Source organism: Peromyscus californicus, unplaced genomic scaffold (assembly GCF_007827085.1).
Source record: "Peromyscus californicus insignis strain IS unplaced genomic scaffold, ASM782708v3 Scaffold_10__1_contigs__length_136768540, whole genome shotgun sequence".
In the NCBI taxonomy this organism is placed as follows: domain Eukaryota; kingdom Metazoa; phylum Chordata; class Mammalia; order Rodentia; family Cricetidae; genus Peromyscus; species Peromyscus californicus.
The window spans coordinates 52,725,172-52,869,350 of record NW_026294391.1 but is presented as its reverse complement, the minus strand read 5'-3'; the positions used below and the strand labels follow the sequence as shown (position 1 = coordinate 52,869,350).

Below are 144,179 nucleotides of genomic sequence, written 5' to 3'. Positions count from 1 at the left end.
ACTTCTAATTTCATTGTGTTTGGAAATGAGGTATGCGGGCAGTAACTAGGGTTAGATGGAGTCGTAAGAAAAGAACTCTGGTATGATGGAATTTGTGTCCTTAGTAAAAAGAGCATTAAAATAGCTTACTTTTGTTATTTCTCCTAGACAAAGAAGAGTGAAATTGTGGCCATCTACAAGTCTTTGGAGATCTCATCCTTAATTAAACAAGCAGTTACTCTGACCTTTGCTTCGCAGCTCTAGAACTAGAATAAAGATTATATGATGGCTATTCTTAGTTGTCAACTTGACTACACCTGGAATTTAACTATAACCCAAGTGGCTCAGTTCACCTGTAAGGGATTTTTTTCTTAATTAAACCATTTGAAGTGGGAAGACGTGCCCTAAATCCAGACCTTTGGAGGTGGGAAGATGCACTTTAAATTCTGCCACACCTTCTGATGGCAGTCTATATCAAAGAAGAGGGAGGAAGGCCTTGTCCTCACTCTCAGCGGCATGTTCATTCCTTCACTGGCATCATAGCTTACTTCTTTGGGATTCCAGCATACATTGAATACCAGCTGAGACATTCAGCCTTGTGGACTGAGTGACTCCTAGGTTCTTGGACCTCCCACTGGTCATCAACTATTGTTGTGCTAGTTGGAACACAACCAGTAAGTCACTCTAATAAAGCTCATACATTCATTCTTTCACTTCACTTCTGTTCCTCTAGAAAATGCTGATTAATAAAGTTGCTATTTTCTTATTGCAGATTAAGCAGATTAATACAGATAAAACGTTCAAAGAAGACATATTTGTAAAAGTAATATTTGAGCTAGAGCCAAAAGGTTCGGAGGAAGAGCTTTATGTATGTTGTGGTAAGGAACATTTCAGGATAATATAGAGCTCAAGATTAGTAATGGGCCGGGCGGTGGTGGCGCACGCCTTTAATCCCAGCACTCGGGAGGCAGAGACAGGAGGATCTCTGTGAGTTCGAGGCCAGCCTGGTCTACAAAGTGAGTTCCAGGAAAGGCACAAAACTACAGAGAAACCCTGTCTTGAAAAACCAAAAAAAAAAAAGAAAAAAAAAGATTAGTAATGGACTTGGTGTATTACACAAAGAAAAAGGTTAATGTGATGAAAAAGCAAGTCAGGGAATAGGTAGAACAAGAAGTTGGAGAGACAGGCACAGGTAAGATCATGCATGGTCTTATAAGCTGTAGAATAAATTTAATAGGAAGCAGTTGGAGCTAGGTTTGGTTAATCCTAGCACTCGGGAGTCAGAGGCAGGAAGATATCTAAGAGTCTGAGCCCAGCCTGGTCTATCCAGGCCAAAGTTACACAGTGAAACACTGTCTCAGAAAACATATAAAAAGAAAGTAATTGAACATTTTTAAAGCAGAAAGCTAATATGATCTCATCCAAAATTTAATAAAATGGCTTTGGTTTCTGTAAGAAAGTGACATAAAACAAAAAGAAAAGACTAGGTAAGGGATTATTTCAATAGTTCAAGTGATGATTAATAGCAGCAATAGCAGAGATTAAAAGAAGTGACTGAGTTGTTTATGAAATGCCCAGTTTTAAATAAAGGTGGCTTATTAAATACCTAGATATAATCTAGCTTTATAATTTAAGAAACTGAAAAAATGATGACAACTTCAACTGAGATTAATAAGATTGATGGAGGTACCATTTTTTGTTTCATTGAGTTTGAAATGTGTATTAAAACTCTAATCAAAATTATCAAGTAGAAAATTACATATGCAAATCTTAGAGTTCCATGGAAAGATACTATCTATTTCCTGTCCTCTTTATCCCTGTTCACAGTACTACCCATACCACCCACAGTTTCAAAGTAAAACCCTACTGTCCAGTCAACATTGATTCTAGCCTCAATTGAAGCTAAAAGAAAATCCCCCCCCACCAGTGTAAGAAATGACTGAAGCAAAAAAGGCTTGTTTTCCATGCTTGCTGGAACTAAAATTAAGTTTCTAAAGATGGAACACTGAGAAGAGTATGGTGGCACATGCCTTTAATCTCAGCACTTGGGAGGCAGAGGCTGGTAATCTCTGAGTTTGAGGCCATCCTGGACTACAGAGTGAATTTCAGGATAGACAAGGCTATGTGGAGAGAACCTGTCTCAAAAAAGGAGAGAAGATATATAACCTTGAGATGTCATGTACTTAACAGCATGAAGGCCTTTATTTCATTGTTAGTTGGAGGATAGACAATAATAACAATGCATTATGAACTCTAGCTTATAATTTCTAATGCATATGTAAATAAGCAGAGCCTCAGACCATTTATCACAAGTAAGATGAGAGGAAAAAATTGTGAGATGCCTACTATGGAATCCTTGCTTTGGAAAGGTAATCCCAGCTCATAGTGTATGTACCTCTGAAATAGGGAGATACGGATAAACATAGGCAGAAGTTGGGAGAGAGAATGATCAACTATGGTGAAGAAAAAGAATACACTCATTTCTTTCTGTACAGAGGCTAGAACATTAGATATTTGTTTTCTAAGGCTTTGTGTAGTTAGTGGTACTATATGACATAGTTCTTGTCAATGAGAACCAAGGCAAAAGGTGCTGGAGATTCTGGGAAATCTAAAATACATGCTTATTAAAAATGGACATGATGAATAAATAATTTTAAAAAGATAAATAAATGACTTACATAGTAAGTTCTGTGCCAGCGGGGGCTACATAATGAGACCCTGTCTCAAAACAATAAAAACAAAAATGAATAAAGCAAAATAGATCAATGAGCACTACCTCTTCCTCCCTTCTTCATTAGATAAAGCTATGATGGCCAAAGCAACAGTTACAATTTTGTGTTTGCGAGGAAGATACCAAGAGCACATTAATGATTTTGATTCTGAAATTCTTGAGTTATTCACTAACTCCTAACCATTTTTGAATAGGTGAGAAACACCTATTTGTTTATGCCACTATTCAGTGGATCTTACTTATAGCCAAGTGCAATTCTAAGAGATTCTCTTAGTGTAGGGAAAGAATTCAATACAGATCTACCTGAATATAGGTTTCATATTCTTGACTAGCATTCTATATTACTTGTCATACTAGACAAAATTCATAAAAATAATATACTACCCTAGAACGAAAACAAAATTTTGTAGTGCAGGCATTTTGTGGTATATAAATATGAAAGCTCAAATTATAGATAAACCACAGGAAGGATGTGGTTGTGCTGTGTAGGCAAACTGATGACAGGAAGACATATGGAAGAAGATTGAGGGGGAAAGGGGTGGTATTGCCTTTGTTTCAATGATCTGCCTTTTGTCAAAATTCCCTCCGATGTTCTACTCACTTCTTAAAAACTGTTTTCATGCTCAATTATACTACAAGGACACATACTCAACTATGTTCATAGCAGCATTATTTGTAATAGCCAGAACCTGGAAACAACCTAGATGCCCCTCAACCGAAGAATGGATTAAGAAAATGTGGTACATATACACAATGGAGTACTACTCAGCATTAAAAAAAAAATGACATCATGAAATTTGTAGGCAAATGGATGTAACTAGAAAATATCATCCTGAGTGAGGTAACCCAGACTCAGAAGGACAAACATGGTATGGACTCACTCTTAAGTGGATACTGGATGTAAAGCAGGGGATAACCAGACTACAATTCACAGCTCCAGAGAAGCTAACTAACAAGGAGGACCCTAAGAGTGACACATGGATCGCCCTGGGAAGGGGAAACAGATGAGGTCTCCATGAGTAAATTAGGGGTGAGGGGGGCAATGGAGGGTAGGGGATGGGGGATGAGAACATAAGGGAACCGGATGGTCAAGCTGGAATAGAGATAGAGTGGGAGAGCAAAGAAAGAGATACCGTGATAGAGGGAGACTTCGTGGGGATAGGGAGAAACCTGGTGCTAGGGATGTTCCCAGGAATCCACAAGGATGGCCCCAGGTAAGACTACTAGCAGTAGTGGAGAAGATGCCTGAACTGGCTTACCCCAGTAATCAGATCAGTGAATACCATAACTGTCATCATAGAGCCTTTCTCCAGTAACTGACAGAAGCAGATGCAGAGATCCACAGCTAAACACCAGGCTAAGCTCCAGGAGTCCAGTCAAAGAAAGAGAAGAGGGATTATATGAGCAAGGGGTATCAAGATCATGATGGGGAAACCGACAGAGACAAGCAAAGCAAACTAGTGGGAACTCATGAACTTTAGACCAACAGCTGTGGAGCCTCCACAGGACTGTACTAGGCCCTCTGCATAAGCAAGACAGTTTTGTGGCTTGATCTGCTTAATAGGCCCCTGACAGAAGGATCAGAATATATCCCTGGTGCATGAGCTGACTTTTTGGAGTCCACTACCTACAGTGGGACACCTCACACAGCCTTGAGGCAGGGAGAGTGACTTTGACCTGCCTCAACTGAATGTACCAGGCTATGCTGATTCCCCATGGGAGGCCTTACCTTCTTGTAGGAGGGAATGGGGGTGTGGAGGGTGGAGGCTGGAGGGGCAAGGAGGAGGGAAGAGGGGGATCTGTGATTGGTATGTAAAATGAATAAAAAAATTCTTAATTAGAAAAAAACTGTTTTCACTTTAGCTTCCTGAAATCCAACATCTGAAATATCTCTTGGTGAAATAAGAGCCTGGAATACTCCCTATAGAAGATAACTCTAGAGATGTAGGTACCAGCAACAATAATGGAGATAGAAGGAAGTAGGTGCCTTGGTGAAATCTCCTAGTAGGAACCAAGATCTTTCATTCAGAGAGCTAATCCCCAGAACAAATCATGGAGAGTTATGGATACCACTAGTACAGAGCCTCTCTAAAAATCTTCAGAGTCATTCTGGGGCTAAAATTTTTAAAAGTCCCTGCCTGACTCAACCTGCATCCCAGTCAAATCATCCAACCTGGCCTTACTTTATTTTCTTTTCTGACTGAGCTCCACACAACAATCCTCAAAATTACATCCATCCCGGCTCAATCTTAGCTGCTAGACCCATATTGCAGGTACATGAATCCTACTCTAAGACTTACTAGCAATCAAAGGAGTGCGAATTCCCAGTATATTGAGACTCCACATTACTCTGTTCAGACTGACAGACAGGAAGAAAACAAACAGCAACAATTGCTGGTGAGAATGCAGACAAAAGGATCCTGTATGCACTTCTGATGGAATGTAACCTAGTTCAGCCATTATGAAAATCAATATGGGGAAGAACGGAGAAGAAAGAAGGGGAAGAGGGGGAAAGAACTAATCATTTTTGGACACCATTTGCCTCTCTCATTTTCAGGGTTCCGTTCCTTTAGGTTGTAACATCATCACGCCAAGCTTCATTTTTCAAAATGAGAATTATTTCTGAGTCAGATCATGACTTCAGCTGCAAAAAGTCATTAATTCTAAACTGTGAATTAGTAATTGAAAAGCAGAAATCCATGTCCTGAAGGAATATGAATTCTAATAAGAAAAAGGAAAAATACATTTGAAACGCAGGACATCACTCTAAAAGTGCGTCATCTGAAAAAAAGGAAGAATGAAATCCTGAGAGACAGGAAGAAGAGACCAAGAGAAGGGAGAGAAAAAGGGAGGGATAGAAGGGAGGGGGGAAGGGAGGTCATCAGGAAGTCTGTAGATATTTATTTTTATTTTGCATTTTAAAAGAGCAATTCAGTTTTGAAACATTTTTTCCATGTTTAAGAAATTTTAATCATGGTCCAAGTCACAGAATGTAAAAGGGCTCGGCTAGTTACATGTCTTACCCACAATTTTAAAAATGAGATGATAGCAAAGTCGGGAAGAAGTCAGAATTCATTTCACCAGTGATGAAATAATAACATTCAGCACCCCAGGGTATCCTAAAGCGATCCTTATGAGATCCTTGAGATATTGCATGCCTGGTCAATAAATTATCATTTTTATCATGTTAAAGAAAGTTTCAATTGTTTATAGTCACAAACACTAACAAAGAAGATAGAATCTGATCAATAAAGCTCTTTGCTCTCTGCCCCCACACAATGGAGTATATTCATTGTACATGGTACTCGGTTCATAGGAATATTTTCATAAAAGTATATACTGCACTTAAGGCATGTTCCTTTCTTATCTCCCATATCCTACATTTTATCATCCCCTCATTCATCTTCTTTGCTTCCCCAGACATTTTCACTTCTACTTTTTTTTTTTATTTTGCAATACAATTCAGTTCTACATATCTGCCACGGATTCCCTTGTTCTCCCCCCTCCAGCCCCTCTCCCCTTCCCCCCAGCCTACCCCCCCATTCCCACCTCCTCCAGGGCAAAGCCTCCCCCCCCCGCGGACTGAGATCAACCTGGTAGACTCAGTCCAGGCAGGTCCAGTCCCCTCCTCCCAGGCCAAGCCAAGCAACCCTACATAGGCCCCAGGTTTCAAACAGCCGACTCACGCAATGAGCACAAGACGCAGTCCCACTGCCTGGACACCTCCCAAACAGATCAAGCCAATCAACTGTCTCACCCATTCAGAGGGCCTGATCCAGTTGGTGACCCCTCAGCCATTGGTTCATAGTTCATGTGTTTCCATTCGTTTGGCTATTTGTCCCTGTGCTTTATCCAACCTTGGTCTCAACAATTCTTGCTCACATAAACTCTCCTCATTCTCGCTAATTGGACTCCCAGAGATCCACCCAGGGCCTAGTCATGGATCTCTGCATCCAGATCCCTCAGTAGTTGGATGAGGTTTCTAGCACGACAATTAGGGTATTTGGCCATCCCATCACCAGAGTAGGTCAGTTCGGGCTGTCTCTCGACCATTACCAGCAGTCTGTTGTGGGGGTATCTTTGTGGATTTCTGTGGGCCTCTCTAGCACTTTGCTTCTTCCTATTCTCATGTGGTCTTCATTTACCATGGTCTCCTATTCCTTGTTCTCACTCTCTGTTGTTGATCCAGCTGGGATCTCCCGCTCCCCCAAGCTCTCTTTTCCTCGACGCTCGCCCTTCACTACCCCCACTCATGTCCAGGCTGTTCATGTAGTTCTCATTCCATTTCTCTGTCATTGGGCGATCCCCGTGTCTTTCTTGGGGTCCTGTTTTCCAGGTAGCCTCTCTGGTGATGTGAGTAGCAGTCCAGTCATCCTTGTTCTACATCTAGTATCCTGCTATATGTGAGTACATACCATGTTTGTCTTTCTGAGTCTGAGTTACCTCACTCAGGATGATTTTTTCTAGATCCAACCATTTGTCTGCAAACCTCATGATGTCATTGTTTTTCTCTGCTGAGTAGTATTCCATTGTGTATATGTACCACATTTTGTTTATCCATTCTTCAGTTGAAGGGCATCTAGGTTGTTTCCATGTTCTGGCTATTACAAACAATGCTGATATGAACATAGCTGAACAAGTGCTCTTGTGGTGTGGTTGAGCATTCCTTGGGTATATGCCCAAGAGTGGTATAGCTGGATCTTGGGGGAGATGGATTCCCAATTTTCTAAGAAAGCGCCATATTGATTTTCAAAGTGGTTGTACAAGCTTGCACTCCCACCAGCAGTGGAGGAGAGTTCCCCTAGCTCCACATCCTCTCCAGCATAAGGTGTCTTCAGTGTTTTTTATCTTAGCCATTCTGACAGGTGTAAGGTGGTATCTCAGAGTTGTTTTGATTTGCATTTCCCTGATGATTAGGGATGTTGAGCAATTCCTTAAATGTCTTTCAGCCATTTGAGTTTCCTCTGTTGAGAATTCTGTTTAGTTCTATAGCCCATTTCTTAATTGGACTGTTGGGCATTTTGATGTCTAATTTCTTGAGTTCCTTATATATTCTGGATATCAGTCCTCTGTCAGATGTGGGGTTGGTGAAGATCTTTTCCCATTCTGTAGGCTGTCGCTTTGCCTTGTTGACCGTATCCTTTGCTCTACAAAAGCTTCTCAATTTCAAGAGGTCCCATTGATTGATTGTTTCTCTCAGTGTCTGTGCTACTGGTGTTCTATTTAGGAAGTGGTCTCCTATGCCAATGCGTTCAAGACTACTTCCTACTTTCTCTTCTAGCAGGTTCAGAGTAGCTGGATTTATGTTGAGGTCCTTGATCCACTTGGACTTAAGTTTTGTGCATGGTGATAGATATGGATCTATTTGCAGCCTTCTACATGTTGATATCCAGTTTTGCCAGCACCATTTGTTGAAGATGCTTTCTTTTTTCCATTATGCACTTTTGGCTTCTTTGTCAAAAATTATATGTTCATAGGTGTGCGGATTAATGTCAGGGTCTTCAATTCGATTCCATTGGTCCACATGTTGGTTTTTATGCCAGTACCAAGCTGTTTTTATTACTGTAGCTCTATAGTAGAGCTTGAATTCAGCGATTGTGATGCCTCCAGAGGTTGTGTTATTGTACAGGATTCTTTTGGTTATCCTGGGTTTTTTGTTTTTCCATATGAAGTTGAGTATTATTCTTTCCAGGTCTGTGAAGAATTGTGTTGGTATTTTGATGGGGATTGCATTGAATCTGTAGATTGCTTTTGGTAAGATTGCCATTTTTACTATGTTAGTCCTGCCTATCCATGAGCATGGGAGATCTTTCCATTTTCTGACATCTTCTTCAATTTCTTTTTTCAGGGACTTAAAGTTCTTGTCATATAGGTCCTTCACTTGCTTGGTTAGTGTTACCCCAAGGTATTTTATATCATTTGTGGCTATAGTAAAGGGTGATGTATCTCTGATTTCCTTCTCCACTTCTTTGTCCATTGTATATAGGAGGGCTACTGATCTTTTTGAGTTGATCTTGTATCCTGCTATGTTGCTGAAGGTGTTTATAAGCTGTATCAGTTCCTTGGTGGAATCTTTGGGGTCGCTCAAGTATACTATCATGTCATCTGCAAATAGGGAAAGCTTGACTTCTTCCTTTCCAATTTGTATCCCCTTAATCTCCTTATGTTGTCTTATTGCTCTGGCTAGAACTTCAAGTACTATATTGAATAAGTATGGGGAGAGTGGACAGCCTTGCCTCGTTCCTGATTTTAGTGGAATTGCTTTGAGTTTCTCTCCATTTAATTTGATGTTGGCTGTTGGCTTGCTGTAAATTGCCTTTATTATGTTTAGGTATGTTCCCTGTATTCCTGATCGCTCCAAGACCTTTATCATGAAGGGGTGTTGAATTTTGTCAAATGCCTTTTCTGCATCTAGTGAGATGATCATGTGTTTTTTTTTCTTTGAGTTTGTTTATATGCTGTATTACATTGACGGACTTTCGTATGTTGAACCACCCTTGCATCCCTGGAATGAAGCCTACTTGATCATGGTGGATAATTGTTTTGATGTGTTCTTGGAGTCTGTTTGCCAGTATTTTATTGAGTATTTTTGCATCAATGTTCATGAGGGAGTTCTCTTTCTTTGTTGTATCCTTGTTTGGTTTAGGAATCAGGGTAATTGTAGCCTCATAGAAGGAGTTTGGTAATGTTCCTTCTGTTTCTATTGCGTGGAACAATTTAGAGAGTATTGGTATTAACTCTTCTTTGAAGATCTGGTAGAATTCCGCGCTGAAACCATCTGTTCCTGGGCTTTTTTTGGTTGGGAGACTTTTAATGACTGTTTCTATTTCATTAGGGGTTATTGGACTATTTAAATAGTTTATCTGGTCTTGATTCAACTTAGGTATGTGGTACCTATCCAGAAAGTTATCCATTTCTTTTAGGTTTTCCAGTTTTGTGGAATAGAGGTTTTAAAAGTATGACCTGATGATTCTCTGGATTTCCTCAATGTCTGTTGTTATGGCCCCCTTTTCATTTCTGATTTTGTTGATTTGGATGCTCTCTCTCTGTCTTTTGGTTAGTTTGGATAAGGGCTTGTCTATCTTGTTGATTTTCTCAAAGAACCAACTCTTTGTTTCATTAATTTTTTTGTATTGTTCTCTTTGTTTCTATTTTATTGATTTCAGCTCTCACTTTGATAATTTCCTGGCATCTATTTTTCCTGGGAGACTTTGCTTCTTCTTGTTCTAGAGCTTTCAGGTGTGCTGTTAAGTCACTAGTGTGAGATTTCTCCAAATTATTTATGTGGGCATTTAGTGCTATGAATTTCCCTCTTAGTACTGCTTTCATAGTGTCCCATAGGTTTGGATATGTGGTGTCTTCATTTTCGTTGATCTCTAGGAAGTCTTTAATTTCTTTCTTTATTTCTTCCTTAACCCATTGGTGATTCAGTTGGGTATTATTCAGTTTCCATGAGATTGTAGGTTTTCTGTAGTTTTTGTTGTTGTTGAAATCCAACTTTAGACCATGGTGGTCTGATAGAACACAGGAGGTTATTCCAATTGTTTTGTATTTGTTGAGATTTGTTTTGTGGCCAAGTATGTGGTCGATTTTAGAGAAGGTTCCATGGGGTGCTGAGAAGAAGGTATTCTTTTTCGTTAGGATGGAATGTTCTGTAGATATCGATTAAGTCCATTTGAGTCATGACATCAGTTAAGTCCTTTATTTCTCTGTTAAGTTTCAATTTGGGAGATCTGTCCAGTGGTGAAAGTGGGGTGTTGAGGTCTCCCACTATTAATGTGTGGGGTTTTATATGTGATTTAAGCTTTAGTAATGTTTCTTTTACATATGTGGGTGCCCTTGTGTTTGGGGCATAAATATTCAGAATTGAGACTTCATCTTGGTGGATCTTTCCTGTGATGAGTATGTAATGCCCTTCTTGATCTCTTTTGATTGATTTTAGTTTGAAGTCTATTTTGCTGGATATCAGGATGGCTACACCCGCTTGTTTCTTAAGACCGTTTGATTGGAAAGTCTTTTCCCAGCCTTTTATTTTTAGGTAGTGTCTATCTTTGAATTTGAGATGTGTTTCTTGTATGCAGCAGAAAGATGGGTCCTGCTTTTGTATCCATTCTGTAAGCCTATGTCTTTTTATAGGTGAATTAAGTCCATTGATATTGAGGGATATTAATGACCAGTGATTGTTCATTCCTGTTATTTTTTGGTGGTGATGTGTGTGTGTACTTCTCTTCGTTGGGGTTTACTGCTGTGGCTTTATCTATTGCCTCTGTTTTCAAGGGTGTATCTGACTTCCTTAGGTTGGAATTTTCCTTCTAGTGCTTTCTGTAGGGCTGGGTTTGTGGATAAGTATTGTTTAAATCTAGGTTTGTCATGGAATGTCTTGTTCACTCCATCTATGGTGATTGAAAGTTTTACTGGGTATATTAGTCTAGGCTGACATCCATGGTCTCTTAGTGTCTGCATTACATCTGTCCAGGTCGTTCTGGCTTTCAAAGTCTCCATTGAGAAATCGGGTGTTATTCTGATGGGTTTGCCTTTATACGTCACTTGGCCTTTTTCCTTTGCTGCTCTTAATATTCTTTCTTTATTCTGTATGTTTAGTTGTTTAATTATTATGTGGCGAGGGGACTTTTTTGGGGGGTCTAGTCTGTTTGGTGTTCTATAGGCTTCTTGTATCTTCAAAGGCATTTCCTTCTTTAAGTTGGGAAAGTTTTCTTCTATGACCTTGTTGAATATATTTTCTGTGCCCTTGAGTTGGTATTCTTCTCCTTCTTCGACCCCTAGTATTCTTAGGTTTGGTCTTTCCATGGTGTCCCAAATTTCTTGGACATTTTGGTTCATGACTTTGTTGGCTTTAGTGTTTTCTTTGACTGATGAATCTATTTCTTCTACTGTGTCTTCAACGCTATAGATCCTCTCTTCCATCTCTTGCATTCTGTTGATTATACTTGCATCTGAAGTTCCCAATCTTTTACTCAGATTTTCTATTTCCAGCATTCCCTCTGTTTGTGTCTTCTTCATTTTCTCTATTTCCCTTTTCAGGTCTTGGACTGTTTCCTTCATTTGTTTCATTGATTTTTCTTGATTTTCTTTCAGTACTTTATTGTTTTCTTCCAGGACTTTATTGATTTTTTCTAATTTGTTTGCCCTTTCCTCTAGTTGTTTACAGCGTTCTTCCCTTTTTTTGTCTTTTCCTCTACACAAGCCTCTAGCTTCTTCATGATGTCATTCATAAGGCTGTTTTCTTCTGCTTCCTCCAATTTCTGATGTTCAGGTCTAGGTGTTGGAGGAGGGCTAGGGCCTGGTGATGCTGTATTGATATTCATTTTGTTGTATGTGTTTCTGCCTTGACGTCTGCCCATCTCCTTGTGTTTCGTTCTTGGCCTTATCTGCACACTTGGTTCAGACAGAGCTGACAGATTCAGGAAGTCTCTCTCTCTTGTCCAGATGGGAGCTCTCTTGTCCAAATTGGAAGTCCGGGGCAGGATGGGAGCTCTTCTCTCTCTCTCTCTCTCTCTCTCTCTCTCTCTCTCTCTCTCTCTCTCCTCCAGAAGGGGAGCTGGGGGCTGGCCTCTAAGTCTCAGGAAGAGGCTTGGGGCTCGGGCGGATGGGCATGCGGGCAGGGCATGGAGATTGCAGGGTCTGCCAGGGGTAGTGGAGAAGGGAATTCTTCCCGGTGGGGCTAGAAGGAAACCTGCCTGATGTCCAGAACCTGGGGCCAAGTTGGACAGGTCTTCCCCGGAGTGGCTGGTGCCCAGGGATGGGGTCCAGGCCCAGCTAGGGCACTCACCTGTGCTCCAGAAGGGAAGTCCGGGGCAAGATGGGACCTGGGGGCCGGCCTCTAAGTCTCAGGAAGAGGCTGGGGGCTCGGGTGGATGGGTGTGGGGGCAGGGCATGGAGCCTGCAGGGTCTGCCAGGGGTCTTGGAGAAGGTGATCCTTCCTGGTGGAGCTAGAAAGGAACCTGCCCGGTGGCCAGAACCTGGGGCCAAGTTGGGCAGGTCTTCCCCGGAGTGGCTGGTGCCCAGGGATGGGGTCCGGGGCAAGCTAGGGCACTCACCTGTGCTCCAGAAGCTTCACTTCTACTTTTATGCCGTGTGCATATATGGTTATGTACCTACTTATGTAAGATCTAATAACCACCAATGAGAGAAAACTTGATAACTGTCTTTGTGAGTCTAACTTAATACACTTAACATGATTATCTCCGGTTACATAATTTTCTTGTAAGTGGTAAACCTCATTTCTTTTTATGGCTCACAATTCCACTGTTTATATATACCACATTTTCTATATCCATTCCACTACTGAGGGACAACTAGGTTGGTCACATGATTTGGCTACTATTAATAGTGGTGCAAAAAATATTGATGTGCAATTATTTCTGTGATATGTTGCCTAGGGATCCTCTGGGCAAATACCCAGGAGTGAAATAGTTGGGTCATATGATAGATTTATTTTTAGTTTTTTTTTTTTTCCCTCAGGAATCCCATATTGATTTTCATAATGGCTGAACCAGGTTACAAGCCATCAGAAGTGCATAAGGGTTATTTCTGTCTACATTCTCACCAGTATTTGTTGCTATTTGTTTTCTTCATGACAGCCATTCTGAATAGAGTGATACAGAGTTTCAATATACTGGGAATTTGCACTTCTTTGATTGATAGTCAGGTTGAACAGGCTTTCATGTGTCTACTGTCAAATTGCACTTAATTGTACTTTACTTTTTGAGAACTAAACATTTCATAGCCTATTTATTGATTGGGTAGTTTGTTTCTTGTTTAGTTTTTTTGTGTTATATTTAATATTCTAAATGTTAATTTTCTGTCAATTGTACAAATATCAAATATGTAATAACCTATAAATTTTGTCTTAACATAATTATTTCCTTTTAATTTCACAAGATCTCATACAACAATTTTTAGTGTTATTTCTTGAGCAACTATAATTCTATTCAAAAAGAATTTACCTGTGCCTATATCTTCTAGTGTATCCCTACTTTTTCCTCTAACAGTTTCAGAGCCTCAAGTCTTACAGTAAGGTCTTTGATCAATTTTGAGTAAATTTTTGTTCAAGGTGAAACATAGATCTTAGTTTGAATAATCTTGTATGTGTCCATGAGATATCTGCACCACTTGTTTAAGACTATATTTTCTCCAATGTATTTTTGGTCTTACATGGCTGTAGCTCTGCGGGCTTATATCTAGGTGCTGTACTTTCTTCCAGTGGCCTACATGTCTGTTGTTGTGGCAGTACCACCACATTGTTTTGGTAACTATGGCTCTGGCTCTGTAGTATAATTTAAATTAGTTATGATGATACTTCCAGAATTATTCTTTATATTAAGAATTAGAAGGATTTATTACACAAAGTCGTCTAGGGTTTCTGCATGAATTTTGTGATCTATTTATTTCTGTTAATATGTCATTGGAATTGTGATAGGGATTGCATTGAATCTATAGATTGTGCTTGTACTATATCCATTTTCATAATATTATTTCTTACAATCTAAAAACATGGAGGGTTTCCGTCTTCTAATAGCTTCCTCTATTTCTTCACTGTTTTAAGATTTTCATCTGGAAAATCTTTTATTTCTTTGATTAAGTTTATTATGGGGTATTTTTGTAGGGAATTATGTGTCAATTGTTTCCCCTTATTTTTTTTCTGCATGTTTGTTGGCTGAACATACACATAAATTTTGTAACCTACTACTTTGCTGGAAAAATACTCAACGAATCTAAAAGTTTTATAGTGGAGTCTTCATTGTTTATTATGTATAGAAATATCATCTGCTAATAAGCACACTTGAATATCTTTTCCTATTTGTATCCCCTTTATTTCCTCTCTTGTCTTATTTTCCTAGCTAAGAATTTTAGTATTATGTTGAGTAAGAGTAGAGAACATGGACACCTTTTTCTTTTCCTTATATCTCAAATGTTTTGGAATCTTTCCTTTTCATTATATTCTAACCCTTTTAAAAAATTAAAATGCTTTGATAATCCATTTGTCAATTAACAAATCTCATAAGCTTGTACATTCTTTATAATTTCTCTCCCTAGTTTTATTCTGTCGTGGTCATATCAGTATAAGAAATTATTTAAATTTTCCTGTATTTGTTAAGAATTTCTTTGTTTCTCAGTTTTCCTGTATTTGTCAAAAATTTCTATAGACTGCTGAGAAGAATATGATTCTGCAGTGTTTTGATGGAGTGTTCTATAGCTATCTCTTAGGTCCACTTGTAATATGAGGTAATTTAACTAAGGCATTTTGGTTGTATTTGTTCAGGATAATATGTCTATTGGTGAGAGTAGGGTATCGAAATCATCCACTATTCTTGTTTGGGGTTATCTGTGCACTTACCCACCAGTAATGTTAGTTTTATGAAATTGGATACACCATGGTTTTGGAGTATTTTTTAGAATTGTATTTTTCTCTTGATGGATTGTTTCCTTAATTAGTATTTCTTAGAGAATCAAGTATTTCCAAGTAACTAGGTTATGCTGGGTAATTTAATGTCAACTTAACACAAGATAAAGTTATTTGAGAGACAGGAACCTCAGTTAAGAAAATACCTCCATAAGATCAGGTTGTAGGCAAGCCTGTAGGGCAATGCTTCTCAATCTTCCTAATGCTGTGATCTTTTAATACAGTTGCTCATACTGTGGTGACCCCCAACCAGAAAATTATTTCATTGCTACTTTGTAACTGTTATTTTGCTACTCTTATGTATTATAATGTAAATATCTGATATGCTACCCCCAGAGGGTTTGTGATCCACTAGTTGAGAACCACTGCTGTAAGGCATTTCCATAATTAGTGATTGATGGGGGAGGGCCCAGGCCATTGGGGGTGGGGCCACCCCTCAGCTGGTGGTTTAGAGTTCTATAAAAAAGCATACTTAGCAAGCCATGGGGAGAAAGCCAGTAAGCAGCACTCCTCCATGGCCTCTGCATCAGCTCCTGCCTCTAGCTTCTTGCCCTGTGTGAGTTCCTGTCATGACTTCCTTCAGTGATGAACAGTATAAGCCAAACCAACCCTTCCCTCCCCAAGTTAAAGCTTTGGTCATGTTGTTTCATCACAGCAATAGTAACCCTAACTAGGACACAGGTCTTCAGCAGTGGAGGCTTAGATCAAGGCAGGGACATACTCAGGCCACTGTCCCTGTGAACAGTGTGGCAGCACACTAAACTGTTACCCAAGATCATAGGCATCACGACTACTGTCATATCCTATGGGTTTCACATTAACCAGGTTTCACTTCTCTGTCACATAGCATAAGACACATGTGCCCTCATTCCCTACCTTGGTCACCTAGTACAGATCACATATTAACTAAGTTTGTTTCCTTGTAGTGAAATATCTCTTTCTCCAAGAAACTTTAAAGGTACATAGTTCTTCTTCTACCTCAGGTCTGAAACTCTCCAATTTAAACATTTACTCGAGAGCCTGGCATTTTTGAAGGATGGCTGAACCCAAAAGCTCTGTCAAGCTGAACAACCTAACAATGTCAAATAATCTTCTTTATCACCCAATTAATTTTTGTCTGAGGTCTATTTTTTTTTTTACATATTAGAATATGACCCTTACTAGCTTTAGGGGTTCATTTGTTTGGAATAACTTTTCCAATCCTTTCACCAAATTACATTTATACTTAATGGTGAGGCATGTTTCTTGAAGGCAAGAAATGGATTCATCCTCCTTAAAAATCCAATCCGTGTCATTTTTGTCTTATTGTCATGTGTTTGTGGTGTGTGTATGTGTGCACGCGCATGCAAGTGTGCATGTGCACATGAGCACAAGGTTGATGTTGGGAATATTATACCCTATTTATTTTGTAGCAAGATCTCTCAGAAAAACTCCGAGCTTGCTGATATGGCAAGTCTTACTAGTTAGCTTGTTCTAGGATTCCTCTGTTTCTAACTTCTGAAATTGACAAAACAGATGGGCTGTCATGCCAATTTAGCATCTATGTGGGTCCTAAGGATCTGAATTCGTGATTGTTTATGCAGGAAGTATTATAACAGATGAGCTATCACCCCAGCCATATCCGTGTTATTTCATTGGGAGTTGAGTCCACCAATATTCAAAGTTGCTATTGAGTGGTATGTAATTGTTTTGTTGATTTTGTAGTGTTTGGTGTTTTACTGTTCTTTATTTGCTTAACTACTGTTCTAACATGGTTTTTCTTTCCTGTATCCATATGGCTGTGTTTATCTTTCTCTTTTGTGTTTAGGATTCTTTCAAGTGGCTTCTGTAGTGCTGTCTTAGTGATCATGAATATCATGAATTCCTTTAGCCTGTTAGTATCATGGAGAATTTTACTTTCTTCCTCAGTTAAAACAGGTAATTTTTCCTGAATACACTCTTCTGGGTTAGCAACGGTTGTCATTCAGTGGGTTTGGTGAGCATCATCCCAAGCTTTCCTGGCTGTTAGATTTTTCTGTTGGGAAATCAGTAATAATTTTGATGGGTTTGCCTATAAATGTGACTTGGTATTTGTCTTTTGCTGCTTTCAACATATTACTTTAGGTTTAGTAGTTTAACTATAATATGACATGTGGAGATTCTTTTATGGTCTTGTCTGTTTGGTGGTATAAATACTTCTTTTTTTGCTTTTTGTTATTTATGTATGTATTTATTTATTTATTTATTCATTTATTGAGACAAGATCTCACTACATAGCTTGGCTATCCTGGAACTTATTATGTAGACTACACTGGCCTTGAACTCACAGATGTGGGTCTATTTCTGCCTCCCAAGTACTAGGATTAAAGCTATAAATACTTCATGAAAATGGATGATCATCTTTTTCCTTACAGTAATTTTGAGTAATTTCATGCTACTATTTTATTCAGTATGTTATGTATGCTTTTAGCCTAAAATTCTTCTTCTATCACCACTGCTTGTAAATTTTGTCTTTTCATGATGTCTTGTAGATCTTGAACGTTGTGTTCATATTTTATCATTATTTTTCTCTTTTTCCAAGTCCCAAACTTCTGATTCATCTACCTTGTATTCCATCCCTGTTATTCTTTTTTTAACTTGATGATCAATTCCATTGGTGATACTTTTTAGTGATTTTTTTTGTTTGACTTGTGAACTTTTCATTTCTAAAATTATAGTTTTTCAGTATTTCTCTCTTTACTGGATTCTAATTTCATATCTTGTGGTGAAATTTCATTCAGCTGTTTATTTTTGTGCTCTTTGGATTTGCTTTGAAGTTTACTTGCAGCCCCTTTCACTTCATTCAATATTCTTATAATTTGAATTCTTTGGAATGTCATTGAATTAATTTTGATTGGAATCCATTACTTTGAAATGGATATTCTCCACAAGGGTCATATTGCCTTGTGTTTTATGTTTTACACTGAGATACTTGTATATCTGATGTTGTTTAATTGATAGGATATTTTTAATAGCTGTATGCTTTCAGTCAAAGTATTTGCTATCTTCCAGTGAGATCATAGTGTACAAATTTCATCAGCTAAACACATTTAATCAGCTAAGCCACAAGCACACATGCTCAGGACACAAATATATGACCCCTATTTGGATAAAGTTCCTGGTACAAATGCTCTGAAATTACGAGGGTAGTTCTGTTTCCTTTCTGCTTACAGTGACTTCCATTCAATGTTCCCTGATCGTCTCTAAACCTTTCTTGCATTCATCCAACTCCTCTATGGATATGTGATGGTCGTGTGTTTCCTGAGGACCTCAACAAGAGCTATGACAGAATGACTGCTTCAGGCTTACAGTACAACCAAAAACACTTTTACATCATCCAGAACAAAGGGAAAGAAAGTGAGAATGTGAGTTTCTCTTTGTTTACTTACCTCTTAAAATCACAAGCAGGTATCTCTGCCTGAAGTCACCTAAGAATGCCATTTTTTTCTGTAGAATTGATCTTTTAGAGAAATGTTAGCTTCACAACAAAGTTCAGAACAAAGTGCAGATAGTCTTCACGTTCTCCCATTCTCACACATGCAACGTTTCCTCTATTATCAATATTCTACGGTAGCAATGGTATATTTGTTAATTGATAATCCTACATCAATAATCATCTTTACCTAATAAAGTCTGTAACTTTATTAGGGCACATTCTTGAAGGTATTCCAACTGTAGGTCTTCACATTTGGCATATATCTACAGTTATAGTATTTTACAGAATAGTTTTAATGACTTAATAGTCCCTGTACTCTTCCTATTTCTTTTCTTCCCCAACAATCCTTGGTAAGAACCTATCTTTTCATGATTTCTATAGTTTTAACACAGGTGCAATAATACACAATATATAGTATTTTCAGATAGGTTTCTTTCACTTGCTAATGTGCATTTAAGATTCTTTTACATGTTTTTATGGCTAAAAATTATTTCTACTTAGTGTTGAATAATATTCCATTTCTGAATATCATTTCAAGTACACATTCACCTACTGAAAAAATATTTTTTACTCCAAAGCTTTACCAATTATGAATAAAGATGTTGTAAATATATGTGTATGTTTTGATGCAGATATAAACAAACTATCTTCTCATTTAGGTAAATACCAAGAAACACAGTTGGTGGATCATATAGGGGGTGTATGCTTATTTCTTTAAGAAACTATGTAAGTGTCAAGTGGCTATTCCATTTTGCAGTGAGTATTTCTACTGCTGCACTTCCTTACAGCCCTTGGTGATCTTGGTGCTTTGGATTTGGTCATTAAAAAGAGTATATGCTGTTACCATGACAGAATATAGTCCAAGATTAGAGTTGTGTTAGAATTCTGAGTGTTTGTGAGGAAATCCCAAGAAAACATAACAAGAGTCTTGTGACCTCAGTTCCTTCAAAACACAGAATTGTTCTTGGAAAGTGTTTCTGTGCTCCCAGGTGTAGTGTGTGGTGATATTTTATTTGTGCTGAAATGTGGTGGTATTTTATTTGTGCTTTGATAAATAAATAAATAAAGCTTGCCTTGAGATCAGGGGAGGAAAGGCCAGCCATATTAAGTAAACAGAGTCAGGCAACACACTCCCTTAATCCAATCACTTAGCAGGCAGGGTCTCTGTGTGTTCAAGGCCATACTAGGGTACAGAGCCAAGTGTGGTGACACATTTCTTTAATCCCAGTACCAACCATAGAGACTTGGAAGTCTGTATAGACAGTGACAAGGAAGTGAGGTAACTGGGCTAAGAGCCAATCAGAGGGCAGAAAAGCAAGACGTATAAAGGTGTGGTAGATAGGAAGTAGATCGCATTTGGAAGCTGCAGAGTTGGTGAGGTAAGGTTGGCTGGTGGTTTTTCCTATTTCCCTGATCTCTCTAAGTCTTTCACCCCTATATTTGGCTCTGTGTTTTTTTTATTTAATAAGACCATTTAGAAATTCGGTAGTGGATAGGAGTGAGTTTACTTCAGCTGTTGTTATTCATAGGCCTCTATGGAAAAACATGTTTTTGACACATGTAGCTTATCCTTGTGGTTGTATAGTTTACTGAGGTAATTCTTTTTAACCCGCAGAGTATAAGCTGTCTGATGCTCTTAATAAAGCTGGTTTATTGCAAGAGACTTTAGTCTGCCTCACTTTTAGGCCCTGTTCTCCCAGGTTCACACCACCAAGTAGAGCAGCAACATTACCACATTGTCATTTGAAGTTGTAGTTCCCTAAAGACATGTAATGTTGAACATTTCTCATGCTAGTTTACCACCTGTGTGTCTTCTTTGAGGAAGTGTTGCTGTTTTACCTTCCTCACAGTAGCTGCCCTTTAAACTACTAATGGCCCAGCTGCTCAGGCCATAGCCTTGAGGGAATTCTGTTTCCCCAGACAATGGCTCTGTTGCTGCCACTAAAGGTAGCTTTAAATGAATCTCTATCTTTCTAATAAAACTGGGCTAGGGTGAAAATCTGCAAGCTCAGAGAGATAGAGTAGAAACTGGCTAAATTTCTCTCTTAGCTGGCATCCATGGAAGCCTCTCTACTTTCACACTGCCCCAACTACAAAACCCACGCTGTGATCCTCGCTCCTACTTCCTGTCAACTAGTTCCTAACCCCGCCTCCTTGAGTCCAGGTTAATTTTATTTAATTAACACAAATGCAACACATCTTTGTCTAGTTAAACAAATAGTCCACAACAAAGTGTCTATTTAAGTCTTTTTGCTCACTTTTATATTTCTGCTTTGTTGTGAAGTTTTAAGAATTTTTTACATAATTTAGTGATTATTTCCATCTACCTTTAACCTCTACTTCCTTGACTGTTCTTTATTTTTTGGTGGGGTGGGTGTAATGAACTTTATTGATGATATTCAATAAACTAGGACTCCCTAAGCCCCTCCCATTCTTCTGGAATGGAAAATATGAGGGAGATGCTCAGTGTTGGGGGCTGACTTGGGACAAGGACTCTTCAGCAGCCTAGGGCCTCTCTCATGCTATCATGTTCTTGCCGGAGTGGGTGGTCTAGGGCTTCTTACTCCTTGGAGGCCATGTACACCATGAGGTCCACACCACCCTATTGCTGTAGCCATATTCATTGTCAAACCAGGAAATGAGTTTTACAAAGTTGTTATTGAGAGCAATGCCAGCCCAAGCATCGAAGGTATAAGAGTGAATGTCACTGTTAAAGTCACAGGAGACAACCTGGTCCTCAGTGTAGCCCAGGATACCCTTTAGTAGACCTTTAGATGCCTGCTTCACCACCTTCTTGATGCCATCATACTTAGTAGATTTTTCCAGGCAGCATGTCAGATCCATGACAGACACATTAGGGATAGGAACATGGAAGGCCATGCCAGTGAGCTACCCATTTAGCTCTGGGATGATCTTGCCCACAGCCTTGGCAGCACCAGTGGATGCAGAGGTGATGTTCTGGGCAGCCCCAGAGCCATCATGTCACAGCTTCCCAAAGAGACCATCCACTTTCTTCTGGGTAGCACTGGTGGCATGGGTTGTAGTCATGTGTCCTTCCACAATGCTGAATTTGTCATGGGTGACCTTGCCCAGGGGGGTTAAACCGTTGGTGGTACAGGAAGCATTGCTGTCTTGAGTAAGTTGTCATACTTCTTATGGTTCACACCCATCACAAACATGGGGGCATCAGCAGAAGGGGCAGAGATGATGACTCTTTTGGCCTCACCCTTCAAGTGGAACTGATTCTTTTCCATGGTAATGAAGACACCAGTAGACTCCTCAACATATTTAGCATCAGCATCACCCTATTTGTTGTTGGCAGGACCTTGCTCCTGGAAGATAGTGATGGCCTTCCCATTGATGACAAATTTCCCTTTTTCAGCTTTGACTGTGTCATTAAACTAGCCATGGGGAGAGTCATACTGCAACTTGTAAACCATGTAGTTGAGGTGAAGTAAGCGGTCACTGGTGGCAACAATATCGACTTTGCACCCAATATGGCCAAATCAGTTCATTCTGACTACCATTACCATCATGTCTTAGAGAGGAATCTGGAACTGCACAATAAGATGCTGCTGTCTCTGGAATAAGGAGTCAACTGTTCTTTTTTAACTGCTTGAGAGGCAGTTAAATATTATTTCAATAGCAAATACAAAATTTAGAAATATATTAAAATTCTTTTTGTCAAAGCATGGGAATTCTAGTTTTGTCAGTTCATTCTCCAGGCACATAAAATCCAAGGAGTGCTTGGAAATTTTTCATGAGATGTGTTTCAGTATCATGAACCTGAACAAATTGCTTAGGCAATTACTCAGAACTCCAAGGACTTCCTTAGAGATTGAATGTAGTTTCACAAAGCATAGCAACAACAGCATCTGAAGTTGACATATTTTTACATATAACATTTGTAAGGACCCTTCTTCTGACCCAGAATAACAACTCTTTCTTTTATAAATTTACAGACAGAGAAATATTTTCTACTTACTTTGAAGAGGTTTCTCCTAACAACCAATTAAGAACCTGAATATTTCAAAGTTAAACTATGTAATTCTGTCAGCACTTAGTGTTAAAAACAACTTATGACTATCAAAATATACAGTGTGGGAAAGATAAGCCAAAGGTACGTTACTTAGGCAGTGATTAAAAGCACGCAGAACTTTACTTCCTTAATTACCTGTACTTGACCTTGCACTTTAGAACTGAATACTCTGGAGAGCCTTATTCCTGACTTTAACATTCCTTCTTTGCTTGCTTTGTTTCTAAGCAAAGGTTTGTTATGCAGCATTTAAGGCTACAATTGGGCCTCATTCCACTTGCATTTCTCCTGCCTATGAACTAGAATACCCAGCATCCATGCAACTCCAGTACAAATGATTTAACTCAGAAATGCACAGGAAGATTTCAGCTTCTTGGTCAGGTCCATGATGTGTGGGGCGTTTACCTACCACCCCCACAGTTCCCCAGAGTTTTCTTGAGTGCGAGCAGCAGGAAATATTAGATAGAAGGATTTATTGCGGAGATAAACAGATAGAAAATAAAGGATAGCCTCGAGAGGGCCTGGAACCTATTCCAACGGGCCGACTGTCTCTGCCCCAGGGTTTTTATAGAGACTCCAAGGGGTGGAGCAAAAGACCTCCTCCCCCAGCACAGCCAAGTGCAGACCATCCCAGACACCTGCACTTAGGCCCGTGGTCTAATCATCCTCTATGCGGACCTGCTGGGTAAAGCCACGAGGAACCCGAGAACGGGCTCCCACAGGTCCCCCTTTCTTAATATATATATAAAAAAATAACTATTAATGGCTTACAGCAATCTCCATTGCTGTTATACCTCCCAATATGGGAGTAGAGGATGATAAAGATGGCATTTCTCTTTTGAATTAGGTCCAAGGTGACTACAGCAGTCTTAGCTGCCTCAAGCCCTTTCTAAACCAAAAACTCTTAAGGTGACTACAAACTTAAAGAATCCGTTAGCTTCATCATTATCATGAACAGGTTAACATAAATATTGCTATACATAGTCACAATTCTTTCAATCTTACAACTCAAAGAAAACTCTCAACAGAACCATTTGAATTAGCATATACGGTGCTATATATAGTTAACAATTTTCTCCGTCTTACAACTTTAACTCAATCATTTGAATTGTCTTGCTAACAGAACATAGGAAAAACTTCAATGTATTCACATCAAACTTAAATATTTCCTTAACTCCACAAAACCAGGGTGCATTAATATCAATAGGTTTCTGCAAACATAATTCAATCTCATAACTCCTCCTTTTCTTTATAATTTTTTAAACAAAATCTCAAACCTAGTTAGAGGAACCCAAACTTATACAATTCCTACAAACCCATATTGAAAAGCAATATTTTCAATCTAACCATTAACACTTTGAAAACTTTTAGCAAAACATCCAAAAGCAGTTTCTTAATAAAACTCTTTACACTTTAAAAGTAGTCTCTTAGTATACCCCATTTGCATTTCTTACTAACAAAAACATGACATTAATCCACTCAAACAACTTTTGAAATTAGACTAAGGAATATTAACTCTCCCCCTTTTCTTTATAATTTAAGCAAAATCTCAAGCCTAGTTAGAAAACCAAACTTTTCCATTTAAACAGTTCCATTTGTAACACAAAACCAGTTCTGTAAGTAATTCCATTTTTACATAAACAGTTCCATAAAACAAGTCATGAATCACCAATTAATAAAGCATATATGCATACACAAAACTGAATCTTGATTCTAGGTAGAAATAATAAGTTTCTTCATTTAAACAGTTCCATTTTTAACCCAATTCCAGAAAACAGTTCCTAGGTCATTACTATGAATAAACTCAAAATTGTCCCATTGCAATGAAATCTCTATTTCATTAAGTCCCAAAATTCACATGATAAATTCTGGTAGAAGAGCCTTCCTAATATGAAGAAATCCATAACCCAAATCTTTTTGTAGTTTTATCTCATTTTAAGTTCAAAAAGTTCAAACAAGAAATAAATTCTGGTATTAGGCTTTCACTTCAAAATATGAAGAGACGTTTTTCAACCAAAACTTTTTGCAGTTAACAATTTTTGTTCAAACAAGCGTCTCTGAACTTATTCTCAAGCCAGAGACCTTTTTAGGTACAGTAGTATTCTAAACCGCACCGTTTTTGATGTTAGCTCAGGTTTTTCTGTGTTGCGTCGATTTTCCACGGATCTCAGCTGCGGATGCCTTGTGCTGGTTCTGGCATCCACCATTCTTAGCTTCTTAGCAGCTTTTGGAGCTTTTGAAAACTGCTCAGACTGCCTGCTTTGCAGTCTCCTAGGACACTACCTTCTGTGTCTCAGGTTTTTTCACCATATACATTAAGCATAGATTCACACTTAACATTTACACTTTTTAAACTCACATATAGCATTTTTTGCCTTGCAGAGCATTTAGACTCACATTCAACATTTACATTTTACAAACTCACATACAACGTATTAATATCTACTTATTTATACTCCTTAAGGAAACTATAGAACTACTTTAGCAAATATATTTATTACTTATGTATTTCTTATGTTCTTATTTAAACTTACATTTACAACTAGCATCTTTACTTCTTACAAGCTTATTACTACATGTCTTAAGACTACCTTAGATACTTCTTGCAAGCTTATATTCTTAAAGGAACTCTATAGATCTATTTTACAAACTTATATAGGGCTACCATTAGCATATATCTAATTTAGCAAACATCTAAAGATTTCTTAACACAGATTTAACAAGACAGAATTTTTACAAACTCACATATCTTATTTTCATCTTTTTCTATTTCTTACTCTTAATTATTATTACTATCTCTATTAGAAAGATTTTCTTAACTAGACAGGAAGTACGTACATCATTGCTAAAGTTTAGAGTTTATAGTCAGCTTTGTTATAAAGCACTGGGATTTAGTGAGTGTTGTTATAGAATTGTGATAGTTGTTGCTAGGGGACTGTAACCTTCCCAGGACAAAGTCACACTCCAAAGTTGTCAGTTCTCTCAGCCATTCCAGACCGGCAGAGATGCACTGTCAGCGGTAGACGGTTTTTAACTAGAGACTGTCCCTTCACCCAAATTCATAATAGCTCCCCTAAGTACTTCAATTCAGACAAACGTTTCTATTACAGCAGTACTTTTAGTTTGTTCTACGGAAAAACTTCACTTCACACTGAGGGTGAAATTACCGTATTTAGCTGCTGTAAAGCTCTTCACCAAATACTGCACAGCTATTAGGTGATATAAAGTATTTTTCTAAAGGAGCTAGTAAAGCCACGAGTGGCACAGCTCCAAACTGTATTTAGCATTTTTCACTTCATTAGCTTTAACTCCTGATGTTATTAGCAGCTGTAATATTTAGCATTGATTTTTTTATAAGGAACTTTCAGGTGAAGCAACCCTTTTGTAAGACAGCTAGATTTTCTGAAGTTTGTTTCACATCTATAAAGCAGTCATTTCTTTTTTGAATGCCTATTTCTTATCCCCTTAATTAGATTTGCAAAGGAATTACTCATTGCAGGCAGTTTGTTCAAAAGGCAAAGAACTTTTTTAATTTCAACATAAGTTTCTTCATATCTAAGACAACGCTCAGTGTATAAACTGCTTTCTCTTGTTTTAAGGATTTTAAAGTGGCTTGTTTGCTCTTAAAGGTAGCTTTTTGTCTTCCAACTACTGTAAAAACTTTGCACAGCTATTAGGGTAAATAAGGCATTTTACCAATGGAGCCCCAAACCGTGAAGCACCTAGTTCCATATCCTTTCAATTTTTCCAATGGAACTGACACTTAAACGATTTTCCTCCTTATTCTTTTAAAAGCTGTATTTTAAATTTACCATGAACGTATTTTCGAGCTGACAAACGTGTTTCAGGGCAATGTTGCCATCTTTAGTGGAAAAACTACCTTTCCCAGAATGCATTTCCCTTATATCAGTCCATAATAATATCAGTCCCTTATATCAGTCCCTTATATCGTTTCCCTTATATCAGTCATTTCCCATAGTTCTTTTCGGGTCTGAGAGTCAACTGGTTCTTTTACCAGACTTGCTTACAAATTCTTGCCCGGGAGATTTGAACAAAGTTTTTTGCTTTTGCAATGGGAGATTTGAACAAGCATTTTACACTTTCAATTATGGGACATTGGGAGATTTCTATTCTCTCCTCAGCTGGCTTTAACAGGTGTCTCTCCTTCATTTGACACTGGCCCCCAAATCAGAACCACACCTGCCTCTTTAGTGCGCATTGAGGTGGGCAATTTCTGATAGCAACTTTCCTCGGGGCTTGTGTTTGTCTTAGCCAGTCAGTGAAAAACAAAAGCATTCACAACAGCTTTTCCATAGCTCTTTCAGAGATTTTCTCCCACTGACTTTATTCTCATTTTGCTTGTTCCTTCCCCCTCAGATGCAGAGCTTCAGGTATCTGTCTGCGGCTCTGTACCTCTGCTAGCTGCCTTTGGAGGTAGGGGCTTTTTTTCTCCCTCCGAATCCACCTCAAATTCTAGCAGCTTTTCACAGGTCATGTATTTTCTGGGGAGGAATACGCCCCTTCTGTTTCTTTGGAGCCTTTTTCCAGACAGTTCCCAGTTTGGTCTCAGTTTACCCCCTCTACCCCAGAAACAGTTTCCGACACTACAGTGGCGGCTTTCCCTGCTACTGAAGGTAGGGCTTTTTTGTCCGTTTGTTTTCGGGGTCTGCATGGTTTGCGTACAGACTGAAAATCTGACAAGGGAGGTTTTGGCCATTTCTAAACTCCCATTAGGACAGGTGTTTTGCCTCATCAGGCCTTCACCTGGCCCAGTCCCCCAGTGGGTTGCATTTGATTGTCTGGGTGCTCAAGGACAGGGCTTAGGCCAGAGGCAATCACCCCTCAGGGCTACACTCCCTCATCTCAGGGAGTGAGTTGAAACAAAGCTTTTCTCAAAAAGATGCTTTCTCGGATAGAAAAGAAAACTTTACTCCTGGATAGTTCTGTTCTGCCCTGGCTGGGCTCTCCCCCAAGACAGTGTTCTGACTCAGCAGCACAACTGCTTCAGACAGTTCAGCTTTACTGTTTTCCCAGAAAGGTCCTTACTCTGATAGGAAAGCTTTTCTCAGATGTCTTTTTGCAGTTGTGGACCTATCAACCCGGGACTTGTAGGAAAGCAGACAACTGTGCCGTTCCCACTGGCTTTAGTTTTGTTTGTTCATTAGCAATCTTCCCCTGGGTCCCTGCACCTTCCTGCCTCAGCTCTGTGCTCCAGGAAGTTTGCAACTGCAGGAACCCTAGTATCCCCGAAATACACCCCAACTCAGAGACGCTGGCCAGTCGCCTCTGGGTTTTTGGTCAGAAGCAAGGATACAATGCTAACAGTTTGCATGCTTCAGGGGATCTTTGCATTAGGACAATTAGGAGCACCTTTTCATTCTGAAATGCTCACTCAAACAAAACCCTTGTTGCCTCAGCTGGGCATAACTGAAAAGCTTGACTTTTTTGCTTTTCTCAGGTAGAGTTTCAGGCCCTTTTGGGTTTTCTGTAGCTCTTTACCCACACTCTCCCAAGTGTTTCCCTCAGGGTACTCTGACCCACTGTCTTTTACTAGTTTGAAGAGACAGCTTAGAAGAGGTTTTTAGGAACTTGTCCCTGCCTCCTGCATTGCAGGGAGGATTTTTAAAGCTTGAAAGAGAACTTGGAGAGGTTTTGCTGTCTTAAGAGGTTTGTTGTTTTCCCTTTGAGCTAATCACAGGTGGTCCCCATACTAATATCTTCAGGTGATTCTAATTTTTGTCCTTCTGAGAAAGTTAAAGGCTTTAGTTTTTAAGTTTGAGAGCTTTTAGTTTGAGAAAGATTAAGGCTTTTTTAGAGAGATTTTCCCCCCAAATTTTCCAAGAAAAGCTTTATAGTTTAAGAAAGATTTTTTCCCCCAGGAGAAAGAAAGACCAACTTTTCCCAAAACTTCCCAACTTTAAACTTTGGCTTTTTACACCCCCATTTTTGCCTGAGGGAGAAATCACTTTCTCCTGCCACTTGGACTTAGCATTTCAGCTGTCCCCAGGTCAAAAGCTTCCACAGGAAACTTATTCTTCCCCATAAGCTCAAAGAAGAGCTTTTTTACTACCCAAAAAGCCCAAAGAAAGTTTTTCCCAGTTTGTGTTTATAGCCCCCAAAGTTAGAAAATTGTAGAGTTTTTCTGTCTAGTTGACTTTTTTCCTACATGATCTTACACTTCTAAGTTTTTCCTACACTATATTACTACCCTATACCTTATACTTATTTTTCGCAGATAGAAATTGAGAAAGGGATAGAAGATAGAAAATTTTGACAGAAGAGAATTTCGCTGTAGCATCGGACATCCTTCCAGTCCGCTTTCCTTTTCTCTCGAGGATAAAATCCCTGCCTCTCAATATATATAAAAAATATATATTTTCCATAACACCGGCATGCCTTATCCACTGGCAGGGCTGAACTCAGCACTTTCGCCAAAAACTCTGTAATAAAACTATTATTTTCCTTTATCTTTAGTCCCTATTACTTTGTCTTTAGCCCCTGTTCATTTGTCCTTAGTCCCCCCTTTTTTTAGTCCCCCCTTTTTTTCTTTAGTCCCTTTTTTTTTTTCTTTAGTCCCTGTTCATGGCGCCATTCTGTGGGGCGTTTACCCAACCACCCCCACAGTTCCCCAGAGTTTTCTTGAGTGCGAGCAGCAGGAAATATTAGATAGAAGGATTTATTGCGGAGAATATCGTGGAGATAAACAGATAGAAAATAAAGGATAGCCTCGAGAGGGCCTGGAACCTATTCCAACCAGCCCGACTGTCTCTGCCCCAGGGTTTTTATAGAGACGCCAAGGGGTGGAGCAAAAGACCTCCTCCCCCAGCACAGCCAAGTGCAGACCATCTCAGACACCTGCACTCAGGCCCGTGGTCTAATCATCCTCTATGCAGACCTGCTGGGTAAAGCCACGAGGAACCTGAGAACAGGCTCCCACAATGATGCCCACTTATTCTTGACTGGATCTAAGAAATAACAGCCAGTCATTAGGCCCTGATTCCTACCCCCAAGGACATACCTCTAATGGGCAGCTCATGGGAGCATCATAGGGTCACACTATTGTTAAATCCTGGTCTGCCAAATCTTTCTTGTGCCCAGAGACCTCAACTTAAGGTCATAATTTAAAATCATACTTCAAGGGCCAGTGAGAACTTTTCCTTTATCCATGAAGTATTTTAAATTATATTTTTAAGTTCTTAAGTGTTAAATGTGATTTTCCTAATTTTTTTCAGTTACTGATTTCTAGTTTGGATCTACTGTGGTTAAAAAAAAACAAACTGTATGATTTCAATTTGTCTATATTTAATGATGTTTATTGTATGCTCCAGAATATCATCTAATTTTTTGTACATGAATGTTCAATCCAACTTTTTGTGATAAGTACAACTCAAATGCCCACAATAAGTAAACTGAAAAAAAATCACATTATTTCCATACAATAGAATACAACTCAGAAATTATTTTAAAAGATGTTAATACATACAGCAAAGAAATTAGACCACATAGTACATACTACATGAACTGTATTTATACACAATTCTAGAAAATGCAGACTCTTCACTAGATACAGAATTTTGAATGATGTGGTGAGTCAGCTTCTCAGTATGTAGCTCAGGCTAGCTTCAAACTTTCAATGAAATCTAAGCTGACCATGGACTTCAGTCTTCCCTACTCTGCATTCCAAGCATTAAAATTATGGGTGTGTGTACCACTATTCTTGGCTTTGGTAATCTTTCTCTTTCTTCATTAGAAAAATACTATGCTACTTCCTTCCAGCTTCCAGGGTTTCTAAAAGGTACCTACTGTCACTTAATTTGCTGTAACTCTTTGGCTATTTCTATACATATGATTGTCTCAGTTAGGGTTTCTATTGCTATGAAGAGACACCATGACCATGCTAACTCTTATAAAGAAAAACATTTAATTAGGCTGGCTTACAGTTTCGGAGGTTTAGTCCAGTATCATCATGGCAGTATCATATGGCAGTGTGCAGGTATAGGTGGTACTAGAAAAAGAGCTTAGAGTTCTACATCTTGATTTGCAGGCAGCAAAAGCAACTGAGTGTCACACTAGATATAGTTTGAGCATATAAGACCTTAAAGCACACATCTATACTGACACATTTCCTCTACCAAGGCCATACCTATTCCAACAAAGCCACAACTCCTAATATTGTCATTCCCTTTGGGCATTCAAAAACATAAGTCTATGGGGGCCATATTCATTCAAACCATCACAATGTTCTACCTTGTTTATTTGAGTGTAAGTATGCTGTGACTTGGCTGTTCTGGGTAGAGAGTCATATGATGCAAAGCTAACACGTTTTCAGCCCTGCTGTCCCTATTTACTGATTTTCTCTTTCTTCTTCTGTTGTTGCTGCTTTAATTATCTCCAGGGAGATCTAAATGTACAATATGTTGTTCAAACTAGAGGCTTAATTATATTTTTGAAACCTCACTTTTCTGTCTGGAAAATCAATTGTAAGTCTAGAGAGAATCTGAGAAAAACAGCATGAAAAGAATACAATAGTCCAGCAAACAAATGGTTGTGAGTTTTCGCCCTCTTTGTTTTGAGAAACTGAGAAACAGTTTCATTCAGTAACACAGGATGGTCTGGAACTCACTATGCACTCTAGGTTGACCTTGAACTTGTGGCCTTTATGTCTCAGTGCTGGGATTATATGCATAAGCCACCATGCTAAGCTAACAAATGGTTAAACTTTTAACTGAAATGAAAACCAAAAAATATATAAACAAATAAAGATATTTGGGGTTCAGTAAGTGACTCCCTGGGTAAAGATGCTTGTCATACAAGCCTGATAATGTGAGTTCAATCTCCAGACCCCACGGTCAGGGAAGAAAATCCACTTCTGAAAGTTGCTTTCTGACCTCCACATGTTTATCTGGCATGCACTCCACAACAGTAATAAATAAAACAAAATATTTAAAAACAAGAGAAAGCAAACAAGACACACTATTGTGCTGATGTTGGGAACTTCGGTCTTGAGCAATGAACAGGAAAAGAGCACTATTTAACTATTTTTTGCAGAGTACCTCCTTATATCCATATTTAGAACAACTTCAGTAAAAATACATTCTTTTCTAAATACAAAGGCTCTAAGATTCCATTTTTTGATTGGAGGGAGAATTACTCAAAGAAAAAAATGCATTAAGTTTGGCTACAGGGATGGCTCATTGGTTAAGAGCAAATACTGCTCATGCAGAGGACCTCAGTTTGGTTTTCAAACCTACATTCAGTGTCTTGCAACCATCTGTAATTCCAGCTCCAGGGCATCTGATGCCTCTGGTCTTGCTCTATCCCCCCCCCACATACACATAATTAAAAAATAATTTTAAAGTCTTTTAAAATTCACCATGCCATACCTATATCTTTCAGTCTCACATCTACAAACTAAGGACCTCCCAGTTATATGTAAGTTATCAATATTAATTGACTGGGTTCCCTGAAATAGAGTCAGTTTTCATTAATCTCCACATAAACAACAGCCCAAATGGGGGTTGTCTTTTATTGCTTAATCTATCAATTTGCAAAGGCTTAAATACTAACACTTGAATTGTGGTAAATTGTTGTAAAAGAAATTCAAAGTGATAAAAATTGTTATTATAAAGAACTTACTAATAGATTTGCTTGGGAGAGATTAAGTCACACAAGTGAAACTTTGCCTAAGTATCACTAGCTACAAAACACCTCAAAGATAAGCAGCATGCTCACCAGGCCTATTACAGATAAGTAAAATTTATGATGCTAGAATGTGAATGTTTATTCACCAGGACTGGCCCTGATTCCTGTACCAAAGATATACCTCTAAGGGATAGCTAGAGTTGGAGCAGAATAGAATCATAGCCATCATTAATTTCTGGTCTGCCATTAAGTCTCCTATGTTCCTATCAGGAAAAACAAATTCTGTTATAGGGAGCCTACCAGAGAAGACTACTCAGACACAGTTTATGTCCAGTTGAAAGTCTTTATTCCAGCCAGCTGGGACTAAACTCAGGTATTCAGGACCCAAGAATAGCACTGAAAATTTAGAGTAAGGGGTTTTTTAAGGCAAAACTATACCCTGCTATCTCGCTTAGCAGCTGCAGAGGGAGGTTTACACAAGCAAGCAGTTTAACAGAAGCTAAGATAAGCAATTAGATGGAGGGGGAGGTTTGCACAAGCAGGCAGTTTAACAGAAGCCAAGATAAATTAGCTGGAGCGTCTTGAATTCAGGTTGCTAGAGTTCGGTAATTTTCCACAGAGCTTTCCATCAAGGAGATGAAATTCTAGTCAAACCTAAAACAGCTTCCACAAGAATATAAGATGGAGGAACCTCTGTACCATCTTGCTCTGTCACACGTCTGCCATGTAGAAAGGAAGACCCCAGGTAACAACTACTCAAAAAGGAATAACACTGGTATACCTAAAAATAATTATGGTGATATCTGTGCTATATAAATCTCCTATCTGCCTAAGTGGCCAGACTTGAAGTCTCCTGACTGTTTAAATTGTTCAAAGTGTAACCTTGGGCCAGTAGAGAAAAAGATTTTAGGATGACAGTGTTTGTGGGATGCATAAGCCTAAGGTGTATATAAGTCAGTAAAATCTTCCATTCATTTCTGACTCTTATTTGGGCATTAGCCACAGTCAGCCATGTGCACTTTCGTTAAGAGCCTTCACTCTATCTCTAAGTGTGTAGAGTGATTTCTCACTGAGAAGGCATATTATTTCTATAACAGGATAATGGGTAATTAATATGTTCCTCCACATCTATTTTACCCAGATTTCCAGAAATTTTCCAGAAAGCCACTGATCATGGACGAATAAAATGCCTTATTCTGGTCTTTATTTTCATCTCTGGCCTCCAACCTGCAACATCCTATGGCAACTGGAAACCAACTCTGTGGGTTGCTAACTAAATAAACAAGTTGCTAGGCAACCTCACAATTTGAAATCAAGTGGGTAAGAAAGACAAAGAACAGTAGAAGTTTGCATGACAAAGGGTGAATAGAATCTTTTTGGAATCAAAGAGATGAAAATTTGAGTCTCCACTCAATTTGCAGCTGAGTCACCCTAAGTAAAATCATTTAATCCCCACTTTAATGAACCAAGGCAAGTCCAATCCAATCAGGAATTCGAATTATTTGCTATGTATAAGAAGATCACAGTGCACCTTTGTTATTACCTTGTTTTCTGTTCTGTTTCCTTTGTGCTCTTTTTTCAACCCAGGGACTCTTTTATTAGGCAATCACTTTACCACTAAGCTATATTCCCATACGATTGCTATTATCATGACTCTCCATGATGCCCTTCTGTTCTCCATTTGCCATGTGGAAACTAGAGTGGGAATGGACTGTCTTACCCCATTCCTATTTTCTTGTTTGTGTTTTCTGATCAAAGTTTCAGAGAGGATTGAAGGTAAGGAAGGAATGATTCTGTTCTATAAAGAGGTTCATAAATTGCAAACATGCCTCTCATAGCCCCATACCCACCCCCACCTACCAAATCACCATGCATGCACCTACCTTTTTCCAGCGGACAGGTATCAGTCTTGTCTCTGTACCTTCTCTGGCCATTTTTCTTGACATTCCAAAAATGTTTAGCACCCATAAAACTTCTCCTCTAGGATGTTACCGCTCTGCCTGACATGGAGGATTACTTTGACAAAGTGTATATATCTATAATGTGCCTCCCCAGATCACTGAAATTCTTTTGTTTAAAATGTAATTCCACCTCCCAGTTGCCATGGGAATCACCAAAATCATCAAATTCAGTGTTCCAGTCTTTTAAAAAGTACTTCAGTGGACAAGATTTGCTACCTCAAACATTGAGCAAACATTCAAAATTCCCTACAGTACCACTGTGTAGAAACTTGAAGGACTGTTTTACAGGTGTTTCTGGTTCAAGAGGTTGTAGTACTCATGACAACCACAACCCTTTCATTTGCTTCTCCTAAATAGTCCATTGCTAAAGATAATTAAAGTGTAATTTGGATCCCCACTCCCTACCCTACCTTTCATTTTCCAGCATGCCTATGTTCTTGGTCCTTTATTTAGTTGTGGGTTAACTTTGTGGCTGATCATTTGGCCACAATTAAAAGTGTACTTGTCTTGTTAGGTCCCGGAAATAGAAACCTAATTAGGTACCTTTTTCTTGGTATCAATTCAGTGAGAACAATTATGTTCTAGGAATTTCTGTACCTTCCAGTACTGAAGGGTGACACACCCTAGCTTCTGAAGTTTGTATACAAAGGAACTTACCTAATCCTAACTGCCTCAGGTTGCAAGGAAAATAAAGAAAAAGTGAGAGCATATGATTTCCATGTAAATAAATAAAGAAATAGCAAGATAATTTTGATTCCATTCTCTGCCTCTCCACTACCCCTACCCCTTGACAAGAGTTTGCTGCTAGCACACGGCTTCCTGGGAGCATGGGCTACATTCCAGATGTATTTTCTATTACTGCTTGAGAGACAGAAGCTTGAAGCTATCATCAAGAATGGACCTCCTGTTGCGCCGAAGCTTTCTTTGTCGATGCTGGTGCCAGACTACACCACCAAGAGCCAGAGCAACAAGAAGCAGAATTACACACATGGCAATCAAAACAGAAGACAGAATCTCAGCATCCTTTATGGCTATCTTCATGCCCAGCATCTTCACATTGCCCCCTCCGATGTCTCTTAGGATCACTGCTGAAGTGAGGGAAGAGGAAAGGGATACCCATACATGAGGTTACCTTCTACAGACATCTCCAAGAAAAATAAGTCCATGAATATAGGACAGAATATCTGTCCCCATTCTTCAAACCAGCTGATGAAGACAGATTTCAAATTTATAATCAGATAATTATAATATCACAGCTGGAAGCTCTCCTTGAAAATCAGTGATGTACCTATTCTGTTTGCCCATGGGAAGAGCTAAGAGTCACTGGAGAATACTTAAAATGCTATAGAAAAAATAAATAATTAGACTTGTTCTGCATGGACTCAGAGGGTAGAACTAGGAAACTAGTGAAACTACATGAAGAACGTTAAATCAAGCCAGCTTATCCATGTTCATTTTAACCATTAGACTGTGACAGCGTGCCACCATGCTGTCTGGACTCCCATCTTTGTGAATCATGTTAATAGTAATATCAGGTAACTCTTTTTTGATGACTGTCAAATAGTTTCTGTCATATAAACATTCCACTGTCTTCAATTGAACTATAAGGCAAAGCTCAGAATTTTAAGTTACACATTTCAACCATCTCAGTCAGGGTCTAAACTACCTTTCTAATATTAATCTACTATTATTCAACCACAGAAACTCAGTCTTCATTTCCCATAAAATATGGCACCTCCATGGGTTCTATCTTTGTTCAGACTTCTTACTTTGCCTGAATACTTCCCTCTCCTTTGTAGCTCCATGTTACATGGCTGCAATTAATGGTGCCTTCCTCTAGGGTTCCAAATTGCCTGTGTTCTTTCTAAACCTATGGTTTATCTAGTCTGTGACCTAGGGCTAAGTGGCCGAATCCCTAATGAATCTTAGTTTATTCTTTTTATAAAATGTAGATAATGATAACCATGCCTAACAAAGGAGATTATTATCAGATTTAAATGAGTTAATAATATGCATGGAATATTTAGCATGGCACCTGGTAAATAGCAAATATACAATAATTATAAGATAGTATTACTGTTTACACGTTCTGTGCCCAGCATCTAGCATTACAATTATTGTTTCTGTGTCTCATTCCATTTTTAGGCACTGGAAAGTAGCAATTATATCTTATTTGTTTTTGTGCCCCTGGTAATTGACACTTGTTTGATGAACGCATAATTGGATGAATGAATGTTCTCACAGAACTGGAAGAAGATGCACAGTAATGAGTTCAAATAGAAACTGGAAAGCATTCTGGTTCTGAGTTTACATTCTGGCATTTATTCTTCTTGTGACCCTGAACAAACTCCCAATTTAGAAAATTAGTGAGCTTTATTATACCAAATATTTTGACAGTTTTTTCCTCAAGTGAGAGTTTATGAAAAATGCACACATTTTTATTTATGTATGTATACAAATGTGCACACATTATATACACATATGCACATGCACAAATATATGTTTATATATACACATATGTAACAAATGATAAATGTATACATACACACATATAGTTATATGACATTAGGTTACTTCAGTTGAAGGAAATGGGATCTGAGCACTGCCCTTTCTATCTTACATTACCTTTCTCCAACCTCTCCAGGATACATCCCAGTCCATAGTTAACAATTCATGAGACACTTAAGTAGATCATAGGGACTTTACTAATGAGAAGCTGGTTTTCAGTAGAGCTGAAAATCTCCAGAGTAAACTGATATTCTTTAGTATCCCTTTTATATGGGGTTTTTAATCTTTGGGGACATGGTCTCACTTTAAGTCTAGGCTTGTCTTTAACCTATGATTCTCCTGCTCTCCTTCCCAAGTATGGGGATATCAGGGATGATAGCACACATGGGTCTAACAGTCCTTGTACCTCACACAACTTTTCTGAATCTTTCTGGTAAAAGACACAAATGGAGTAAACAATTAAACAATAATTTTGACCTACACATCATAGGAAAAGTATATTTTCTTAAAGAGAAACAAACAAATGGTCCCCAAGCTACAATTCCTTGGTATTCTATAGAGAAAAGAGAGAAGAATAAAAGTAGTTGTTAAAGGACATCTGGTATTTGTTCTAGTCTCACATTATTCATGTAGCAATCTTTGTTTTTGCTGTAACTCAGGTCTGACCTAGCCGGATTTGGAATTTTCTTCTCCCTCATAAAATAGTTTGTGAGCTAAGAATACAGCTTTCTATGTGGCTGTTTTCCCAAGCTCAAAAGGTTATGGGTGATACAAGGTGAATAAACATGTTGACGGTAACTAAATCCTAGTTCATTGGCTTTTAACATCTTACAGAAATCTTAAGGTGTTATATTATGGTGCCCAAGTTTAGTCATGTAGGAAATGCTAGAAGTATCATATATTATACACACACACACACACACACACACACACACACACACACACACACACACACACTCCACATGTAACTTCTCAGTGTATATATATCATCCAACATACCTTTTCCAATTTCTTTGGTAATGGTAGTCATAGTACTTAAATGTTCTGTGGGAAAAGACAAGAGGTTGATCCTATTATTCTTTGTACTAATCTATAAGATTTCTATAGGATATTTACATTACTTGAAGCAATTTCTCTTTGGAATTTACTACTTTATTAAGGTCTCTCTGATTGGATTTGATACCTGCTCTAAGAAAACAAGGAAATCCATGCCTGGTACTTTAAACAAAGTCAAAAAACCATAGTAGGGCAGATCATAGGTCTTGTGTGGTAGGGGTATACAATACTGTTGTTTATCAAATTAACATAGCATCAAGCCACATCCTAATTATTTACATTTATCCTTTTAGACATATGATACTCTCAGCTTAATGAAAGAAGACTCTTGCCTGTGAATAATGATGAATGCAGAGGCCTATCGCTGCACAGGTGCTCAGATCTAAACAACACATTTATACTATCCACTGTAAGGCTTTAGGAACGTGGAAGAAGTGTCACAAAGAATGGAAGATATGGAAGATATGGAGAAGGGCTGCAAAATGTCATCTCCTGATCAAGACAAAGCCCCTGTAATCCCAAACTCAAAGCAGGTGTGGATGCCTGTCGTGAATCTATACAAGAATGACATTGTCAACAGTTAAGCATAGATGGAGAAGTAGCTCAGAGGTCTCTATTGCTCATGGCTAGACTTTGCTACAGATAGATTTAGGGAGAGTGAGGACCATTGCCTTCAGTTAAGTACCCACTGATGATCTCACCAGGCTCCAACAAATAGTTCCAATCCAATGGTCATGCAGATGGCTCTGATTAAACTGAATGTCACAAAACCAAACTAAAAGTTATGAATCTGAGAAAGGGACTGGTTGAGGTAGTTAAAGGGAGAGAGAGTAAGCAGAATACATTAACAGACATGCATGAAACTGTCAGGTAAGAAATTTCATCAGTAAAAACCAATATTAAAATGTTAATTTGATTTTGGGTGGTCACAGGAAACAAGGGCAAGTGCATAGACCTCGGAAACCAAAATATAACTTACTCATCTGCCTTTATTTCTGTGTTTCTTGTCCCTTTCTCTATCCTCATTAAATGCTGTATGATTTTTCCTCCACCATTTCCCACTATCCCTTCAGAAAGCCCCTGCTCTCTGTCAAATGTACTGCTCTACACATTCAATCCTGTCTCAAAATAATTCTTCCTTTCTTCCTTCAATGAAGCTGAGCTATTTTCTGAGGTATGTGCTATTTAAATATTGTTTCTCTCACTTGAGTAAAGAGGGATTTCTTTTGGGGACCACATTAACTAGCTAGAAAAACAAAAACATTTCTTGTTACTCTTATCTAGTAGTTCTTTTCATCCATGGAAGTCTTTGGTTATTGGTATAGTCTTTCTCGATTCCCATCCCAAGAATAGACACTTTCATTCTAGTGACTTGTATATTCACTCCAGTTTTACCACTCATGGTCAATCATGGTCATACTTGATTGCTCATCCAGACCTGCACCACAACAGAAATCCCAAATCTAATAGAAATATCTCTTTTTAATGCTTATTCTTTTGCTAGCAAAAATCCTGTTATTCTCCCCCTCATTAAACATTTTATTTCTAAAGCATTTGACTTCCCTGACCTACCCATTTCATCCATATCTTCTCTTCCACTAATGACCAGATTAGAATCCACAGTCCATAACTTCAAACACTCATATATGAAATCACAGTAACTATACTCGCCTTGTATTTTACCCAATATGCTGAATAACACCAGAAAAAAAAATACACATGTAAAAATTTGGATTCTCTGTGTCTAATTTTAACTAAGCCCACAGTGCTATAAGGCAATAATGACTTTATTTCTTACTCCAAAGTAGCTATCCTAACCCTTCTCCCAATTTCCTCAAATAGTTCCCCCTCAGCAGATGACTCTATAAGCTACATCACAGAGGAATCAAGAGAGCATAAGGCAGAAAACCTGTTTGCCAAGATCTCCTTCTAAACCTACACACTGATCCTCTTTGTTCTGTCTTCTCTCTTATCACAATAGAAAGATTCTCTTCCTCCAGTATTGTATTCATCCTTCATCTTAGATGTAGCTCATATGCCTCATAGCTTCATCATGAACTTTATCCAAGAAATAGGCTTTTTAGAAATTGGAAACAACCTAGAGGTCCCTCAATAGAAGAATGGGTAAAGAAAATGTGGTACATTTACACAATGGAGTATTCCTCATCTGTTTTTTTTTTTAAAAAAAAAGTACATCAGGAAATTTGAAAGCAAATGAATGGAACTAGGAAAAAAAATCATCCTAAGTAAGGAAACCCAGACCCTGAATGACAAAAATGGTAATATCCATTTATATGTGGATATTGACTGTCAAATTGATGATAACTAAACTACAATCTGCAGACCCAAACAGGGTAGGTATAAGCAATTAGATCTCATTAGGAAAGGGAAGTAGAACAGATAATTATGGATCAACACAGATGGGGGGCAGGAACAGAAGGATCAAGTGGAGAGGGGGTTGTGGGAGGGAATAGCAGGAGAAACAGCTAAAATTAAGTGACATTTGAGAGGTAGTATAAAAGCCTAATACAGTAGAAACTTCTTAAAATACATATATGAAGGTGATCTAAATGAAACAGCCAAATAACAAAGGAGGCACAGTGCCAGCTGGCCATCTCTTGTCACCAAACATTGTACCAGGATTGGGGTACATCTGATTGAGTTGTTGGCCAAAAGGGCCCAATGGGAAGGCCCAAACAACTCAGGCTATTGACAAGACTATAGATTGCTTGCCACAAACTGAGAGCAAGCCCCCATTGCTGAAGACAACACCTGCACAACTCATTGGACATGGAGAAGTTACGCTGGTGCCCACATACAAGCCTCCACCTCTAAGTTCTAGCTTCTTTGGTACAGAAATGTACTCTGCATGCTCTCAAAAGAAAAACACAAACACCAAGTCAGCCACAAACCCTTTGATCTACAATGGTGTCTTGCCTGCAAGATGCGCTAGTGCAATGGTGGCACAAAACTTGTGGGAGTAACCAACCATAACTGATTTAACTTAAGGTCCATTCCATGACATGGAACCCATACCCAGCTACCTAGGTGGCCAAGAACCAAAGACTAGATGGCCCAGTGACCTAGTGGAAAACTAATACTGGTCTACAAGAGGAAAACAACAACAACAACAACAACAGAAAGCACAGTGATTAAATGACTCCTAATGACATTCTGCTATAGTCATAGATCAATGCCTTGCTCAGCCATCATCAGAGAAGTTTTCTCCTACAGCATTTGGGAACAAATATAGAGAAGCACAGCTAGACATTATGCAGAGTATGAGAGATCTTGGAACAATCAGCTCTAAATGGGAAATCTCCATCAAATCCCTCCCAGCTCAAGAGCTCAGGGAACCCCAAGGAAGAGGCAGCAGAAAGAGTGTAAGAGCCAGTGAGGATGGAGGCCACGAAGAAAACAAGACCATCTAAATTAACATGAGCAAAGCTTACATGAACTCACAAAGACTAAGGCAGCATGTACAGGGCCTACATGGGTCTGCACCAGATCCTCTGTGTATATGTTATGGCTTTTAATTTAGTGTTTTTATAGAATTCCTGAGGGTACAAATGAGTTGGTCTCTGATTCTTGTGCCTTTTGGGTTCTTTTTCTTCTATTGGTTTGTCTTGTAAAGTTTTGATGTGACAACTTTTGTTTTATCTTATTATATTTTATTTTGTTATATCTTTTAAAAAATAAATGAAGTGATGAATTGTAATTAGCCACTAGTAATTAGCCACTAGGGTAAAGGTTAACAACTGAACACTCATTTATATCTGCTGGGAGAGGAAAAATCCATTTTCTCCAATGGAGTGATACTGGGTATATCAACCAGTCCAGGGCAGGCCTCATGGTCAGGAGTAGTTGACCAATGTATAATGTACATCACTGTGTGTGTGTGTGTGTGTGTGTGTGTGTGTGTGTGTGTGTGTGTGTGTGTGTGTGTGTGTGTGCTCATGGGTGCTTTTATTTAGTTACAGTTTGGTGGAGTTTTGTTACTTATTTTTCTATTTGGTTTTTCTTTCATTTTGCTTTTTTGTTTTGAGGAGGGTGATCTTGTGTGGGGTTTTTATTTGCTTCTTTTGAAAAAGAACTGAAATTTGGGTGGGTAGGGAGAGGGAGAAAATCTGGAAGGACTTTGGTGAAGGGGAAGAATATGGTCAGAATATACTTAAATCTAAAAATTTGTTTTAAATAATTAAAATAAAACCTTAAAAGAAAAAAGAGTTAGGCTTTCTCTATCTTTCTTTAACTCTATCTTCTGATTGCACTGTTAGCATATGTAGAGTCAGAGCAAAATGGGATCATTCATACTGAATAAAGAAATAAAACTGTAAACAGGTTAAGAGGTATGGGTTGGATCTTCTCAAAGGGTAATTTGAGGTACTCTGATGATACATATTGAGATGTTCTCATATTTTGAATGGCTCATATATGAGGATAACTTACAATGTAAGAAGAGAGCCTATTTTCTTGAATCTATAGCACCTTGATGGTGTGTCTTCTGGTCTGTGGACTGATAGAAAAAATGAAGTCTGGGTTCTGGGGAATTGTACCACAGTAATAAGTAAAAGCAACAGAAGCAATATTCTAGCATTATGATTTGTCAGAGAAAAACTCTTTAATGATAGGCGAAATCATATGTGCTATCATTTTGTCTTCTTCCATTAAGTTAAGAACAGAGTTGTATTCTGTACTGTAGTTTGCTATGTCTGTTTGAATAGTCAAAGGTAACTTCCCTTTCCATGTCTTTTGATAGAGTCAGGGGCTGCCAATCTCAGAATACTCTAATACCATTATTTTCCAAAGCGGTGTGATATATGAAAAAAACTTAAAAAACATCCATACAAGTAACATTATATGGACTGAGCTGGTTATAATTAGGAAAATATACGTATATATAGATATACATACATGCAATCAATAATAATTAATGGAAAAGAGGATCGTGACTTTGAAAAAGAGCAAGGGGGACTATATGCAAGGGTTTGGCGGGAGGAAAGGGAAGGGAGAAATACTATAATTATATTATAATCCCAAAAATAAAAACAAAGTAAAAAAATATGTATTGATCCAAAAGGCTTCTTGGAAGGGAGATAGTTAGTGCTGGTGGCTGGACATAGTTCATGTAGAAGAGAAACACTTAACATTTCACTTAGACAGAGATAATTCTGAAGAACTGTCATTCACAACCTTCACAAAGCCTTGATTAGAGTCTTCACTAGAATTATTTTCTTCTCTTTAGCAAAGGACTCACTATGATTTGGGGGTGTAAATCAATGAGCATGTCTGGGTCTGTGTGTGTCTGTGTGTGATGTGTTGTGTTGTATATATGCTCACATGTGTTTGTGCAGGTATGTGTGCTCATGCCCATGCATTCAAAACCTTTGCTTCATTGACAGAGTCTCCCATTGAACCCAGAACTTGCTGTTTGGCTTAGCTAGTAAGCTCTCAGCATTTTCCTGTCTTCATCCTGCAGCACTTGGGTTACAGGTATTTTGGTCACACCCAGCTTCTTTTAAATGACTGTAAACTTAGGTTCTCATGCTTGCTTGCAAACACTGTTGCCCACTCAGCCATCTTCCCAGCCCCACACACTTGTCTTTATTGACAATGACCACATTGATTCACTAAGAATTTCCTTGACATAGTACTTCTATTAGACATTAAATGATGAATTTGTAAATAAATAAACTAATTTTTTTGTCAAAGGGTGGTAAACCTACACTAGCAAAGAGCCCTCCCAGTTTCAGGCTAGGCCAACATATGTGAGCTTATTACATTTGCAAGGGAGAATGAGAAATGCAGCTTGGGGAAATGCCTAAACGGGCCCTGTTCTATGATAAATCCTGTTTCTTCTGGGCCAGTAGGGGGAAGTTCAAGTGGTCCCTTACTATTACCTGGTTTCTACAGGCTAGACAAAAGATTAGAAAATAATATACTTGAGTGGCTTGGGTCCTACCTTTGTGAGACAAGACAGTAAAGATGGTCTCCATGCCAGCATGAACATGGTCAGTCACATGGCAGTGCATTAGCCATGTCCCGGGGTTGCTGGCTACCATCTCTACAACCTCAAATGTCCCTGGGAAAAGATCCACAACATCTGCCCGGTAACTGTGCCCATTCTGCAAGAAAAATGATGGGGAGAAGAACTGAAAATTATAGCAACCAATTTACAGCTTACAGGAACTAAAAGTCTATGATGCTAAGGATTAAAAGATAAAGTTCTTAAGACTCCAAAATGTCTGTACCAATGAGAAATTTCAAAGGTCCATTTTATTTCTCTCTCCTAGAATCCAATCATGTAAACTAAAACAATACAGCATTTTCCTCCTTCTACTTTTCCATCAAGTGCCACAGATGAAAGATGTTACCAGTTCTTTTAGAGGGTCCAAACCTAGTTTCTCTGAAATTTTCCATAAGCTAAAATATGGAGAGTCTGGATTAAGTTCTGATCTCTAAGAAGGATCCACATGTTTCCTTTAGAAGTGAATTCAGTTTAGTTTCTCCTTTTTACCAAGACCCTGATCAAAATAGTTCTAGATCTCTAAGTCTACAATGATGCCTCCAATTCTGTGCTCTTTTCCTAAGATTAAAACATTTTCATAATCACAAATTGCTCTATGTAGCTCCTGAACTTAAACTCTTGTTATGATGGATGAAAGACTTTTAGGGATTTTAAGAATATTTGAAATTCTTTGCTCTTAAGATCATTGCTCATTGAGTCTAAAGTCTTTGGCTCAGATACAGTGACACTGGTACCTTCCATCTACTTACTTTTTTTTTTTTTTTTGTTTTTCGAGACAGGGTTTCTCTGTGTAGCTTTGCGCCTTTCCTGGAACTCGCTTTGGAGACCAGGCTGGCCTCGAACTCACAGAGATCCGCCTGGCTCTGCCTCCCGAGTGCTGGGATTAAAGGTGTGCGCCACCACCGCCCGGCTACTTACTTTTTAAATGAGACAGTCTCTTACTTATCAGAAGGAAAAGCTAAAGACTGGAAGTGACTACCGTTGGGATACACAATTGAGTAGAATCCCCTACTAGATGTTCCATATCATAGACCTTTATATTCCTTAACTATTACCTTATTCCTTGCCATTGCCTTCTGCAATGACTCTCAAGGCATTGCTTTAACCACTCCTATGGGGCTCAACCATATTTCAGCTCACCTGGTAGAGGAAACTCTCTGCATGGAAGTGTACAGTGTGAATGTCAGTATCTTGGCCCATGGCTAGCATGTACCAGGCTATTCTTTCTCCTTGGTATACAGTAAGACCCCTGAGATTAGCATAGAGTTTCCCGTTGATGGCTGTAAAAGAAGAAAATGTCTCATATCTTTTCTTTTATTTACATTTTGCCCTATGTCTATTTCCTATCATTTCTGATGATAGCAATAGACTACTAATTTTCTGCATCTCTCTCTTCAATGTATTTTTCACAATAATGATTTCAGAGTTATCTCTAAGCAATTATTCTGACCATGTTATTCTAAAGTTAAAAAAAAAAATTAAGGGCTCCTCCTTTTCCCAAACAAAAACCCCATGGTTCTATAGCTCAACCAATAAGTTAATTCAAAATATACCTCCACACAACCTTCCCAGGTTCATCTCCTACTACCAACAGCTTTGATTCCAATTAGTGAGATTCTTTTCTTCCACTGTCATTCACTTGGTCTCTACATGTTATCTGGATCCTTAGGTTTCTGAGTTTCCCTCTCATAAATACTACTTCCTTATTATTTCCCTTTAAAATTTCACCACCTTAAGAAAACTTTTCTGATTTCCTAAGCTGCTCTATGTAACCTCAATTTCTTATACCACCTTCCCCCTTTGAACTCCTCCAATACTCCTCAGCATGATTCATTAGAACTCTCCAAAATCTGTCTTCCAGGTTTATTTATCTTTTAAGGTGTGAAAGCTTATGCTGCCAACTTGTCTTAGGTTACTAATAAGTAGGAAATAAATTTATTTATTTATTTTCAGAACTGCAAGCAGATAACTCAGACTACAATATACATTATTTTGATGACCACATTCTCTTCCAAAGTCACATCCTATGCGACAAAGACACTGATATTCATTGTTACATCAACTCATATTGGTAGGATTTTACCCAAACCAATTTCCTCCCACATCTCATTTTCTCACACATGAGAGGTAATTTCTACTCTACTCTTCAAGAGGGAAAATAATGGAAGGAACAGCTACAGTATTGCTCTATGTCTACCAACATCAAATTGTGGATTTGGTAAAAAAGAACCAAAATTGCTCAGCTCAGCCACTTCTAGATATATTATCTCTTTGATCATAGAAAAGGGTGCAAATTGGTTCACTAATTGGTTCTGGTAAGATCCTGCCTCTCTTAATGCAGAGAAATTTTGTTGTCCATTGATGTCAATGACAATTTAGAAAACCTATCTGTTGCCAGGAAAGTATCAGCAATCATATTTAGTTATAAAATGAAATTCAGTTTTCCAATTAGCATTCTCAGTAATAAGGCTCATATTTTATCTTAACCATTTATTTTTCTCAGTTGGTTCAGAAATGTAGAGGAGGAGTTAGAATATTATTTTTCTTGTCCCCTTGGACTACAACATTATTTTTATTTGTATTTATATTACTAATGCTCAGAATATGTCCAAAGATACTGCTATCTAGCTACATAGGTAGAGTAATACCTGAAGTTTGGAAAAACGGACACCTGAGTAGGTGAAAGTGGCATTAGCCAAGTCCTGAATTGGGAGGACCTAACTGTGCCCTTATTTCCTCTTTGTTCTAGCCCATTTTATTTCCTGGATTTGACAGAAACTAAAAAAGTTCACTTTGTAAAGTTGTGAATCATCTGTTCTAGTGTGAATCACTCATCTCTCCATCAAGGGGAAATAGATAAAATCTGTAGGACAATGGGATACTACTTTTGAGTTCCATTAGAGTCATTATCAAAGCTGCACCTCACTTTCAGATCAAAGAAATCTTGGGCGAGAAGTGCTAGGGAGAGATCACTTCATACATTCCTCTGCACTTAAGCCCTCCCTCTTATTTGTGACACTCTCTTTTTTGTGAAAAGCTACCAGATAGCTAGAGCAAAAAAAAAAAAAGGCTTTGATGATACAGTTCTCCCACCCTAGATCCATTCAAGAGGCAAAAAGTTCTTCATTATATGTAAGTAACATAAGTTCAGTGTGCTATTTCTGTGACTATCTTCTCCAACTACCCCATGTAAATTCAAACTTTGCTTTAGAAGTAATAAAAATGACAAGTTCTCCTTCATTTGTCTATATTGACAAAACAGATCCGGAATTTAAAGTGGTGATTAAATATCATGCTTTTGAGAGGAAAACAAACTCAGAATTTTGAAACAGAGGGGCACTTACCAGGTGGCTAATTATGTATATAGAGGGCCATAAATGTCCATCTTCCCTTATCTAGTATGTTAAAATTTGCTTGTGTCATGATGATCACTTTAAAGTATTAGCTTCCTTCTTTCTGGGCACCTCATCTAATATGTACCATGTATCTGTTTTGCAAATATATGTGTAGAATAATAAGAAGGACTTTTCTCTAGGTCATTTCTAATCCACTGTCCAACTTTCTCATCTGTTCTAGAATTGTGCACCCATAGATAGAGATGAACCTAGCAAATCATCTCATGAAAACAGTGCAGACTACTTTAAAATAGGAGTAGCTTCTTTTCTACAGACCATGCATTTTATTGCTCTCCAAGAAAGTCGCATCCTGTGGGTTAACATTGTGTGTCTCTCTGGGCCCATAAATTGCGATATTCTCCTCCAGATACCAAGATTGGTTCTCATCAAAGATCAAAAACAGCAAGGCAAATTCCCGGTCCATATCATTCCGACCTCCATGGGGTCCCAAGATGCCCTTTCGACAGACGACTAAGGGTCCCACCAGGCCACTATACATGTCCTGATGAAGGGAGAAAGACATGAGGTTAATCCTGAATAACGGTACTCTATAAAGAGTTGAGTCACAAATAAGTATACTTGAAGCCCCTTAGCACTGCATCATAAATGCCTTATATTCATAAGTATGCTATTCTGATATCTAAATTCATCCTAGCAATCATTTAAGATACAGTTGAGATGTGATGTATAACTTATGCTTTAGCTAGATTGAATTATTCATTAATTTTTAAATATATAACCTAATGCCTTTTTAGGCTGTTTCCTATGCTTGCAGTGCCCTCCTTCCAACATACTCCTTATCTATGGCACACTCTCCTTTAGATTTCCAAGCCCAGATTATAGGCAGCTTCCTTTCTGATACCTTTTCTACTTCCCCTTTGCTCAATTGGACCATACACTTTGAAAGTGGGAAGATACCTTATATTTGTATCATCACCAAGAAAAACACACGTAATAGAGCAGACACGATATACTGCTGATGACTTGTTGTGATTAACTGGCTAGATAGACAAAATTCATTTTCCAGATTAGGAAACAGAGGCAGCATGACTTTAATATAGCTATCCCAAAGTCACTCTGGAGCCAAATTTGTGACTAGGCCCCTAATTTCCTGGCAACTACCCCCATTTTTTTAAAATATGAGAACATACTGCTTTACAAGATCCAAAAAAGATGAGACAAAAAAGAAACTCCTCATGACAAGTATCTGATGTCACATACTACCTTCATCCTTCTTATTGACTATTAAAATAAGGCAAGCATTTGAGGAAATTTCCTCAAAGCCCAGGTATTACAGAGCTGTTTGTTGGTTGGTTCTTTGTTTGTTTGTTTGTTTGTTTTAACTACATCTTTTGTCATCATTTTACCAGGTAGTTTGCTCATTTCTGGGATCCTTCTTTCAATATTCAATTTTTTTTCTTTACCTTGATGGGATCCACTGCAGAATAATAAATCCAGGAAACACAAGCAGAGTCACTGGGCCCAGGACCAGATCTTTCTGGGATATTCCACTGGTAAGTAAGTACTTCACCTAAGAAGGGTAGCAAGGCAAATGTCTCATTGGAGCAAGTGCAGCATTTCTCTCAATTTCTAAAAGCTACAGTAGGTGAGGCTCAGCTCCCCCAAGATCCTTCTCCATCATTCTCATAGCAGGCTCCACTTTATTTTTGTTACACTTTTTTCTCCCTTCTTGGAAAAACTCAGTATTTCACTTCTAGCCTGTCCATGCACAAAGCTCAGGCCTAATCCTGTGGTGATGTAGTCCTGCTGCTGTTTTCAGTAGCTGTGATGTTGTATCATTTGCTTTCCGTGTACATCTTGATTTCCTGCTGTTGCCTCCTAAGTGAAACTGTTTCCATAAGCCCTGTGCTCATCTCCCTCCTCTCCTTTAATACTCTCCAGAAGATTTCAGTCACATACCATGATCTATGGCTTGAAAAATCTTATACTTTAAGCAAGACCTACCTTGTTACTAAGCTCTGAATCCAAGATTGTAATTAAATATTAGGTATCATTTAATACTGTCCTAATAGCAGATAAAAATGGAAATTCTCTATTGGGGGATATACTTCAGTGGTAGAGCATCTTAATATGTATGAAGGCCTAGCTTCAACCTTCAGGACCAAACACAACCTAAAATTGCTATAAATTTAATTCTCTCATTTGAAAGAAATACTTTTTTTTTCCAAATTGTGCCTCCAATGTTTAGAAACAGCATACCTATTCTCCTAGTTGACAAGACTCAAAACTTTAGTTTTCTTTGCCATTTTAACGTTCATCTATGCAACATCCAATGAAGTACCAAGTCTTGTGATTCTATCTCTATAATATATTTTAGGTTCTTTAAGATTTATTTTATTTTAAATTCACATATATGGGGAGTATGTCCACATACTGCTAATGGCCATTTAGACAAGAAGGCACCAAGACATTCTTCGGAGCTGGAGCCACAGATGGTTGTAAGCTGCCTGGTGTGCATTTTAGGAACTGATTTCACATCCTCTGGAAGAGCAACATTTGCTCTTAACCATGGATTCATATCCCTACTCCAGATACTTTCAAGATTCTCAAGTAGCTGCCATCAGAGATTATATAAACAGAGATTATTATAAACAGATTATATAGCAGTTATATATATCTATATCTATATCTATATCTATATATCTCAGTAAACAGATTATAGTAACAGTAACAACGGTTAAAAAAGAGGAGACTATGCAGGAAGCTCCAAGAATGCAAATTTGTTGAGTCACCACCCATAATAGGGTGAGGTTTTCAATGGTTTTTTAAATTATCCATGTTCCTGTAAGTAACCACTGAACCATTAATGCTACTTTAAGCACCCCAATAAACTCACCAGTTCGTGAAGGTAGAGTGGTTCGCTTGACCAATTGTCACTACTCAATCTTTGGTGAATAGACCTCTGTTCATATCTCTCCAGGAAAAGTAAACTAGCTCCTAAGAAGTCCCTCGGCCTCTAACCTTGCCTTTTCCAACCAACTTCCAACTATTCTCTTATTGACCTTCTATAGCAACTTTAATGAGATATGATTTACAAACCATATAATTCACTCATATCTAACTACCCCAGTTTGATCATTGTGTACTTATATGCATATATAGAATTACCACATATAGCCCATAAATATATTCAATTAATTAAAATAAACAACAAATTAAATATTGTACCCCCAAATAATATACTTTCACATAGTTTTATAGCTACTACAATGATCTATTTTATAACAATTCATTACAATGAACAAATCGCTATACTCTTGTCACCCTATAATCTACTCACCACTCCAATGCAACCACAAGCTTGTTTTCTATCTCATCCTGAACATACAAATTGAATCATATGTTTTATTGTCCTTCTCTTACAAGATTATTTCATTGTTATAATATTTTCATGGTCTACACATGCTACTATATATACAGTTGCTTTTTATTGCCAAAGTATATGGCATTTTATGGATATATTACATTTTATTCATTCACTCATCAGTTGATAGATATTTGGGTATTTCTACTTTGAGTGTAATATGAATAACACTGACATTAAGGACTACAGTTGTAGCTCAGTGGTAAAGTACTTTCCTAGCATGCGTGAGACCCTTGGTTTAATTCACAAAACCATAAAAGTGCCACTATCAATTATCATACAGGTTTTTATATGAAGTTATGTTCTCATTAATCTTTGATGTATAACTTAGGATGAAATTATTGAATTATAGAGTAATGCCAATTTTTAACAATTGGAAGAATTGGCAAGCTGATTTGTAAACCAGTGGAATCATCAAACATCACTATGTAGATTCTACTTTCTTAATATTCTCATAAGAACTAGTTATCTATTTTCTTAATTTTGTTTTAGTGAAGGAAATAGGCTATTCTAATGAAATTCTGATATGTTGTTATCTCATGTCTAATGATGTTGAGAATTTTCTCTGGCATTTACTGGTATTTTTAAATACTTTTTGGGAAAATATTTATTTAATCATTTGCTCACTGATTTTTTTGATAAAACAATAAAGAACTCTTAGAATTTAACGAAACAAAAAAAACTGCCCAATTAAAATGAGCAAACTTTTGAACAGACAATTTGCTAAAGATGATATAAAAATATAAATAAGAACATAATTTTCATCATCATCAGCTATCAGGAAAACGAAAACCAATATCAAATATCACAATGATCTTTTTTGTAGCTTAGTGGTAGAATTTTCCCTAACATGCACAAGGACATGGGCTTGACTCCACCATCACTAAGTAAGCGCAATATTATATCACTGGTCACATATGATTTAATAACTTCAAGTAATTCTCATGTTCACTAAAGCTGAAAACTACTGAACTATATATCATCTTGGAACCCATCTCCTCTGGTATTAGACCAGAAGATGCTAAACTGAGCTGATGAAAGCTGCTTGACCCTGAGTATTGTAGTTTTTAAAAATATATTCACACTCTCAGTTATGTCCCAAGTGCTGTTTAAATTTGTAGCCCCGTATCCTGTTCTCCTTGGTGACTCCAAATTTTTACCACATTCTTCAAGTCTTGCCTGTTTTGTACCTCACTCCCCAAGACTCATTTTCACTTGGATTTTACATAATCATAATAATAATGGCATTGCCAAATACTTGTATAGCACTTACTACACATTGAAATCCTGAATTTTCAAAAAGAAACCTTTGTAGATATGAAGTGAAGGTCACAGATAGATGTTAAAATAGCTTTCCAAATGCCACACAGAGGACTCCAGAATTCTGCTCTTACCATCTAGATTAGTAACTTTTCTTGTCCTTGTGACAAACTATCTAATATAAACAACTTAAAGAAAGACAGAAAGATTCATCTTAAGTCATGGTTTCAGTACATCGTGATTAGCAGGGAACAGTAGAGCAAGCAGCTCCCAATATAATATTTAGGAAGTAGAGTGAGGTAATGCCTATACATTTGGCTCCTTACTCAGAAGGCCAGTATATAGGATGTTGCTATCTATGTACAGAATAGGTCTTCCTGCCTTAATTTTTCTGGAAATGCCATCACAGACACCCTTAGAGGGGTATTTCACGAATCTCTACCAACGCTTCAGTTCAACTAAAGTGAGAATCAAAATTACCCTTCACATAGCACGCTGAAGGCTCTCATTTCTTATACTACCACTGCAACTCTAGTACCACATGTGGATTTAGATCCAGCAGTCACTCCAGTCTCTGATGAGGACGTTCTCTTTTTCTGACTTAAGATTACTACTTTGATGAGAGCTCTCAATGCCATTTCTTCTTGTGGATTTCTACATTTAGTTCATCCTCCCACCTGGCTCTGTAACTTCTCCTCTGCTCAGCACTCTTCCCATATAGACCTTGCTCAGTTCTCTCCTTGCTTCTGTCGTTTCCCCCAAGTTGCTGTTTCTCTCAACTTAATCTGGATTCCTTTACAGTTAAGTATTTTGCAGTTCCACCAACATTTACTATCTCAATTTCTTCATTTCATTTTCACTACTTAACCCTCTATCTGTTGCTGGTCCAAATGTGTCCCTTCCAAAATATTATATATTGAAGTCTTAACCCCTATTAGCTCAGACTCTGACCTCATTTAGAAACATGGTCAAATTAGAAACAAGAGGAAATCAGTTTTAAATGAGGTTAGTAGGGCAGGCCTCCAATATTACCCAGTATCCTTATAAAAAGGAGAACTTTAGGTGTAGAGTCACACATAAAAAGAAAATGACCTGAAGGTAGAGTGCCCTGGTTGGTTGTTTGTTTTTGTCAACTTGATACCAGTTAGAGTTATTTGGAAAGAAGAATATCAGTTTAGAAACTGCTTCCATCAGATATAGGCAAGTGTGTATGGCATTTTCTTAATGATTAATGAGGGAGGGCCCAGCTCACTGTGGGTTGTACAACCCTTGGGCAGGTGGTCCTGCCTGAGCATATCAGACAAGCTTATTATGCTGCAAAAGACAGAGATGGATAAGGGGAACTGCACAGGCCTTTGGAGCCCAAAAGATTGTGATCCTATCCCAGACATCAAGCACTGAACTGTTTACAGTGTTGTATTTTGGTTTGGTTCTGGTCTGTTTGTGACTGTGCCCTTGTTCTTCCCTTTTGGAGTAAGAAGGTATGTAACTTACATTTTATTTTATAGGAGCCCACAGCTGAGCAATTTTAGACTTTTACCCTTAGGTAGGTAGGTGGTCCTGGATGGTATAAGAAATCAAGCTGAGCAAGCCATGATGAACAAGCCAGTAATCAGTGTTCCTCCACGGTCTTTTTTTTTTTTTTTTTTTTAAAGATTTATTTATTTATTATGTATACAGCATATATGACTGCAGGCCAGAAGAGGGCACCAGATCTCATTACAAGTGGTTGTGAGCCACCATGTGGTTGCTGGGAATTGAACTCAGGACCTCTGGAAGAGCAGTCAGTGCTCTTAACCTCTGAGCCATCTCTCCAGCCCCTCCTCCACGGTCTTTGCATCACTTCCTGCCTCTTATATTCCTGCTCTGATTTTCCTCAGAGAGGGATTGTGACCTGAGAGATCTAAGATGAAATACACCCCTTTATTCACAGGTCGCTTTTGGTCATAGTGTTTGACACAACAATAGAAAACTAAGGCAGAAACAAAGAAAAGATGGCTATCTATAATCCAAAAAAAGACTGAGGTCTGGAAAAAAAATGCTTTCCCTCACAGCCATTAAAAAAAAGAGGCAATCTTTCCCAGTCCCTCCTTAGTGTAGACCTCTAGTCTCTAGCAACTTGAGACAATTCAGTTTGTGATATTTCCTTGGGCTACTCCTAGAAAGTTAGTACAACTTCCATATGACAAAAATTAGTAAATAATTTGGATTCAGGTATGTCTAACCCATGGCCCACAGGCTGGAGAGGTGAGCAAGAAGTACAATCCTCCCAAAATACATTTTGCCCGGAAAAAAAAGATAGGGTAGCTCAAAAGGAAACAGTTTCTAAGAGCTCAGGAATCGGGTGTTTGATGTGGTGGTTTGAATGCGAATGAGAATGGGCCCCATAGACTCATATATTTGAATACTTGGTCCCCAGTTGGTGGAAGATTAGGAGGTGTAGCCTTGTTGGAGGAGGCAAGTCATCGGGAACTGGCTTTAAGGTTTTAAAAGCCTTTGCTGTACCCAGTTAGCTCTCTCTCTCTCTCTCTCTCTCTCTCTCTCTCTGGAAATATATATATATCTCCAACTTGCAGATAAGGATGTAAGTTCTCAGCTACTGGTTCCTCCGAACCATGCCTGCCTCCCAGCACTGGAGAAGCAGAAGTAGAGAGTTTGAAGCCAACTTGGTTTACGTGCAAATTCCAGGCCAGCCACGGTTACATAGTGAGACTCTCTCAAAAAAAAAAAATCAGAAATAATACCTTGGGATGCATCTAACCAAAGAAGTAAAAAACCTCTATATTAAAAACTTTATAACACTAAAGGAAGAATTAAAGCAAGCTACTATGAAATGAAAATGCCTTCCACAGTTATGGACTGGAAAAATAAATATTGTGAAAATGGTTACAGTACTCAAGGCAATCTACAGATAAAATGCAATCCCCATATAATTCCAATGCTGTTCTTCACAAAACTAATAAATAATCTTAAAATTCATGTGGAAGCACACACACAAAATACCAACAATAAATGCCTTGAATAGCCAAAGCAATCCTGAGCAAAAAGAATAATCCTTGGTTCCGTGTTAAACTGCCCAGGGAGAGTTAGAAAATATCATAGAGCTGGCATAAAGCAGAAACACAAATCATCAGAATAGAGAACCCAGATATAAGCCCATGTATCAAGAGCCATCAGATACCTGAAAATAATTTCAAAATATGCATTTTAGAAAAGGCTCTTCAAAAAATGTTGCTAGTAGAACTGGACAGTCACATGTAGAAGAACAAAATTATAGCCCTGTCATGTCTCACTCAGTACAAAAACCAACCTCAAATTAACCTAAAATCTAAGCCTCAACTGCTGAAATTGTTAGTTGGAATAGTATGAAAAACATCTAAAGGCATAGGTGTATGAAAGGACTTTCTAAAATTAGATTACATTTGCTCAGTAAATAATACCAACAATTGGCAAATAAGAAATTCCCAATCATTGCACGGAAAGGAAACAGTTAAATGAGTAAAATGACAGGGTATAGAATGGAAGAAAATCTCTATGAGTTGAATATCTGATAAGACTAATGTCTAGAATACAAAAAGAACTAAAAAAGAACTAGACCACAAGAAATCAAACAATTCAATTAATAAATGAACTAATGAACAGTTCTCAACAAATGAAGTATAAATAGCTAATAAACAAATAGAAACTGTTCACACTCACTAGTCATCAAAGAACTACAAATTAAAACTACAGTGAGATTCTGTCTCATCCCAGTCCCAAAAGCAGTCATTAAGAAAACATAAAAAGAACCCAAGAACCAGGCAGTGGTGGCACACACCTTTAACCCCAGCACCCGTGATGCAGAGACAGGAGGAGCTCTGTGAGTTCGAGGCCAGACTGGTCTACAGAGCGAGATCCAGGACAGCTAGGGCTGTTACACAGAGAAACCCTGTCTTAAAAAAAAAAGAAAGAAAAGAAAGAAAAAGAAAAGAGAAGAAAACAGAAAAAGAAAGAACTCTTACGCACTTCTGGTTAAAACGTAAACTATTCTAGTTATTATGGAAATCAGCATGGGGGGTCTTCAAGAAAAACTCTCCTGGGTATTTACGGAAAAAATTCCAAGTAAACACATCACAAACATCCTTGCATATAAATATTTTATTACAGATTTATTCTCAGTAGCTAAGTTATAGAAGTGACCTGTGTGTCCAACAGAGGGTAGGACAAGGAAAATGGGGTTTACATAAACAAAGAATCCTTGTCTGCCATAAAGAAGAACAAGGTTATACCATTTGCAGGAAAATGCATAAAACTGGAGAGAATCATATTAATCAAATAAAGCCAGAAATGCAAATATTTATCATTTTTGATCCATATATCATTCTTAGATTTGTATAGAGATACAAAAATCATGTGCATGACCTGAAAGTGTAAGTAAAGGGAAGGATAAGAACGAGGAGAGTAAGGGAGGGAATATGAGGGAAAATGAGCTCAATGTACATTATATACTTACATGAAATTGTCTTTACAAAATACTGTGCCATATGTAATGTATACATACAATAAGAAATTGAAAAAATGATGAAAAATAAATTTTAAAAGGAAAAACTTATAAAGACAACTAGAGAATACCCTAAAACGAATGAAAAAAAAAAAACCAAAACTGATGAGATGTTATATATACATTTATAGCTATAGAACCAACATTAAGCTGGACGAAAGATAAAGGGATGGTTCAGGTATGGTTTGACTATCACCTAACACTTCATGTGTTGAAACTGACTTCATATTGTAAAGTAGTAAAATGGTACAGATTTGATCCAGCTTCTCTGGGGAAGTTACTAGGGTAGAACACTGGAAAAAGAATCCTCTGGTTTTATGAGGAGACTAGACAGGCATACACACGTACATTTTCTGTCTCATCATGTGATGGTTCGCACTGTCTCAAAATTCAAGGTCATTGCTGAATGAGGTTCTCAGACCTTCTACTTGTAGAATTGTGAGCCAAATAAACCCCTCTTATTTATGAAGTATACTGTCTCTGGTATGTCCTTATAGTAATCAAAAGTTACATATTAGTACACATAAACAACCTAACTTACACTGTAAGGAACTTGGAAAGTTACAAAGTAAACCATGTTGTACACAAGGTATTTTTAACTGAAATACAGGAACTACTTGAAATACAAAGGAAAAACCTGCATTAGAACTCCCATTGACCAGTTAATTCCCTCTAGCTTTCATTGAGCTACACTCCCAGACTAAGAATGTTAAGGTGCTTAAAGCAACAAACCAGAAAACTAAAGTAGAAGGACTGAAAAGCCTTTGTCCCTTCACTTAAGTGTTCCAACTCACCAGGCTCAGCAGCCTGTGGCCAGCCAGTACTAGATTCTAGAACTCCATGGGCATGTACAGAATATGGTCGACTGGCATTGTTCTTGAACACCACAGTTAAGATATCACCAACCTCTCCTCTGATAAGTGGACCTGATACATACAAAAGAAGTACAAGTTTCATTAGTAGGGGAGTAAGTGGGAGACATTAAAGAATAAGGCATAACTGCAAGATCCATGGAGCTGAGAACTAACCTTCCCAAGACTAGCATCATTTTCAGATTCAGAAGTCCTAAAATTGGCATTGCAGCATGAGGGTACCCCCAAAACAGAAATATGCTTCCTATTATCCCCACTTTCCTCATCCTGTTTTTCTCTACAAAATAACCAAAAGCTCGAGAGATTCTGAGTTTTGCAGAATCATTGATAGTAAGGACTAAAATCTTGCCATACCCAGCACAGAGAATTGCTGTACTCTCTTCAGAGGCCAGTGGGTCCTGTCTGGTCTAGGATGAGAATAAAGAAACCCTTCGTACAAAACCAGCATATAGCCTTGATGAAACTGAGGTATGGGAGAATTGTGGCTCTGTGTATCATTTTTGTTTTTACTTGCTGGAGTTCCTAAACTCTCCTGCCTCTGGAATCTTTTAAAATCTACTACCTTTAGAGGACGCATGTCTCAAAGGTATGGAAAATCGGAACATTTTGGTTCATGCTACAGCAGATTTCATGTTTATATCATTCCCTTCGGTGCTTATTTTCACAGCCACATTATAAAATAGGGCCATACTTTTAATATTCCACACGGAAAAGCTGAGAATGAGGGATGGGAAAGCCTCCCTGATACAATGTAGCTGTCCTAGAAGCAACCCATCCGTCTAGATGCCAGGATGTAAGTAGAATTCTCTTACCCAGGATTCCCAAGTGCTCCTCTGGTCCAGACCTTGGCTGAGGAGTCGTGAAAGTACCATCAGTGTATTCCCTGAATACAGCTTTCTTATATTTGGAACCCAGGAGCCCATCCTTGTTGCTCAGGAAAACATGACCATAACTAGAAGAATTCAAAGACTGTTATTAGCACCTGACCTTCAACCTTTATTTTCAGTTATGGGGAAATTAATTTAGAACTATTCTCATGTCAAATATGAAAAAATGTAGATCTATCCATTATAATGTCAAATTGTATTACCATGATTGAAAAGAGTAGGTTTCTGAAGCAACGTTTATTATTTTCCCATCATCCAGATAGATATTTGCAGTATGATTAACTGAGCTGAGAATCAAAAGCCTGTGGCTTTGGTTCCAGCCTTAATAGAGTCTTAGATTTGGAATTATTTTAACAAAAGTAGAAGGCACCAAGTGTCAGCTGAGCATCCATAGCTGCTGTTGGAGATCAAAAGTGGGAAGATACAGGATCTTACAGCTTTCTCATTATAGGACACTTAACAGTTGACAGTGTTTATCACTCATTTTAACAGTGAACATTCCAAATAGGTGAGTCTCAGAGGTACAATCACTAGCCCAGAATTGACAGGATTGTGTACAAAGACACTGTCACCCAGAAGGGGCGGCAGGACTGAGAGTTAAGTCCACTGTTCCTACCCTGTCTTCTTCTCTAGTAATGTTTTTTCAGCTATGCAAGATAGATGAAATCAAGGCTGACAGAAAAAAAGTCCCATTTCCTAACTCCCACAGAAAGTCCACACGAAAACTTTACCCTAAACTTATAAACTTCAACCTAAACTTATAAAGGTCAAGAACTGACAAAGAACAGTGAAAGCACCACAAACTACAGAAAACTACAAATACTTTGTAGCTCAATTTGTATTCTTTCCTCCCTCTTTTTAGTAATAGAACCACCTAGGTTTTATTGGGACACATGGCTGTTCACACAGATGTTACATTGTAGCCATATGAATAAGCTTAGGAAACAGAACAGGAGAAAAAAATGATATATACAACTTACAGGTCTATCCTTACAGGCAATGTTGCTTATCCTAACTTGAAAGCTAGGAATAGCCACAACTAAAATAAGCATCTTAGTCCCAGAGATGAAAGTAGGAGATTCGGGCAGCATAGTTCACCTGCCAGACCTGGACTGTTCACATGTAAATAACAGATAAAATTGTAGCCCATTTGAACTACTCTCTTTTGGACTTTTTCTGTTTCCAAGCTTGGTCTGTACCTCAGTAAAGGATCTTGAGGCATTTCATTGCTTGAGTAAACCCCTATGAACTTTAAATCCCACTGTAGGTAAGATTCAGCTAATTAGAAGGGAAGCAAGGCTAAGAGGGCAAGAATGTAGAAGGTCTTTTTCTTCCGCTCAGTAGCTAATGAATATAGAAGAAACAAGGGCTGGACTTCAGCATCCTTCCACTCTAGTCTCATTTCTTTTGGCATCATATTAGGTGGTTATAACCACGCCTTCCTACTTTTAGTTTCAGTCTGTTCACCTGTGAAATGACTTGCTGAATCGGTGGTCTCTCCTTTTCTGAAGCCTTACCTGTCCTTCTCAGATGTGTTATGCCATTCCAGTTCCCAGCTTCTATCAGGGCAATAATCCCATTCCAACTCTTCTGCCATGATGTAATAGACTCTAGAAGCTTGGTAGTGTTGACGTGGGCTGTCTTGACGACCAGAACACTGGGAGACATTGTAAATTGCCCTCATCCCTGCTTCTCTGTGGCTGCCTGCTTGGCAATAGATTTCGAATGTCCCTAAAAGATAATCAGAGAGCAAAATCAGAGTGAAAACACCACTAGAAGCATGTGGGGATTTCTTCCCTTCTCCTAGCTATACTTCAGAGGAAAGATAGTCTAAGAAAAAGCTCTTCTATACATTAAAGTGCATTACAAGTTTGTTGAGACTAATGAGCACAGAAGAGATCCAGTTCCAAAGCCACTGGGTTAAAAATTAAAGTTTTCCAAAAGAATAAGGAACTCCTCTGTTCTTAGATAGTGGGTGACCCTATTTGTTACTTATTAGCTATCTAAGCTTGTATGGGTTTCCAATTCTCTGTATGTTTCAATTATCCCTTCAGTAAATTGAGAATCATTTTTCTTACTTCATTTGGCTGTTTTACAAATAAACATTATATGGATGGTAAGACTACTTAGCAAGTCAAGATATTTGCCCCAGGAGTCTGGCAATCTGAGCTCAATCCTTGAACCCACAGTGGAAGTAGAAAATCCACATCTAAAAGTTGTACTCTGATTTTCCTATGTGTATCATACCATACACACAACCACACTCACCTGTACATATCATATACAAATACATGGCCAATAGTAATTAATCCAGGAAGAAATACAATATATCACTATGTCTAATAAGTGTTCAGTATGTGAAATTATAAGTAAACAGTAAACAATACAGCTCAATAATTATTTGATAGAAATATTGACCTATTTTTTTCCTGTGAAATACTCCCCAAACCTAAAAACCTAATAACAACAACAACCAAACAAACCATATGAATTTAAATAGACATTTGAAAGAAACTGTCTGACCATATAAATGCTTACATGATAGATCTTTTTCTTTTTCTTCCTTTTTTTTTTTTGAGAACTCACTCTGTAAACCAGGCTGGCCTCAAACTCAGAGATCCACCTGCCTCTGCCTCCCAAGTGCTGGGATCAAAGGTGTGTGCCACCATGCCCAGCTTACATGATAGGTCTTTTTGAAGGTGCCATCTTAGGTTTCATACCATGAAATGTTCAGATATATATCTTGGATATCTGTGATGTAGAGCTATATGGACTTGTCTCTAGTCACAGGTTTCTGTATCACAGATTTTAGCTCAGATTATGCTAATCAAATGGAGCTAACTATCTTAGATTTATTATTTTCATTGTTCCCTTACCTTGCTGCCTACTGCCTAGCCTACCACTACAAATATTTCATCAATTGCAAAGCCTCTTATGAACTGTCCCTGAACTATTGATCCAGCCCAATTTTGTACACTCAGTTGTTTTATCAACTAAATCTGTTTCTGACTGCTTTCTTGCATATCTCATTCCTATCTTGTATTTTTTCACGCATGCTGTTATTCCTTTCTAAAATTTCTGTTCTTCCGAGTCTCACACTCTATGTGAGCCCACTCCTTTTCCAAGACCCAATTCAGTTTATCTCCTTTAGAAACCCCTCCCTGATGGTTTGGGCCCTAATTGACACTATACTCTTGGCCTTTCCATTATTGTGTGTTCCGTACTTAAATGGCACGGTAAAAGACTTAAATGTTCTGTATTTAAAATTAGTGCCTTACATTATTTGATAGACATCTTGAAAGAAAAGGTCTTCTCATTTCTTTCCATATCTACTTCTGAAGACTTCTATTTCCATCATTCTCTGTATCTATTCCATCAGTAAATCCTATCACCTCTTCCTTAAAGATCACTCTGTCACTCCATTCTTAGGGTGCAAACTCAGCTTAGCCCTTCCACACCAGCCCTCTCAGTCTTCCCTTCTAGTCTATCTCTATTCATTTGTATCACCTAGTGACCCACAGAAGCCCTCTTTTCCAGTGATCCCACAGTCCACTTGTCTAGGACACAGACAGGGCAACAGCAAACCACAGACTAAAACACCCACCTATCAGAGAGAAGACCAGATATTCACTCTAAGAATCATCTCAAACATCATAATTCTAGATGTCTCAATCCCAGTGCAAAATTGCAACATGAGGCTGGGCGGTGATGGGGCATGCCTCTAATCCCAGCACTCAGGAGGCAGATACCTCTAATCCCAGCACTTGGGAGGCAGAGGTAGGCAGATCTCTGAGTTCAAGGCCAGCCTGGTCTACAGACTGAGTTCCAAGACAGCCAGGGCTACACAGGAAACCTCTGTCTCAGAAAAAAAAAATTGCAAGGGGAACAGCCAGGAAAATATGCCTCCAGCAGAATCCAGCTACCTTACTGCAGAAGGCCCCACAGAATAGAATATAGCTGAAACACAAGTCAAGGACTTCAAAATAGCAATTATGAATATGTTCAAGGACATTAAAGAGGATATGAGTGAATCATTTAATGAAGCCCACGGGGCGGGGGGAAGAGTTGAAGGAAATAATGAAAGCAATACAAGAAATGGTAGTGGAACTTAACAAAATGGAATAATTAAAGGAAACCCAAACTGAAATAAAAACCGGAAATGGAAAACGTAGAGTGACACACAGAAACCTCAGAAGACTCATGAAGAGATTACATGACACAGAAGAGAGACTCTATAACTTTATATCATGTAAAACATCCCTTAGCTTACCGCACTTCAATTCGTGCTTTCTCTCTCTATCTCTATCTTTTTAGATAGTCACCTTATATAGCCAAGGCTGGCCTTGAACTTACTATGTAACAGAAGCTGGGCTCAAATTTGTCATCTTTCTGTCTCCATCTCCACAGTTCTGGGAATACATGCATGCATCACCATGGTTAGCCATACTGACCTTTACTAATGCTTGAACAAGCTATGGTTGTTCTCATTTTAGGGTATTTACAATCACTTAGCACTCTCTGCTCAGAAATCCTTACATTGTTCCTTTTCATACCATTTAGGGTTCAGCTTATGTGTCATATTTTTTCAGAGAGTATTTCTCTTGGACACATTTCTTTAATTAAAATAACATCATCATGATTTTATCATATCACTGCCTTTTGTTTTCTAATCTGTATTAGTATCTCAATTTATTTATGTATATAATCAATCATAAGTTCAAAGCCAGTCTGGGGTACATAGCAAATTTCAACACAGCTGTATAGCAAGATCATGTCTCAAAACACAAAAGTTCACATACACAAAAAGATTGTTATGCATCTTATTTACTCCACTATCACAATCTTAACAGTAAAAAGTGTTCAATTAATAGGGGTTTGATGACTAAATGTATCAGCAAATGGAATGATTTATGCACACTGCCCCAAAGCCAGGCCAGTGAGGTGGCTTAGGAGGTCTGGGCACTTGCTGCCAAGGCTGACAACCTGAGTTGGCTTTTGGACCTCACATGACAGAAGGAGAAAACCAACTCCACAAGTTGTCATCTTACCTCCGTGCAAGTTCTGTGGCACGCAGATCCCCATAAATTAATTAATTCAATTAAAAAATTGAAAAACAATTGTTACACTATGGGTCAGAAACTAGCATTTAAAAAAAAAAGTGGGCCCCCCAGCTCCCATCTTGCTCCGGACTTCCCTTTTGGAACACTGGTGAGTGGCCTTCCTTGCCCCGGAACCCATCCCTGGGCACCAGCCACTCCAGGGAAGACTTGCCCAACTTGGCCCCAGGTTCTGGCCACCGGGCAGGTTCCCTGCTAGCCCCACCGGGAAGGATCCCCTTCTCCAAGACCCCTGGCAGACCCTGCCGTCTCCACGCCCTGCCCCCACGCCCATCCGCCTGAGCCCCAAGCCTCTTCCTGAGACTTAGAGGCCGGCCCGAGCTCCCATCTTGCTCCGGACTTCCCTTTTGGAACACTGGTCTGTCTGAACCAAGTGTGCGGATAAGGCCAAGAACGAACCACAAGGAGATGGGCAGACGTCAAGGCAGAAACACATACAACAAAATGAATATCAATACAGCATCACCAGGCCCTAGCCCTCCTCCAACACCTAGACCTGAACATCAGAAATTGGAGGAAGCAGAAGAAAACAGCCTTATGAATGACATCATGAAGAAGCTAGAGGCTTGTGTAGAGGAAAAGACAAAAAAAGGGAAGAACGCTGTAAACAACTAGAGGAAAGGGCAAACAAATTAGAAGAAATCAATAAAGTCCTGGAAGAAAACAATAAAGTACTGAGAGAAAATCAAGAAAAATCAATGAAACAAATGAAGGAAACAGTCCAAGACCTGAAAAGGGAAATAGAAAAAATGAAGAAGACACAAACAGAGGGAATGCTGGAAATAGAAAATCTGAGAAAACGATTGGGAACTTCAGATGCAAGTATAATCAACAGAATGCAAGAGATGGAAGAGAGGATCTCTAGCGTTGAAGATACAGTAGAAGAAATACATTCATCAGTCAAAGAAAACACTAAAGCCAACAAAGTCATGAACCAAAATGTCCAGGAAATTTGGGACACCATGAAAAGACCAAACCTAAGAATAATAGGGGTCGAAGAAGGAGAAGAATACCAACTCAAGGGCACAGAAAATATATTCAACAAGATCACAGAAGAAAACTTTCCCAACTTAAAGAAGGAAATGCCTATGAAGATACAAGAAGCTTATAGAACATCAAACAGACTAGACCCCCAAAAAAAGTCCCCTCGCCACATAATAGTTAAACAACTAAACGTACAGAATAAAGAAAGAATATTAAGAGCAGCAAAGGAAAAAGGCCAAGTGACATATAAAGGCAAACCCATCAGAATAACACCCGATTTCTCAATGGAGACTTTGAAAGCCAGAAGAACCTGGACAGATGTAATGCAGACACTAAGAGACCATGGATGTCAGCCTAGACTAATATACCCAGCAAAACTTTCAATCACCATAGATGGAGTGAACAAGACATTCCATGACAAAGCCAGATTTAAACAATACTTATCCACAAACCCAGCCCTACAGAAAGCACTAGAAGGAAAATTCCAACCTAAGGAAGTCAGATACACCCTCGAAAACACAGGCAACAGATAAAGTCACAGCAGTAAACCCCAACATATAGAAGTACACATACATCACCACCAAAAAATAACAGGAATGAACAATCACTGGTCATTAATTTCCCTCAATATCAATGGACTTAATTCACCTATAAAAAGACATAGGCTTACAGAATGGATACGAAAGCAGGACCCATCTTTCTGCTGCATACAAGAAACACATCTCAAATTCAAAGATAGACACTACCTAAAAATAAAAGGCTGGGAAAAGACTTTCCAATCAAACGGTCTTAAGAAACAAGCGGGTGTAGCCATCCTGATATCCAGCAAAATAGACTTCAAACTAAAATCAATCAAAAGAGATCAAGAAGGGCATTACATACTCATCACAGGAAAGATCCACCAAGATGAAGTCTCAATTCTGAATATTTATGCCCCAAACACAAGGGCACCCACATATGTAAAAGAAACATTACTAAAGCTTAAATCACATATAAAACCCCACACATTAATAGTGGGAGACCTCAACACCCCACTTTCACCACTGGACAGATCTCCCAAATTGAAACTTAACAGAGAAATAAAGGACTTAACTGATGTCATGACTCAAATGGACTTAATCGATATCTACAGAACATTCCATCCTAACAAAAAAGAATATACCTTCTTCTCAGCACCCCATGGAACCTTCTCTAAAATTGACCACATACTTGGCCACAAAACAAATCTAAACAGATACAGAACAATTGGAATAACCTCCTGTGTTCTATCAGACCACCATGGTCTAAAGTTGGATTTCAACAACAACAAAAACTACAGAAAACCTACAATCTCATGGAAACTGAATAATACCCAACTGAATCACCAATGGGTTAAGGAAGAAATAAAGAAAGAAATTAAAGACTTCCTAGAGATCAATGAAAATGAAGACACCACATATCCAAATTTATGGGACACTATGAAAGCAGTACTAAGAGGGAAATTCATAGCACTAAATGCCCACATAAATAAGTTGGAGAAATCTCACACTAGAGACTTAACAGCATACCTGAAAGCTCTAGAACAAGAAGAAGCACAGTCTCCCAGGAAAAATAGATGCCAGGAAATTATCAAAGTGAGAGCTGAAATCAATAAAATAGAAACAAAGTGAACAATACAAAAAATTAATGAAACAAAGAGTTGGTTCTTAGAGAAAATCAACAAGATAGACAAGCCCTTATCCAAACTAACCAAAAGACAGAGAGAGAGCATCCAAATCAACAAAATCAGAAATGAAAAGGGGGACATAACAACAGACATTGAGGAAATCCAGAGAATCATCAGGTCATACTTCAAAAACCTCTATTCGACAAAACTGGAAAACCTAAAAGAAATGGATAACTTTCTGGATAGGTACCACATACCTAAGTTAAATCAAGACCAGATAAACTATTTAAATAGTCCAATAACCCCTAACGAAATAGAAACAGTCATTAAAAGTCTCCCAACCAAAAAAAGCCCAGGACCAGATGGTTTCAGCACAGAATTCTACCAGATCTTCAAAGAAGAGTTAATACCAATACTCTCTAAATTGTTCCACACAATAGAAACAGAAGGAACATTACCAAACTCCTTCTACGAGGCTACAATTACCCTAATTCCTAAACCAAACAAGGATACAACAAAGAAAGAGAACTACAGACCGATCTCCCTCATGAACATTGATGCAAAAATACTCAATAAAATACTGGCAAACAGACTCCAAGAACACATCAAAACAATTATCCACCATGATCAAGTAGGATTCATTCCAGGGATGCAAGGGTGGTTCAACATATGAAAGTCTGTCAATGTAATACACCATATAAACAAACTCAAAGAAAAAAACCATATGATCATCTCACTGGATGCAGAAAAGGCATTTGACAAAATCCAACACCCCTTCATGATAAAGGTATTGGAGCGATCAGGAATACAGGGAACATACCTAAACATAATAAAGGCAATTTATAGCAAGCCAACAGCCAACATCAAATTAAATGGAGAGAAACTCAAAGCAATTCCACTAAAATCAGGAACGAGGCAAGGCTGTCCGCTCTCCCCATACTTATTCAATATAGTACTTGAAGTTCTAGCCAGAGCAATAAGACAACATAAGGAGATTAAGGGGATACAAATTGGAAAGGAAGAAGTCAAGCTTTCCCTATTTGCAGATGACATGATAGTATACTTGAGCGACCCCAAAGATTCCACCAAGGATCTGATACAGCTTATAAACACCTTCAGCAACATAGCAGGATACAAGATCAACTCAAAAAGATCAGTAGCCCTCCTATATACAATGGACAAAGAAGCGGAGAAGGAAATCAGAGATACATCACCCTTTACTATAGCCACAAATGACATAAAATATCTTGGGGTAACACTAACCAAGCAAGTGAAGGACCTATATGACAAGAACTTTAAGTCCCTGAAAAAAGAAATTGAAGAAGATGTCAGAAAATGGAAAGATCTCCCATGCTCATGGATAGGCAGGACTAACATAGTAAAAATGGCAATCTTACCAAAAGCAATCTACAGATTCAATGCAATCCCCATCAAAATACCAACACAATTCTTCACAGACCTGGAAAGAATAATACTCAACTTTATATGGAAAAACAAAAAACCCAGGATAGCCAAAGGAATCCTGTACAATAACACAACTTCTGGAGGCATCACAATCCCTGACTTCAAGCTCTACTATAGAGCTACAGTAATAAAAACAGCTTGGTACTGGCATAAAAACCGACATGTGGACCAATGGAATCGAATTGAAGACCCTGACATTAATCCGCACACCTATGAACATATAATTTTTGACAAAGAAGCCAAAAGTGCACAATGGAAAAAAGAAAGCATCTTCAACAAATGGTGCTGGCAAAACTGGATATCAACATGTAGAAGGCTGCAAATAGATCCATATCTATCACCGTGCACAAAACTTAAGTCCAAGTGGATCAAGGACCTCAACATAAATCCAGCTACTCTGAACCTGCTAGAAGAGAAAGTAGGAAGTAGTCTTGAACGCATTGGCATAGGAGACCACTTCCTAAATAGAACACCAGTAGCACAGACTCTCAGAGAAACAATCAATCAATGGGACCTCTTGAAACTGAGAAGCTTTTGTAGAGCAAAGGATACGGTCAAGAAGGCAAAGCGACAGCCTACAGAATGGGAAAAGATCTTCACCAACCCCACATCTGACAGAGGACTGATATCCAGAATATATAAGGAACTCAAGAAATTAGACATCAAAATGCCCAACAGTCCAATTAAGAAATGGGCTATAGAACTAAACAGAGAATTCTCAACAGAGGAAACTCAAATGGCCGAAAGACATTTAAGGAATTGCTCAACATCCCTAATCATCAGGGAAATGCAAATCAAAACAACTCTGAGATACCACCTTACCCCTGTCAGAATGGCTAAGATCAAAAACACTGAAGACACCTTATGCTGGAGAGGATGTGGAGCTAGGGGAACTCTCCTCCACTGCTGGTGGGAATGCAAGCTTGTACAACCACTTTGGAAATCAATATGGCGCTTTCTTAGAAAATTGGGAATCCATCTCCCCCAAGATCCAGCTATACCACTCTTGGGCATATACCCAAGGAATGCTCAACCACACCATAAGAGCACTTGTTCAGCTATGTTCATATCAGCATTGTTTGTAATAGCCAGAACATGGAAACAACCTAGATGCCCTTCAACTGAAGAATGGATAAACAAAATGTGGTACATATACACAATGGAATACTACTCAGCAGAGAAAAACAATGACATCATGAGGTTTGCAGACAAATGGATGGATCTAGAAAAATCATCCTGAGTGAGGTAACCCAGACTCAGAAAGACAAACATGGTATGTACTCACTCATAGCAGGATACTAGACATGAAACAAGGATGACTTGTCTGCTACTCACATCACCAGGGAGGCTACCTGGAAAACAGGACCCCAAGAAAGACACAGGGATCGCCCAATGACAGAGAAATGGAATGAGATCTACATGAACAGCCTGGACATGAGTGGGGGTAATGAAAGGCGAGGGTCGAGGGAAAGAGAGCTTGGGGGAGCGGGAGATCCCAGCTGGATCAACAACAGAGAGAGAGAGAACAAGGAATAGGAGACCATGGTAAATGAAGACCACATGAGAATAGGAAGAAGCAAAGTGCTAGAGAGGCCCACAGAAATCCACAAAGATACCCACACAACAGACTGCCGGCAATGGTCGAGAGACAGCCCGAACTGACCTACTCTGGTGATGGGATGGCCAAACACCCTAATTGTCGTGCTAGAAACCTCATCCAACTACTGAGGGATCTGGATGCAGAGATCCATGACAAGGCCCTGGGTGGATCTCTGGGAGTCCAATTAGCGAGAATGAGGAGGGTTTATATGAGCGAGAATTGTTGAGACCAAGGTTGGATAAAGCACAGGGACAAATAGCCAAATGAATGGAAACACATGAACTATGAACCAATGGCTGAGGGGTCCCCACTGGATCAGGCCCTCCGAATGGGTGAGACAGTTGATTGGCTTGATCTGTTTGGGAGGCATCCAGGCAGTGGGACCAGATCTTGTGCTCATTGCATGAGTTGGCTGTTTGAAACCTGGGGCCTATGCAGGATTGTTTGGCTCGGCCTGGGAGGAGGGGACTAGACCTACCTGGACTGTGTCTACCAGGTTGACCTCAGTCTGTGGCTGTGGAGAAGGCTTTGCCCTGGAGTAGATGGGAATGGGGGGGGGTTGGGGGGAAGGTGAGGGGGATGGGAGGGGGGAGAACAAGGGAATCCGTGGCTGATATGTAGAACTGAATTGTATTGCAAAATAAATTAAAATTAAAAAAAAAGTTTGATAACCACTTGATACTATGAAAACAAGTAGAAGGCATTCTGGAAGTTATAAGATGTTGCACAACTCTTATCAGTCCTACCTTTTAAGCTACTTCTTTTCCAACACTCTTCTGTTCCAGGTTCTTAGTATTGAGCATCACAATCTTAACTTATTGTTGCAACTAAAATATCACCACATTTATAAACACCTTTTATCATACCATGTCAAGTAAGGAAACAAATCACTGGAGCCAACATTCTCTAATCAAGGTTTTGCTTCTTGATGTCTACAGTGATCTTTTCACCTCTGTCTCATTTCATTGTACATCAATAGTTACTCGTCCTTAAAAAGGCAAGTCAGAGACTACAGGTATAAAACTTCAGTCAGAATATCTGCTTTCCTAGGAAACCTTCACTATGTAAGTCAGAAAAACTTTGTCACAGTTCCCTCCGTGCCAAAATTCTTGGCAGATAATGTCGTCATGAACTTGGTAATGTCTACATACTTAACCCCTTTCCCAACTATCTTTAAACTGCCTGATTCATCTTCACATCCCCAGCACATAAGGCAGGAAGTGGAAGAAAACAGATATTAACTGAAAAAGCTTAATAGAAAATACAAAATAAGGAATGGGGGTGTTAAGAGGAAAAAGATAGAGGGGAGAGAATCTATAGAATGGAAGAAGACAAATGGAAGGAAAGTAGGAAGAATGCAAATGGAACAAAAATAAAGATAAACAGTAAGTAAAGATAGGCTGGTGATAGAGCTCACTTGCCAAGTCCATGATCTGAGCTGGGTTGCCGAGATACACATGGTTCAAGGAAAGAATCAACTCCCACAAATTGTCTTCTGACCTCCACAGGCATACATGAGTGTACACACACACACACACACACACACACACACACACACACACACACATACACACAGAGAGAGAGAGAGAGACAGACAGACAGACAGAGAGAGAGAGAGACAGACAGACAGAGAGAGAGAGAGAGACAGAAAGACAGACAGAGAGATACAAAGACAGAGAGAGAAAGACAGACAGACAGACAGAATAGATACAGTATTTCAAAACTCACTAAAGAAAAAAGAAGTGAAGAAAAGAAAACCTCAAGAAATAGAAAGAAGCAAAGAAAATGGATAGGAAGAATGCAAAGAAAAACTAGAGCAAAATTCCAGCCAGGAAGCAGGTGGGGTAACTGGAGATCTGTAGCGCTCCCTCCTCTCCTCCAAATCCAATATGCTAGTCTCATGTCCAGCTCTGTAGCAGAGCACCTGTTGTAGCCTCTCCTCACTCTCTGTCATTCCCAGAAGATTTAAGTAGATCCTTGTGGAAAACCTTGCTTTCCTTCCTCTTGTAAACCCCCTTCAGATCCCCATCCTTCTAACCCATTCCTAAGTGTCAGCTCCCAATAACTAGAAATATTTTACCCAGAACCCCCAGGAGCCACACCTAGCAGGATCCCAAAAGAATTTTCTACCAGGCAATACACAGCCATCACATCCTCCTAAGAACCACAGAGGGCAACAGAAACCAAGAAACAAAATACCCACCCAACAAACACAGGACCAGATATCAGCACCTAGAATTAGAATCACCCCAGACCCAGATGCCTAGAAGCCAGTGTAAAAACATAATCAATAACAGCCAGGACAATATGTCTGCACTAGAGCCCAGGTACCCTACCACAGAATGTCCTGAGAACTGCAACATAGCTGAACTGGGAGGAATAGGGGGAGGGAACACTGTAATCAGAATATATTATATGAGAAAACAATCTATTTTCAATAAACTAATAAGATAACTTAGAGCAAAATTATGAAGAAAAGAGGCAAGATTAGAAGGAAATTGGTAATATAAGGAATAAAAGAAAATGTAAATAAAGGTAAAAAGATAAGGAAAAACAAAGTGCAAGATGAGATGTAAACAGGAAAAAGAGACAAATAAGAAAAACAGGACATCAAAGAGAGAGAACAAAACAGTACAAAGGAATGAGAGATGAAAGGAAAATGAGAAATTCAGACTAATACAACACATGAGCAGAAGACACAAGACAAAGCGAGAGTGAAGTAGAGAATTCAAACCTGTGCTTGTTCTTGGTTACATGATAACAGCTTTTGTGTAAATGATACCAACGGGATATGCTTTTATGTTCCTAATGTAATACTGATGCGTTATTCGTGACTCCGTTTATTATTAATACTTTCAAACTCTCCGCATTTTGGTGCTCTGTATAAGGAATCTTTAATGTGTTTAATCCACACATTTTGGTGTTCTGTGTGAGATACACTTAATGAGTTAGTGAACCATTTTAGAGCACCCAGTGTGAAAGCAGGATAGCCTGAATTTACGAGTGTATGGGGAAGATCCCTTGTTGGCGATGCACAATATGTTGGGGTTTGAATTTTGGATGTCTCAGTTGCCAAAAGTAACAGCAGTCTGTGAGTCTCCCAAAAGCTCCCACCTCATGTGTTTGCAGTGGGGAATAGGGTCCCAAGGTAAAGGGAAATCTGGACTTCTCAGGTCAGAAGAAGCTATTAGGTCAGTGGTCCATGACCTGAAAGTGCTTCTCCAGCACTACATCTTTTATTTCCTTCTTCTTGTTCTTTGTCAAGTCCTGTTTAATTCCATTTCAACTTCCACCACAAAAGGTGGCTTTCTCTTAAGCACACCAATGCCCAGCCTGCCTTTCCACTTTGCCTTCTGCTCTCACTATGGAGAATTTCTTGATTTCTCTATCTCATATCCATACACAACAGTTAACAAATTTACTTTTAAAAAAATCAGCTCTAAGATGTCACTAAAACAAGCTTTTAAAGTTTCATCGAGCACATCATGCATACACAATTCCTCTGGGGCCTTTGTCCCAGGCCCCATCCTAATCAGACAATTTAGCAGCCTGGCCACCTGCTGCTAGAGCAGCAAGCAAGTCTCTGCCAGTTCTTCCCCTGAGGCTGCCTGGCCAGTCCATCCATAGCTAAAACGTCTGCTTTCACCTTGAAAACACTCTGGCTTTGTACTGTCTTTGCCGGCAAAGGATGGCCATGTTTCTTGCCGAAGATACATATTTGAGAGCTTGAAAAGAAAGTCTAATTACCCAAGTCTCTAAAATAAGAAAACTTTCTAAACTGAGGCACAGTCTCCAGTCCTCAATTGCTTAATAAAGAAATCAGTAGGGACTCCCAACAGGCTCACAGATTCTGCAGCAAGGGCCTGAAGTAAGTAAGTAAATAAACAAATAAAATCCCTGACCTTAAGACACACTCAGTGTCTTGTGCCACTACCAGACAAAAAACCCACAGAGAACTTTATGGACTTTGCTGGAAATAATAAAGAGATTGTGGGCTGCTTATTTCTTTCATTGACTTGTGAAAATACAAATTCTGACTAGGCCTCTTTAAGTGTTTCAAATGTGAAAAGCAGGCTTTGCCTTTTCCTAGAGCCAGTGGGCTTCCTACTGAGAGAAGTAAACTCACAAATAGGTTTCAATGGGAAAGCATACTCAACACTACCATGCTGTTGTTACTGACTTAAAGATTGCTTTTACTACTTTACACAGCCTAAAAATGAAAATATTGGCCTTTCCAACGACTACTCTCAGTAATCAAGCACCCATATCTCTTAGTATTAAAAAGGAAAGGCAGTACATAAAAACTAAAAGGATAAATGGGTGTAAAGACAAAAAGAGTTTTTGTTTAAAAAATAAAAGGCTAAAATGGTTAGATGTTTCAATATGGAACGGCATGGTTTATGGAAGTTGCAAGTGTCTGAATAGATGATTCAAAGTATGTGAAAGACAACTTATAGATGGTACATATGAGATTAAAACTTCTATTAAACCTCTACTTAGATCAATGGAGTTTTCATAAGTTGTAAGTACTGGCTGCAAAAGCTTTACAAAAACAATGTAAAATTTTCATAGATTTCTTTTTGGCTCCAGCTCAGACACTAATCAACTGCAGAAATTTGCTGACTGTTTCTCTGTTATAAGGATCTCAAAAGAGTTCAAAACGGACAATGGTCCGTCCTTCTGATGATCTAAAATTTTATCTTATTGTCAACTTTAAAATGGTCATGTCTCTCATGGTTATAAGGAATGCCCTATAACCCCAAGGACAAGCCATAATGGAACAAGCTTATTTCTTACTCAAAACACAAATACATAAACAAAAAAGGGGGGGGGGAACTGACTGCACAGTAGCAACTTGTCAAAGGAACTTACACTTTCAATTTTCAAAATTGTTTTTCTCAGTCTTTCCCCTGACACCTATAAAAATTAATGTCACAAAAAGCAAGGAGTTTTATCCAAACCCATGATTTTATATGAATTCTCTAGGACCTAACTCGTGTTTGGGTACTATTCCCTTTATAACTTGAGGCTGAGGGTTCACATCTTGTGCTTTCCTCTACAGGCCTTCTCTGGGTTACAAAAGGACTGTGAAAGTCACACCACGAACTGGAATCAGGAGACAACAACCTGTAACAAAAGAAGGACACTTGCCTGACTTTCACCCACATGTAAGCAGCATGTCACTTCTAATTCTCACCCTTTCCCCAAGTCACTCTCATTACAATGCTACTTTATCTCCTGGCTTTAGCTCTAAAGCAAGCCCATGCATGCCTGGATTCCAGTTCATCTGGCTGGCCCATGACATGGAGGATCTGCTTCAGAACAACTTAATTATTCCCTTGGACAAGATTCATTGGAATGATTATTGCAGCTGTCCGAGTTGCCACAGTTAGAGCTACAACTGCTAAAGTATGATTAACTCAGACCATCCAAACTAAAGCAACTGTAAATTCCTATCTTCAAAATAAACATCTTGAAATGATGTTTTATACTAACTGGCTCAACCCCTCTAATTGTTTTTTAGGATTAAATCTTAAGATGTCGTCTTTTACAGGAAGAACCACTCTGTTTGTCTGCCTCATTCTCGAAGTCCTAGCATGCCTTTTCTACTTTTTAAAAGGACCACCCAGAACAAAGTGATGCTGATTTAGGCTGCCTCTACAGTACACCATACCTGGACCAGCTCTTCATCAGTGACACCCTCCACTGATGTGTTACTTCTTTAATAAAACAAAAATGGAGGAACTGTGGTGATGCAACCTGATAAAAAAATATCTCTTAGATTCTAAGAGCCTGGCACTTTTGCTAGACAGCATAGCCAGAGTTAATAATACGCCTTGAAGTGACTTGACTTAAGACTTCTAGCCTACTGTGTACTTATCCTATTTATTTAGCCTGTCTTTAAGAGAACAATGTAACAATCAACCTTACTCGACTTGGATTTGCCATGTAATCAGCTTTTACAACCTAAATTAATCCATCTTAAATTATATAGTCTTACATGTCCCTGACATACAGTAATGCATGTGTCCTAATAATCATTGGCTGAATAGAGCAAAAATAGAGGTTGAAAGCATTCTTATAAAATGAATATCTACAATAAATGTTGAACAAAGCATTCAGATATTGCTTGATAAACAATGGTTGTTTAGAGTATTGCTTACTAGCTGGGTCAGTTGGAGTCAGTGACTTAATTCCTTGTAAAATTCTGTTAAAGATTTTTGGGAAGGATCCTCATTCCTTCCCCATGTGATACTTTCTGTACTGTTCAATAAACACAGAACAAAGCCCTTTGTTAGGGACAGACAGACACAGAGGCAGGAGCAGATTCACAGGACAACATTCAAGCAGGCACGGATTCACACACATACAACAGAAAGACAGGACAGAAGACACAGGGAGCGTGAGAAATCTAATCTGGGCTTGTTCCTAAATGACGCCAAGAGGAAATGCTTTGATTTTTTCCCCTTAATGCAACACCGACAAATTATTGGTGACTCAGAGTTTACTCTTAATGTCTTCAAACCGACCACACAAAGGAAATGGGAAAAAGAAGGAAAGATGGAAATAATGAACAAAGAAAGAGCTCCACAGACAAAGAAAAAAAGACAGAGGAAAGAAACCCTAATCAGAATCTGGGTGGTAAAAAAAAAAAATATTATCTATGCTATTGAATAACTAGCATGAGTTAAAGGAACATAATATATTCAGGCTTTAACCTTTTATCTGACACCTTCCCTGGTATTAAAGATCTACTCTCAGCATTTCAGTTTGACTAGCTGAGGCACACTATTCAGGGTGCTATTTTTAAATACAAAATGGTATTTTCAATTAAAGGTAATATAAGCCTATTAAAATGAATACATAAATGAAAAATATTAGAGCAAAGAAAAAATGATGATGATAACAATCACCAATAGGCCCACATATGGATTCTTTAAACATTTTGCTTATTCTTTAATATCTGATTTTGTTGCTTGGTTTTTGTTTGTTTGTTTTTTCAAACCTAAGTATTAAAGACATAAGATGCTGAATCTCCAACATGGAGTTTTATGAGGGAGTCTTGTTATACTGCTCAGGGTGTTGTCAAATTCTCTGGCTCAGGTCATTGATTTTCCTAACTTAGCCTTCTAAGGTGCTTGCACTGAAGACAAGACATGTGCCACTGTGCCTGGCTACAGTGAGGTGCATAAATCATCTATAAAGTTGAACAAGCACAACTGTATATTCATTACTGCCCATCAACACTAGTCTCCACAGAATTCTAAAGCCAGATTCTGATCTAGATTCATCATTATATTACTTTGATTTTGGAGAACTATTCACAATGGTCTCTCTCCTTCTTAATGACAAAGCAAGTGTCCAGGGGACAAATGGAAAGTTCAGGTTCAAAATATCATCCAGGAGTGAGAATTAGTAGAATTTGATGGAGGATGAACCAGAGAAAAATCCAAAAACTTACAGTCGGTAATTCTAATCTGAGAAAGTCATTTTTCCCTTTCAGGTAGGTGTTCTTTGCATCTATTAGCAAAATAAGTGATTTAAAAAGAGCCTTACCGATTCCAATATTATATGACTTGACATTTCTTTGACAAAGAAATTTTAAAAATATGACCATGTAAAGAAAGGAGGGAAAAAAAAGACTTTTATTTTCTCTAGTAACAAAATTCATGAATCTTAACCAATAGTGACATTTTAAGCTTTTACACTTGAAAACCTACCATTATATTTCCCTCCAGACTTCTCACCACCTTTTTTTGTTTTGTTTTTGTTTTTTACATTATATTTTGAGATAGGATCTCATCCTGTGCCCCAGGCTGGTCCCCAAATCCTGAGCTTAAGTGATCCTCCTGTCTTAGCCACCGAAGTTATGAGGACTATAAAGACATATCACTGTGTTTGGTCAGAATGTTTTACAGCTACCCTTTTTCGTCAATAATATGACGGCAAAAAAAAAATCATTCATTTAAAGTTAGAGTGAATCCTAGCAAAGTATATAGATGGTGCTGGGGATCCCACCTGATTTTTCAGAAAGGAGATTAAATTTGGAGTTTGGCTTTGGGATGAAAGCTCAAGAATATGATCCTTCTTATTCTGAGCTTTTCTACCCCCATGCACTGAAAGCGCATGCTCCTCTTGTTTCTCTCAGCTCTATCAACGGATGTGGATAATTTGCTAACAACTCTCTCTGGCCAAGAAAATGTTTTAGGTAGATGGGAAATAATATGACATCTGAAGAAAATAGCATTGTGTTGTGCTTGTAAAGTTCACATCCATGAAGAAATTATTTAAATTGTTACAAAGAATTGCTCTTTTTAAGGCATTATGTTCCAAGTAAAACTAGAATTTACACAATTAAAATAAAAGTTAAAAAAAATAAAAATAAAAGTTTAGTAGAGACTGCAATGATACGTACACTTTCTTACCAACGCTTTTTGCCACCTACTGGCTAGAAGGAGAATACACCCTAGGGACTGAAGGAAATGTGGTGCATTACAAAAAGCTTGAGACGAATGGAATCTGAGAAAACCGGAAAACCATTTGAGTAAAATTTCTTCACTAAGGAAGGAGAGGGGAATTACTGTTGAGAAAAGGGGAGAGAGAAGAGAGAAAGTGTGGAGAAGAAACAAAATGAGGAAGAAGGAAGTGAGAAAGGAAGGAAGGAAGGAGGGAAATCTGATTCTGTACGGATAAGGGAAGTGATTAGAACAAAGTGCTTAGCAAGTTGGTAAAAGGTTTGATTTCTGATATCAACTGAAGTCAAGTGAAGTAGATTGTTCATGCCATGCTTGTAGGTAGCAGCAAAGCAGAGACTCTATTCCAGATCTTCACATTTCTTGTCCCTCCTTCTCATACCCAAACAATGACTTTGTTTCACTCTGTTTACACTTCTGCTCCTTGTGACAGCCCAAGTGCTCCTCAAATCTTAGTTATAACTATGGCACATAGTTGAACAAAACATAGCTTTCTCTAGTCTTTTGTTTTCATTACAAATACATTTAATTAAACACACACACACACACACACACACACACACACACACACACACACACACACACACACACCCCCCCAAATAGGAGAGCATGCAGAAAGTGTCACAGAATTGCAGAGTTGAAAACACAGGTTCATTCCATTGACCTCCCGAATATAAGGATTGTATTATAATCTGTCTCTCTTTGGCCAAAGATCTATGTGGCCAAGTGTCCTCTCTGTCATATCAGCACTGCCCAGAAGCTGAGTAGTGCCTGAATTTCCCTCCTTTTGCTCCAGAACAGAGCTTTCTCAGCCTTCTACTCACTCTGCAAATGAAGACAATATCAAATAGTCAGAACGTGGACAAGACATTGAAGAGATAAAAGTCTTTTGAAAATCCCCCAAGCCCCCTGAACACACCTCCCTCTTTTCACCAGCACTCCCTCCTCCCATGTTATTACTTCTCACTCTTGACCCCCTACTTGACAAAGCTTATGAGTCCTCCGCCTGCTGAAGTACTTACCAGGATTGTCAGGCTGCATGACAGCCATCACAAAGGTGTGAGGAAAGAGCATGGCTGAGCCTTTCCTCATGCCCTGAAGCTGTACAGTGTTGCCCTCGAACGTGACCCCATGTACGTCAGTCTCTGTGCCCAGGCCAAGCAGGTGCCAGGCCACCATATCACCCTTGCACATGTCCAGCCTGGGCAGGTTAGAGAACAGAAACCCATTAATAGCTGGAAAACAAAAACACAGACAAAATTGGGAGATGAGATCAGACTACTCAAGTCATGGTCAGCAGCATATCAGCCCTGTACTATGATTTCCCATAGCTTGAAATTCTAGATCATCTTAAACTCCCTGCTTTCTGTTATGCTAGTCAGGTTGTACTCAGAGAAGTCTTTTGTATGAGACCACAAATTAGCTTTTTTGGTCTCATCTCTTTCTCCTCCTTTACCACACTCTGGATACAATGAACTATTTTCTACTACTTCAACCTTCAACTCTTGCATGCATATACCCAAAGACACACACACACACACACACACACACACACACACACACACACACACACACACACACACACACACACGCACCCCTTAAACTTTCCCGTTTACCCCTGGTCTCCAATTTTCTTCCATTTTACTCTTGCTAGTTTTCTTGGAATATCTTGGATTGCTTCTTGGATTGCTCTTTCTCCTCACCATTCTAATTCTACACCGCCCCCCCCCACCACAGTGTGTTTTACAAAGTTTTAAGTTGTCAAGCTAAGTCCTCTTCTTTACCTTCACTAGTAATACCAAGGATATTTGCTCACCTAGAACTCTTGTGCAAAAGCCTCTTTCCAGATATCCCTCCCTGAAATATTTACACACCCATATCCCCAACTGTCCTAGCATATCTACTCATCTCTACATCTTCAAAGTATTAAATCTAGTTTACTCACAGTGTGTATGTTGAGTTTTTACACGCTTTCCTCTCAGCCTTAGAATAGACTTCAGTTCTTGTCTCTATGTAATCTACTAATCTACTCATCCATCATGTCCTAGCTTAAATAACATTGCCCTTTATGAAGCATGTACATATCCCTCTCCCTCTGTCTTTCTGTCTGCCTGTCTCTCCCTCTCCCTCTTGAGGAAAATTTCTGTAATATAACTTATTCCAGAGTGTCCAAAATTTTTCTATACTAAGCATCTCATTTTTCTGTTTCTTTATGACTGCCTATTAAGACTTCAATAAATTCAAAGTGGAATGATATGACTCATGAGAGGGTCTTACTTTTCCCATAATAATGGACTACCTTGGAAAGGAAAACAAGAAGCATGCAGAAGACAATACATTCATTTTTATGTCCTCTTGCTGTCTACTTGCCCCCAAATATAGAGAAACCCTTCTGTGTTCCCATCTACACTGGAATCAAATTCCAGGACTTATTTAACCAGTCCCCTGGGATTCTGATGAGAACATTGATAATCCCCAGTTCTGCCTCCCCTGCCTATAATGTCTTGATTGTAACCCTATTCAGTCTTCAGCCCCCACTCAAGTAGTCCCTTCTTCAATGAATCATCTAAATTTATTGTTCTTTATTAATATTCTTCTCATTTGAAATTAAAAGATTCCTTCGCACATTTAGTAGTCTGCCTGGATTGTTCTATAATTATTTTCATGGGTGTTATTCACATCTCATTGAAAATTGCTGGACCCTCACTGAAATCTGGGACTGTTTTCCCTCATTCTTTCATCCACGTACCATTGATTCGGTAGTTCAGTAATTCAATTAACACTTACTTTATGATTGCCTAGTAATTAAATAAAATGTAGAAGATACAGAGATAACCATCATACTCTAGAAGAAGTGAAGAGCCATGTAACAAATAATTACAATGTTAAATAATATATGGAACATATGCTTTTAAAATTACTAAACTACTTTGTAGCCTGGTCTGTTTGAGGGGCCCCTGACAGTGTGATCAGTATCTATCCCTGGTGCATGAGCTGGCTTTCTGGAGCCCATTACCTATGGTTGGACAGCTTGCTCAGCCTTGATGCAGTGGGGAGGGGATTGGTCCTGCCTCAACTGAATGTACCAGGCTTTGCTGTCCCCCCATGGGAGGCTTTACCCCTTTGGAGGAGAGGATGGAGGGTGGATCAGAAGAAGAGTCTAGGGGGAGCAGGAGGAGGGATGAGGCGGGAATCTGTGGTTGGTATGTAAAATGAATAAAAAAATTAAAATAAAAAAATACTAAAGTGCAATGATACATAGAAAAGAGAATTCCTAGCCTGAACTTGAGTGATAAGAAGTGCAAATATTGGTGAGGTAGCTTTTGAGCAGAATCTTAGAAACTGGGCAGAATTTCCAAAAGCTGAAGGCAAATATGTAAAAATGTATATTTCAACTAAAGAGCATGACGATGGAAAAAAATGAAATAAGTAGAAGCTATGATTGTGGAAAGAAAAATAGCTACACTTTGATAATATATGGGATATGGGGAGGGTAGGAGACAAAACTGGATGGAAGCTGCAGATGTACCCAGTGGCAGAACACTTGCCTGTTACCTGGATTCTATTACCAGAACTACGAAGAAAAAGAATTAAAGAACGTCACCTCAGCTTAATCTGTTATAGCCTATGGAACATCACATGTGCACAGTTTTCATCTTCCAGTGCCTCCCATACTGTGTAATACAGGTCATGGCACAAGAAGACATCAGTGTAAGAACAGCTGTTGTGGTAGGGTGGTGACATGGCTCAGTGGCTATGAGCTCTTGCTGCTCTTCAGGGGACCTGAGTTCAGCTTCCAGCACCCACATCTAGTGGCTTACAACCACCTCCAGCTCAATGGTATCAGACAGCCTCTTCTAGTCTCTATGTATACCTACACACACACACACACACACACACACACACACACACACACACACACACACACATACACACATACACACACAGGGAGACAGGGATGAAGAAGAATAGTAGTAATAATAATAATAATAATAATAATAATAATAATAATAATAAATTTTAAAACAGAAAAACTGTTATTTATGTTGTTTTCCTCAACCTAGCTTGTCCTTGTATAAAGATTATCAATGAGATGACCATTTTTAGGAATTGGCTATGAGTATGGTTAGAGTTACATTTTCCTTGAGACCCCAAAGTTATAGTCAAAGGCAAAATTATTCTCCATACCATGCATTTGATTGGAGTCCTGGAAGGCCTCAACATCCTCTGAGAGCAGTCGGATATCCAACATACCAGCTGCTTGATTGGCACTGCTGTACCAGCTCTTGTTCTCATCAAACACAGTGAAGAGGAGAAAAAATTCTTTATCCATTCCTTTCTGTAGTCCCAGTGGGAAAAAACAGAAGGAGGAATGACAATGGTTTCAGCAGTTGAATATTGCGTAGTTGTCGACCCAAGGATTCCTGATTCTTTCTCATTTCCTTTCTCAGATTCAGAGCCAGGCCCATATTTCATGCTCAGAGCTGCAGTTGTTGCTAGGGAGGTTTTCCTCAGGAAAACTTAAAATTGTCAAGGAGATAAAATCAGAGTAAAGGAACAAGACTAGAGGCGAATAATGTATGAAAGGAAGCAGGGAAGAAGCATACGGTGTGGATTAAGGAACCATTGCACAGTATGTGACCAGAGATAGCCTGAAGTCACCTGGGAAGAAGATTGAGGGGAAAGTAGCTAAGAAAGCAGAGAAGGTCTATGGAGGAAAATTAGAAAATTTTAAAAAATAGAAAAGCATTAACATGATTTATTGTTTTTAAAGCTAATGTTTACTGGGTGCTTACTAAATACCAGACACCGTAGTAAGTGCTTTATGCATATTAATCATATGACTCTTCAAAGAAGTCAAAGATAACTTCCTTTGTTAACCCTTACTTTACAGATGAAGAAGTTAAGTTAAAGAGATTTTAAATAACTTGACCAAAGTCACACAACAATGATGGGGTACATGAAAAAAAAATGGCAAACAGGTATTAAAGCAGGTTTATGGATTATGAACAATTTTATGGGCCACTGATTTGGGAGGGGGAATAATGATTCGGGGATATGGAAAAAAATAAGAATCAAAAGCTAAGAATGATGTGTGTTTGCATGTAAAACAATAATATACATAAGAACAGGAGGTCACCAACTGCTGTCGGATAAAATTGCTTGGTTTTTCTTTTTTTCTATTCCCTTACCTCCAGGATCCAGCCCCATTCTTGACACATACCCAGAAACTCAGCTTTATTTCTCTCCAACCAGTCTTGCTACCCAGACTCCCCAGTAATACCTGCTTGCCATCTGCACCCAAGGCACCAGCCTTGCAAACCAGCAGAGGGCCCACCAGGCCAGAATTTGTATCTCTTATGGGATCTGCAGCAGAGAAGTACATCCAGGTTAGACAGGCAGGATCCTGAGCAGTGGGCCCAGCATGAGGTGGAACCATCCAGTTGTATGTTACTTTCTCAAAGGGCTTGGCTACCAAGCCAGGGTGAGATGTACCTGCAGGGAAACATGAAGCCATTATTCACATTGGCTAGAGTAAGGATCATCAGCTCCAAAGAGTATAAAAAAAAGATAAACTACAAAGACATGTTAAGGCAACAGTGATGGCAGCAACACCCAGTAATGGATATTGCAGTGCTTGAGAGCACATGCACAGCCTTTTTCCTGTGAGCCAAGCGTTCTACCACTGAACTGCAGCCTGTCCTAAGACTGCAATCGTTTAAATGGATGAATAACATGATCAAGCAATCAACAGAACTGTATTTTTATTTTAATTTCCAGCATATTAGTTTTCAAAGAAGTATAAATGAAAGTACTTAAATAATTTTGGATCTATCAAATTGGCAAATATTTTATCAATTTTAATCAGTGCAGTGAAAATGGTTCTTTCCCTTACCTATAAAAAGAGTTTAAATGTAGACAGAAATAACTCATTTTGGAAATAATATTGGCAAAATACAAAAGTCTTAAAATCCTTCCTGCATAGAAAAAATTAAGATGTATAATACGTAGTATAAATAATGTTAAAATAAAGCAATCAAATAAATGCAAATCAAAACAGCAGTGAGTTGCATTGATGTTGCTTAATAGACTCTCATTTTGACAAAATAGTAAAAAGATTGTCTTAGTGCAGGTGAGGTTGTAAAGAAATAGACCTTCAAGTACTGTTGATGCAACTACAAGTTAATCAGACTACAAATCTGTCCAGAGAACAAAATGGAAGTAGGTGATAAAGAGTTCAAAGTGCATATCCTATAACAAACTAATTTTACATTCGAGTTCCAGGAAAGGTGCAAAACTACACAGAGAAACCCTGTCTCGAAAAACCAAAAAATAAAAATAAAAAAAGAACAGATCATGAAGAAATAATCATTAAGATCCTATAAATAACATTCAAAAGGACATTGGTAGCATGGTTTGTAGCAAAAGGATAAAATTTGGTATGTTATGAACTTATCATTTCTTATTCACTCATCATTTCTAATTCCTTAAATTTTTATAGCTAGAAAACATTAAAGAATGGTACAATTATGTGAAATAAGAAAAGGGAGCTAGTTGATAAGAGAAAGGGAGGAGTTGTGGCAGAAAAAGTGTCATAAGGTGAATATGGTAAAAACATATTGCATACATGTGAACATACCATTATACAACTCACTTTTTGCAACAAAAAACAAAATAAATTTTAAAAATTGCACAATTATGATCCTATCATCTAGACTCAATGTCTATTTATAAAATTTTATCATCTTTAATGCATTTACATCTATTGAGAAGTATAGCTCAGTGGTAGAACATTTGCTTAGCACTTGTGAAGTTCTAAGTTTTATCCTCAGCCACCATAAGAGGATAAGTCTCCATTTGTGCATATTGTACATCTATATGCATCACACAGGTTTTTACTTGTTTGTTTTCTTTTGTTGAGTCATTTACAAATAAAATTTACACCACCATAACCTCATTGTTGAAAACAGATCAGGAAGAATCTCCTATGATAGGACTGGACAGATGGCTCAGCAGTTAAGAGCATGTATTGCTCTTGCAGGAAACCTGAGTTCAGTTCCAAACACACACTTCAGGTGGCTCACAACTCACTCCAGCTCCAGGGGAACTGGACACCTCTAGCCTCCGAGGGCATCTGAATTCATGTGCACATACATAAACACATATATGTATAACTAAAAATAATAAAAGTGAACTTACTACCAGTGCCCCTGTAGCCACCTCATATACTATGGACCCAAGTAGCTACTACTGCTCTCCTTTCCTGCCTTCCTCCACTTAAGGCTGATTGCCAGGACCAGCTACCTTTCCTCAGCCTGTATGTATCCCTTCCCCTAGCATTCACCAGATTCCAGCTCAATACCCGGGAGAGAGCCTCAAGTTATCACACATGACACAGAGTCGCAGAGCCCTGCCAGCTGCCTCACTAGGACCCTCTAGTTACCCTTTAAGGCCTTTAAACCCAGGACCAATCTACACTGCCAAGGGAAACTTGCTCAAGACTCCTTAACCAAACCTAGATAGAGGCTGTATTCCCAAATACCGGTTAAAGAGAGGAAATCAAGATTCCAATGCTACTATGAATTAGCCCTGTCTAGAACATTGCAAGAACCTCTGCTAAAAGAAAAGTGAGTTGAACAAAAAATTAAAGAAAAAAATCAACCAACAAAGTAACCCCAGATGTGCAAATCCTAATGCAGAGATAATAACAAGACACAAAAAAAGCAAAATAACATTCTATCTCCAAACATAAATCCCATAGCAATATCTCCTGTTGAAAATAAATGAAGACACTTTCAGACAAAGAATTCAAAAGAATGATTATCACAATGGCAAACAACTCAAAGAAGACAAAATCAAAGGGGTGCCTGAAATAAGTAAGTCAATCCAAAACATGAAAATAGAGTTTAAAGTTTTAAAGAAACCCCAAACTGAAAAGATGCTGGAAATGAAAATCTCACAAGGCCAATTAGAAGTGTTAGTGGAAAGTCTCACCAACAAAATGCATCATGCCAAAAACAGAGATTCGGACATAGCAGACAAAGTAGAGGAATTGGATCATTTAGGAAAAGTCAATGAAAAAAATTTAATACAGATGAATGGAACATGTAAGAGCTTTGAGACACCATGAAAAAGCCAAAGCCTTCAAATACGGGCAGAGAAGAAGGAGAAGAATACCACAGTGAAGGCATACAAAATATCTTTAGTAAAATCATAGAAAAAAAACTTCCCAACCAAGAGAAAGTGATGCCCATCCAGGCACAAAAGGCCTAAAGAGCAACAAGCAGACAAGAATAGACATATTATAGTTAAAGCATTAAAAAATATAGGATAAAGAAACGGTATTGAAAGATTCAAGAGAGAAAAGTCAAGTCACATTTAAAGGCAGGTCTATTAGTATTTAACAAAAGCCTTTAAAGCCAGAAAGGCCTAGAAAGATGACTGCAAGTCCTGAGAGGTCACAATTGTCAACACAGACTATTACACTCATAAAAACTATTAAAATTAAAGAAGAAACAAAAATTTCCATGGTAAAAATAGACTAAAAGAATTTATGACCAGAAAACAAGATCTTCAGAGGATACTAGAAGAAATATTTCAGCTTGAAGAGAAGAATACACACAACCAAGAGGTCATAAGAAACAAATAAGCAATGCCAGGGCAGGTAATGAAAAGAGCTCTAAGAAAATAACAAATCAACAAAATGACAAGGATTAAGACACATCACTCAATAATAACAGAAGATTATTGATCTTGATTCTATAATAAAAAGACACATACTAACAGATAATATTAGAGGATTCATATTTTTGTTGCCTTCAAGAAATACACCTCACCATGAAAAACAGATACCTTCTTAAGATAAAGGGGTTAAAAAATGGCATTCCAAGCAAATGAAACTGAACAACAAGCAGGTGTAGCTACTCTAATATCTGACAAAACTAGTCAGAGACTTATGGAGGATATTTCATGATCCTTAAAGAAAAACGCTACCAATGGGTAATTACAATTATGAACATAAACACACCAAACACATGGGTACCTGATTTCATAAATGAATCACTATTAAAACTAAAACCATGGGTTCACCACATGGTGACACATAGTGACAGTGGTTGACATCAATATCTGACTCTCACCAATAGATATGTCATCCAGAAGTAACTAAACAGAGATATTCTGGAACTAAATTACATAAAAAAGAAAAAAGTCAAATGGACCTAACAGAAATCCACAGAACATTCCACTCAAACATCAAAGAATACATGTAGTGGGTAGCTGTTCCAGTTTTCACCTGGAAGTACTACCCCCATTGAGGCTTCGGTAACTGTCACACCTACAAGGCAGGGCTGAGACAGGATCCCTTAAGACCTGAGATCCGGATGTGCCGGCTCTCTTGGTTCCTGGATCCCGGATGCTGGAGGTAGACTGAGCAGAGTTCTCCAGAGAACACTGCCAAACTGCGCTACACCTTTCCTGGACCATGTAATCTATCCCTTCACTTGTAACTTACCCCACAAAATAAAACTCCCTTTTAACTACGTGGAGTTGCCTTAATACTACAACCAGTAAATACATACTCCTCTTGGCAGCCTATGGAATGTTCCCCAGAATAGACCGCATACTAGTACTCAAAGCAAGACTTGGCAAATATTGGAAAACTGAAATCACATCCTGCATTCCACCTGACTACAATAAAATAGAACTAGATTTCAACAGTCAGAGAAATAACAGAAAGTATAAAAACTCATGGAAACTAAACAACACACAACTGAATAATAATTGGGTCAAGGACAAAGTTAATTCATTAAGGAAATTTTAAAAATTCCTAGAAGGTTTGAAGAGATGGCTCAGAGGTTATGTGTACTTGCTGCTCCCCAGAGAACCTGGGTTTGCTTCCTAGAACCCACATGGCAGCTCACAAGTGCCCTTAGCCCCAGATCCCATTACTCCAGTTCTGGCTTCCATGTGTACCAGGCATGCACATGGTGTACATGCATACATACAGGTAAAAGACTCATACACATAAAATTAAAAATAAACTTTAAAAAACTTATTAAAAATGGAAGGAAAATGAAAAGACAACATTTCAAAAAGCTATGGGATACAATGAAGGGAGTCCTAAGAGGAATGTTTATCACTAAATGCGTACATAAAAAAGTATGGGATTTCAAATAAATGCACTAATGATGCAACTAAAGGCCGTGAAAAAGAAGAGCAAACAACACCCTCCCAAAAACTAGATGGGAAGAGTTATCAAAGTAAGGGCTGAATTAACAAAATGGAAATGAACAATTCAGTACAATGAATCAATGAAGAAAAGGACTGGTTGTTTGAAAACATTAATAAATCTTTGGTCAAATTAACCAAAAGAAACTGAGGGTTCAAATTAAAAAAACCACAAATGCAGAGAGAGACATTAGACCCCAAGGAAATTCAGAGAATCATGAGAATGTACTATAAAAATCTATATTCCACCAAGTTGGAAAAAAATCTAACAAATGCCCGAATTTATAGATACATATGGCCTGGAATATTTAAATACTCTGCAAGAAATCTCCCATACCTGAACACATTTAACAAAGTAGCAGACTAGAAAACTAGCAGACAAAAACCAGTAGCCTTTGTATAGAGGGAAAACATACCAAAAAAGAAATCAGGGAAATAATTTATTTCACAAATGACTAAAAAAAATAAGTAAAACATCTTGTATTAAATCTAACAAAGGATTTGAAAGACTTGTGCAATGCAAATTTTAAGACACAGAAATAAGACATTGAATAAGATACCAGAAGATGGAAAGACCTCCCATATTTATGGACTGACAGCATTAATACTGTGAAAATGGTTATTTTACCAAAAGCAATTTACAGATTCAGTGAAATTCCCATCAAATTCTTCACAGAAATTGCAAAACAATTTTAAATTTCATATAGAAACTCAAATGGCCTATGATACACAATCCAGATACACAAACACAATCCAAAACAATGAAAGAACAGTTAGACGACATATCACTAACCCAGACTCCAAATTGTGTTAGAGATCTATAGTAATAAAAAAGCACGATCCTGACAATAAAAGAGACACATTGTTCAATGGAATAGAATTGAGGAGCTACAGATGAGCCCACACTCTGGCATTCATCTGACTTTTGACAAAGTGGTCATCAATAAACATTGGAGAAAAGATAGCATCTTTAGCAAGTGGTGATAGTCAAACCAGATAGTTATATGTAGAATGAAACTAGATCCTTATTTCTCACCCTGTACAACACTCTACTCCAAATGGATCAAGGACCCTAACGTAAGAAGAGATGATCTGAATCTGACGGAAGAGAACGTGGCAAATAGCCTTGAATTCATTGGCAAAAGAAACTGTGTGAACAGGACACCGATGGCACAGGCACTAAGACCAAAAATTAATAAATAGGACCTCATGAAACTGAAAAGCCTCTGTACAGCAAATAACGCCATCATTCTGGCAAACTTTCAGCCTACAGAATGGGAAACGATCTTTACCAAGTATTTATCTGATAGAAGGTTCATGCAGAGAATACATACAAAAAGAAAAATCTGATCATCAATAGAAATAGCCCAGTTAAAAATGGGTACAGAACTAAGCAGTTCTCAAACAATGAAACCCAAATAGCTGAGAAAAGCACTTAAAAAGGTTCAATATCCTTAGTCATCAGGGAAATGCAAATTAAAACTACTTGAGATTTCTTCTTATCCCAACCAGAATAACCAAGATCAATAAAACAAATGGCAGCACATGCTGGTAAGGAAAAAGAGAAGGGGGAACACTTATTCATTGCTGGTGGGAGTGCAAACTGGTACAGCCACTATGGAAATCAGTGTAGATGTTATTCAAAAATAAAGAAATCTACCACATTATCCAGTTATACCACACTTGGCCATATCCCCAAAGGATTCCTATCCTACCATAGAAATACCTGCACATCCATGTTCATTGCTGTTCTATCCACAATAGCTAGAAGATGGCAACATCCTAGATGTCCAACAACTGATGAATGGATAACAAAAAGTGCTATATTCACACAATGTAATATTACAGCTGTTTAGAAAAAAAAGAAATGAAATGTTCATGTAAATGGATAAAGTGATAAGTAACACTTCCGAATGAGGTAACCCAGGCCCAGAGAGACAAACAATGTTTTCTGCCATTTGTGGATGTTGGCTTTGACTCTTTGGATATGTGTGTTTCATTTGGAATTCCCATAGAGGTCAGGAATTCAGCAAGGCACCTTGGGAGCGAGCAGGTTTCAAGGGAGGGGAAAGAGAACACAGTAATATTAAAGGGTTAAATGGGAAAGAAAAGGACACAGCAGCACAGAGGAGAGAATAGAAAGATATAACTAACACTTGAGACACTTTGAAAAAGTCATATGACAAACCTAGTACTATAAAGGTTTCCTAAAATACACTCATGCACCATCAACCAACAATTTAAATGGAGTTACTCCATAACAGTGTAGCATGTCCCTACTAGATACCTCAGGCCAACAAATAAGTCTAACGACAGAAATGGGCTAACTATTTTTGAGCAGTTGATAAGTCAATTCCCATTGATGCTTATATACTAAAGGCTTTTGCCAATGCTTTTGGTTACCCTCCACAACTGGATAGCAAAGCTCTGTTGCTGAAGCCACCACACACTTGAGTCATAGAACATGGAGAAATCAAGCTGATACACCTGGAAACTTCAGACCTACTGGTTACCTGTCATGTTAGATGGTGATAAGAATGCCAGAAGAAGAGAAAAGGAACCAATCTTACCTAGCTGTGAACCCTATGAGCTACAACAATGGCTAGCCTGGCAAGACATACCACTTGCACATTAGTGTTATGGGAGTAGCCAACCACTTTGTGATTGGATTTAATGCCTGCCCCACAAGTTGAAAGCCATACCTAGAAGTATTATTGGGGCCAAGATCCTGTGTATAGACAAGTGATAGGCCCTAGGGGAGTACTATTACTCTACTAAATTGACATAATATGAAACTCACTCCTAATGACTGAGGTATTTGTCTATGAAGAGATTAGTGCATCTCTCAACCCTCATCAGACAAATTTCCTTTTGCAGTAGATAGTGATTAACACTGTAACTCGCAACTGGCCAAGGTATAGAGAAAAAGAGACTGGATATTCCTCAGCCCTAAACAGAACATTTACATCCGAGGCCCAGAAATAATCGCAGAAAGGGAGCAGAAATAGCCTAAGAGGCAGATGTAGAGGATGGCTAGAAGTAAACTGTTTTCTGAACACAGCAGCATAGCTGTACAAGCCAACTCACAGCAACTGAGAGAACATGTATAAGACCTGCACAGTCTCAAGCCAGACAAAAGTCCATCTTGGAGAATGGAGTTAAATACAAAGTCCTATACTGAGCTAAGGATCTATTGGCTGCTTGGGAAGGGAGAGTCTGTTTTGTTAAAGTCTGCAGCCCTTAATTCATTGAAGACATTCCAGTGAAGGCCACACATCCAAGAGTATATGTGCAGCACAAATTGGAGTTGGTTTGTTGTTGTTGTTGTTGTTGTTGTTGTTGTTGTTGTTGTTGTTAAGATACTAAGTTGGGTTGGTAGGGAAGTGGGGATGGATCTGGGAGTAATGGGTGGACGTGGTGCATATGATCAAAATGCATTGTATGAAACTCTCAGAGAACTAATAAAAATGAGAAAAAGTAAATCTTAAAGATTTTCTTCTGTGCTATCAGAACAGTATTATCACAGCTAAGAAATTTCCCAGTATCGTTCAACGACTAATCTAGGTGAAAACTTCTTAAGTTATCCCCAAAGTTTCTGCTTTGTTTCATTTTTTTTTTTAATTTTCTTATGACAGAATTTTACTATGCAGCATATGCTGGGCTAGAACTGAGTAGTAGCCCAGGGTGGCTTCATCCTTCCTGGCAATCCTCTTCTATTTCCCAACTGCTATGATCATAGACATGAGCCATCACACCAAACTTGTCATGCTTTTTTGAGAGAGGGTCTTGTTTTATAGCACCAGAATGACTTCAGACTTGTAAACATCCTGATAGCCTCTAAAGTGCTGGTATTACATGTGTGCCCTCATATCTGAATTTGGAATATTTCTTCAAGCTATTTTTATATCAAGGAACAGGAGAAGTTTGCAGGTTGCACTTGGTTGATACCTAATAACTGTGTCCCCTTATTCACAATATTGATTCATAAAAGAACAAGATCTGAATGCCTTATGGAAAGTTCTTTTGTATTTGTTTACAACTTTGACATTTATGTATTCAGTGCTTTCTACATGTTTATCTTAGAATGAGCATATGAAAATATCATCAGAGAAAATAAGAAATTACAGAGTAATCTCACTTATAGGATTCTATTATGTGATATATCCCCCCCAAAAAAATGAAGCTAAGATATACACGTTTATATGTTACTATTTAAATACTAGCGATATTTAAAACTACTAAAAAAGTTATATGCCTGAGCAATAGAAGCTAAAGTAAACAAACTGTAGAAAATCCAAGTCAGAGTGTTACATGGTAACTAAAACGTTACATTATGATTGTAGACAGACACAGTGTAATGTATACACTAGCAAAATGAAAAACTGTTCAAATTATATCATCTCATTTCTTAAATATATATTATAATTACAGAAAAATATTAAATGGCATGTGAAAATGAACATGACAGTTTACCTATGAGTGATGGTTGTTTTACAATTTTATATATTTACATTTTTCAAACATTCATGATGTGTACACTTTATAATAAGAATATACATAAGTGTATTTTTATTTTGTTGCTGAAAATAGAACTCTCGACTTTGCCCATGCAGAATATAAACTTTATCATTAAGCTATACCTGTGCCTTCTAAAAATACTTTTTACAAGACTATAGTTTCAGAGATCATTTCTAAAAATACTTTTTAAAAAATTTTTCTATTATTAATGAATTGGGCTCTGCTTCACTGTCCTATCATTCATTCATTCATATGACCACAAACTTGGCTCTTTCTCCCAATGCTTCGTTTATTTCTCTCCTAGAGCCGCCTGCAGCCTACATTGTCGGAAACCCTTCCAGCTCACCATCATTGTACACAGTGCCCTCGTAGTCTTTCTCATAAAAGACACCATGGGGCTGCATGCTGAATGGCTTGGAGGCACGGTTGTAGAAGACCACCTGGATGGTGTCACCCACTTCAGCTCTTATCACTGGTCCTGGAAAATGGAAAACAGAGACCATGAGAATGAAAACAAAGATGGAGAATGGAAACAAAAGGGTAAGGAGAGAAAATGTAATGGAATATACACAAGATAGAGAATGCTTCCCTTTAAAATAATCTGCTTTAAGCATCATGCTATTTATAATAATAAAAAGCACTATTAAATCCATTATCTCTTCTGATTTTCACGTATTAATATAAGGTATAATAGGAGGGGTTATTACCTCCATTTTACAGATGAAATAACTTCAGGGAAGAAGCATTGACCTATAAAAATTCAAATAGCAATTACAGAGCCAGAAACTAAGGTCATCTCTGTCTTCTACACTACAGTCAGATCCAATTCCATTAATCCTGAATTTATTCTCTGTTCTGCCATAGTCATATTTCCTAGTAAGTTCCATCTAAGATCTGAGCTCACCAAAATTTTAATCAAATTATAAGCAAAGAGAATAGAGGCCTGGAAATACGTAGTCTAGGCAAAACTTTTGGACTTGTGTGTGCTTTGCTACTCATTATCCCTTTCAACCTGACTTGGATCACTATCAAGGCTACCAAGACAATAGCCTGACTATTTATACTGACTCTACTCCAAGGTTAGACTTTCTAGCTTGGTTTCCTACCTCAATTTCCACATGGTCTTCATAACTGAACAACTGTGTATACATATAGAACAGTGGCCAACAACAATTCCTTCACATATACTAATACTTCTCTTTTCTAGGAATGATATTTTCTCCTTACATTACCCTGTCCAACCAATATATTGTTCCTTTTCAATCCAGAATCAACTGCACACAAATATCCCTGGAGTATTATACTATTTCCAAAGTTTTCTACCAATTGTTCTATTTCATAGTGATTAAACACATCTAACCTTCCCGTATTGTGTTTAAGACCTTTTAGATATAGTCTCCAAGATCATACAGCAAACCTAGTTCTTTATCCCTAATAGTAATGAACATGTCTATATATAGTGGGAGTATGCTTCTGGATCTACACTATCAAAATTCTGGATGGTCTTACTGTCTTTAAACAGTTCCTCAAGAACATCTTGACAGAGGCAATTCACAGAACGGAATCAGTACCATAGTGGTAATAGAGGGTATTACCAAAATAATTTATTAGTGAAAGTTTGAGAAATGGTATATAATTTCCATTTCCATCTTGAACATTTATCATAAACAAAAGTAACCTAAGGCTCGCAGAAGTCTTACAGAAAAACTCTATTTGACTATGCTGAAAACATATTGATTGTTAAACACACTCAGATCTGGGACACCAATTACAAACACTCATTTTTTGGGACTCAGCTTGGGAGAGGCTTTTACACAATCTTCACTTGTGTCAGTACCAGGCTCAAGTTATAAGTCCTCCTCACTTCATTTGTCTCTAGTTCATGAATTTTAAGAGTTAAAGATTCCTCACCCAGTATTCCAAGATGTGTTTCTTCCTCTTGATGTACCCTTTCCTGGAAGGTCTCATCTTGGAAGGCTTCATATCGAACTTTCCAGTAAGTACCTCCAATTCGGGTAGAGCTCTTCTGGAAGTACTTATCTGGGCCACTAACATGTAAGAGGGTAAATGTTATATGAATTCATGGAGTATCAAATAGATACTAAGTGCACAAACATCTAGATCTTTATGAACCACCTAGATTAATTCATAACAATGAAGACACCTTCTCTGGTGACAGCACTACTAAGTGGTATACAGCTTCTGCTCGAACGTTTCCAAAGATAAAGATCTTATTTTCAGAGAATGTACTACAGTATATTTTAATAGTTGGAGTTATTCTTTATAGAAAGGTGAACTATTATTGCTTCTAAGTTCTATATACTGAGACTGGTTCAGTCCTCCAGAGTTACACAGTCTTTATCTGTTCTTTTACTTTCCTTCATCTTTTTTCTTTTCATTTTTTTTCCATTGGAGTCCATTGATCATCACAAAACCCCAAGAAATACAACAAAAGAGAAAGTAAATGTCCAAAGTCTAAGAACCCAGAGCTACTGAGAGCATATGACATTTAAATACTAGCTGTACACAGGGTACAGGATTGTGATCTTCATGAGGCATACCTACTGCCTGTGAGGAACACAGCGGGGGTTGGGGGGAACAGTGGGCAGAGAGATTATGTCAACTGCTGCATTGCTGCATGATGACTGCATTGGACGTGTTGGTTTCCTTCAAAGTCCCTTTTTTTTTTTTTGAGAAGGCAGTCATGAGAACAAAGCATGGATGGCCAGGAATCTACAATGAAGATTTGGGTGTTGCTGTTCCTATGGATGTTGTTAAATTTCCACACCCGCCTCCCACAATCAGCTAGCCAAAATTGGATATTCATGGTAAACTCGGACTCACTGATTAGTTTCGAAGAGTTCATTATGCCCTCATTTTCTGTTTGCTTCACTGGATGGCTGATATTCAGCCCTGAGCTGTATGAGATGATATGCTGCCACCCAGTTTCTGAGGCACACCAGTGGAAGCTCTGAAGATTATCTTGGGCTTCCCAAAGTCCTGTACCAACAGTCTTCTGTGTCCAACTTCACTTGCCTACTATGAAGAAGTTTCCTGAGCTCTGCTGACACCTCCTTTCTGGATAGTCTCCAGAAACTGGGCATTGGATGGGTTCTGGTAACTTCCATCCCTTTAGAAACTTCTGAGACCACCATTTTTACATGATGAGTGGATTTTATTTCAGAGCTTCAGCAGTGCATGAACGTCTTGACTAGAACACTGGTTCCTTTCTCCTTCCACACAGGTAGACTCTCTCTGGTGCTTCCCCAAGGCAATAGCCACCCACAACAATTAATGTCCATTTACTGGTCTCTCTAGGGATCATGACCACTTGCTCCATAGTCATGTGTCTGTGTTTCTTGGCATTTTAAAAGTGATCATTCACTAGCTCATTAGATCTTTTCTTCCTAGGAGGTCCAAAAGTTTCTTATCTGCTTCTCCCTGAACAGCTAGCAAAGAACCCCTGGTGTCCTAATCTTGTCTTGAATAAAGTCTCTGAAAATGTCACCCTATTATCACTGGAACGTGTGCCTCTGGACACCTAACTTTGTGGTCAAAATGTCTTTAGATCCTGGATGCTAAAAACAAACAAACAAAAACAAAAAACACCTCACTAACATAATCTGCCAGTCCTAGGCAGACGGGTGGAAGGAGCAGCAGAATCTAGCCTCCTCAGCATCAGACACCCCCAAGAACTTCTCTGTGCCCTCATACATCCTGCCATCACAAGATCATCTTTATCCCACATATACCCCAAGTTTCTCTAGACAAATGAAGGGACTGTCTCTCTATAATATACATATTATTAGTAAATTGCCACATGTTCTTCAAGCTCACTGAGAAACTGGCTCTGGAGGTGGGGTTTGCCCCTCCCCTTTCAGATCCAAGCCTGTTTGTCTTAAAGTATCTTCCAAGACCACTTGCTCAGGGACAGGCTGGTCCCCCAGCCCTGTGAGAAAGTTAAATGAGAAGAGCCAAACATGACAAGAGTAAAAATACCATGCCCTTGAGAATAGAAGAAGGGTAAATTGTTAGAGTCAAAACGTTGTGTCCTTGAACATAGCTAGAAGACAAATAATAAAAGTACCTTCCCTAAGCAAAAGCTATTGCTTAGCCTATGGTATAAAAATATAACATGATATGAAAACTAGGAACAACTAATTAGAAGTCTCACTAAGGAGAAGACATTTTACCTAGAACCCTCTTTACTGGTCAGAAGCTCCAGTTGACTGTTTTGGTTCCCAGGGTCTGTCCAGGCAGTTTCTGTTGGATGATATACATGGCTGATCTTATGCTCCATCATCTCTCTTCTGCTTGTTTGTTTTATTCTTATTCCTAGTTGTTGTATGCTTAACAAAAGCCACTCATTCAAAACCAAATGCACAGCTACAATGGACCATTCTCCATATGGAATACTCTCCCTAGGCAGATGTTCAGCAATCTTGAAATCTGTTTGTTTGTTTGTTTGTTTGTTTGTTTTTTAAAACCCCCCTGCTATCTAAAGAATGAAACACTATCAAATTCTGTGTGCAAAATCTGCATTTCTCTAATACCAAAACCAGATAAAGGCACAAACACACAAGAAATAAAAATATATAGTATAGAGCAATCTCATTGATAAGCATAGATGCCATATTTCTTAATACTCACAAACGAAATTCAAGAATACATCAAATATGTCATTACCATGATCAACTTGACTTTATTCCAGGTATGCAAATGAACACATAAAAATCAGTAGTCTACCTATGCACCAACAGTAAACATACTGAGAAAGAAATCAAGAAAGCTATCCCATTCAAAATTGCCTCCAAAATTACTTTGGAATAAATGTAACCAAGGAAGCAAACAACCTCTACAATGCAAACTTTTAAACACTCAAGAAAGAAATTAAACAGACTCCAGAACATGGAAAGAAATCATATGCTCATGAACATGAAGAATTAATATTGTGAAAATGGTTATGCTACCAAAGGCAAGCTATAGATTCAATGCAATGTCCATCAAATTTTTGTCACCCTGCACAGAAACAGGAAAAAAACTTAGAATTAATTTGGAAGCATGAAAGATCCCATATCATCAAAGCAATGCTGAACACTCAAAAAATACTATTATAGGCTTTCATCATAACTGATTCAAGTTACATTACAAACCTATAGTAATAACAATAATTAAAGAAAAAGCATGAATTTGAAAGGGCAAGGAAAGGTTTGTGGGAGGATTTAGAGGAAGGAAAGGGAAGGGGAAATAATGTAATTACACTATAATCTCAAAAAGTAAAAAGAAAAAACAACAGCAACAACAAAAACAGAAACAGAATGGTACTGTAACAAATACTGACATGTAGATAAATGAAACAGAGTCAAAGATTCACATATAAGTCCACCCACTCAGTTACAGTGCCCTGAATTTTTACAAAGATGTCAAAAATACATGTTGGAGAAGAGACAGACTTTTCAACAAATAGTGCTAGTAAAATTGGATGTCCACATGTAGAAGATTGAAATTAGATTTCTATTTCTCACCCTGCACAAAAATCAACTCCAAATGGATCAAAGATCTTAACATAATACCTGAATTTCTGAACTGCTAGAGGGTAAAGAAAGGAAAATAATAAAACTGCATGGCCACAGATAATGGCTTTCTGAGGACTGCAGTCATTTAGAATATAAGGCTGACACTGAGAAATGGAAACACATGAAATTAAAGGAAAAAATTTGTACAACAACAAAAACAGATAACCAAGTGAAAATAAACCCTGCATGATTGGAGAAAGTCTTTGTTAGATGATGTTTGACAGAGGATTAATATTTATACATATATATATATATATATATATATATATATATATATATATATATAAATCCAAAACACCCACAAAATGTTAAAAAGTCAAACAACCCAATCAAATAAGTGTGCAAATACAATGAATAGACAAGTTCTTTAAAAAAAAACTCTTTTGTATGTGTTGTGTTGTATGTGCATATGATACATGCACATATGTATGTAAGTGCATATGCCCATGTATGTACATGAAAAGTCCAGTGTCTTCCTCTCTTGCTCTCTCACCTTACTGCCTTGTGATAGGATCTCGCTTGCCCATTCACTAGGCTGGATGGCTTTTGGGATCCACCTGTCTCTACTCCCCATTGTTGGCATTTATAAGCATGAGTATCTATGTCCAACTTTTCATGAAGGTCCTAGAAATTCAAACTCAAGTCCTCATGCTTGCAAAGCAAACGCTATTCCCAACTGAGCCATCTACCTAGCCCCTGAACAGACAGTTCTCAAATGATGAATACAAACAGCCAATAAACACATATAAAAATATGTCCTTCCTCACCAGTCATCTCAGAAATACAATTCAAAACTACACTGAGTTTCCACCTTACCTCTGATAGAATATTAATCATCAAAACAAGAGACAACAGTAAATGTTGACTCAGGTGTAGACACAAGGAAACTTTTATACACTGTAGGTTGGAATGTAAACCAGTCAAGCCACTATGGAAATCAGTATGGAAGGTTCTCAAAGAGAGAGAGAGAGAGAGAGAGAGAGAGAGAGAGAGAGAGAGAGAGAGAGAGAGAGAGAGAACATCATCTCAAAATAGATCTATCATGTAACGCAGGTGTACCATGGCTAGGTATTTACACAAAAGACTACAAATCAATATATCACAGAGATACTTGTTCATCAGTGTTTACTGAAGCATTATGCACAACAGCTAAGCTATGAAACCTACTTATGTGCCCAACAACACAGAAATGGATAAGGAAAATATAGTATGTGCACACAATGGAATTTTTACAGCCATAATACAGAATGAAGTTACATTTAATTGCAGAAAAATGGATACAACTGGAGATAATCATATTAATCAAATTAAGCTAGTTTCAGAAAGACAAATATTGTATGTTTTCTATCCTCTGTGTTTCCTAGATTTTATAGTCACTTAAAATCATGCATGTATATATGACAGAAAAGATGAATGAGAAAAAAAAGAGAATTTCTGTCCACAGAAATAAATGATACTGATAGGAGAGGGAAGGAGTGAGAAGAGGGAGGTTAGGGAAGAACAAGGTGGGAATGACATACCTAACATATAGTATATATACCTGAAAGGAAAAATTAAAAAGCAAAATATCAAATAAAGGTCACTGCTATTACTGACAATAAGTTCTATAAATTTATACTGTGATCCCTTCTGATATTCATTTTCCAATAAACAAGCAAAAACGTTAGGAATGAGCCAATCTGACTTTCTAATTAGCAACTATTAAACGCCTTGCTGCCTGAGCTGCCACGGGAAAAAGGAGTATCAGTCTAACAGGCAGCCAGACTATACTTGTAGCAGCACCAACTGTGGATGCCTTGAGATACAAAGATTACAACTGATTGATTGTCTTGGCTCCTAGAGGTACAATTCTAGCCAAGACTGTCTGAAATAGTTCATGCCAGACTTTTTGCAATCAGAAGTCTTGATAAACCATTTCTACCTTACTCAAGCAGGGAATCCTTTCCATTGGGGGAGGGAGGCTACACAGTATTGTGACTGATCTAAAACACAGCCTAATTGACTGGGATTGTTGTAAAATGAATGGTTATGATTGACAAATCAAATTACTATGACTTGTTCCACACATACCCCTTCCCAAACTATAGAATCAGGCAGCCTAAGCTTACTCCAAAAGTTAGCTAGAAGACACTATACTGTGCTTCCTCTCCTATATTGCAATATTGGCTCCAGAAAACATTTCTCTCACGTGGTCTTTTTACCTTTTTTTTTTTTTTTTTTTTTTTTTGTATAGTCTGAAGTGGTAATGTAAAGAGCTGGCAGTGGTAGTATTCTAAACTAACAAGTTTGTATTCCTTGAGATAAACACTGATACCATAGACTAACACATGCACTGCCTGGTTGTTTGGTAGTTGAACAAATTCCTGCCTTCGACAATAACTTGATATCAGATCGGTGATTGACAGCTGAAGAATCTACACAGGTATTGCTTGAATACAACACCATCCAGTGCCACTCATGGCACTGTACAAACCCAGCACTGCCTAGCACCACATTTACTTCAAATGTTGCTTGTGATCCCTGATACTGGGTTCCTGCTGACCAGTCCAGCATGCATTTCTGAGCCCCAAGCTTCCAAATATAAACTGTTACTGCTTTCATTGTAGCTTGACAGCTGAAGAACTGGCAGCCTTGAAGGCAGTCTCAGAAGTTAGTGCCATATTTCTAGGTGGAACTCCAAACAGACCTTCTTGTAACCAGTGCCTAGTTTGGGAGCCCAGGGCCAGGCTTCCCGGTACAGAGCACTGGCAAATGCCATTTGATAGCTGAAGAAATGATATATGTGGAGGCTTCACACCTGCACAGTGTCAGTGCCCAAAGGCCTGAATCCACCAAGCAGTGCCAACATAATAGCAGCAGAATATCGGATAATTCCACATGGGATCCCACACATCAGCAAGGATTCTGCTTTCAGTAAGAGGAGATACCCTATGCCTAAATGATCCCTATCATGCCCCATGTCCAGTTTCTGAACAACACTGACTCCCAAGCTAGCAGGTACTCCAGATGCACTATCACCCCGGCATATAGAGATTGAGAGCCCAAATTTTTGCAGAGAACAATGACAGCTGAAGAAGTAAATAAGTGGTTTGAAAGGAGCCAGTTCAGAAAGAAGATAGGGAGTGAAAGTAGAAAGACTTAGAGAGCAGGCTGAAAGAAGGCAGAAGAAAGAACCCATAGTCCCTGGTTACTAATAGAGTTCCAAAGAGCTTCTAAATCTTCAGAGTCAAGGGCTTAAGATTCCAGACAAAGAAACATAAAATGAGCTATTGCCAAAAGCCAGGAATCCATATACTCTTGGGCAACTAAGTGCCCCACTGCTAAATCCAGCATAAGGTTTGCAATATAAGAGGTTGATGCTTCTGCTGCTTTTGTCTGCCTGCTGCTATCACTTGCTGCTGTCAAACACTGAAAACAAAAAACCAAAAGATGCTAGATACCAGCATTTGAAAACTTCTTGCCTGTCAGTGATTTCTATGCAGGTAGAGTGACTGAATCCTAAGCCAGCTGCTGTATTTCACCCTCCAGTCAACCCAGCCCAATCTGTTCAATACCCCCTTATTTCTAATCTAAATTATCCTCAGGTAATTCCCATCTTTTATTCTCATTTATCAAGATGGGCACATTAATGTATGCTTTCAGTCCTCAGAGGCATGTAGTCCTAGCTAGTCCAGAACCTGAAGCAGGATGATCACTTGAACCAGCCAGAGAAACATAGTTAGACCCTTTGTTATTAAAAGAAAATAAAAAATCCTTCCCTCTACCATAAAAACCTACTAAGTAGGTAAGCCTAGATAGGGCTTTTAGATGGCACTCCAGAAGGCCAGTGCCAACTTTTATGGTTTCTCTATATTCATTCCATTGCTTACTGAAAGAATGGTATCCAAGTATCTTCCCCATGTGTTGCCCTAGTCATCTACCAAGTGCCACCTCTGTGAAAGAACTCATATTGCCAATGACCCAATAGGTTGGAAACTTAAGGCCTAGCAACTGAGTAAAGAACTAACCTTCTACTCTAACTTTTGTAAATGTGGCTCATATAAAAAGGAAAGGAAACTGGAGAAGTTCCTACAAAAGGATGGACGTGGACTCACCACAAGCAGCCCCTTCTTTTCCACCTATTTCTCAGGGTGCTTTTTGTTAAATACCCATTCTCAGTTGTTTTCTTCAGAATAGGATAAGAAAGAAAAAAAGCAAGGAGGCAAATAATTGATAAAAATAAAGAAAAGTCATTTCGATTGATGAGGAACTGGTCCCACCTGGGCTTTCCCTTCTAAACATGGCCACATATTCAGGAGTAACGACCTCAAATTCTATTTGGAACATTGAGTATATGATGCAACCTTGCAAAAGGCTTGCTACATACTGCGAACAAGAGAACCACCAGAAATTGGATAATAATAGCAATTCCGTCTAGGCAAGATTGTGACCCTCCAAGTAAAGAGAGATTTCAAGGAGGAGTATAACAGGTGTTTGGGTAGGAGTAGGTACAGGAACCCTCTGTCTCTTACCTTCCTGGCTCTCTCAAACTCTTCCCGGTTCTCCCATCGTGCCCTAATGGGCCATAGTCCCACTGAATCTCATGGGCCTCAATGAAGTATTGACGAACTTTGCCTGTGAGTTGGTCCACAGGTGCGTCCATGGAGCAAGAGTCGACCTTGTAGAGGGCCTGCATGCCACCTGGAAAAAATACACATCTTTCCCTTTCTACTGCTAAGATTCCTACTCAGAGGATATATTCTTCCTTATTTTGTCTCCTCCCATCCTCTTCTAATTTCTTTACCTCTATCTCCAAATAAGTCACTTTTCCTGACTCAACAGTCTGGCTAGTAGAAAGAGTGAGTCCAGGAAATCACTGATGCATTTATCACATCTTCATCCTTGCCTCTGCAAAGGATCTATGTTGCAGCAACATCATAAAGACTCAAGTCAGGAGACCCAAGTTTAAGCCAACTATGCATCACTAACTATAAGACCTTAGGAAGGCCTCAGTCTGAACACACATCTTCTGTAAATGAAGAGCATAAGGAAGTATGCCTCAGGGTGTTTGGAGGAATGTGGACATTGGGACTTTGGATTAGAAAAGGAGTTGAACTCTTTAAGTGGGCCTAAATGGACAATCCTAATAGGAACACAGAGGACAGTGGTTCGGATTGTGATATGAACTGTGGGGGTCTGGCTCAAGAGGTTTTGGAGAAGAATATTAGTATGAGGCTGAGAGACGGTTCTTGTGATTTTTTGGCAAAACAGAAACCTGGTGAAGATGTAATTGAACAAGGGGTTCATGTTCCATTCCCAGAAAGCAGAAGAACATGGCAGTTTTGTCCACATGGTTCTGGCTTTAGAGTCAAGGACAGAAGAAAAGGGTTATGGACTCTCCCTCCATGACTAAGGAAAGCCACTGAGGCCAGGCACGTATCAGGGGTGTCCTTGCATGGAGGCCTAGAGAGGCCATTGCGTGAAGATGTGAAGGTTAAGCCTGGATTGCCTTGGAGACCTCAAGATGTTGGAGATGCCAGAGCCATGGGATACCTGCCAAGGAGAGCTGCCAACAGGGAGTGGAACCAGCCCAAGAGAAAGAAGTGTGTTGCAGTCAACAAAGCTGAAAGGAGTTGGAGATCTGAAGAGCACTTCTACATCAGACATGAAGATGCAGAGTTTGAATTAGAAAAGCAGTTGAGCTCTCTAAGTGGGGCTTAATGGGCTGTTCTAATAGGAACATGGAAGACAGTGGTACTGAGGGTGATTTGAACTGTGGGGGCCTGGCTCAAGAGGCACTGGAGGAGAAGAATATTAGTATGTGGTTGAGAGAACGTTCTTGTGATATTTTGGCAAAACAGAAACCTGGTGAAGATGTAATTGAACAAGGGGTCCTTGTTCCAGTCCCAGAAAGCAGCAGTTTGCCAAGCTGGTTTTGGGCTTGCTTTGGTCCAGTATTTCCTCACCATGCTCCCTTCCCTCCCTTTTAGAATGGCAATGTATATCCTGTGCCACTATATGTTAGAAGTATGTGATCTGCTTTTTATTTTGATTTTATAGGGGATTACAGTTAAGATATTGCCATGAGGCTCAGAAGAGACTTTGAACTTTGGACTTTCCCAGGGTGAAAACTGTTAATAGACTACGGGGACTTTTGAAGCTTCACTAAATGCATTTTGCATTATGATATGGCTATAAGCCTATGGGGGGCTAGGGAGTGGAATGTGGTAGTTTCAATACAAATGGACCCCATAGGTCCATAAGAAGTGGCACTATTAGGAGGTGTGGCCTTGTTGGACTAGGTGTGGCTTTGTTGGAGGAAGTGTGTCACTAGGGGGTGGGTTTTTTTTTTGGGGGGGGGTCTCAAATACTCAATCCAGGTCTAGTGTGACTGTTGCTTCCTGCAGAAACAGATGTAGAAATCTCAGCTACCTCTCCAGCACATGTCTGCCTGCATGCCACCATATTTCCCACCATGACGATTATGGACTAAATCTCTAAACGGCAAGCCAGGCCCCAGTTAAATGTTTTCTTTTATAAGATTTGCTGTGGTCATGATGTTTCTTCACGGCAATAAAACCCTAACTGAGACAGGAAGATTAAGCCAAAATATTACTTCTAAATTTACCCAGCACATTAATGGCAGAGTCAAGGAATCTATCTGACTTCATTCTAGTTACTTACATCAAGAAGCCTTGAGATGGCTCCAAGCTAGAAGCCTCACTTCCTACTGACCATTAACTACACTTCCTTCACATATTCCAAGAGTGAAAAAGATTAGACCTTACTTTTCAAGTGGCTGTTCACTTCACAGCTAATTAACCAGGTTCCAGATTTCTGAGGCACCATCTCAGCAGTAACAAAGGTGGCTGGAAAAATGTGAGCAACATCAGTGCGGTGTCCACGGGTCGTCAACATCTGTCCATGGAAGAAAACTGTGTGGACGTCTATTTCATTGCCCATCCCAAACAAGTGCCAGGCTACATGCTTCTGTGCACACATGCTCAGCTCAGGTAAGTTCCCAAAGACAAACCCATTGATTGCTGCAGAAGAAAATTTCAGAAATTAGGAAAAGACAGATAAATGGGAAAAGCCTTTTACCATCTGATAAAAAGAGCAGATAGCATTCAAATGAAGTTTTAAAGAGCACACTGCACTGAACATATGCCTTATTTCATTTAAATTTTACAAATAATTAAAATAAATAGGCAAATACCATTAGTCTCAATCAAAAAATTGAGAAAACGAAGACATACAGAAGTGAAGTTACTTCTATGTAAGACCACAGATCTATTAAGTAATAAAATCACTATTCCAAATCCAGTGATCTGAAGAAGTTCTGTGAGTTTTTTTCCAAGTCATTCTTTCCTTTCTGGCCAGTTTCCTTCTGAAATTTCCACAGTATGACTGTTACATTGCCTGACTATCATGGCCACTGTAATCTATTCTTATAAAATTCAAGATAAATTTAAACTACCTAATCCATCCTTTACATCTTTCCACTAAGATTTCATCTCCTTTATGGCTTTGAGTATATCCCTATAACCCAAAGTAGCAAATAACTGACTCCACTAACAAAAACAAAGTCAGGATAATTCTATTCCTAAAATCATTTCTCTGTTCATGACTTGGGACTCTGTACTTTTATTTATCTTTAATTTAATCAATATAACCATTTCCTGTGTAGACATTAACCAATTAGCCATTGAACTCCAGACATGCTGACCCCTATGATTTCCCTAAATATGAGACACTCAACTGCATAATTTGTGGGGAACCATATTCGTGTTCTCCCCTAATTAAAAAAATAGATATAAGCAAAAAGTAGAATATAAGGAAGGTATCTTGAAAGTAGTCATTTTTCTCGACAAAGTAGATAATTATGCTATCTTGCATACTTTTAAAACCAAGGCAATATTAATTACTTATTTCAGTGGGCAACTCATTCAGGTGACTAAGTATATCATATATGATTCAGAATCAATAATCCTGTCTATTCTACACTATGAGAAAGATAGTCTTAATGGCAAGGGTACAGCCTGCATAACTGGAGAGATCAGAGGTGAGATTTGAGTTGTACCATTTTTTGATCCATAATGTTATGATACTTAATATTTTCAAAGACAAAAGAAAATCCACATACCCATGGTCTTTCCACCTACTCTTGGTCGTTGTGAGTATTAAAAGGACAACAGATATGGATGAACCCAATAAATACTAGGCCTAGTGGAAAGTCTACATAAGTGTCTCCATTGTCACAATGCAGCCACTCCCTCCTAGCTCACCATGCATCCTGTTGCTGTCTTGAAATTCTTCATCTTCTTTGTCCACTGAGGTGGGGTCTGAGCAGTAAGTAGCAATGTTGTCATCCAGGTGCCAGCTAAGGTTCTCATCTATCACACTGAAGAGGAGGAAGAAATTATGGTCCACATCCTTCCTCTGAGGTGGGGAGTTATCATCCAGGGTCCCTGGGCAAGCATAAAAGATTATCCTTAATAATAGGATACAAGGGTTTCTCATAAGAAAAAATAGGAAAAGAGGGGAGAGGACGTTATAGGGCTGTCAACAACAGACAATGTTTCTGATGCTACTTTTCATTTTCAAGATTGCCAGATGAACCTGTGACATAAAGGAGGAAAACACAGGTCCTAGAATAATCCTCCCATCATCCTTAATGCTTAGTGCTTAGACCTCAGCCAATTCCTACAATCCCTTGGTCTTCAGACCCAACTACTCCTTGAGAATAACCCACTCCAAATCAAGCAGCTGAATCCCGATGCCTGCATTTTCCATCTGATTATCAATTACCTTTTTCAAATGTGAGTTGTCTGTCATCATCACTAATTTGAATTTTAAAAGTGAAATGGGAAATAACAGAAAAGTAGTGGGGTTATTTAGTGAGTATTTTTTTAAAAAACACAACAATGGAAAGAGTTTAGCAGGCTAATAAATGGGTACCATTCAGTTTCTACTCAATACGATCTCGATTTAACTATCTCACTGCTTCCCATAGATGTTCCAAATTGCATCTTATGGCTGGTTGTCTAGGTAAGTACCTCTTTTACAGGTGATAAGGGGTCCAATGAGACCAGTTGCAATATCTCGTGGAGCATCTACATGAGAATGGTAAATCCAGGTGAGGCATGCTGGGTCTGCACTAGTGGGTGCATGGCCTTCTGGAATAGTCCAGTTGTAGACATGGCTGCCTCCAGGGGGAACAGAATCATCAGCTTTCAGGTACCCAGAAGAACCATCTGGGTATAGTGAGCCTACAAAATAAAAATATGCAAGTCTGATACCAGGGTGAGTAAGATTATAGCAGATATAAAATCAAAAAGAAGGCATTAGTCAGTGAGATCACTCAGCAGGTAATTACTGAGCAAGCCTGGTGATCTGAGTTCAATCCCAAGAATCCATGTAAAGCCAGAAGTAATAAACAAACTCCACAAAGTTGTTCTCAGCATGTGTACTGTGACATCCACACACTCCCCAATACACACATCATATACAAATATACAATGATAATAAATTAAGTTGGAAAATATAAAAAATGTGGAATACTCAAGTCCAAGATTCAGTACTAGAGTGTTCCTCACCTCAGTCCTCACATCAACAGGCAAGAGAGAGAAGCTACTATAAGTCACACACTACTTCTGGATCTTAAGATCTTTCTACACCCTCTTCCCTACTCATTCCTGAGCCCTGGGAGAAAGGACACAATATTGATATCCCAATTAGGGCTGAGAACTCTTCAGTTCCTAATTCTCTGCATACTGATCAGTTGTGGGTCTCTGTATTAACAGCTATCTACTACAAAAAAAAAGCTTCTTTTCACTCGGGAGGCAGAGCCAGGCGGATCTCTGTGAGTTCGAGGCCAGCCTGGGCTACCAAGTGAGTCCCAGGAAAGGCGCAAAGCTACACAGAGAAACCCTGTCTCGAAAAACCAAAAAAAAAAAAAAAAAAGCTTCTTTGATGGTTTGAGAGACGTTTTCTGGGTGTAAGAGGGCAGTTGCACACATCACACATAAACTCATAGTGGCAGGAACTGCATGCACAGGACCTGCAAAAGATCAAGCAGAGCAGGTAGGGGAGTGAATCATGAAGTTTCCCTTTTATTTGAAGAGATAATGGCAAATGAGGGCTGCCGAGAGAGGAGAGTCCATTTTCTTTGGGATGTGGCCCCAGAGTGGCTACTCTTGCTCCAGTTAATGGTCCTCCACCCATGCACAAACTGGCAGGGCTAAGTGGAGTACTGAGTCCACTTTAAGAAAAAGAGTGCATGAAGTTGGGAGGAGGGAAGAGTGGTACAAGGATAGGGAAGACATTGTAGGAGAGGGGCTAGGTGAGGGGATGTGAACTTGATAATGTACTTTTTTAAGTATTAAAATTAAGTGAAAAAATAATTAAGAGTTCTGAGATACATAGAAATCACTTGGGAAGAGCTATATTCAGAAAAAATCATGTTTAGTTTAAATGGTATGAAAGCAAGGAAAAAAGCAGAACTTCCTTCCAAGCTCCCATTGCAGTACAGTTCTATTAACACTCAGGAGATGGAGGATCTCCAGTTAAAATACCAGCCTGGATTATATAAGGAGAGCCAGCCTGAGGGTAAGGGAAGTCTTTGGTTTCAAGCACTTACTTTGAAATGCAAAGAGCAAATAATCCCATTTTAGCTTAAAGTCAATTTAATGACCAGTGGGCTTACTTCCTCATTGTAGAGAAAATACAGAAAATAAAACTGAGTCATTTTTATTTCTGTACATTAAAAAAAAACTCTCTTCTAACAATATTGATTTGGTGAAAGGGGTTGTTTGATTGATTGACATAGGGTTTCACCAGACATCCCAAGGTAGCTTGGAATTTACCTTCCTCCTGCTGAAATCATAGGTGTATATCACCATAGTACTATTTACTACCTTATGATTTACAAAGTGTTATTGTTACATGCATCCTACCCTACCAGGCCATAGAACACCAAAACTTATTCCTCCTATTTGTGACATTGAACTTTGAGTAATCTGTCCCCACTCTTATCCTTTCTTTGCCCCAGCCTCTGGTGACTACTATTTTATTCTCAACTTCTATGATAACAACTACTTTAGATTCCATACATAATGAAATCATACAGTATTTATCTTTCTGTATCTGTTTCAGTTCACTCAACGTAGTGTTCTTCCAGGTTACTCCATGTTGTAATAAAACAAAATATGTATTTCCTCTCTAAGGGTGAATAACATTCATATATGTGTGTGTGCATGCATGTGAAATTGTCATATTCATATACTCATATACAATATTCATATATATTTTTTTCAGATATGGGGATGGGACCCAAGGCCTTGCAAATCTAGCCTCCATATCCTCAGTCCTATATACCATTTTCTTTGTCCATTCATCTGTAGATGGACATTTAGGATGATTATATAATCTGGCTATTGTGAATAGCTCTACAATAATCATGGGAGTATATGTCTCTTCAACATGCTGATATCATTTCCTTTGGATATATACGTAGTAATGGGATTTCTGGGCAGTAACATAGTTCTAATTTTAGGAACATTGGTACCTGATGGCTATATTAATTTACCTCCCTATAAACAGCATAAAAGAATTCCTTTTCTCTGCATTCTCATTCCCAATTAGAGCTACTGACGTCCCACTTTAACTTCTTCACTAACTTAATATCTGTTTTAGGCCATTGTGCCTCGAATGTTAGAAGATGCTAAAAAAAAAAATGAATATACTCTTTTAAAAAGAGAGAGATGTTCTGGAAGACTCTGGAATCAGAACAGCACTCCATGACTTTTACAGAACTTCTCTCTCAAAAGCATATTCACATACTCAGTAAAAATGGAATTCAAATAGTTCCTTGTCATAAAAAAGGGACTGTGTCTTCATGTTCCTCATATAGAATCTGAAGCCCAGGGAAGTCAATGTCTTGCCCAAGTTACACAATGTATGTATTGGTACACAGCCATGTTTACTCTAAGTAAAGTTTTGCTGTGGCAAATCAGTAAGTAAGAAAAATACCTATTTTGGACTGGGCATGATAACATCCAAGCACTCAGGAGGCTTAGGAACGAGAATCATGAGTTCTAAACCATCCTTAGCCACATAACAACATTCTGTTCAAAAGGCCAAGAAAACAGAGAGAGGGGTAACTCTTGATCCAAACTCTTTCTCAGATGGCAATAAAGGAAAAGTGATACTTTGGAGAAATGAAAGAAAGGAAAGGTAGGCTGCTTTACCTTCTGAGTCCTTCTCATAGAAAACTCCATGAGGGTGAATAGTATAAGGCCGACTTGCAAAATTCTTCAGGTGGATAAGAATGACATCCCCCACCTCAGCCTGGACCAGTGGTCCTAGGAACCCCAGCCAGGCAGGCTTGGCTACTTCGTCAGTGTATGTTCCATCACTGTATTCCTTATACACAGTCTTCTTGTAACTACTCCCTATCCTGTTTTTGCCAGACTTTAGGAAGCTGGAAGCCACTCTGAGAAAATGCAAGACAGAATTACAACTTTTCTACCATCTTCAAACAACTGGAACTGGAAGTTTCTTTCCTAGAGAATGCTGACAAAAGAAAAGAGGAATTGTATTGCACTTGTGAACATACGATGTGAAGTAGGAAGTTGAGTCATATCAAATTTCTGAAATTTGACCAACATTTAACATACAAAGAGTCACTTTTACATGGTGCAAACAAATGTACAATGTAAAGGAGATAACCATCTGTATAATGATTCTTTTTAAATGATAACTCCTCATTCATGTAACCCTTAACATCGTGCTGCTATACAGAGAGAGCAGAAGATCATAGTGGTTCTGACCACAGGCTTTGGAGCCAGACCACCTGGATTAATTAGCAGCTGCTGATTTTGAAATCTTTGGAGCATTCAACAAGCTGCTTTAACTTCTATGTAGATACTTTCACCATCTTCCAAATGAAGATTACTGCAGGATCTGACTTTCAAAGTTGTTATGGTGACAAAAAATGTATTTATGTCTGGGGTCTTAAAACACATGGTTAGCATGCATAATGCCTTGGATTTGATTCTTGCAAATATAAGAAACAAAAAAGTAAATGAAAACTTTAGGAATTTTTAGGACCTGGAAAATTGCAAAAACTCAATGCTATTACTTCAAATTATTAAGGTGAGTGGTTAACTGTTACTCTGTCAAGAGCAATTTCAATACAAGAATTCTGACTCCAAAGTTGGATGAATGGTTTGTGTCAAAAGACAGCTTATGCTGGCCATGCATCTCAGTTGTAGAACACTTGCCTACAATATATGAGGTCCTAGGATGGATGCCAGCACTACAAAAACAGAAAGAGAAAAGCAGAGTTGTTAGTACTTCAAGATGGAAAACTTTGAGCTTTGGAGAGACAAAATGAACCACCATTGCAAAAGGTGCTTCAATACAATCATCCATTTTCTTTAACTTTTGGTGAAGCACCAACCAGTATCTAACATCAAGAAAAGTTAAACCTTCCCATTGTTTGGGAGGTTGCGGCATGAACATTGTCATGTGTTTAAACACAGCAAGAGTTGCATAGTGAGTTCCAGAATAGCCTGTGGCAGAGTACAAGTAAGATCTTGTCTTAGGAAACAAAAAAGAGAAAGAGAAAGGGGAAAGGGAGAGGAGAGGGGACAGAGGATCAGAGGATGCAGATGAGTAAAAAAAGAAGAGATAAGGAAAAAAGAAAGGAAAGTTTGTTTAATCATGTGAGGGGTACAATGGTAAAAACAAAATCAAGCCGGGCGGTGGTGGCGCACGCCTTTAATCCCAGCACTCGGGAGGCAGAGCCAGGCGGATCTCTGTGAGTTCGAGGCCAGCCTGGTCTACAGAGCGAGATCCAGGAAAGGCGCAAAGCTACACAGAGAAACCCTGTCTCGAAAAACCAAAAAAAAAAAAAAAAAAAAAAAAAATCAAATACACACATCTATTTGACAGAGATTCAAATCCCAGCTCCTCCATTTATTGGTAATAGGATTTGGATGAGTCACTTGATTTTCATGAGCCTGTTTTATCATCTATAAAATCAAGACTACCTATAGTTACATGTTTCTCAGTGGTAGAGTTCATGTTTATCATGTACAAGATCCTAGGTTCTATCCTCATACCACAGTATTGATAATATTCATACTTCCTAAGGATCTTTTGGGAAGTGAATGGTGTATTTGTAGATATCTAGTATAGCATCTCCCTTAGAGCTCTTGTCTAGGAGTATCTGTTACTGTCATGTCTTTGCTTATAAGACTTTTTCACGAATCTAGAATTCGGGTATTTCCACCAAACTACAAGAGAATAGTTCCACTACACATGTCTTACAAATGCTGCATCCATTACATTTAACAAAAATAAACCAAATAACTGTTACTAGATGGGCATTATGAATCCCATCTTAGATGCAAAGGAATATGGACTTATCTTTAGGAATCTAAAAATGCTGAAGTGCTTCATTGCAGAAAAACAAACTTGGGATGGGATGTTGGGTCCTAAAACAACTTACTTTCCAGGAAACTTGTTGTTGTATGTGTGGCCCAAAGAGATTGGAAGCTGGCTGCTATGGTACTCTGAGAAAGTACCCTCAAAAGACTACTGCTTGACCTCAAGAATATCCTCTTTTATCTGTACCTCTAATAATACATGAGATTAAACCTACATGTCATTGTTCAGAGACTGGTTTGTGATGACATTTCTTCCTTTTGGAGCATAGTTCCACTGCACATCCTGGATGCCCAGGTAGTAGTTTCGAATGGCTCCATCAGTTGGCAGAAGCCACAAGGAGTGCATGAACAGTAAAGCCCAGAGGAAATGGCCTGTCTTCATGGCCCACACTACTTTGAGAACCCAGGAATGGAATCTGTTGGCATGAAAAAAATATATAAAAGAAAACAAAGAAATGTTGCATGTAGATGGAAAACTGTAGAAGCAAGAAACAGATGAGATGGCTGAAAAAACAAAACCCAATTCACCCAGGTTTTTTTTTTAACCTCACTAGATTCCTTTCAGTCCAACAAATATTCAGTGGCCTCTATACACAGGTTGTTAGAGAACAAAGTTAAAAATTCACCTGTACCACTTCCTTCAGAAGAGAAACCTGAATTCTGTTCTTTCAGCAGTGTGGAAGAAAGAATGTACTCTGACCCTCAAATCAGGAACCAGTCACCAGAATCATGATTAGGCTATACTGGCTGACTTGGTACCTTAATCAAGTCAGTAATTCTTCCTTTGCCTGTTTTCCCTTAAGCAAAAATGACTCATAGCTGCTACTTCCCATAATCAATAAATTATATTTAGAAACACATGAAAAGTCATCAAAAGACATTTACTGGAATAGTCATAGACCCAAAATGAGAACTGCCAAAATGCCAATCAATATTAAGATGGTTGAATAAATTGCATTTTACTTACACATTGGAATTCAGAATGGCAGTAATAATGAACAAGCTACGACTATGCACAAAACTATGGCAGATGCAACTCTAAGGAAAGAAACAAAACACAAAAGCATACATACTGTATGATTCTCCCAGGTAAAGGGCAAATTACGGAAACTGAATCTGTGCGACTGGAAGTAAGGATAGTTGTTTACATTTGCACACTGTACGTTAGTCCCTGAGTGCCATCACAACCACTATAAAAAATACAGATAATGTTCACCCTTGAAGCTAAGATTGGTGACTGGGAAGGGAAGAGTCATGTTCTATTTCTTTATCTGTATTCGATTTATATGGATGTGGTTGGCTTCTGAAAATATTCTGAGCAATAGAGGATTTATAAACATTTTGCATATATTTCATTTTGGCTTTAAAAAGGTAAAAAGACAGAACAAAAATAAATGAAAGTATGTGAAGGAAGTAGTTTGAACATCTTAGCTTCTCAGCTGGTTCCCAATGCTGTACATAAATTCATTACACAGGTTCCAGCCTGATTCACTGCGATACTCAGCCTTCTAGCCTCTTATTTCAGTGTTTTAAGCAAGTTTAGAATTCTTGAACCTGGGAGGGAGGCACTAAGTCATACTATATGTGGATCAAAACCAGAAACATAAACACACATTAACATTTGCACACATTATTTTACTTAAAAGCACAGCTGCACATATTTACATCCACATACAGCCATATTGTCAACATAGAGACACCATCACCTTCACAATAACAACAATAGTAATAAATAGGTATCTATTGTGTCTATTGTGTGCTCATTCTAACCATCTAACACAAATACTTTAAGCCTGACAACCACCCTATGAAGTAGATGTCATTATTTCCCATGATATAGTGGAGGAATTGAAGAACAGAGATGTAAGGTAATTTGTTCAAGGCCATCTTAGTTAACAAATGTTAGAGTTAGGATTTAATTCCAGGAAATATGACTCCAGCACCTATGATGCTGGCACAAACATACTTGCACACTCATTCATATACACACTGAAAACATGCATATATACTCACAGTCACAGCTATATCTAGAAAAACTGCATTCATTCTAAAATATGCAATTGCATGTGGCTATGTTTACTTTAGAAACGGAGAGATAATCATACAAGGAGATAATCATAATAATGATAATAACTATGTTTCACTGAGATATGACTAAACACAAAACACCATGTTCAGTGCCTTAAACAGTTTCATTAAATATTCAACTCAAAGCATAAGTAATAGTGACTATTACCCCAAACTAGAAACTCACTCTCTACTGGGTGTGGTGTTGCATGACTAATTTCAGCACTCAGGAGTTTGAGGCAGGAGGATCACATGTTCAAGCCCAGCCTGGGCTACATACAGAGAAGGGACATTGTAAAATTAGTGAATCGCCTAATTAATTCAAGCCTAGTAGCACAAAAACCTAAAAGAGATGGACAGATTCACATATGGATAGGAAGCACTCACATATTCACCTTAGGTAGGCCCAGATAGGTACTCTGATTAAAATCAAACTTAAAGACTTTTTTAAATGAACTCTCAGGCCGTTCAACATACAGCAACTGTGTGAGTATTAATCACCATCTCCAAATTATGTCTAGCAGAAAGCCCTAGATGTAAAGACAGGCCTGTTTGGCGGGGAGGACTTCTTGCAGAAACCTGGATATCCCACTGATTGATTATATATCCTGATTATTATTTAACAGCTATGATCTTGCTTATTCATATGTAAAGTGGATTTATTATCAGCCTTGGAAGAATAAAATCAGAAAATTTACCTAAAAGAACCCTAGTAATATCAGTGATTACAACACAGAAGCCAGTTCCTTCTGCAAGCTTTGCCTTCACTCTCCTAGCTAGCTTGCTAATGTATCCTTGCTGTTTCCTAAGAAATTGCCTTCGTTTATAAACCACACTGGACTATAAAATCCGTGAGAGTGGATGTCGAACAATACAGGTGCCTGTGTATCTATGGTCAGATGTGGTCAGAGGGCCTAGCAGGCAGGCCATAGCAGCTACTGCTAAAGTGGAAGGAGAATAGGCATGCGCACTCTCGCCTGTTCGCTCGAGTCTAGCTTCTAGCACTAATTTGAATAGTGACTTCAGTCTCTTTACCTTAATGAGCCCCAGTTTCTCATCTATAAAACAGTGAAACATACAGAGCTGAACCATACAGTACTTACAATTGTAGAAGTTGAGGAAACTTTAAATCTAATAGAACACACATGTGCATAACTATGAAAAATGTGGGATTGAAAAAGTTCTCAGACTCATTTCTCTCACATGATGTCAATACTCACATTTGCTGATGAAACACAGGTACTGTCACATGTACCTACATACAATACTATGCATGGAAACACAGTTAGCCATTCCTTAGGACCCTCAACCTGGAAGGAATAGCCTTTGTTCAATGGATGTCTGAATGTAATCTGGACCTCGTTCAAACTTCCTTCTCAAGGAGATACCATCAAGGCAGCTGTGCCTTCAGCTTATTTACCTAGAAAGAAAACAGTTCCAGGTAAGAGTTCCATGACTGCAGTCTCACAGGATAATCTTGGAAATGTCTGGAGAGACTTAGTACAGACCATTAGCATAGAACGAATACGAATTCACAGTTTGAAAATGGTAACTAAAATCCCAAAGTATACATAATATAGAACCTAGCAATATTTACTTTACAATATACTTTTCATAGCTGCAAACTTATTTCTCATAGTTCTGTAAGATGTGGATTGCTTTCCTTGTTAGCAGCACAGAGGCTTTGGACTCATAGAGTTGTGAAGATTACATAACAAGCTATACCTATATAAAGCACAAATAAGTGCTTATGTACACAAGCTAGTTATGAGAAAGTAATAGTGGATATTATTATTAAAACTGAAGAAATAGATTTGAACATAAAACCACCCACTATCACAAAGCTTTACCTGTTTTGGTTTTGTTTGACTCCTTTTTTCTTTCTGGTTCTGGGAATCAAATCCAAGTCACTCATTGCACAAGCAAGGAAAGTACTCCTAGCCCAAAGCTTACAATTTTATGGATAATGACAGACATGTATGCATTGTACACATCAGTAACACATTCAATGTATAGAAGCACTCTTACACTGGCATAAAATGTACACGTTCCAAGCTGACATTCTCTTCTTGGAAGAAACTTGATTTAATGGGAACTAGACCTTGGGCCAGTTATGGTGACACACACCTATAACTCTAGTACTCATGGAGGTGAAGGGTGAGGCAAGAAGATCAAGAGCTCAAAAGCCAATCTGGGCTATATGGTAAGTTCCAGGTTAACCTGCTGTCTCTGTCTCCCTGTCTCTGTGTGTATATGTGTCTCTCAATATATATGGAACCAGAACTTAGCATCAGATAAACTTAGTTGTGAGTACAATCTGTTTTGTGTTGAAATAAGATAATGTATATCGAATCTGGAACTTATCAAGCATCTTGTAAGTACCAGTTTTTCTTCCTTTAAATTACTGACTTCCTATCCTTCTGCCTTGAGACTGAATTTGTCATTGCTGTTGTCATTTATGTTGTTTACTTTGGTTTTTATCATACACTTTAAGAGCAGAGGAAAGGAAGAACCCATAAAATTCCTTTAGAACCACTTGGACATTTCATGATAAATGTGGAAAGTATCCAAGCAGCAATAAAAAGAGAGAGAGCGAGAATCCACTTCCATATTCACTGTTTATTCATTATATGACACTGAGTCTAAGCTCCTTGTTCCTTAAATAGTGCAAAGCTTTACCTTGGGCCCCTCAATGGTTTCTTATGAAGACTGAATGAGATGAAAGACATGAAATCCCCATGTAAACTTTTCCTTAGGGCTATGACATGTTTCTTGCTGCTGGGCCTGCAGAGAAAAGCCAAACCAGTGTGGAAAAAGAAAAACAAGAAATGAGAGCAGTAAGGTGAGTATAAGTGTTAGGTAAAAGCACAGAGGAAGTCTCTTTAAGAAGTAAAAAAGTAAGAGCCATTCAGAGTAAAGAAGAGCTAAGGGTGCTTTCTGGGCTACTTGGAATTCAGTATAATTTAATTAATGTACACCAAAATCTTGTTTCAACCTGCGTAGACAGTCAAGCCTCTCCTTCCTTTCAGTTACTATGGTCCCTAGGTCTAGACCTTATCAACCACAGCAATTTGCATCAAGGTTTTCCCTAGAATTTGCAAGCTGCTCCTTTAATGTGATAATGCCTTTTTTCTCTTCCTTTAGTCTCGTCTTAGTTAACTAGACTAGGTTTAAAAAAGCTCATCCTAGATTTAAAAAAATCACTAAACTGAATAGGAATTTGGAGCCTCCAGCCTCTCAGCAGCCTTCCTCAGACTGGCCTGTCAAGATTCGCCTTTTAGCTCCCTGCTTTCTTAACATTTTGTCACTCTGTTGATAGAAAAAATAGTGATGCTAATGACCCTCATTCAAATTCCATCTCCTGCCTGTATGAGTTATCATTCAGTCAATTATTTTCACTTCTGTGAGCCTCTGCTTTCTCATCCTCAAAATGGGGATTCTGATTATTTCAGCTGTTTCACAGGACTGTTTTGAGACTCATATAAATGATGCATATCTGAAGCAATATACAAGTAGTTTGTTTGTATACTATATACAAATAGTATAGCGGATACTCAGTAATGAGAAGCTGAATAAACTATATACTTCCATGTCTACAAAACCCTTAGAAACCATTTTTTTATGTGTGTGGTTGTGAGATACTTAGAAACAATGATGAAAGGGTTGGCTCAAAATCATGCAGCCAGTTAGCAGCAAGGCCAGAATTCGAATCCATGCTTAATAAATTTTGGTAATTAAACACTAAGCACTCTTTAAATGATTCTTAAAATAATTCACATTTTAGTGTGACTCAAGTATCATTTACTGACTCTATCTGTGCCTATCTTGTCTGAAAAAATATGAAAGCTAGCATAGTTGTTTTTAAGGGTTGTGACCTCCTATTCATGGAATTTACAGTTCCATGATCTCAATAAAACTTCCCAACCTGAAAGACAGAAAATGAGCAGGCTGTTTAGACAGCAAGATGAATTATTCTCGATGACTTCAAGATTGTCCCAGAAACAGTGGAAGCAGTGAGATTCTGGAACAAAAGGAAAGCAGTCTATTGTCTCCTGTTACTTCTCTGTGCACCTAACCAAACTTCCTCCAACTCGCAGTCCACCTACTTTCTTTCCCAGTGGCCCTGGACTCTTCTAAAGCCAACTGAATAAGCATTCTGCCTAGGAAGGCAAGTGAGGTTGTTTCAAAAGAGAAAGAAGCTTACCTTTGTTAGGGAAAACCCTTCCTTCCTTTCTTCCTCCCTTCCTTCCAAATTCATGTCAGCGGCCCATCAGTGCTGAACTGCAGACCCCAGCCTGAGCCTGCCAGCCCTGTTTACTTAGTAAACACGGTTACAAAGCTCTTCCCATGAATTAAATCTAGGGCTCCTGTCTGGCGAGGATTACTGGGGTGAGTGATAGGGGGAGGGGACAGTGCTGGGTGCCCTCTTTTCCACAAACTAAACTACTGGAATGTCCTGTTCCCGCCGGTTTGGTACAAAACCCGGGGTGGTTCTTTGACAACATCCGGGTGTTTTCCAAATCCTGGTGAGGATCTCCGGAGGAATTACAAGGAGGTGGGCTGTTATATAGCTTGCTAGTTGGCTTTGCTGGACTGGGATCAAAATGCATCTTCAGTGTGGCCAGCCAAAGCCCGCAGGCAGATTCCAACTGCCTGGGTTAAGAAATAGGAAGACAAGGGGTATAACTCAGTAGAAAGGCTGATAAAGATGGTGACAATAGTAATACCACAATGATCTCTTAAAAATTAAACTGTAGTCTGGATTTTTTATTTTTTATCCAAACATCGTTTCTGTCCCTTCTGCAAAGAAAAGGCAGTGAAAAGTCATTGGACTAAATAGAACCTATGTCCCAGCTCTTCTGGCTTTGGCAATAATTAGCTGAGTGAATTTGACCTAGGCCCTTGCTTCACTTGGCCCCTTTCCGTTTGTATGATAAGAGCCTTTAAGTAGATATGAACCCATTTATCTCCGTAAAATCACAAATTGATCATTTTATGAAGGTGCATTCTAAGTAATAAGAGCAGTTGAGAAAGAAATGTAAAGAAAGAATGAGTGAAGAGGGAATCATGAAGATGCAGCTGAATATCCCATGTCTTGTTGGGAGGGGCTATTTCTACCCACCAGACTCCCCAGATCCAGGAAGGGTATAGGTAAGACAGCAGTCTACACCCTGGTGTCCTTACTTTGTGATGAGGAGATCTCCCCTGGGAGCAGAGTGTCTTCTTCACTCGGACTGTATATGCTTCCTTTCCCCGAACCAGAAGCACTTGGAGTAGGAGCCACGAAAGAGGACTGTCATAAGACTGAAAGTCCCACTGAGCTGGTAGGGCAAAGTCTGAATCATAAACACCTAGAGGTTTTAAGGCTACTCAGCTACTGAGGAGTTGCCCTACAAATTGCAGCCTAGGCCAAAGGAAGTGGAAGTTCGAGTAAAAAAAAGGGAGGAGCCACCAGACTCAGCTACCTCAGAAACACGCAGTGGTCAACAGCAGCTGGATTGGTTTATAAGCAGCACGTAGGATTACCTGCCTGACATACGTGTGGACCTTGAAGCTAGAGGGGGAAGGTGGGGACCAAACCCATTAACCTGGGATCCAAGTCCAGGCTCTAAGGCATTTATGACAGGGAAGGGAGGGGAAGGGATAAGGGCTGTGCTCTGACTCATGAAACACAAGAAGCGGGTCATTATAGATGCTCTTGAGTCAACACAGTAAAGACTACAAGCAAGTGAGGCAAGATTTCCGGGCTTGTATTCTTTAGTCACAGATTTCACTGAGAGTCTAAGTGGTGAACACCTCTCATACAAATCCTGCATGTCTCTGGTGCTTTCTCTTGGGAGTCATTTGAAACATATTTTTAAGCAGCTGCCTGTAGACCACAGGTTGGCAAGCTTTAAAGTAAAGTGTTACTTAGTATATATTTTATTTTTCTAGAGTAGATAGTTTCTATGTGCTACAACTTTTCAAAATATATTTCATATGATCTATCTACATTTCAACGGTAAAAAATTATAAAACAAAAGCAACAGAAAAGAGCTATAGAACTTTATCATTTTCTTCTTTCTTTTCTTTTCCTTCTTTTTTTTTGATATATGAACAAAAACATTTGAACTACATTGCAAGGAGTATGGAATCGGTGTCTAGTGTCCTTGACTGAAATCACAGTTGTGCCGTTTCCAGATAATGCAAACTTGGAAAAGTATTTTAATCTTTCCAAATGTAAATTTTACCCTTTGTGAAATAGTGTTTTGTAGGACTATTATAAGGAGTGAAATAAAATTATATACGTGAACATGGTGACTGGCACATAGTAAAATGCTGTAGATGACTGATTGATAAATAAAGTGCTGATTGGCCAGTAGCGAGGCAGGAAGTATAGACGGGACAAGAAGAGAAGAGAATTCTGGGAAGTGGAAGACTGGTGGAGAAAGATGCCAGCCCACCATCCAGGGAGCAGCATGTAACAGGCACACAGGTAAAGCCACAAAACACGTGGCAACATCTAGATTAACAGAAATGGGCTGAGTTTAAGTGTAAGAGCTAGTTAGTGGTAGGCCTCAGCTAATGGCCAAGCAGTTTTAAATAATTTTAGCCTGTGTGTGTTTATTTGGGTCTGAGTGGCTGTGGAAAGACAAAGACACAGGACCTGGGTGGACACAGGAAAATTTCAACTATAAATGGCATTAGAACATTGGGCAAGAATTTCCACCTAAAACCTGAGAAATCTTTAAAAAAAATCTAAAATGGAGCTAAATCACCTTCCTAGTTGTGTCTCATGCCAGCAGTCAGACGCCACAACATGCAGGCTTAAGGTACTCTATGGCAGGTTCATGGTGTGCAGGTTTGACCTGCATGCAATGTGACAGATTCCAAGCCATGCATTACGCTGCATGGTCGATTTAGCCTTTGCTAGTACAAAAAAAAAAAGGAAAAAAAAGAAGTTTCTGGGCTACACACTGCTTTAATAGAAGCATAGACCCACTGCCTCCCAGAATCAGTGGACAACATGGCTCCCAGCACTGTCAGTAAATTATCTCCACCATGTTGAAAAGCTAAGACTTCTGCTTCAGTACTAACTGCTGCAGTTTAAAAACAATAGGTTCACAATAAGACAGATTCAAATGAAATAGTTTACAATGTGTGTAAAAAGTGTACATAGGCTTGAAAGAGAGAAAAAAGAAATATATGCAGTTATATAAAGAAATAGTTTTTAAAATAAAGTCTTTATAGAGACAATAAAGGTAGTATAAAAATAAGCTACGTAAAGATGGATATTACATAGAGAATCTGGACTGTGTTGTCTTTGATATTTTTAACTGCAGAGAGACATTTGATTGTAAAGGCAGATGAGTTAAACCAATATGTATATTTTAAAGGTATCTTGACTTCAAAATTTGGATCTAGTATATGTTACTTTAAAAAGGAGGCTCTGCTTTTGTTTCCACAGAAAGCCAGAGGCTATGGATTTGTTCCAGATTAAGATACATCAGGTTTGACCAGCTAAGACTCCCTGAAAGGTCTCCATTGACACCATGGCCCAGATCATCCAACATCCAGAATGATTTCAAGGCAACTGGCTCAGACAATACACCCTCACGGACTATTCCATAATCCTAAAATTTTCTTTATGTACTCATAAGATACAGTGCCCTCATCCAGCAGGAAGTAGTATGAGAAGTTACACCCAAATTCCCAAATATACCAAACTGGCTTTGGAGATGGAATTGGTTCACTCCTTCTCTGAACCCAAGTGTATTGCTAAAAGAAAAGGTTGAGAGATTTTTTTTTTCTCCTAGGTCCCTGACATATCTAGTCTAAGATTTCTGGCCACACAGGCAGTGTCATTTGATGGAATGGGTCTTAAATCCAATCAGATAGTGGTTCATTGTTCCCACAAGTTTTGTGATACTATTGCACCAGCACATCTTGCAGGGGAAGTCACCTTTGTAGATCAAAGAGTTTTTAGCTGGATTGGTTTTTATCTCTCTCCTTTGGTAGCGTGCACATTACTTTCCAGTGCTGTGAGCACAAGTCAGCAGAGGTGAAGGTTCTAGTCATGCATCAACTTGACTTCTCCATGTTCAATGAATTGCATAGGTGTTGTCTTCAGCTAGGGGGACTTACCATCAGTTTGTGGAGAAAAACCAATAATTTGATGGTAGCTATTCTGGCTGGGGTCAGGTGGAATCTCAAAAGAGTTTTAATTCTCAGTTTTCTAATAGTTGAGGACACTGAAACATTTTTTCAAAAATTTATTTGCCATTTGCACTTCTTTTGAGAACTGTTTGTTTGGCTCATTACCAAATTTATTGATTGGATTTTTATCTTAAATTTAAGTAGTTCTTTATATGTATTCTAGGTACTAATCCTTTCTCTAATGTATGGGTAGCAAAGGCTTTTTTTCTGTTTGGTAGGCTGCCTCCTCACTCTGGTGATTATTTCATTTTGTATGCATAAGCTTTTTTTAACTCATGTTTTCCTCTAGGTGTTTCAATGTTTCAAGTGTTACATTAAAGTCTTTAGTGCATTTTGAATTGATGTCAAGGATGAATATATATATATCTCCAAGCATCGTCTGTACTTCCTTTTATTATCATCCTAGTCTTTGTATCAAGGTCCACATCAATGATAACAGGTTTCTTTTTAAAGCTTAGCATTAAATATTAAATATCTTCCCCATTTTAATATTACATTACTCTAGCAAGAAAAAAAAAGGTTTTTAAAACTAAGTTACTTGAAACCTGGACACACTTCCATGATTAGCTGGGCTACATCAAAGTAGATTTAGGCCCTAGGAATAAGGGACAAGGTTAGAATTGTTTTTGAAAAGTATACCAAAACCAGATGGCCTGTTATCAGCCAAGTTGCAAAGTAAGGACATAAGGATGGGGTAAGTGAGGGATATTTTCTTCAAGCAAAAACAAAGCCAGGTGATGATGGTGCATGCATTTAATCCCAGCACTTTGGAGGCAGAGGCAGACAGATCTCTACGAGTTCAAGGCCAACCTGGTCTACAGAGTGAGTTCCAAGACAGCCAAGGCTACACAGAGAAACCTTGTCCCAATAAAAAAGAAAAAACAATACATAATTGCTGAAAACTTCTAGTTCACATATTTTTCCCCAAATGGCTGTAGGAATAGGTAAAATCTCTACATGAGCTTCCAAGTCCTGTCTTTGAAGGATCTTGCTGGGATGACTGCTGAAGAGGGTGGCTCCTCAGCCAGGGAATGAAAATGAAAAGTTTATTGCTTTATTTCCATTTCCAAAGGCTGTGACAGTGAACTGAAACTTCACTTGTGTGGACTTTTCTAAGAGATTTCTTCTAGAAACAGACAACTAAGACTCTTCCCCTTGCTAAAGCAATGAAGTTATTTTTCAAAGCACTTGGGAAGTTCCTCTGCCCAGGTGGAAAGGCTCAGAAAAAGGAAGTCTTCTATACTGCCACCTTCTTGGCAATGATGGAATTGCTAAAGGTTGGAGACCCCAAAGAAGTGGATAAGAGCTGCTGTTTGGTAAAAGCATGTGGAAAATCTGATGAAATTGGAACTGTATATCAAATTGTCCAGGAAAGAAGCACTCAGTAATCTGAGCAGCATCAGCTCTGGGGATGTACATCACAGCCATGAGGAAGAATCGGCCCATCTAGCCTGCCATGCCAGTCTTAATGTCAAGGAATTTTGATAGGTATAGAATTGAAATTTTAAGTGACTGTTGGCAATATGTTCATTATTACAATACTAATTTTTGCTGATTCTTGAAAACTAAAGGCCTTTCCATATTATAGAAAGCATTCAGGGAAGAACAAATCAGAATTAACCAGGAGAGAGTAAGAAAGGACATGGGAAGAAGTTTACTATAAAGAATGCCAATATAGAAATGGTATTTCTTTTATAAAAATATTTTCAAATAAAAAATTTAAAATAACAATAAATCAGGCTTAAGAACTGAGAGTTTATGACCTTGAGTATGGCCTTACTTTTCTTTTAGATAATTTCTGGGACTCTCACAAAATAGATTATTAACTTTTGCTTGCCATGAACAAATCCTAATTTTTTTTATATCCAAGTGATCTAAAGTTTTATCTTATTTGATTATAATCCTGTTGAGTGGTTATCAGGAATCAACCTTTGATATCTCTCATTTAATTTCTTAATATTTTGATGATAATAATTTCAAAACCCACAAATTTATGTATTTTAGTATTATCACAATAATAAAGTGTGGAGTTTTTGACAAACTCAATGCCCATCTACAATTGGGAATGATTCACTTTTTTCATGAATATCTCTCTGTTAACTCACGCTGTTAAATCTGTTAAACATATCTTTTAATATTTCCATTTCTGATATATACTACCTTGTCCTCAAAGGGATCTGACTTTACCTGAGTGAAGGTCCTAAAGGATAAGGGAACTCTTTAGGCTTCTGCAGGCAGCAACATGGAATTATCTTGGCCCCATTACCACTGAAATTTTGAGGGCTCCTCCAAGATCCAATTGAGCTTTATTAGTGAGTTCCCCTGGCTGCCACTAAGTTGCTCTGCTCTTACAATTTGCTTGCTTACTACTTCGGTTTTTGTTTGTTTGTTTGTTTTTCTTTTCTGGCCAGAGACGTACATAGTGTTTAATCAGTGCCACAGGCACCGAATATACAAATTCATTTTAAGATATCCATACCCTCTTCTTGACTCAGATGGAGCAATTCATATTTTTCCTGGGAGAACATATCTATAAGGACTAATGTTCTAATGTCCTAAGCCATTATTTTTTTTTCTTTGAGACAGGGTTTCTCTGTGTAACTTTGCGCCTTTCCTGGAACTCACTCTGTAGCCCAGGCTGGACTCGAACTCACAGAGATTTGCCTGCCTCTGCCTCCCAAGTGCTGGGATTAAAGGGGTGCGCCACCACCATCCGGCTCTAAGCCACTCCTTTACCACCAAAAATGTCATCTGATAGCCTATGTGATAAACTAATTCCCAGGTCACACCCAGAAGAACTAGTCTTATTAAACAGTACATTCTAGATAAAAAAAAAATATGTTAGGGGTTTTGTGTTAGCTGGATATTTTAGCTTTTTCAGCCATCCATATTGTTATTTTACCTACCTACCTCCTTCTCCTGAAATTTACTCCTTCCCGCTTCCCTAAGGAGCTTCCCTTTCCCCCTGTGATCTTGAAAGAGAAAAAGGAAAGGTATATGGGAGAGTTGTAGGGAGAAAAAGGGAGGGAGAAATGTTCTAACTTAAATATGATCTCAAAGAAAAAATTGAGAAACAAACAAGCAAACAAACAAAACCACTAAGAATAGCCATTTCATCTATGACCAGATGTAAATCCACATATCCATGGACACCTGATTTTTTATAAAGAAGCCAGATATATACAATAGAAAAAAAGAAAGAAAGAAAGCATCTTCAACAAATGGTGCTGGTTTAACTGGATGTTGACATGTAGAAGAACATAAATAGATCCATATCTATCTATCACCCTGCACAAAACTCAAGTCCAAGTGGATCAAAGACCTCAACATGAAACCAGATACACTGAACCTTATAGAAGAAAAAGTGGGAAATATCCTTGAACACATTGGCACAGAAGACAACTTTCTGAACAGAACACCAATAGCACAGGCACTAAGATCAATGATTAATAAATGGGACGTCACAAAACTGGAAAGTTTCTACAAGGTAAAGAACACCATCAATAGGACAAAATGGCAGCCTACAGCATGGGTAAAGATTCACCTACATATCTGACAGATGACTAATTTTCAAAATATATAAAGAACTCAAGAAACTAGACATTAAAAAACCAAATAATCCTGCTGTGGAATGTTCTGTATGATAAATGTGTTGCTCTGATTGGTTAATAAATAAAACACTGATTGGCCAGTAACCAGGCAGGAAGTATAGGCGGGACAAGGAGAGAAGAAAAAGCGGGGAAGTGGAAGGCCGAGGAGAGGGATGCTGCCAGCCACCACGATGAGAAGCAGATGTTAAGATACCGGTAAGCCACGAGCCATGTGCCACGTGGCAACATATAGATTAATAAAAATGGGTTAATTTAAGATGTAAGAACTAGATAGTTAGAATCCTGAGCCATTAGGCCAAACAGTTTAAATAATATAAGAGTCCGTGTGTTTATTTTATAAGTGGGCTCTGGGACTGGCAGGGCTTGGTGGGAACTGGAGAGAAACTCTCCAGCTACATAATCCAATTTTAAAATGTTGGTACAGACCTAAACAGAGAATTCTCAAGAGAGGAATCTCAAATGGGTGAGAAACACTTAAAGAACTGTTCAACATCCTTAGCCATCAGGGATGTGCAAATCAAAATGACTTTGAGATTCCATCTTACACCTATCAGAATGGCTAAGATCAAAAGCAAAAGTGACAGCTCATTTTGGTAGGATATGGAGCAAGGGAATAACTCTCCCATTGCTGGTGAGAGTGTAAACTTGTACACCCATTTTGGAAATCAATGTAGTGACTTCTCAGAAAATTAGGACTCTACCTATTTCAAGACCCAAATGTATCACTCCTGGCATATAATCAAAGGATGCTCTACCATACCACAAGAACACCTGCTCAAGAATGTTCATAGCAGCTTTATTCATAATAGCCAGAACCTGGAAACAACCTAGATGCCCCTCAACTGAAGAATGGATGAAGAAAATGTGGTACATTTACACAATGGAGTATTACTCAGCTGCTAAAAACAATGACAACAGGAAATTTGCATGCAGATGGATGGAACTAGAAAAGATCATCCTGAGTGAGGAACCCAGACCAAGAAAGAAAAGCATAGCATGTATTCACTTATAAGTGGATATTAGCCATGAGCTGAAGAATGCCATACTACAATTCACAGAACCAAAGACACTAAGTAAAAAGGAGGGCTCAAGGGGACACACATGAATCTCACTAATGGGGAAATAGAATACACATCACAAGCAACAGGGGCGAGGGGTCTGGAACAGGAGGGATCAGGTGAGAGGAGAATGGAGGGAGAGAGTACTAGGAAAGAAAACTGGAATCGGGGCATCTCTGGGATGAGCTGGAAACCTAGTGCAATGGCAACTCCCAGGAATCTATGAGAGTGACCTTTGCTAAGACTCCTAGCAATGGGAGATATGGAGCCTAATTTGCCATCACCTGTAACCAGGCAAGACTTCCAGTGGAGGGACTGGGACCCCAACCCAGCCACGTAACCTTTGACCTACAATTTGCCCTGCCTTCAAGATATGCTGTGGTAAAAGTGAGACAGAAATTGCAAGAATAGACAACCAATGACAGCTCCAGATTGAGACCCATACCATAAGTGGAAACCCATCCTTGACACTCTCTGGAGGGCCAGGACCCAGAGGATAGACATCCTGGAGAACTAGGATAGAACCAAATATGATTAGCCAAAAAAAAGTTAACGAAATGATTCCTAATGATATTCTGTGGTACTCATAGATTATTGCCCAGTCCAATTGTCATCAGAGAGGTTTTAACCAGAAACTGATGGAAACAAATGCAGAGACCCACAGATAAACATTAAGCCAAGCTCCGGGAATCTTGTGAAAGGAGGAGGAAAGGATTATGAGAGGCAGAGGGGCCAAGGACACTGCAAGAAACCACAGAATCAAATAACCTGGGCTCATAAGTATAGCTGGAATTTTTTTCTGTGTCCCACCCGGACTGCAGCCGCTCAGACCCAAGTAAACACACAGAGGCTTATATTAATTAAAACTGCTTGGTCATTAGCTCAAACTAACTACTGACTAGCTCTTACACTTAAACTCAGCCCATTTCTGTTAATCTGTATGTCACCACGTGTTCTGTGGTTTTACCTGTGTGTCATTACATGCTGCTCCCTGGACAGCAGGCTGGCGTCTCCTGACTCAGCCTTCCTCTTCCCAGAATTCTCTTTGCCTGCTTATCCTGCCTATACTCCCTGCCTGGCTAATGGCCAATCAGCATTTTACTAAACCAGTGTACAAAAGCATTATCCCACAGCACATAAGGGCTCACAGAGACTGAACCACCAACCAGAGAGCTTGAATGGGACTGACCTAGGCCCTCTGCTGTAACATATGCTTCAGTTTTGTAGCTTGGTCTTCTTATGTGACTCCTAACAGTGGGAGTGGGTTCTGTCTCTGACCCTGTTGCCTACTTTTGGGACCTTTTCCTCATATTCCTCATATTGGGTTGCCTTATTCAGCCTTAATAAGAGAGGAAGTACCTAGTCTCACTGAAACTTGATATACCATGGCTGGCTGATATACATGGGAGGCCTGCCCTTTTCTAAAGAGAAAGAAGGAGTAGATGGGGGAATAGAGGAGGTTGGGGGGAGAGACTGGGAGGGGGAGGTAAAGAGGGAGGGGAAACTGTGATACGGCTGGAAATTAATTAATTAATTAATTAATTAAATTAAAAAAGAATAACCATTACATTTATATATTCTTTTCTGATCCTGCTTTTCATACTTTAACTACTTTCTATGAAGGTAACAGTCTCAGATTCAAGTATGAGTGAATTCTGCTGGCCTAGTCTACAATGTTAGGCTGTTTTGCTAGCCTCTTTTCATCTCTATCCAACTGTGATTTCACAACTTATTTTTTTTATTCCCACCAGATAATGTTTGTTTATTTAATTTTATTTTAAAGAGATTCTATTTTTGAATTGCATATATATATATATATATATATATATATATATATATATATGAGTTTGAATTTGTACCAAGTGAGTACAGTGCCCACAGAGTTGAAAGAGCTTTAAACTGAAGTTCCAGGTAGTATAAGTTGCCTGTTGTAGGTGCTGGGAATTAAGCACGGGTTCTCCTCAATAGCTGTATGTTGTGCTCTTAATCACTCAGATTAAGCTTACCCCAGCCCTCACCAGATGATGCTTTGATGAAGGGGTTCCATAACTATTCAAGGCCAAAATAAGTACATTTAGAATCCAGTTGCTATGTATATCTGTCTTTGGACAGTTATAAGGACATATAATAAAGTGTACTAAGAGGCAATATCTAGGGATGCTTAAGGGGACAGTGCCAGATTAATCGCTGTATTTGGTAAATAAACCAGGAAATATGACACAGGCCAGTGATGTCTATGCAAGGTGAGGAACTCAGAAATTCAATAACTACTCTAAGTCAATACTATTCATTTTCTCTTTTTTTCTTTTCCTTTTAAACACACAAGCAAGCACTGTGAATATAGTTCAGCCCCATTATAAACTAAAGAGTAAAACAAACAATAAAACAATTTTGGTTTAAAATGAAGAAAAAAATATCCATCTGCAAGTGTAGATGTAAACAACCATCTTATTAAATAAGAAACACAGAACCAATGCAAAGAAGAAAGCCAAGAGGTCAGAGCTAAGAGCTAAAACCTTATCCTTCCTCCTGCAGTGGTCCTACCTCTCTGAAAGAGAGCTACTTCCTGTGTTAAAGTCTTTTTAAAGACTTTTGGTTCTGCCTTCTCATTGGTTGTAAACCCAACCACATGACCGCCTCGTCACTGCCTGTCTGTACAGACCTCCAAGTCTTCTATGTTTGGTATTGAGATTAAAGGCATGCGTCTCCAATGCTGGCTGTATCCCTGAACACACAGAGATCTACCTAGCTCTGCCTACCAAGTGCTGGGATTAAAGGCATGCGCCACCACCACCCAGCTTTCCTATGGCTTGCTAATAGCTCTGACCCCCGGGCAACTTTATTTATTAACATACAAATAACATTTTAGTACAAAATAAAATATCACCATATGCAAGAATATCCCACACTCTGCTGTTTAGCCTTAAAATGGAAAAAGTTATTATCTTAACTCTGCATGCAAGCTTAAACTTTTATCTTTTGCATCATGGAGCTCTTCCTAAATCTCATTAAAATGGAGATGTGTTTCCTACTTATTTTTATTAGCAAAGATGCACTATGATTCAATGTTATTGTGCTATATGTTCTTAATATTCATTTTCATAATTGCTTTAGGTGCTGTTTTATATGTAGAACCACATGGAGCAAAATTCATTCTGTCCCTAGAATTCCTAATCTTTGGCCATGTGGTCTTTCCCTCATCCACTTTAGTAAGACTTTGTGAGTGTAGTTTCTGACATTACTAGGATACACAGTCTCCTAGCCACTACATTTTTATGCTCTTAGTCTAAATGGCATGCCAGAATTATAATTGTTTTCATATGCTTAATTTAGAGAGAGAGAATGCACATGTGTAAGCACACATAATATGTGCATGAGTGTTTGTATATTTGAATGTGTTTGGAGGATAAGTTTTGTGAGCTGTTACCTTTGTATTTTTTTCTCTTTGAAAAAGTGGATAGTTAAGATGGAGGAATTTAATTTCAAACACTGCTATCAGCATGCATGACAGTCAGTCCAGGAATGACAATGAGTAATAGGAAGAAAATGTCATTTGGGAAGACAAAGCCAAAAAGAATGCCAACAAGCATCCACTAGATGAGATTTTGACTGTATACTGGCAGGACTGTCACGAGGAAGTGTATATTGGAGAGAAATCTATCTCCTCAAGTTTGATAATTCATATTTCTTGTGGAGGCTGAAGTCAGTCTACTAGAAAATCTTTTATATTAGATAAAAATGTTGTTACAGGATGTATAGTTTAGTTTTTGGCAGATGATGGCATTTAATTTATTTTGACTTTAGTGGAACACTGAAGGCAATGCTTATCCTACTGATTTTGGTCTGATGACTTGTGACTCTTGCTAGGAGTCAGGGTTTCCATTCAACATTAATGGTTTGGGATTTAAATCAGTTACTCAGGCTGAATTACTCAGAGTGTTGACCATTAGACTCATTAGTAGATGCTGAAGTTCCATGTCAAATATTCAAGGTCTCCAAAAAATGTCCCAGCACTGGCCCAGGCTTGTTGGTTCATTGCTGCCTGTTCTGTGGGTTCGACTAGAAGCCACAGTTATAGCACCCTCTAAATGGAAATGCTTATGTCTATGATCTACATCTGATGCACTTGGCTTTGACATATGGTTAACATCTCAGTTTGAGCTTATTCTGAGTGATCCAGATTGATTTTGCTTTGAGTGAATTGTCTAATTCAGTTATAGTGTCTTAATGTTCTATTGCAGTAAAGAGATACCATTACCAAAGCAACTCTTATAAAGGAAAACATTTAACTGAGGCTGGCTTACAGTTTTAGAGGTATAGTCCATTATCTTCATGGTGGGAAACACAGCAGTATGCAGGCCTACATGTTACTGGAGAGGAAGCTGAGAGCTTTACATCTTGATTCTCAGGCAACAGGAAGTAAACTATGACATTGGGCATAGCTTGAGCATAGGAGACCTCAAAGACTGCCTCCACAGTGACACTCTTACTCCAACAAGGCCACATCTACTCCAACAAGGCCTCACCTCTTAATAGTGCCACTCCCTATGTGGGCCATGTTTCTTTAAACCACCACATATACGTAATTATTTTTCTGAAACAATCTGACTATTTAAATCCAAGAGATAATTGAAATAGCAAAACGCACTGAGTTTCCAAGTAATTAATCCATTACTAATATTCATATAACAAACCTTAATTGAACTCAGTCACACATACACACGAAAATATTCAGCAGTTTAAAAGGAAGGGGGATGATGAAATAGCATAATGGGGGAGTGACAAATTTTCATTATATACACATGAAATTGCAAAAAGAAAAAGATGTGTTGGACACTTCATACTTCTTATTAGTAAGTCTCTTCAAACTCTCAGGCCTTTTCATTTGACCTTCATACTATTCCTAACAAAAGTAGTCAATTTTGGTTTTGTATAGCTTCAGGAAACATCTCAAATTGAAACTTCTGTAAAAAGCATACAGTTAGGAGGTTTATAAATTAGAATTGGCATCTATTTAATTAAAATATGCGAAATAATCTAAATATGATACAGTATTTACAAAGAAATATTACACTAATAGGAAATCATGGCCAGAGACAGTATTCTTTAGGATACAAAGCCTATACAATCCTACTTTAGAAGTACTTATTAGAAAAAGTTGAAAATACTCATGACCATGCTTAAATGTTACAGTTTTATTCTGTTTACAGTTAATCATGAAGGTCTGGAGGTCTGTACAGACAGACAGGAAGTGATATAGCTAGACCTGAGAGAGGAAGTGATGACAGGAAGCAGAAAGGTATATAAAGGTGTGAGGACCAGGAACTAGAGGCTTTAAGCAGCAGTTCATCTGAGATCCATTTGGGTAAGGACTCAGAATCTTTCAATCTGAGGATTCGTGGAAACAGGATCAGATAAGGAGTTGCCAAGGTGAGGTTGGCTGTGGCTTGTTCTGCTTCTCTGATCTTTCAGAATTTACCCCACCATCTGGCTTTGGGTTTTTTATTAATAAAATGTTTTAAGATTCATGTTACAGTTAGATCTTCCAGGGTTATGAGAGATCTATGAAGGAGAGATATGGGAAAGGAGTGGAACTGATTTAAGAGAGAGGCTATGTGTGCTATAGTTAGGAGAGCTGGAGTAGTGAGACTACCCAAGCCCTCTATAGCTCAGCCAATGTCATCACAGCTTCAGATGTGGGACATAGAGCTATAGGATTTTATTGTTTTCACTTCACTGGTTTTAGGTATGGCTATGCTCTAAATCTTCCATTTTTGAATGGCAATGCTATTTTGCAGCACTGTATGTTGGTGGGATGTAACTTGCTACTAAATTTATGGGCAAAAAGAAACTTTGGACACTTAAAGTATTTGAATTGTTAAGGACTACAGGGATTATTACAGTTGTACTGGATGGATTTTACATTATAATGTAATGAGCCTATGGGGGAAAGGAGTTATTATGGCTTAAAAGTGATATGTTCATGTGTCAAGTTGACAAGAGATGGAATTATGAAGGCTAATGTTAATTGTCAATTTGACAGAATCTAGAATCACTTGTGGGACAGGCTTCTGTGGAACAATCTTTTTGTACAATGTGAGAATGTGTTGGTGTCGTTGGTTTAATAAAGAACTAAAATGCCAATAGCTAGGCAGGAAGAGGTTAAGTGGAACTTGCAGACAGGGACAGAGTATAGGGATGAAAAGGGGTGGAGTCACCAGGAGACACTGGGAAAAGCAAGATGAACTTGTCATGCTGAAAAAAGGTACCAAGCCATGTGACAGCATGTAGATAAAAAAAATAATGGGTTAATTTAAGTTGTAAGAGCTAGTTAGTAAGAATCCTAAGCTATTGGTCAAGCTTTTATATAATAATAAGAAATCTCAGTGTGGTTATTTGGGAACTGGCTGGCAGGACAGAAAGGTCTAACTACAACAGGCCTCTGAGCATGCCTGTGGAAGATTATCTTTGATTACATTAATTGAAATTGAAAGACCTGGCCACTGTGGGTGTTACTATTCCCTGGCTGAATCCTGGACTTTATAGTTACACAAAGGAGAATGAACAACAGCAGGCATTTATCTCACCCTCTTTTAATGATGTGATGTGACTGATCTCACTCTCCTTTTATGGATGTGATGTGACCAGCTGCTTTAAGCTCCAGCTTTCATTACTCTTTGATTCTTGACTCTTGAATGCAATATGGTCCTTTACTTCAAGTTTTTGTCACCATGACTTCCCTACACTGATGGACTGTGCTATTAAACAGTGAGCCAAAATAAACCTTTCCATCTTTAAGTTACTTTTGTCAAATATTTTATCACAGCAACAAGAAAAGTAAATAATATATTTCACATCTGGAAATTATTTGCAAATGGTTCATATTAAACTTCCAGAATTCTATACTGAGACCAATCTAGACAGTACTCCTGTACACAATAAGAATCATATGCCAGGAAACTACAAAAAAAAAATCTCATTCTAACTATAAAGGTATTTCTTCAAAATCAAAGCTCTATAATTGCCCTACATTGCAGACCATACTCTACTGTCCAGCCAGCTGAATTCTTGTAGTATAGTTAATAAACTATTTTCATATAGTGGTTTAATGGGTGAAACTTTTACCCACAATCCCTTTCCTGCTACTGTACTGACTAGCTAACCAATCCAATACAAAAGATTCAAAGTTCTTCTGAGCTCTGACAACTCATCCAACTGAGAAAAGATCTAGAATAATTCCCTAAAAAGTTAAAGTTTGCCATTATTAAGATTGAACGAGAGGATCTTGAAGTGGAATCAATGATAAACATTGAGCTCTGTATATTTCAAGACTAAATCCATACCTGAACTGGAAAGCTGGAATTTCCCTAATAACTTTGATATATTAGATAATGACTAGCAAGTTAAAAACGAAAAAAAGGACACAGAGTTGGATGGGAAGGAAAGGGAATAAATAAGTTAAGAGTGGGTTAACTGATGGGTGAATATGGCTGAAACACATTGTGCAGAATTTTCAAAGAACTAATAAAAGTTTCTTTAAAAAGAAATAGTAAAAATATCATTTTAAAAGTATGCCTTTGCTTTTTTCTTCATTTCTGTAGAATGTGCATCATCATTATTAAAAAGCCACAACAAGACTTGTACAAATGTCAGCATCTTCTTACATACTGAACATTTAACATTCAATATTTGAAAAAATATAGATGAGAGAGATAGGGTATATTATTAAAAATGGACTAAAAATTCATATGTCTAACTTCTAGTCCCAATGCAACCAACTTGGCAAGAGCAAAGATAAGTGTACTCATCATTTGGACTATTAAACTACTGAGATAATGGAATGGCCAAGAAAAGATTTGAGATGAAGTACAATTTGGAGAAACAGATTAAAGATTCTGAAAAGCTAAATGAAAGTAAGGAGAGAAGAAAGGATACAAAACTAAAATAATAGTAATAGTAATGAAACCCCAAGACACTGGAATTCCTCTAGAACCTCATGCTGGGAAAAATGGTGAAGACCTGTGCCATACCCCCGCCCCCCCAAAAAAAAATCCTGCCCAAAAGATTTCACACTGTTCTGACAATCTGTCAGGCTACCTTCCAGAACAGACTATAGCTATGCATTCCTCCTGCCCTGTATTCAAACCTAAGCTTCATGTTAGGACACTGCAGCATGGACTGGGAAGTCAAGGGATCTCTTTCTTTGTTCGTTTCCACAATGTGGTTATATTTTTTAAAAAATCCTTTCTCTTTTTCTCACGCTTACTTGCCTATTTACTTAGACATATTGGGATGGGTGGCCAGGCATAAGCTGTTAGAAATATCAGGGTATAGACTCTGATCCTAACAAACTAGTAATATTAATACCATTTGTGATCAGCTGATTGATTTAGATCAATTCTGTTTTTAAAATATTATTTTATGTGTATGTATGTGCACCATGAATATGCAGTGCCTGTTGAAGTCAGAAGAGGGTATGAGAACTTCTGGAACTGGAGTTACAGATGGTTGTGATCTGCCACGTAGGCCATGGGTACTGTTAAGTGCTGAACCATTTTCTAGGCATGGATCAGTTTTTATGATCTTTCTGAACATCGTTCTCCCCATGTGAAAGAAAGACAATAATGAAAACTTCTGCCTGAAAATGATGTACAAAACTTCAAAGATGAAGTAACTGCCTTTATCCAAGTCTATGTACTTACATTTTTAATTGAAAAAAATCTTTTCATACAATATATTCTGATCATGCTTTTCCCCTCCCCCAAACTCCTTCCAGATGCTTCCTATCTTCCCATCCACTTAACTGTATTTCCCTTTTTTTCTCTCTCTTAAAAAAAGGAACATAAACAACCCACAAAACCACAAAAATTAGAACCAAAATATGCAAGCAAAAGACCAATAAGACAAAAAATGCCCAAAGAAATATGAAACAAAAATCTACAAAAATACCATTGAGTTCCTTTTCTGTTGACCAAGTATTTCTGGGCATGCTGCCTACTCTAATGTGTGGTCAGTGAGACTTCATTGAAGAAAACTAATTTTCCTTTAAAAGCAGATGTTGATTGGGGATAGCGTCTTGCTTAGGGATGGGGGTCTCATGTCCCCTTCCCCCTTTCAATGCTGGGACCACCTGTCTGGATTGAACTTGTGCAGGCCCTGTGCATTCTGCCAATTTCAGTTGTGTATCAGTCCCATTCGGTCTGTAATACAATTTCTCTGGTATCACACATCCCCTCTGGCTCTTACAATCTTTCTGCCTCCTCTTAGACATCGTTTCCTGAGCCCTGAGAAGAGGGGTTTGATGAAGACAGTCCATTTAGGACTGGACTGAGTGTTCCAAGGTCTCTCATGCTCCAGTTGTATCTATGTTAGTTCCCATCTACTATAAGAAGAAACTTTCTAATGATAGTTGAATGAGATCTATGGGTATAGTAGAATGCCATTAGAAGTCATTTTATTATGTTCCTTTAGCACAACAATAGTATGTGGTTTTCTTCTAGGCCTGTGGTCTATCTATTCTCAGGTTATTGGTCACCCTAGCAGTATCAGGCATTGCTTCCATCTCATGGATTGGTCTTTAAGTCTAATCAAACATTGGTTGGTTATTCCCACAACATTTATACTACTACTGCATCAGTATATCCCACAATTGGATCACCTTTGTAGGGTTACTGTAGACAGAAGTTTCTGTCCCTCCCAGTCCCGTAGCCATTCAGTCCCAAATAAATACACAGAGGGGCTTATATTAATTAATTATACACACACACACACACACACACACACACACACACACACACACACACACACTGTAACCCATTTAGAGGCTTTTTTCATCTGAATCTGTCTTTATTGTGTATCTTTAATCCTTTTCCAACCAGGAGAATTTTTATAATGCTAAGCAAGGACCGAAGTGGTGCTTTGGCTGCTGGCTACGCCCTGCTCTGCTTTTCAACATGGCAGAGGTACCAACAAGTTATGCTTACCTCCCCAATCCTGGGAAGCAGTATTAAGTATCATGGAGCTGTGTTCTTAAGCCTACACTGTGCTCTCAAGCCTTCAGGCAGTGGCAGGAGCTGGGAGAAGCCTCTCTATACCTTGGCCTGTCGGAGAGACTGTGGGAGGCTTGAGGCCAGCTCCATCTCAGAGGCAGCTATCAGTAGACGAGTCTCTGTGCTGCTGCCAGCATGAGCATGAGAAACCAGCAATCCCAGTGCAGCTCCCTTTCTGTGGTTAAAAATCCTTTTTAAGCTTTATCTGGTCTATGTGTATCAATGTCTGACAGTGAGTGCCAATTCTAGATGGAAGTTTCTGTCCCGCCCGATCCCATAGCCACTAGTCACAAATAAACACACAGAGGCTTATATTAATTATAAACTATTTGGACTATTGCTCAGGCTTATAACTAACTAGCTCTTACACTTAAACTAACCCATAATTCTTGTTTATGTTTAACCATGTGGCTTGGTACCTTTTCTCAAAACAACATTTTCATCTTACTTCCTCTGCATCTGGCCGGCGACTCCATCTCTGTCTTTCCTCTTCCCAGTCTTCTCCTAGTCTGGTTACCCCACCTAAACTTCCTGCCTGGCAACTGGCCAATCAGTGTTTTATTAAACTAATAGGAGTGATAAACATTTACAATGTACAAGAACAGGTTACAGGGTTTGTAGCTGGGCTGGTGGTTACCTTTATCCTCTGGTAGTTCAGTACCATGAACACTAGTCAGTAGGGGTGAAGCCTCTAGTTATGTACCAACTCAACTTCTTGGTGTTCAATGACATATGTAAGTGGTGTCTTCAGCAATGGGGCTTTACCATTAATTTGCAGATAGCAGCCAATAGTCTTGGCAATAGTCTGAGATATGTGGGGTTTCCATGGCTTCTTTGGCCAACTACTCAACTATTGACCAATTCCTGGCACTGGAGGTTTCATTTGGTAGCATAAGATGTCTAGTTAGGGCATTGTCTCCCCCATTATTTGGTTACTCTATTTAAGTTCCATATATATATATATATATATATATATATATATATATATATATATATATATATATATTAGAAATTTTCTACAGTAGCAGATTTCCATATCACCCCTCAAATGGCCCCTAGTATTAGTTTTCCTCCCTCCTCATATTCATTCCTTTATCCTCCTCTTCTACCCACCTCTTCATTTAATCCTTTTATTTCAGTCTCCACACTGTCTCTCCATAACAATATATTTTATTTCCCCTTCCTTAAGAGATCTTCTCCTGCCCTCCTAGTGCCTTACTAGGTATCTAACATCTGTGATTATATAGATTGTAGCACACATATGGAAGGCTTAAGAGTTAACATCCACATGTAAGAGAAAACATGTATGTCTCTTTGGGTCTGGGTTACCTCACTCAGTATGATATTTTGTAACTCCATCCATTTACCTGTAAATTTCAATTTTTATTTTTTAGCAGTTAAATAACATTCCATTGTATAAATGTACCACATTCTCATTATCTATTCATCAGTTGATGGACATCTAAGCTATTTCCAAGTTTTGTATGTCCCTACAATTTAAAATGCTTGAATGTAACAAGAAGTTAAAACCTGAGAGTGCTAGCCACTTAAGGAGGTAAGCACCTTCAAGACAATCTCCTGCTTTAATGCACAGTAAAATATCCTTTCCTTTGTTTACAGCCAAAACTTCATGGTGCAAGATGAGAATATCCAGAGACACTTTTGTCCATTGTTTTAAACTGAGTGTATTTTACTTTATTAGAGGACATTTCTACTTCATAGTGTAAAAGCAATCTGGATGTACATACTGACAACAGTTTAGTTGTTCCTAGTTGATCTTTGACCTAGACTGTGCTTGAGAAGAATGAGAGAAAGAGATGGCAGTAAGGGAAAAGTTCAGGAGGAATTAAGAGAAAAACCCATATCATGAATCTCAGAGAAAAGTCTAACGACGTGATCAGAGGAACAAGAACGAATGTTGGAATGATTCTCTACCTTTTTTCTGATGCCCTGTAATGTATGATAACTGATGATGGTTTGAAAACATCAATTTTGGGGTAATTACTCCTCTGGCCCTCCAAAATGCTTGCTCCCTGAATGAAGTACATCATAATTATTCAATTGCTGCCGCTGCTCTCTGGTGTTTGTAATGACGGCCATCACAAACTGTATGTAGTGTTCCGGTTAGACCACCACACAAGAGATGATTTGACACAAGAGACAGGCTTAATGATTCTGTAAAATGAAATGAAAGGGTAGAGGGAAAGGATACAAAACAGGAAGCGTGGTGGCAGTGGCATGGGATGAGGAACAAACACATACATGGTATTTTAGTTAAGGCTTCTCTTGCTGTGATAAAACACCACGACTAATAGTAACTTGAGGAGGAAAGGGATTATTTTACTCACACTTCCACATCTCAGTCCATCAGCAAAGAAATTCAGGGCAAGAACTCAAGCCAGGAATCTAGAGGCAGAAACTGAAGCAGAAGCTGTTGGAGGAATGCTGTTTACTGGCTTGTGTATTCTGCTTTCTTATATTGTCCAGGCTTACCCACTCAGAGGTTGTAAGATCCCTGTTGAATAGTCTCACCTATAACAATTATTAATGAAAAGAAATACTCCACAAGCCAATCTGGTGGGGGCATTTTCTCAGTTGAGGTTCCCTCTTTCCAAATGACTTTATTCTACGTCAAGCTGACATAAAAACTATCCAGCACACATGCTTTAGATTGAATATGGTAAATCCCCACTTAAACTCATATTTAGATTTAATTCTTCAAATCAGCAGTGCTAAGTGGCAGTGCAGCCTTCTAGAAGCATGAGAATACAAAATAGTCTCATGTAGTGTTTTGTTTCTCTTGTGTGTATGGGTTAGCTATTATAAATTTTGGGTCCCCCTTTCCTCTACCACACATGCCAAAATGCCACTTTTTAAAATATTGAGTTGAAGTTATACAAAGTTTTTCCTAGATGTCAAGCACATATTTGTTCTAAGGAAGCATTTTTTTTTTTGCTGGGGTGTAACTCAGTGGTAGAGCACTTTTCTGGAATGTGGAAGGTACTGGATTCTATAGTATACCTAAACCTACAGGCAGATTTATTTTCTGGTTGAACTTACTAGTATCAACCAGTTGAAGAATTATAGTACTGCTTACTTCCTTCATGTAGAAATGAAAGATCTGTTATGACCCTACAAACAGTAATGGGAGAGTTTTAGACATCTCCCTTTAGCCAACTCTGCACAGTGGGAGGTAGCAAATGAGCTCTCTCTTCAGGGTTTGGAAGTCTTAGCTTTTTGCCCTGGCTTGATAAAATCACCTACTTCTCTGGGGTAGAAGAGATAGGTGAAGTGAGTTTTCCGATCAGCTGATAATGTGTCTGTGTTATTTCCATGGATGTTAGGTTAAAGGAAGCTGAGAATGAATAGAAAGATGGTGGATTATGAAGCACCCATTATTAAGTACCCATGTCTTTTATACGGGAAAATATTTGTGTTGGAACTTTTTTTGGTCTGTATTGATGGTTCTATATAAGAGGCTTACAGAGTATGCTAGGAAGACAAATACAGGAGTAATCAGCAGGTACAGAGGGCTTACCACTTTGTCATTCCTCAGGAACTTTACCCTCTTTCTACCTTTTGTAACAAATATTTTCTTTTTTTATTTTAATTAACCTACTACATTAGTTACTTTTACAGTACTGTAGCAAAGTACCCAACAAAAGCAATTTAGGGAAGAAAAATCTATTTTGGCTCACAGTTTGAGAGTATTGTCCATCAGGTGACTGACTCACAGCAGCAGGAATATAACATGCAGTGGCTGATCACATTGTGTGTATAGTCAGGAAACAAATCACAATGAAATTCTGGTGCTCAGTTCATTTTCTTTTTTTTTAATGTAATTTGGAATCTCAGCCCATATAATTGTGATACCTACATACAGGTGGGTTTTCCCACCTCAATTAACCTAATCTAGATAACCCTTCATAGACAGGTCCAAAATATAACTTAATGTATATAATTGCTCACATACGTGCCTAGAGACTATCATGTTTAAAAATCCCTCCTAGATATACCCAGAGGCTTATCTAGATCTTGTCAAGTTGACAATCAATATTAAGTACCACAATTCTATTCTTTCAATTTGATACCCAAACACATCAGTTTTAAGCCATAGCATTCCACTCTTTGTCCTCATAAGCTCAGAACCATTATATAATGCAAAATGCATACATTCCAACATCAAACGTACCTTTAACAATTCCAACACTTTTTATACACCCAAAGTTCAACTATCATCTAAGACTTGAGGCTTTTAACTGTGAGCACCTGTAAAAAAAATAAATAAATAAAACAAGCTGAGTACTTCCAAAATAAAATGGCACAAAATAAAGTTTTCCATTCCTAAAGAGATGAATTAGGGCATAGTGAAGACTGACGTAGCCAAAGCAAGATCAAAAGCCAGAAGGACAAACGCCAAATCCTACAGTTGTATGTCAGGCATCTGTAACTTGTGACAGAATCATCTGGGCTTGAAAGTGCTTGAGTAACCCAATGCCTCCAGCTCTCCTACCGGGAACATACACTGCCTCTTTGCAGAATCAGTTCTATTCCAGTGCCTATAGATCAATGTACTATGGTTCTGGCCTCTTCAACATCTTGGGATCTCCTTTTCAAGTTAGGTCTTATCTTCATAGCTTCATACATTGGCTTCCTGGGGGGAGACACTGAAACACATTGCCTGGACATCAGTGGCTCTCTGAAACCGTATACAAGATTTTGTAAACCTTTCGATCTTGCACATTTTATGCCCACAGACCCAGTAACATGTGGACAATGCTTCCAACTTCTGCTGTCAAGTGGGAATGCGGGCAGAACATCTTCGACTGCTTTTATGGTAGTCTTCGTGTGTTGTCCCTGGGAAACATCCTCTAAGCTATTGCTTAGAAGGAACATGGAATCTGTCCATCATCATTCCCAGTTTAGACTCTCTCCCTTTCAAATGAATTTGCATTTTCACAAATTGGAAGTTTTTATGTGTTTGGTGTTATGTTTAGGAACACTTTCTCATTGTCCTAGGGCAGAGCAGGTGGTTTCTTTTTAACAATTTCAACCTCTTTTTCAGTAAATACCTTGATTGCAATTTAAAACTTGCTCAAGCCCCTTTCCTCAAGAAACTGTTCACTGTTTATTTCTTTCTGCCCTACTTGTTCTTTTTCACTATAGACATGAATCAGATCACTGAGAAGTTGCCATGTCATAGGCACAATACTAGCCTGCCTTGAAATGGTAACTGCTGGACCTCAATCCATTTCTTTTAAATTCAGCCTCACCCAAATTCTCAGAACATATGCCAGCAAAATGGCTCAGTGGGTGAGCATAACTACTGCTGACCTGATGACCTGAGTTCTATCCATGGTGGCGAGAACAGACTCCTACAAGTTGTCCTCCACACATATAAATAAATATAAACAAAAAAGTTTATTGGAGCTGGAGAGACAGCTCAGCTGATCTCCCTGAGGACCTGGGTTTGATTCCTAGCACTCACTCAGCAGCTCACAACTGTAACTCCAGTTCCAGGGGAATTTGATTCTATTATTCTGACCTCTCCAGGTCCTGCACATGTATGGCACAAAGATATACAAGCAGGTAAACACTCATACATAAAAACTGTTCAAAACTAGTTTCTAATAGGCAGATTGCAGTCAGATTCTCTGCCAGAACATTACTTGAAAAGCCTCTAGCAGTTTTCTTCTACACTCCCTGTTTCCTTCTGACAGCTCATGAGCTAGGCCTGCCCCATCAGCATTTCTTCCAGCAGTTTTGGTCTTCCAAATTCCCAGGTCAACATCCTGTCACAATATGCTTGCAACATTCAAGGAATTTTCTAGCTGAGTGTTCTGAACTCTCCCACATTCCTCCTGAACACCAGTTCCAAAGGTCTAAGTGTAAGAGTATGTAAGAATAGAACTTGTAGAAAGAAACAAAGAATGAGAATTTAGACCACATCCACAGCTATAGCAGGCTTTATTTAATGCCAGAGGAGTGACAGCTACAGACCTGGCTACACTGTGATCAGCGCAAAATAACCTGAGTTCAGGAGAACACAGATTCCATGCTTCAAGCTGGCGTTTTTGTAGATAAGGATAGGGAAGGGGGAAGAAGCTTCCTTGGGGGCAGAATGTAGAAGTTAGCTGTTTTCCTTAGTTAAGCTTTAAACAAAAATAAACAAAAAAAATCCCTGAAGGTGTGTTGTCTCTTTATGCAGCCACTGGGTGTCTGGGGTAGAGGCCAGTTGCTTTTCTTCTGCAATCTCTGGAAGCAGGATCAGGGTCAGCTGCTTTTCTTATGCAACCCACAAATAGCTGGTTTCCTGGAACTTTGGTCTCAGTTCTTGGCCATGGTTGCTGGTTTTTTTTTTTTTTTTTTAGGGTGAGTTCCTTTATTAAAGACCTTTTAGATATAAAGAACAGTGGGCCTTTTTTCCCTGTCAGTCTGCTTGCTGCTGGTGTAATGGGCATAGTTCTGGGGTCTAGCGTGACACTAAGAGAGGTAGTGTTTTTCCTTTGTCTCGTGTGACAGACTGAGTGATAGCAGTGAGGCAACCCAAGAGGAATTTCTGTAATAAGTTTAAAAGACAAAGCAAAAAATTAAGTATGAAGATGATAAGGAGGAAGAGGGTAAGTAGAGAGAGGAGTCCGGATGGAAGAGTCTATCTGGAATATGAGACTTGTTGGGATTTTAGTGCCTGATATCTGAGCTATTGGGCCCTGTTCCGAACAAGTTTTGATACGTTGGTGTGAAAGCAGCATTGTTCCAGTAGTGGAGCTCAAATTCCTCCACTGGTGCCAATCATGAGACCTAGCCCTCCGCAGTTTTGGAGCAAGCACCACAGCAGCCAAAGAGTCCAGTTGATCTTGAAGGCTGTTGAACTATCTGGAAATTTCTTTAAGGCTTTCTGAGAGATGATGACATAGAGAAGTTGACTGATACAAAAATACACCTAGCCCTACCAGCCTCATCCCAAGCCAAAAGAGGATACCCAGAGTTGCTAGTAAGA

The 144,179-nt window shown here is 38.5% G+C and overlaps 1 protein-coding gene and 1 pseudogene across 4 annotated transcripts; both read right to left on the bottom strand.

Annotated features, from left to right (window-relative positions):
* Positions 1-21,138: 21,138 nt before the first annotated feature.
* On the bottom strand, positions 21,139-22,028 carry LOC128116719 (glyceraldehyde-3-phosphate dehydrogenase-like; annotated as a pseudogene).
* Positions 22,029-29,941: 7,913 nt separating this feature from the next.
* On the bottom strand, positions 29,942-118,705 carry Heph (hephaestin). 4 transcript variants are annotated; one of them, XM_052733167.1, is made up of 23 exons: positions 118,470-118,704; positions 116,945-117,049; positions 115,486-115,685; positions 112,414-112,614; positions 109,994-110,238; positions 106,802-107,014; positions 106,031-106,213; positions 104,534-104,788; positions 102,278-102,446; positions 94,102-94,238; positions 92,537-92,668; positions 82,727-82,938; positions 81,631-81,781; positions 78,465-78,677; positions 59,676-59,889; positions 58,084-58,223; positions 57,194-57,325; positions 48,639-48,745; positions 47,491-47,716; positions 44,960-45,099; positions 43,754-43,916; positions 37,735-37,779; positions 29,942-35,315 (listed from the first exon to the last, which is right to left on the bottom strand). In XM_052733167.1, exons 4-23 carry the CDS (start codon positions 112,578-112,580, stop codon positions 35,083-35,085), a joined length of 3,477 nt encoding a protein of 1,158 aa, XP_052589127.1. In that variant the 5' UTR covers positions 112,581-112,614; positions 115,486-115,685; positions 116,945-117,049; positions 118,470-118,704; the 3' UTR covers positions 29,942-35,082. The 4 variants fall into 4 exon arrangements, with proteins under 4 accessions (XP_052589127.1, XP_052589144.1, XP_052589118.1 ...); XM_052733184.1 differs by lacking the exon at positions 116,945-117,049 and having other exon boundaries at positions 29,942-35,312; positions 118,470-118,705; XM_052733158.1 differs by lacking the exon at positions 116,945-117,049.
* Between the last annotated feature and the right edge of the window lie 25,474 nt (positions 118,706-144,179).

Excerpts from the sequence above, each read along its gene's own strand:
- Heph (XM_052733175.1), bottom strand. The coding sequence starts at position 112,580 with ATGAAGACAGGCCATTTCCTCTGGGCTTTACTGTTCATGCACTCCTTG. Across the intron at positions 107,015-109,993 it reads CTATGAGAAGGACTCAGAAG|GCTCACTATACCCAGATGGT; the intron begins GTAAAGCAGCCT and ends TTTATTTTGTAG. Across the intron at positions 57,326-58,083 it reads GGAGCACTTGGGAATCCTGG|GTCCACTTATCAGAGGAGAG; the intron begins GTAAGAGAATTC and ends TGTATGTATCAG.